The sequence below is a fragment of the Gopherus evgoodei genome, chromosome 16, assembly GCF_007399415.2.
Source record: "Gopherus evgoodei ecotype Sinaloan lineage chromosome 16, rGopEvg1_v1.p, whole genome shotgun sequence".
Lineage (NCBI taxonomy): Eukaryota > Metazoa > Chordata > Testudines > Testudinidae > Gopherus > Gopherus evgoodei.
Genome location: NC_044337.1, coordinates 14,843,149 through 14,963,777, shown reverse-complemented (window position 1 = coordinate 14,963,777; position 120,629 = coordinate 14,843,149). Strand labels below are relative to the sequence as shown.

Genomic DNA, 120,629 nt, shown 5'->3' with positions numbered 1-120,629 from the left:
CTGGGTCAGGTCTGAAAACAATGCCACCCTCTGGGGTCAGGTTCAGGTTATTGGCGCTCAGGTCACATTCTAAAACCAGGCCTGGCCTGAGCAGACTGAGCACCAGCTAGGTCAACGCAAAGCACCAGGCACAAAGCAGGTAAAGGGTCTGTGCGTTTGCAGGAGAGCTCTGCACAGTAACATCTGGAGCAGAGACATTGGTCTCTCCCTGCAGCACCTTCACCCCAGGACTTGGCCCAGCTATCGTCCTGTGTGCAATTTCCAGGCTAGCCTTTAAGCATCCTGAGCCGATACTGCCTCAGCCAACGGGCCTCTTTCCATTGACTCAAATGAGTGAGGATCAGTCCCACAAGGGCACTCTCTGGGTGGGCATGAGATGTCCAAACACCTTCTCCTCTCCCTCATTCAGATGGTCCCAGCTTGACCCCTGGAAGATCCTAAGAGGTCTCCAGAGCAGGAGCTCCTTCTGCTGAACTGGTTGGGGGTGGTGGTGGTGGCAGATGAGACATACCTGATATTGCTAAGGTAACAAACAAGACATGGGGAGGATACTCTTTCCACCTCCCTGCTCCATCACACAAACCCATTATTTCAAAATACCGTTGCAGGTCACCGCTACACAGGACCCAGCACCCCCTAGCTGGAGCACACAGCTACTGCACCCTGCCACCAGCACTGTGAGCAGGCAGTGCCCTCTGCCCTGACAAGGGGGCCCTCCCCAGAAACAGAGAGAAAGATCACTGAATGGAGAGAGGATCTTTGTATCTCCAGAGCCCATCTGTTCCTGCAGCTTTTTCCTGCCCCCAGCTCGAGGTCATAACTGCACCCAGGGCCTGATCCGTCATCTACCATGGTCACAGATACAGCTCTCATTGGTTTCAATAGTACAGGATCCAGCTGTGAGGAACGTGATGACTGGTGCCCTGTCACTGACACAGGTGAATAACTTTGGGCAAGTCACCAGGGCTTAATGTGTGCCATGGCTGAGCCCTGGCACCTCTGGGCCGGGCAGTTCCTAGCCCTGGCGCCTCTGGGCCTGGCGGTTCCTAGCCCCGGCGCCTCTGGACTTGCTGTATCAGTTATAAATGTAAAAAAAAAAATGCTTGAGCCCCGGCACCTCTTTCATTACAAATTAAGCCCTGCAAGTCACTCACCTCCCTGCGCCTCAGTTTCCCCATCTATAAACTGGAGACAGGTGACATTGGCCTCCATTGTAAAGCGCTTTGAGATCTACAGATGAAGAGCACTGTAGAGGAACTAGGTGGTGTCTAATCTCCAAAGCCAATGGGGACACATGGAATGGAGGATACGAATGAGACAATGGATCAGATCCTGCCCCAGTGAGTTCAGCAGCAGCACGCTACTGGGACTGAGAGCAGAATCAGGCCCCAAGCTCCAGTCCGAAATCCGCAGAGCCGTCATGCAGTGCAGAAGGATGATGCTCTCAAACAACATGATTGTTTTACTCACAAAATCATCTTTATTTGGTACAAAACCAGAAATAAATAAGTGTGCTGCGAAACCAGTTTGATTATAACAAAGACTGAACACGAGGGAACTAACCTTTTAATACGTGGTTACCAACAAACCTTTCAGCCCTGGAACTCCCTTCCCAGCCCTGCCACATCAGCTCGGTGGCTTCTTAAACATCTGCCTCACCTAGCACTGTGCAGTGTGTGCTTGGCCTCGAGATGGCTCCGGGACTGTGCAACTCTAGCAAACCTCTGCCCTACTGGCAAGGCTGAAATGTGCATCTCAGCTTTCTGGGGAGTACGCACCTGAGCACTCAATGCTCGACAGGGCACTGGATGGGGGACTCAGGAGATCTGGGTTTCTGTTCTTGATTATGGGCACTGACCTGCTGGTGACCTCTCCGGGTCTCCATTTCCTCTCCCACCCTTGAGCAAGGGGTCTGTGATCTCAGATGGGGTCTCTAGGTGCTACCCCGATACAAATGGAAAAGAACAGTAATGGCCTGGTGTCTCCAGTGTCTATCTCAAGCGAGTCACAGGCTTTGTGATGCCACCCGAGAGCCAAAAGCCAAGGAGACTAACGGTCGCTTGGCGTTTTCCCCTCCCAGGTTCTCAGTATCTTAGCTCTGATTGACCTCAAGACCAAGCAGGCAGCTCTGTTTGCTTAAAAGGCGCATGTGATAGCAGGCCCAAGGCCAGCCCCATGTTGCAAGAGACTAGTGCCAATAGCACCTGATGTTTACACCCCTCACCCCTCCACCACAGCAGAGCACTGCAGGACACTGGATCTGCTGAGCTAGTAGGAGAAGTGATGAGTGCAAAGTCCAGACAATGAGAGGTCAGCATTTACGGGCCTCCAAACTGCCTTGGCACCATTCCACGGGGTCAAGGCAATTTAGCTCACAAAGGGATTGAGCCATAGGGGCTGGGAGTAGGGTTGCCAGTTTTGGTTGGACGTATTGCTGGAGGCTTCATCACATGACACAATCTTCAAATTAAAGATTAATCTTGAATTCCTGGAGACTCCGGGACAATCCAAGAGGGTTGGCAACCCTAGCTAGGAGCCAAGGGAGGGGAGTTTTACAGGATCATGGGGAACCTCTTGCAGGGCACTGAGCTGACGGCAGGCAACCGGGCTTAGGGATCCCAGGGAGACACACAGGGGACAAAGGGAGAAGCTCATCTCAGACTGAGCTGATGCCCCCTACGGGAGATGGAATCAGGAACAGACGTGAAGGAGACAATGTCTGGTGGGGCTTCGAGCATGGGATCAGCACTTTCCCCCTTCCTCTGCCCATTCCCAGTGCCCCCTGGCTGCCATTAGTAGGGGTAGGGTGAGACAGAAATGAGGATGAGGAAGACACTCCATGCCCGCTGCTTCCCATGGGCCAGGGCCTGCACCTTCAGCCGATAGATGCCGGCAGCGTGGAGTGGGCGCAGCGTGGAGAGAAAGCCCTGGCCTCTCTCATCCCGGAGGGCGAAGGGGCTGCCCGGGTCCTGTTCCAGCAGAGTGAAGACGGTGCGGTTCTGCAGGAGGCTCCCCTGGGAAGAGGCGGTGAGCTGGACAACGTCGTGGCCGGCCGGGATGCCAACGGGCAGCGTGAGAAGCTCGTACTGCAGGGTGAAGGGGCCTCCTGAGCTGCGGCGGAAGCACACTCTGCACGAGAACGGGCAGAGAATGTGGGTGAGATCACAGCTCCGCAGAGGAGAGGCCCCATGGTCTGAGCCTAGGGCTGGCAGCCAGGACTCCTGGGTTCTAAGCCTGGCTCACTGGACAGCCTTGGACAAGTCACTGAGCCAGTCTGTGCCTCAGTTCCCCCACCAGGAAAAGTGTGTGGGGGGGGTCAGGCTTGGCAAGTCTCAGCACTTTACCTCTTCAAAGTGCTAAGAAATCATTAATGCATCAAAATGGGCATGTGCCAGTCTGTGCCCAGGAGCTGCCCACCCCCACAACCTGGCAGCAGAGCAGAGAAGAGCATTGGTGGATTGCTCATGCCAGGAGAAGAGGAACAGCTGCCCTGCTTGGGTACGCCTCCCGTCCCCAAAAGAACTTCTATCCCCCCCACACCTTACCCTGGGCTGGAGCCTCTCCTGTAGCCAGCGGGGCAGGGCGTGTCCAGGCACTGGGAGCCTCCCCGTGTGTTAAAGCACAGCTGGTTCGAGCTGCACTGAATCCTCCCCTCCGCACATTCATCTATGTCTGCAGAGGAGAAAGGAGTGGGGGAGTGAGGAGAGACAGTGGGGCCGGGCTCTGCTGCTGGGACACTCTACTCACTGTATCGCACCCCTCCGTGCCTTCAGCTGAGCAGCTGCGCCTGGGAGAGCGAAGGGCTTTCTCCATGAGCCCGTTGCATTGAAGTGCCTCCATTTTACCTGCCGGATGAGCTGCTTAGTCTGCTGACAGCAGGCACCCGCCCAGTGCCTAACATGCCCCCAAAGCAGCCCGTGCATGACCAGACTGCACTCGGGTCCAGGAAGCAACATAGCTGCATTCCTAAGCAATGGCTTGGCAGAGGGGGCAGGAGGACTATGGCCCTGTGGGCTAGTGGCCTGAGGCCAAGCATAGGAACCACGAAGTCCTAAGCCTGGCTCTGCCACTGCCATGCACTGTGTCCCTTGGGTAAGTCACCTCACCTCTGTTGCCTGCTCCATGAGTTGGTGTCAGCAATACTAAGCTGAGGGCGCCATTGTGAGGCACAGGAATGTAATGGGCCGGATCCAGCCCTGGCATAGCTCCACTGACTTCCCTACAATTATGCCCCTTTGCTTGGGAGATGAAAAGTGCAGCCCCAATGCAGGCACTACGGGGAGCCTGGCAATTGGGTGGGGATTTTGCTGGAGCAGCAAGAGATGGGTGTGAAATCCAGGCTTTAGAAAGGGAGGAGATTGGGGTTTACAGTATGGAAGTGGCAGGGATGGACAGACACACACACGCTTCGTAACAGACTCCCGAACAGTGACACACGCACACACTGACCCCGGCAGGTTTTCCCATTGGGCAGCAGCCGGTAGCCGGCCGGGCACAAGCACTGGTAGCTGCCCTCGGTGTTCCGGCACTCGTGCTGGCACAGGTTCCACACCTGACATTCGTCAAGGTCTGGGTAAAGACGGGGGAGAGAGAGGAGAGATTCCAAGTCTGGCACACTTCAGTGCACTGCTGTGCACCCCCTCCCCCACCCGAGGGGCAACCCCCAACCCCACGTGCAGCATGACACTGCCCTCGAGCCTTCAGTGCACAGCCACCATGGTGCACCGTGCCACTGAATCAACCCCGCAAAGGCGTAAGGCCCTGGCAAACGCTCTCCTTCACCCACCCTCCTGGGGGGATCTGGCCCAGGGAAGCCCCACTCCAGCCCCACAGGGAACCAAAGGCCTCGGCCCCGGAGAGACCAATTCCATGGGGGAGCAGGTAGAGTAACAGAACAGCTGGCACGCCGGGAAGGAGGAGCGTGGAGAGTGGGTTATAAGACAGGCTGTTCTCTTTAGGGCCTGACGGGCACCCAGAGCCTGCATGACCCTTCTGTCAGCCCCTGGCCTCTCTGCTGACGCCGGCGCACAAGCGCCTGCTCGCACCAGTGACTTTTGCAACAGGGACACAACTGACGGCACCAACCCCTGCCCCCCCAGGCAGCCAGCAGGTGCCACAAACTGTCAGTTGCCCCCCAGCCGGGCTGGAGTTGGGCCTGTTCCGGTTGCATCGCTCCAAGGCTCCCCCTCTCTGGAGCATCAAGGGCCAGCAGCACGTGGCCTTACCAGTGCAAAGTCCATTGCGCCTGGTGAATCCCGACGGGCACTGAGGCTGGCTGCTGGGGCTCAGGGCGTTACCAGACTGGCCGAAGGAGAACCAGGTGTAATAGCCTCCCCCGGGCGATCGGCCACTTGGTCTGAGCCACTGCAGACGGGTCCCTCTGTTGCTGACACGCATCACGTTCCCTCCTGCCTTCTCCGGCCCAGTGCAAGACTTGCCATCCCCAAGTAAGGTCTCCCCAGGCGGGCACAGGCATTTGTAACTGCCCTGGAGATTGCGGCACTGGAAAGCACACGGCGGAGGTACCCGCTGGCATTCATTTATGTCTGATAAAGAGAGAGAAAAGCCAGAGTGAGTCCGAGAGCCCAGCAGAAGCAGCGCTGGCTAGTGGCTAGAGCAGGAAATAGGAACCCGGGATTCCTGGGCTCTGTTCCCCGGCTCTGGGAAGCAGTGCTGTCTCCTGGTTAGAGGGGGGGGCTGGGAGTCAGGATGCCTGGGTTTCTATGCCTGCTCTGCCACTAACGTGTGCATGACCCTGAATAAGCCTACAGCTTAGTATCCCCACCTACAAAGTGAAGAGAACACTTCTTGATTCCCAGCACCACAGAGGGCTTGTAAGGGTTAATGAACGGTCCTCTGGTGAAGGGCAGGGGACGAGGCACAGCGCAAAGCATTCACACCCACCACCCAAATACCCGCCTCCCTAGCGACTCTCCTTCCCCTTGGCTCTCACCAGGGGGCACTCTCACTGGACAGGGGGAGAGAGCAGGGGGCTCCCGCTACAGGTGCTGGAGTGCAAAGGAGAACTAGCTGCATTACTCCAGCAGCAACCTGGGGGGTCGAGACCCGTCTCCGGACTTGCCCAGCGTCACAGAGCGAGTCAGTATCAGAGTCAGGAATTGAACCCAGGCGTCCTGAGCCCCCCAACCCCCCGCATTCTCCTGCTTGAATCATCAGAAATGCTGCCCTTCTTGCTTTTCTCATTGCATGTCAAAGGCCGGCAGGTCTGTGTTACCCAAGCAGGGGCGGCCGGTGCCCTGGGTCCTGTAACCACGGGGACACGTGCAACGGTGCCCGCCGACCGTGTTCTCACAGATCTGGTTGTAGCGACAGGTGTGGGATCCCTCCGCGCACTCGTCCAGATCTATGGAGAGAACGAGAGGACAGGTCTCCCGGCAGGCAAGTCCCCACGCAGCAGCTAAAGCCATGGCCCCTCCAAGCACATCATGGGCTGAGACGCCAGATCACTGACCCCTTGTCACTGCCTGGGACCTGTCTTGTGTCCAGCCTCCTGCTCCACTTTGCCCTGTACTGAGCATGAGGCCGATCGAGGGCTCCCTGAGACTTACTCCCCTCTCCACTAAGGGGGCCCCCAAGGAGCTGGCCCTGCTGCTGCCCCTGTCCCACAAGGCGGAGGACTCATCCCTGGGCCATCCATCAGGCCCCTGGCACAGGCTGGAATGCCCCACTGGAGAGTCTTAGGAAGGAGCACGTGTGGAGTCCGCCGAGGAACCTCCCTCCCCATGGGCAGGGCAGGAGAGTCCAGGGGCTGTTACCTTCACACCCCACTATGTCCAGAGCCGGACGGAAGCCAGCCCCGCAGCGCGTCAGACACCGATAGGCCCCCGCCAGATTCGCACACTGCTGCTCCGGGTGGCAGGCATGGGTGCCCTGCACACACTCATCCACATCTGCGGAGAGAGCCTAGCACCAGTGCAGCTGCCTCACTCCCTCGCCCATGAAGCCTGGCAGCACAGGGGCTGCCGGGGCCAGGCCACCTCCAAGAGAAACCCTCCGCCCTCCTCTCTGCAGGGAGACCTCCTGCCAGTCGCCTTCCCATTGGGCAGCATCACTGAAAAGGCCCATGGCTGCTAAACAGCATTGCCTGATCCCCAGCCACCGCACCCTTCAACCTCTGGCCCAGCAGGGTGCACAGCCACTCCCACAGGGGGCTAAACATGCTGGGAGAGGGGGCTCTTGCCCCCCGAGACATCCAGAGAAGAAGGATTGAGTGGTCTATGGAGCAGCCCTCTGCTATGTTCCCCAAGGGAGCTCCCAGGGCCAGACTTGCATGTGCTCCTGTCCCCAGCCTCCTGATGTTCCCAGGGGCACCCACCACCCCTAGGGGAAGGGGCCTTCCTTGCTCTGGGGAGATGGCCGAGGGGGCATCCCCCCCCCCTCACTTAAGGGCTTCTGGAGGCTCCGGAGATCCTTCTGGCTGGGATCGCTTGCTCCCATGCAGTGAGGGCACAGGGCGAATTGCTTGTGCTCACACCCAGAGGCTGTCCTGTCCTGGGCCTGCAGCTTCCCTGGGAGGTCAGGCCAATGTGGGGGGAGGGAAGCTGGAGAGTAGCCCCTTCCTTACCTCTGCATTCCCTGCCATCCGGTGCCAAGGCGTATCCAGCGGGACAGGTGCAGGAGAAGCTGCCCACGGAGTTGTGGCAGGCATGGGAACAAGGGCTCTTCGCAGCTGCACACTCGTTCTGATCTGGGAGGCAGGGAAAAGGTGTCACCGTTCCTTCCCAGCAAGAGCCTGGGGTAGCACGTGCCGTGCCACGTACACCTCAGCTGCCCCCACCCTCAGCACCGAGCCAGGCAAAGCCAAGACAGCCGGGGAGGAGGCACCTCAACAGAGGTTACTGACCTGGAGGTCATCTCAGAGCAGCAGGGAAGCAGAAGCCATGTCCTGGGTAACTGCCTCTGGACAGCTGCAGCATGCGCTCCAACCTGACCTCTTGCCCCTGTGCAGCACCTCTCCTCACCCTGGCTGGGGCAGTTCCCAGGGAGCATGCCTAGTAACTGCCTCTGCCGGCCACGGGGGGCCAGAGCCTGGAACCAGCCCACCTCCCCCAGTGCCTTCGGCAGCCGGGGGAGGGGATGGCTGCCCTGGAGCTGGAGGTGCAACGGCAGGAGGTGCTGGGTAGACATACATGCGCCAGCTAGTGTGCTAAAAATAGCAGCCCGGGCACAGGCAATGGGACGGGCTAGCCCTCCCCAAGTACAGCCCTTGGGCGCCGGGCACGATTGAACTGGAGTGGCCAGGCACGCTAGTTCAGTGAAAGGCAGCATGCAGACATCTAGCCGCACTGGGGATTACAGAGCCGTGGCGCCGCCGGGGTCACCAGGCACTGAAAATGCCCTGGCATTCAGCGGGGATGGAGAACGGGCCCCGGCCATCGGGGAGCACATGGCCGACCCCTCAGGAATGGTGCTTACCTATGCAGTACAGCTGCTGTGGGCCCAGTGCAAACCCCTGCGGGCACTGCTCTCCATTCGCCTCTGCGGCAAAGACAAGAAGGCAAGAGAGCCCTGTCAGCACCTCAGTGAGACAGGGCTCGTGGGGAGCACAGGGGACAGGAGCCCTCAGCACAGCGTCACCCAGCTTCTAGGCATGCCAATGGGAAACGGCCTCCCTCTCTCGGCCTGGGGAGCAGGGCAGCCTGGGAGAAGCTTGTCCTGCTGCCGTCCGGCCCATGGACTCTGACTCCAGGGCTCTCAGTGGGCAATGCTCACCCTGAGAAGATGGACTGCTGGCTGCTTCCCGGTTACCTGCGTGGAGGGAGGAGCTGAGCTGGAAGAGGAGCTCCTCCGAGGCCGGGTTGAAAGAGGATTTGACGGCCCTCGCCTGGAGGTGCTGCACCAGGGAGGGCTGCCGGCCCACAGCAGAGTCGTACTCTATGCTGTGGTTGCTGCGGATTTGAACTGGGAGCCCGTCCTGCAAGTAGCTCTGCACAGACTCCACATGCAGCTGCCCGGCCCCTGTCTGCACGTAGCGCTCGCTGAAATCCTGGGAGGGAAAGAGGGAGATGGGACAGTCAGGGACCGGGGCCCACCAGACTCCCCTGGACGAGGGACCTGCTGTTGCGCCATCGGCTGTCATTGCGAACAGGAGCAGGCAGGTGCTGGCTGGGGCTGCTGGGCAGAGAAGCAGGGGGCGAGGGCGGTGTCCCGGAGCTCCCTACTGACCTGGAAAAGCACAGCAGCCTCAGTGATGCTGTCCGGCATAAACCCGTTGATCACGACGTCAAAGAGAAGCACCCCACCTGCATCCAGGCCTCGGGCGACGTGCGTGATGCGGAGGAGCTCCCCTGCAGCGACAAGCAGGGGTCAGCGAGTCCGCACCAGTTAACGATCCAGCCCACGATGATTTCAGACAGACCTGGGGCAGAGCCAGGCTGCAAAGAGCCCAGAGCTGGGCTGTGGATGGGCTCAGTAGCAAATTTCAAGATCTTGAGGCCAACTTTTAAACCTGGGAGTATTTGCATCCATAGTAACAGCTCAGGCTTGTCTCTGACCCCAACAACTTGCTGTGCAGACACAAGGCTCCCTGCAGAGCACCACAGGCCACCCCAGCAATACACCACATCACAGCACTGGCTCTTCGGAAGGCTCGGTAGGCCTGACACTGAAATGAGCTGCCCTGCCTGGCTGGGAGCCCTGAAAACAGCTCTTCATTCCATTCCCTTCAGATCCCTGGCTCCCGAATGCCCCGTTTCCCTCGGAGTTTCAGGCTCTACGTGGAACTCAGGCCAACAGGTCAGTTTTCACTAGTGTGGGGTTGAAGCCATAAATTTCAGCCCAAGTCAGTCCCCAAAAGCAGAGGTGGGTCACTCAGAGATGGCTAGGACATAGCCCTGAGCCAAAGGCTCCTGAGCCGCCCCAGACTCCTCAGACACCATGGTGGAGACGACTAGCACAGAACAAAACCAGAAATCGGGCGGCACTCCTTGGGCTCTTGGATTTTGCTGTGGACAGCTAACAGCCTCAGCATGCAGTGGTCACCAAGCTGTCTCCAGGCACTCCCTGCAAAGAAGCCTAGAGGATAGGACTCAGGAGCCCTGGATTCAATGCCATTGGCCTGCCGGGTGACCTTGGCAAGCCACTGCCCCTCTGTGCCTCAGTTTCCCCAGCTGTAAAATGGGGATCATGATACTGCCCTGTGTAAGAGGCAGGTATTGATTATTATTATTATCTGACCCCCTCGGGCAAGAAATGAGCAGTGCAGGGTTTCCTTCCCCAATCTACCTTCCTTATGAGCTACGGGTGATACTTGGCTGACTGAGATATGCCACGGACGTCACCCTGATCATTGTCCCAGGCCGTCTGTCCCCACTGATGCCACGCCCCCACCCAGCCCTAAGGGAACCTCCTTCCAACAATGCTCCCCCACGGACTCCTGCACCATGATCTCTGCTGCCCTCCCTTGGCTCTCAGCAGGACACACATGCCTGCCTCCTCACCTGTGGCAAACTCCACCTGTGACTCCTGCCTGAAGACACCGCTGGTCAGCGAGAAGCCGTTCCTGGCGCTACCACTCTGATGTGCAAAGGACCAGTAGATCGGAGCAATGATGGTGACCAGGACTCTCATCAGCGGCCCTGGGAGGTATGGGGAAGGGCAAGAGGGTCAGTCCCATCTCAGTCAGGGCTCTCGTGAGGAGTAGCTGTGCACTCTGGGGAGAGGCGCCCTGGAATCCCAGCCAGCTCCTCACCCAGTGCATTGGTCACACTGGCCTTAGCAATTAAATGTGGTCAAAGGTTCTTACTGGGGCAGCAGAATCAGAATCAGAATCATGCTCCAGCATGGCATTCCCAGCTCCAAACAGTCTGGTGCCATTCATCCCAGGGAGGTACTAACCCTGTTCTGCTCACACGGGGCACTCCCATCTGTAGCTGGGTGAACACTCGGGAGTTCCTGTCTGCTAGCCCTGTGCTCCAAAGAGGGAGCTCAGAGCTTCTCATTCCAAGGCATGAGGCCTCTCTGTGCTGGGCTAGGCTCCCCCATAAATCAGCCCCTAGATCCCTTCCAGGAACCCTTGTTAGGAACAGCTCCCTCCCCAACAGCACCCGAGGAACCCACCAGGGGAGTTGCAAACTTAGATCCCAAGGCCAGAAGGGACCATTGTGATCATCTAGTCTGACCTAGACCAGCGAATGCCCCCAAATAACTCCTAGAGCAGATCTTTTAGAGAAACATCTTGTCTTGATTTAAAAATGGGCTGTGATGGAGAATCCACCACAAGCCTTGGGAAATTGTTCCAATGATTAATTACTCTCCCTGTTAACAATTTACACCTGATTTCCAGCCTGAATTTGTCTAGCTTCAACTTCTAGCCATTGGCTTGTATGATACTTTCCTCTGCTAGATTGAGAAGCCCACTGTTAAATACTTGTTCCCCATGTAGGCACTTACAGACTGTCATCATAGAATATCAGGATTGGAAGGGACCTCAGAAGGTCATCTAGTCCAACTCCTGCTCAAAGCAGAACCAGTCCTCAGGCAGATTTTTACCCCAGTTCCCTAAATGGCCCCCTCAAGGATTGAACTCACAACCCTAGGTTTAGCAGGCCAAGGCTCAAACCACTGAACTATCCCTCCCCCACAAGTCACCCCCCCTCCAGCTCCCAGACTAGACACAGTTTGTGCTACTAGAGGGTCTCCCTAAGACCTGGGGTGGATTACCTAGCCAGGTAACAGACAACTGGCTACATACGTGTCCGAGTGGGAACGGCAGCATTTATCCACTACAGCCCACTAGAGCGGGTAAAAAACTACCGGCTAAATCGCTCCATGCCACGCACGGTACAGGCAAGCGCACTGTGCAGTGGGTATTTCACCCAGATTTACATCCGGCTTCTAGCCATTTACTTGGCCAGGTAGTAGGTGTAACTGACACAAGACGTATCCCCGGGGCATCACGCACCGACAGCTGGTGGGATATTCCCGATGCTGCTCCGTATGGTGGCCGTGCCAGAGCGGGGATCCTCCATCACACTGGCATTCAGAGAAGCAATGCCAAATTCTTGGTCATTAATGATGCCGATCAGACTGCCCCGGACTCGGAGGGGTTCTCCTGAGGGAAGGGGGAAAGGCGGAATGAGGGGGGAGACCCACACTAAATCTCTTTGCACAGCAAGACCCAAGCCGGCGGGCAGAGGCCCACTTGGCCAGCGAGGCATTAATCCTCATCTCCCCTCCTGCACTGTTTCATTTCCGGGGCCCAGCTACCACAGGCAGCCTGAGCCTGGTCTGCAGGAGCCCTCTGCCTCTTGCTGCAATACTCTGCTGCCCCAGCTGCCGGGCACAGATCAGGTCGGCATTCGTTTGTCACTGCTGGAGCAAGGGGAGATGTTTCCTAGGGCAACTGGGGTTCACAGTTCCCTAGGACTAATCTGGATGAGCTGTATACATGCCACACCCTTGCTCCCACACACACATCCCTGCATGCCTGCCCACAGACCAATACACATGCACGGCCACACGCACGGTCGCAGACAGTCCCATTCAGTCTGCTCTCCATGCTGCACATGACCATCTCTGGCCTGGGTTTCTCTCTGCAGTGTGTTTCATTTGCTCTTCTTGTAAAGCGTCTGGGCAGTGCCATGGCACCCCTATTACTGCTAATCAGACGGATGCACCGGGCACGGCAACATACTTCCTCTGCCTAATCGCATGACTGTCTCATCTGGCTCTTCAGTCTGTTCACCAAGAAAAAACAGAAATCACCGGGCCTGGGCATTTAGCAGGTCTCTCGAGACAAAAGAATCAAATCACTCCGGATAGATTCAGTCAAACTCAAATGGGAATGACCAGCCTGCTGTGGGGTAGAGGAGCCGGGGATGCAAGCCGTCATTGCGGCTTCGTGGCACAGGGGCTTAAAAGCAGCTTCAGGATTCCCTCAGCTCCACGCCAGGGCTATTTGCTTGCAAAGGAGAAGAGTACGGGGAGAGGTGGCAGGATATAAACCAAAGAGAGGCACAGAGGTCCGTTGCCCCACCTCTCGGTGCCGTTCCACAGTACAGGACAAGGGGGGAAAAGAACCAATGAAATTAAAAGGCAACATGGTTTAAAACAGATAAATAGGGAAGTACATCGTGACACAGCACATCGTTAACCTGTGCAACTCAGCACTGCAGGATGCTACAGAGGGAGCATATTAGCTATTTCTAGGAATAAGCATAATGCCTGTGTTACACCAGACAGGGTATCCAGGGTAAGGGCTGGTGCAGCCAGGAGCGGCACTAGAATTTCTGGCACCCTAGGCAGAATTCGGGGGGCAGCATTTTGTGCACTCCCCACGGGGCGTGCGGGAGCTTCGGTTCCATTCCCATCGCGCCACCGAAGAAGGACCCTCCGCCAAAATGCCGCAGGCGACAGCGGCAATCATTGAGCTGCTCAATTGCCTGCCGCTGTTTTCCGCGGCACATCGGCAGAAGGTCCTTCTTCGGCGGCACAATGGGAGTGGAACCGGAAGCTCCCGTGGGCCCCGTGGGGAGCGCACAAAATGCCACCCCCGAATCCTGACGCCCTAGGCGACCGCCTAGGGTCGCCTAATGGAAGCACCGGCCCTGGGCGCAGCAGCACCCCTGTAAGTCCTAATGCTTCACCAGTCAGCAGGCAGAACCAGGAACTTCCTCCCCACCCCAGCTGCTTTACTGTGTTTGCAAAGGAGGTGGGTGGAATATTCCTTCCGTCTTATGCCTCGAGGACTGGCCACTGCTGGAAACAAGAGACTCGCCTTGATGGCCCATTGCCCCAGGCTGGGAAATGGTAGACCCACTTGATAGACAAAGGCCCCTGCTATTAGCATCTGTGTTCTCATGGGAGCACTCACTCAGTGGGGTAGGGCCCTCCATATACATTTACAAATGCTACACATACATTACAGCCCCCTGCTGATAAAAATCCTGTGTAAAAATCCTAGACAGGCCAAGAGAAACCAGGTCAGGGAGCTCCCTTCCCACAGGCCAGAGCCTGCCCCCAGCACGCACAGCAGGAGAGGCACCTCAGAGCTGCACTTCGTACCAGGGCACTGATGGGCAAGCATAGCGCCACCGCCACATCCTTCCCCGTGCAGGCCCTGCTGCCTGACTGAGGGGGCGGGTGGACGCAGGAGCAGGGGTGCTGGCCATAGCCCCCTCCCCAAGGCAAAGAGCATCTGGACCAACTGCCCCAGCTTGGCCAGTGCCCGTCCATTAGAGCAGGAGGGGGAGACAGAATCATATTGGCTGTAAATTCTATTTGCTCAACCCTCTCCAGCCATGCAGCCTTCCCAGCGACGAGTCCTGCCCTGCGGTGTGCGGAGAGGGTAGGGTGACCAGATGTCCCGATTTTATACGGACAGTCCCGATTTTTGAGTCTTTTTCTAATATAGGCTCCTATTACCCCCCACCCCCATCCTGATTTTTCACATTTGCTGTCTGGTCACCCTAGGAGAGGGTAGAGGGCCCTAAAAGGCTCCCCCGTTTCATGCAGGATCTCCGGCCCCTGGGGCACGCACCTCGCATCCTCAGGAAGGCCTGGACGACGGAGGAGCCCATCACATTGCGTGCAACACACTCATACAGCCCCGTATCCATCTCCTCCACAGCACTGATGAGCAGCGTGGAGTTGGCTAGGATCTGGACTCGGTGGTTCTCCTGGAGGGGTTTCTCTTCCCGGGTCCACTCCACTGTGGGGGCTGGCTCTCCCGTAGCCTGGCAGTGCAGCACCGCCCTCTCCCCAGCACTCACAGCCATGTCTTGAGGTTTCACGCTAAACGCAGGGGCACCTAGAACACAAGGGGCACCTAGAACACATTTCCCGATGCCCGGCGGAGTCCGTGTGTGCTCAGGGGAGCTGATACAGCATTTCTGACATCCAGCTCTGAATTGCCCCACAGTTCAGAGGGGGTGGGGTAGCTCCACCCGTAATTCTGAGGAGCTTCCGGTCAGTCACTAGTGTCTCTCTGAAATGTAACCCGGACTCTTCCAAGAGAGACGTTCACACACAGTCACATTGGATTTCTGAGGCCCCAGGGGACTTTATGAGGCTGATCCTCGCCCTCAGTGGGGCTGCTAGACAGCTCGGTCATTTTTCCTTCTTGATCTCAGTCCTCTGCCCACATCCTGAGGAGAATTCCTGAATCAGAGAGTCTAAGGCCAGAAGGGACACGTGGTCATCGTGTCTGACCTCCTGTATATCCCCGGCCCCTGCACCACCAAGCACCGGTGCACTTTACCCAACAGCTGGAATTGGACCAAAGTCTGTCAGGCCTCAGCAGACTGTGTCACTGTGTGCCAGAGGCAGAGAACAGGAGGGACCGGGGCAATGGCAGGGAACTGATCAAGCGGGATACACCCAGTTCGGCCATTTCCCCTGCAACCGCCCCCCTCCGCCCCCCACAGGCATGAGGGCGACACCGTCCGTGAGACTAAACTACCGAGGTGGCCAATGCGGACAGACACTCACTTTGCAGGGCGAGGGTGACCACCTTCTCCACCGTGCCCACCTCATTCTCCGCCACGCACTTGTAACGCCCCGCATCGTCGCTCTGGGAGGAGGGAAAGCAGATGCATCACCTACCTTGCTCAAGGCAGGGCTGCACTGATGACTTCCCAGGAGTCCAAAGGGCGCAGCTAATTAGCATAACATCGGGCAGACTGAAGCCCCTTCATCCTTAATACAAACTGGTGGCCAACACGCAATGCCCCATCCGGCCTCTGCAGATGGAGCACAGCAGAGCCGAAGCTAGGGCCTCTCCAGGTTTCCCTTGAGTGACAGATGCCAGATCAACCTGGGCCTTATCTGCCAGCCCCTCCACACAGAGGATGCTTCTGTTCTGAGTCAGGGTAGAGAGTGAAGAATTTCTTTAGCTCCTGTCATGACCCCTAGCGACAAAAGGGGAGGCCGGCCCAGCGAAGAAATCAGTGCACTAGTTCCTCAGAGGGAGACGTTACTTCCCGAGAACACCTCCGCTGGGTGAATGGGTCCAGAGATCCCAGCCCCTGTGGCAGACCCTGCTCGTCCCCAGGCAGCTTCTCCCCTATGCAGAGCATGCCAAGTTTTCGCTAGCCCCTGCTTCAATCCACTCCAGCCATGAGACTCAGAGGAGGGAAGGAAAAATCTGGCAGCACAACCGAAGCGAGAGAAAAAGGAAGACACCCAAGCTCCTCCTCACACACCCTTGCAGTCCGCAGCTCCCTGTCTACAGAAAGCCAGTGCTGGGACCGTGACTCACCACCGTCCCATAGATGGCCAGCGAGCCGTTCTGGAGCTGGCGTAGGTGGGGGCTGCCCAGCACCGGGAGCCCGTTTTTATTCCAGTGGATAACTGGGGCAGGGTCGCTGTGGGCTTCGCAGTTCAGGAGGGCGTTGCCCCCCAGGGGCTCCACCTGGTAGGCACTGACTTCGCCACGAAGGACCGGAGCCTCTGGGGAAGGAGAATGGGCTAGAGATAAAAATTGTGCTCGGCCTGGGCTATGCGATCCCGGAACGGCCAGGGCCTTCAGACACCAGGCCAGGCTCTGGTCTCTGTGGCGCTGGTGTGGATGCAGGGGGGTCTGCTGACCACAGAGGTGCTGTTTCAGGCTGAGACCAGACCCCCTCCTCTCAGTGCTCCATGAGTGAGCTGGCCTCACCTGCCAAGGTACCTTTCACATAGACGAACGCGATGGCCTTGATGCTGCCCACGCTGTTCTCGGCCACGCAGGCGTAGGTGCCAGTGTCCTCCTTGGTGACGGCCTCTCTCTGCAGGGTGCTCTGCCCGCTCTGCTCCCAAATGCCGGCTGCCAAAGGGAAGCCACACAGGAGGGTTTGCCAGGCAGACACTGGAGACAGCTCCCCGGTGCATGGTACCATGGAGCATGCAGGTACCTGCCCACTCAGCCACGCCAAGCCCTTGGGGATCAAGAGGTGAATGGGGAAGGGGCTGGAAGGTCCCCAGCCCACACCCTGGAGTCCAGCTCTCCCTTCTGGTCCTGGGGGAAAGTGAGCGACGCAGACCAGGGCTGATCCCCTCACTTCCCAGCAGGAACGGCAGGACCTGGACAACATGGCCACACTTTCCACTTATTCAGAACCTTCTTCTTAGTGCAGCCTCATCAGGGACGATAAAAATAGCAGCACGTCCCTCTCCACCGCCTCTCGCTGAGCGAGCCCCCACGGCAGTAGGAAGACGCGCTAATTAAGTCTTGCGACTTGCCCCCCCATGAAGTGGGTTTTCTTAGCCCTGTGTTACAGGTGGGGAGAAGTCATGTGACTCAGACAGAGCCAGTGTCAGAACCCGGACTAAAACCCACGAGCCCCGACTCCCTGCTCTAAACACTCGACTGCACTCCCTCCCACACACAGCCCTGCACAATAACCTACAGCTAGGTCTGCACCCTGCTACCAGGATCTCTGAGGCCTTTTCTAAGAGACCCCAGTGCAGGCCCCCGGTCACGCTCCTTTAGTTCACCGGCTCTTACCCCTCCCACCACATGGGGTCTCGCGCCTTCTTTCTCTGCCTCACCCCAACCGCCGTACCTCCACGCCAGCCCCCACTGCTCCTGTGGCAGAGTTGGCCCAGCTCACCTCTGACTGGTTTGTTGTTGAGTGTCCAGGTGATGCGGGGCATTGGGTTCCCCTTTGCCACGCAGCCAAATATCAGCCTCTCACCCCTGTTCAGCGTCCGGTCCCTTGGCTGCTCTGTGAAGATGGGAGGGACGTGGACGGCGAGCTGGAGCTGCAGCGTGGCTTTCCCAGCAGAGTTTTCTGCAGTGCAGGTGTACGTCCCGGCATCCCCACCCTGCAAGGGGGGAAGGTTCGAGCAAGTGAGTGGGACACCCCTGGGGAGAGGCACTGCACCCCACAAATGAACCGAGCCCAAAGGATTCTGAGCGCTTTTTCATTCCAGCCAATGGGCTGATCCTCCACTCTGAGCTGGGTCCTTTGCACTCCTCAGGATCCCGAGAGTACTCAGCCAGCTGAGATTTCCCTGGGGTACGTGGGCATGTCAGGGGTCCGGCCAGTTCCCGCTCTCCCTGCCTCAGTGTGGGGACCATGCCAGGGACAGGGAGCAGGGCAGAGCTCTGCTAGGCTCATCCTTGAGTGGTGTTTGTGCACAGATTGATTCAGTGCTTGGTTTTCAAAATTAATTTTTCTCTTGGCAGGACCTGTGTGATCAACATCCCCCCAAACACACACACAGCCCCAGACAGATCCACCTGGTGCCAAAGGCAACTGGGCAGAAAGCTCAGAGGCCATTGACTGCAGGTCCTGAAATCAGCCAGTGGGAGTCAATGTGACGAACTGGGAATGTTCTTAAGGTTTGCTCTGAACACTGTGTTGGTGCCTCAGTGTCCCCTATGCAGTTCTTAAGTATCTAGGTGGTGGAATAAGGGTGTGTGATTGCTGCAGAGGAAGGGGCCAATGCACCTAAATGCCTGGCACTCTGTCTCTTAGCAACAGATGGCCTGGGCCCCTCCTCTGCAAAGGTGCCAGCTGAAGGTGTTGGAGACAAAGAGGTCAGGTGACCTCCTGGCCCGGGAAAGGGGCTGAGCAGAAAAGAGGGGCTGGAAGGGGTGGTTAGTCTGGAGTTGACTGGGGACGAGGAGTGAAGTGCAGACGTGGGGTCTGACTCACTGCCCCCCAGAATGGACCCGGCCAAGGGGTCCGGTTTGCTGTATCTACAAGCTCTGTTTTAGACCCTGTTCCTGTCATCGAATAAGCCTCTGTTTTACTGGCTGGCTGAGAGTCAAGTCTGACTGCAAAGTGAGGGTGCAGGACCCTGTGGCTTCCCCAGGACCCTGCTGGGGCGGGCTCGCTGTGGGAAGCGCACGGAGGGGCAGAGGATGCTGAATGCTCCAAGGAGAGACCCAGGAGGTGAAGACCTGTGAGCTCCTTGCCCTGAACAAGTCTGCTCCAAGGGAGAGGAGACTCCCCAGAGTCCTGACTGGCTTGGTGGGGAGCAGTTCCAGAGCATCACCCGGTGACCCCGTGACAGTCACTATTAAGTGGGACCAGGCTTCCCCTTCCCTGTCCTGCAGCCCTCCCAGCCCGAGAGTACAAGAGCCACTGGGTGTGCTGTCTGTCAGCCCAGGGTGACTCTGAGAGGCCACTTCTTCCCAAGATCCCTTCTCCAGATGCTCCCTTTATTATCACAGCCTGCAGCTAGTCCAGACCCAGAGAAGTAAATGGGACGTGCACCAGATAAACCAGAAAACACACTGCCCCCTTGGGTTGCTTACCTGGGCGTCCTTCACCATCAGCTCTCCAGACGGCAGCAAGGTGAATTTTCCCTCCCTTTCTGGCACCGGGACCCCATCTTTGGACCAGGTGAGTCTGGGCTCAGGGATTCCCCGAGCTGCGCAGGGCAGGAGAACTTGTGAGCCCTCCAGGATGGACAGCTGTGGCTGGCTGGCCTCAATGACTGGGGGCACTGGGAAAAAACAGAGAATGGGAGGCAAAGGATCCCTCATCTGATTTCTGCAGACAGGGTTCTCCTCCCACAGCTACTTCCCAGTGAATGCCAGGCGTGATCCAGCTTTGACTGAACAACTGCGTTTGCAGAAGTCCCCTGCAGTGAGATGCTAGCCAGCCCCTGGTGAATGAAGATGCTGGAACATCACCCCACCCCAGCCTAGCCGCTGTGCATGGTGCTTCTGTTACCCTCTGCCCGTGTGCTGCCAAACCCCTCCTGCCTCCCCCTGCTCTCCCTCACAGTGCACAGAGATGAAGGCAGCACAAGAGTGGATGGGGCGCAAGCCAGAACGTCAGATCCAAACACAATCTGGCTTTGCACCCAGATCCAGGCTCTACATTTCCGACAGCCCCTGTGCTACCTCAGACCCAGCCCTGAACACCCTGGGTGCTTGGGGGAAATCTGGATCCAGCTCCCAAATGCTGTGGCTCAGCCCATCTCTAGTAACAGTGAGTTGTGACACTCGGCTCCCAGGCGCTGGTTTGGAGACAGCACAATCCAGCCACGCGGCCCTCTTCTCCAAGCACGGTAAAGCTGGAGAGTGTTCCTTGTCCAACACCGGTAGGGGACCAGAATGGTGACCAAGCTCTGCTGCCCACCCCCGCATCCCACATCAAGCTGGGAAACACACTGGGTCCTGGGCCCCCTATGGAGGTTTTAGTAACAGATACTCGGACAGGTCAGGCAGGACATTCCAATTCCAGCCAGGCCCAGGGGAACAGGAGAGCACATTCTGTGGGATAACACACAGCCCCCTGGGTTTCACATGCGGCTCTGGGTTTGCTCCGAGGTTTGGGTCCCCATTCCTGCTCCTACCTTGCACGATCACTCTGGTTTTCCCCAGCGCTGTGCCTGAGGGGTTCTGAGCCACACACAGGTAAACCCCAGCATCCTCCACAGAGGCCTGGGACAGATGTAGATGCCCATTGGGGAGCACCTTGAAACCGGCTCCTGCCACCAGGAAACAAAGATCAGAGAGAAAAGGGATGTTGCAGAAATGAAGAGCAATAGCAGGAAGGCCGGCCACTGGCCAGACCACCCCGGCCAAGCGTATTAGTGACTGACTGACAGACTATACACAGGGACTGCTTCCTCCACACATCACATACAGCCTCCTCCAAGGTAGCACACAACAGCTTAGCTCAGGAAGTGAAGAACCCACTGGAGCCTCCGAAATGGCAGGTGGAGGTAGAATGGAATGACTCTAGGTGGCGTTTAGCAAGGACACCTGGGTGAATGTCTCCTTATACGTGCCAAGGGGTATTTCAGGATCACCAGCTGTCCTGATTTCCCGCTGAACTGACTGATGGTGACCCCTGGTGCCCTTTGACACCGTGCTGGGGTACACAGGGCTACCAAGCTTTGTGCCTCCCGGCGCTGCAGCCAAGAGATGGTCCGTGAGAACTGAGGATCTAGGGCAGGAGGGGATGGGGGATTTGGAAGTTCCTCAGATAGTTTTTTGCCCAAGCCACTGCCACCTCCAGTAGTGCTTGGAGTGCCAAGTTCCAGTAGCATCACCAGCCCCTCCCAGGGGCTTTGCTGTGGTGGACCAGCTGCTGCAATGACGGGCTCGGCTGGTTTAGCTGCTCACCTGCTGGGATACTCATCCCTTCCTTCTGCCATGTGACTACCGGGCGGGGGATCCCAGACGCCTCGCAGGGCAAGATCACACCAGCATTGACCCGCACCTGCACCATGCTGGGCAGGGGTTTCACCACGGGGGCCTCTGCAACCAAGAGGGGGAACAGTGCCTGAGCCGGCTTCTTCACAGAGTACAACCTGGCTGCTTTCCCAGCCTATAGGGCTCTATGGTCAGCACCCAGCCTCCCAGAACCTGGAGAGATCCAGGAAGCCAGGCTACTCCTGAATGCCTCTTCATGGTCCCAACAGATGGAGTGCTCTCTCACAAGCCTCTCCCCCTCCCACTCTCTCTCTCTGGGGATGGTGCTCGCCTCCTTCCCTCAGCCTGAAGTGGTCTTGGCAGCTCCGGGTACCTTCCACTGTCAGGAGGAGATGCTTGTGTGCCACGCCAGCGGCATTCCTTGCCGTGCAGGTGTAGCGCCCGGCATGAATCGGCAGAGCACGGCTGATCTCCAAAGCACCTGGGAACACAGGAGCGGTAAGTAATGGAGGGGGGAGGTGAATAGTGCCCCCTCTTGGGTGGTGAGCGTGCTGTCCTCCCCCAGCTGACACATCCATGTACGGGATGGTGCTGCTGATACCTGTCAGCGAGACGCGATAGCCACTGCCTCGGTTTCCCAGCTGGGCTCCATCTTTGCTCCAGGATACAGCTGGTGCTGGCACCCCAGAGGCATAGCAGGTCAGAACTGCTGGGGACATCCTGGTGGCTGTGAAGTCAGTGTGGTCATCGGCAATTGTGGGAGGGACTGCAAACGGCGAGAGTCAAGGTGAGCAGGGCTGTGCAGCGAAGCACAGGAGCGAGACTCTCCTCTCTGGGCATGGAGTCGAGGCTCCGGGAAGCATGTATGACAGCCGCCATCTTGGCCGACACACCAGGGGCTGAACCAGGGACCTCCAGAGCTAAAAGCACGAACTGCCATCTGCTGCAGGTTGAGCTACAGAACTAAGGTGCATGCATGCACCCCCCACGCCAGTGGATTCCGCAGGCTCACCCAGGCTGCTCGCCCAGAGAACACGGCTCAGTGTTTGCTGTAACCGGGGCTCCAGCCAGGACGTCAGTGCAGGAAAAGCACTGGCTGGAGCTCAGTCAGCTATTTGTGCTTTGGGAAATGGAAAGAGCTCAGAAAGCCGGTTCCAAGGTGCAGGGCCGGCTTTAGGACGATTCACCCGATTCCCTGGAATCAGACCCCATGCCTTAGGCGCCTTTTTAATTTTTTTTTACTCACCATGGCGGCAGTCTGCTCCACCGGGGTCTTCCCGCTCCCCTGGCCAGAGCGCCGTCCGGAGCGCAACAAGCCCCTCGACTCCCCTCCCCCGGCCAGCAATCAGAAGTGCTCCTGAAGACTGGGACCGCCGCGCAGTGAGTACAAGCCCTGCCCCCAGGAATCGGGCCCCGCACTTGCTAAAGCTGGCCCTGCCACGGTGAGACCACTGCATGTCCCAAGGGCCACTCACCATGCACAGCGACTGCAATGAGCCTGCGAGCCTCTCCTGCGGGGTTTGTTACGATGCACTCAAACTGCGCCGTGTCTTGGAGGCTGGGGCTGGCAATCAGCAAGGAGCCAGAGGAGAGTAACCTGGGACACAGAGTGCATGGGTGAGGGGGGGGGTCACAAACATAAGACCAGACTCTGCCCCACTAAGCTCAGCAATGGCCCCCAGCACCTGATCGCAGCGGCCCTCAGGACAGAGAGGGTCGGGGTCAGCTGTGTGCAGTGCGGAGCTAGGGTACAAGGGCAGAAGCAGCATAGCAAGTGAACCAAATGGCAGCAGAACCAGCCACTGGACCTGACTCGCTCTACAAAAGGCAGCTGCACACTTCCCCGAGCATCCCACCCCGCCTGCGGCATGCATGGCAAGGACAGCGCCGGTACCTGTAGGGGCTCCGCGGAAGGTCCACATTCAGGAGGTGCCCGTTTTTCTTCCAGGTCACGTGGGGTTTGGGGAGGCCAGTAGCTTCGCAAGCGAGTGAGGCCGGGCTGTGGGCCGTCAGGGTGAGGTTGGAGGGCCCCGGAGCAATGGCAGGAAGGACTGCGAGGAGCAGAGACAGATGCGATCGGTTCAGGAGCGGATTCCAACCAACTAGAGGCATTGCTGGAGGGAGGTGGCATTAACGAGAGGGGAGCGCATAGGCTTGGGCCAGTCCAGCAGGAGGCAGAGGGACCCCTTGGAACAAAGGAGAGGGGGCGCCGGCACGAATTGGAAAAAGGAGATGGTGATATCCAGAGCAGAGGCTGTCTGAGATCCACGCAGCATGGCTGGATGCGAACCCTGCACGCCGGGCTCCTAGGGGCCTGTTTCATTCCCAGGTTAGTCCTTTCCCTCCTCACCCTCCCCTTACCTAAGACTTGGAGGTCCAGGCCTCGTCGGTCAGACCCAGCAGGGCTAGATGCCACACAGAGGTAATGTCCCGTGTCCTGGACCTGAACTGGGTTTATTTTCAGGGAGCCGTCTGACAGGAGCTCCAACCTGAGGGGAGGGAAGGTGAGTCCATCAGGCCAACGGCCGGTTTGGTTAATGCCTCGTTGACAGAAAGCAGCAGACAAATAGGGAAACAGGCACTGAGGAGAGGAGAACACTTGCCAGCAGACCAGAGCCATCATAAGGCAGGCCCAGAGGTGGCCACTGGCACAGAGGAGTGGTCCATGCATAGGGTGTCAGGGCGCCCGGGCTCTGTTCACAGCTTGGCCATTGACCTGCCATGAGACCTTGGGCAAGTCGCCTCATCTCCCCTTGCTGCGGCTCGTCCAGCTGTACAGTGGGGGTAATAAATGCCCCTGCCTCACGTGGGTGCCTGCAAGACTCCGTTCCTCAGTTTGCAAGGGGCCTGACCCGCGTAGCAGCCCGGTTACAAACCTGAGCTCACTGGGCTGTGCTGAGGCTCTAGGGACAAAACAGATGGGAAGCAGCTGCTTTCCCACAGCCAGTTTCAAACAGCTGGGCGAGCATGGCTGCGGAACAGCCCTGGGCTTACGTACCTGGGGTTCCCAGCAGGCAGCAGGAGCAGGCCATCCTTCCTCCACGTGCGCTGGGGTGTGGGCCGCCCCTCCGACTCGCAGGGCAGCAGAGCTGACTCGTTCACAGTGGCGCTCACGGCCAAGGGGCCCGGCTTTATCACAGGGGTAGCTGCAACCAAACATCACTGGAGGTGGGATACGGGCATTGGAAAATAACAGTAAGAGAAATTGGGACCAGTGAGCAGAGAAACGGACTCTCTGAGCTGGCCAAGGTCCGGGGCGGGAACATCCAGGGAACCATTGAGAAGAACAAGATAACAACAATGGACAAGGTAAGCCGAGAATGGAAAGCTGAGGTAATGAGCAGGTCGAAAGCGGACAGCGCATGGACAGAACATGCTGCACGGGGATTGGTTCCTACCAATTAACCAAGCCAATGCAATGAGATGTGTAAACAGAGGGACTCCCAAGAGCCCGCCCACCCCTCTGCTTATGGAGTGACGGCGCATTGATAAACAGGATCCCATCACACAGCGTATCCCACCAACCCAACTCCGGGAAGGGAAGCGAGGGTCAGAGTGTCTGAGTCAGCCCAGCTCTGCTGAACGCAAGGGAGCCCCAGCAACTGAGTGTGCCGGAGGATCTGAGCAGGGGACTCACACCTCCCCAGCAGCCCCTGAGCTCTGCTCACTCTGGATCTCCACGTGGAAGTTCAGGCTGGTTCTCCCCAGCGCACTGCTCGCCGTGCAGCTGTATTCTCCGCCGTCAGGCACTCCCACGGCCTGGATCTGAAGGAAACGCCCCTGGGCCAGAAACCGCACGCGGGCATCCTCCTGCCAGCACCCAGAGACAAATATCTCATCAGCAGTGCCGCCAGACCTCGATTCACATCCGACCGCAGGCTTCACACGTAATGAGCCCGGTGGCCTTGCTTCAATATCCCAGAGGCAGCATCCACAGTGCCAAGCGGCCAGAGCTGAGCTGAGCTGTGCCAGGGGCAGCTGATCAAAGAGACCCACGAACCGGGGAGGGATCCCCAGGGTAGGAGCTCCAGTCCCCTGCCATGCAGTGACAGGAAGCCACCTGGTGCATTGGCTAAGCCACAGAGAGTGGGAGGGGCTCTCTCGGGCCCTGACGTGGTCTGGGGAGTCAGCGCCACCTCGCTGAGATGCCAGCCCCTCCCTCTAACCCTCTTGCCATGCAAGTCCAGACTGTTCAACAGTGGTGGACATCCCAGCTACACACCTGCAGCAGGGATCCCCCTCGGCGCCACTCGATGCGGGGCGGTGGGTCAGTGTCTGCAGGGCACTCCAGGGAGAGCTGCCCGCCGGCCAGCGTGGTGACGGAGCGCGTCTCACTGGAGTCCCGAACGTTTGCAAGTGCTGCAGGGATGCAAGCCAAATGGGTCAGGCATGTGCTGAAGGGGAATCATGCCAGGAGCAGTTGGGAGCACCAGAGAGAGTGCTGTCCCCAAACGGTAACTCCCACTGACCAGCCAACGCCCGAGAAATGCCCCGACCCTCACTGCTCTGCTTTGCACTAACCCTGCTTGCTCTGTCACCCAGCCCCAGGCTCACAGGGAAAGCACTTACATCCCCCTTCTCCCTTCCACCTCACTGTTCCAGAAGGGTGGGCACACGAGAGGGCCAGGACTTGTGGGCCCAGCTACCATCCTGAAAGGCTCCCAGCAGAGGAGAATGCAGGACATCCCCCAGCACCCCAGTTACAGGAGACGTCTAGGCCCGTGGTCCTGCCTGCACACAGCTGCTTTCCAGTGGTGCTATACCAGTACCCACCAAGGTTGCTGCATGGTGGAGATTGATATCAACCCTGCATTTCATGCCATTCACCCCAACCCCTTCCCTGTGGCCCATTCCCTCCGGGGGCACCATCCGTTCCCTTCCCTGGGCAAAGGGAAGCCAGCAGGGTGAGCTCAGCCACCCACCACTGCTAGAGGCTGATGTGGCCAGCTCTGCCCTACACCCACCCCCCACTCTCCCAGGGGGCAGGAGTCGCTTCTGATGGCAGCGCAGAGGTGAGGCTGGTTACTGCCGCTGTGTGACTGGCCTGCATTCTAGCCGCAGGCGCCCCGCTGTGCAACGGTACCTTGTGTCCTGACCCAGAAGCTCTTGCCATCCTCCCCAGCAGGGTTGGCAGCCAGGCACGTGTACAAGCCGGCATCGTCCGCCTGAGAAAGGCCAGAAGGGAGGGGAAGCTCAGGTGAAAACTCAGGGTGTGAGGGGGGAAGGGAAGGGGGGAGGGAGGGGGAGAAGTCCCCACCTGCACGCTCTCTATCCGCAGGGAGCTCCTGTTGCTGGCCACGATCCCGGGCCTGGCTAGCAGCCGGCCATCCTTCTCCCAGGTGACGCTGGGGGCAGGGACTCCAGCTGCGGTGCACAGCAATTCTAAGGGAGCCCCAATGGCGGCGGCCACCTCTGTGGGCTGGGCCAAATCCTCAATGTGTGGGGGCTCTGCAAGACACGGCAGGGCTGATTTCACTGCCCCTCCTCCGGACAAGGGCCTGGGAGGGCAGGTGGGCTGAGGGGGAAGGTCCACCTTGGGGCAGAGCGTGGAGATTCGCTAGTGCAAAGGGATGCCCCTGGCCCTTAGCGGCCAGAAATATAGAGAGCTGAATCGGGCATCAGGCTTCCAAGAGAACAGGTAGGGCACTGCCCATCCCCCTCCCCATGCCCCCCAGCTCAGCCCTATCCGCCCAGCCTGCTTGCCCCTCTCCCATCCCTCCTGCTGCCCCCTGCCCTCACCCCCTTCCAGCCTCCCTGCCAACAGACTGCGGAGAGGCCGCCCAGGCACGTACCCACGACGGAGAGGTGGAAATGTTTGCTCACTTCCCCGGCCTCGTTCTCAGCCACACAGGAGTAAATGCCCGAATCGGTCGGCTGCACCGACTCCAGGTACAGCCTTGTGCCTGGGCCATTGGGCACTAGGTTGTTTTGCAGAATCAGGGGCTTGCCATCCTTCAGCCAGGTCAGAGTGGGCAGTGGCGACCCGCTGGCTGCACAGGTGAAGGTCACGGCAGAGTTGGTCACTGCGGTCACGGCCTCGCTGCTCTCTGAGGGCTCTAGGGCTGGAGGCACTGGGGGAAGGCAGAAGCAGCAGACATCTGTTACTGGGGCCAGAGGAGGCCTTGCCTGTCATTTTCAGATCGCACCTTTGTCCCCCTCACTCCACGCTGCACCTTCTGTCTCCTAAGAGGCGCGGCTCAGGAGGCAACCCCAGGATGTGGACGCCCGGGTCAGAGGCCTACAGTGGACAGAAGATGACTGCAAAGCACCATTCACAGTTAGTGGAGACACCCTCACACAGCCTGTCACACACTGGCCACTGGTGGCCTAGCTTGGGTCTGCTCCTGCTGTCCATCCTGCCACTCCTCCATCCTCTGGACAGTAACAGACGGGGCCCCTCGTCTCCAGCCAGCTCTCCAGCCATCACTCCGTCAATCTCTCCCTCCATGATCAGTGTCACGGTGATTCCCCATCACACCCTGCATTGCCCCTGGCTCATTTCTTCACCAGCGATCCCCTCCAGCCAACTAGCCAGTGACCCCATCCCCCAAATCTCCGTTTAGCCAGTTTCTCTTCCCCCCACTTCCCAGCCCCTTTCTCCCATACACTCCTTTCCCGCCCCCATTTCCCCAACCCCTCTCTCTCCATGCTTTTTTCTTGTCTCAGCCCCAGTCGCCCCTTTCCCCCCACACTCCAGGCTCTGCCCTCCGCAGCGGACCCCTCAGTCACACAGGTGACATTCCCCTCCTACCCTGGATCTGCAGGATGAAGCTTCGCTCTGCTACTCCCGCCCGGCTGGACGCAACACAGGTGTAGATTCCAGTATCCGAGTCCTGCACCGGAGAGATCCTAATTCCCAGGGGTGAGGAGTGGGGTAAGATGATGATGAATCAATTCAGAGCACATGAAGGCCAGCTTGTGGCTTCTGCTCCCCACTCCCTGCGGTGCCACCGTCAGGGGACAGCTGAGTGCACACCACATGGCGTACGGCTGCCCTCCCAAAGTACCGAGCTGGAGAGGCAGTGGGCTGAACTTGCAGCTCCTGCTGTATCTCCAGTGGGACCGGTGGGTGCTCAGCAGCTCTGAAAATTAGGCCCCTGGACATTCAACACTCCCCTGAAATGCAGCCACCTCTGGAGTGGGCAGTGGCAGCCAACAGGTGCCAGGCACAACAGTGCAGGAGTACAGGGGGAGGATTTTGGAAAGCACCCGGAAATCTCCTCTCTTACCTGAGGGTGCGTCCTGCGGAAAGCAGCCTCACCCGATGGGAGAGAGGGAGGGGCAGTCCGTCCCTCAGCCAGCTGATCTGTAAGGGAGGGGAGCCCCGTGCTTGGCACTCCATGGTAACCAACCCCAAGGGGGTGCTGCTGATGACCTCAGAGTCATTGGCCCCTTGCTCGATAGTAGGGGGAACTGAGGGGGAGGAGAAAGGGTTGCCATTGAGGGGGTTAATCTTTGCCCCCGCCCAGCAGCTAACCCCACCTGTGCCCAGTGCACCCGGCATGCTTCACTTACCCAGGACGTTCAGCATGTGGAGCTTGGTGTCCTCTCCGGCCCTGTTCTGAGCCAGGCAGGTGTATGCCCCTGAGTCAGACTCCTGCAGCCCCTTGAGGAGCAAGGAGCTGCCATCAGGAGATAACCTGCACACACAGGGAGAGGAGTCTCCGTAAAGCAGCAGGACCCACTAGGGCCACAAACAGACATACACCATGGCCTTGCCTGGGTATCAAACCTGTGACCTTCTGTGCTGAAAACACAAGCCCCTCTCGCTAGAGCTAAAAGATTAATTCCCTCAGCCTTAAGTATCAGGTGTTATCGTTGCGGGAGCCAGCCACTCGAGCTATGCGCACAAGCCAACCATTACACTCAACGCAAAGCATCCCTGCCCACCCTGGCTCATAGCCATTGATGGAGCTATCCTCCATGATCTTAGCTAGTTCTCCTTTTAACCCTGTTATAGTCTTGGCCTTCACAAAATCCCCTGCCAGGAGTTCCACAGGTTGATGGTGTCTTGTGTGAAGAAATACATCCTACTGTTTGTTTTAAATCTGCTGCCTATTAATTTCATATGGTGACCCCTAGTTCTTGCATTATGAGGAGTAAATAACACTCCCTTATTTACTTTCTCCACACCAGTCATGATTTTATAGACTTCTATCATATCCCCCCTTAGTCGTCTCTTTTCCAAGCTGAAAAGTCCCAGTCTTATTACTCTCTCCTCATATGGAAGCCGTTCCAGACCCCAATCATTTTTGTTGCCCTTTTCTGAACCTTTTCAAATTCCAATGTATCTTTTTTGAGCTGGGGCAACCAGATCTGCATGCAATATTCAAGGAGTGGGCGAACCATGGGTTTACACAGAGGCAATATAAGATTTCCTGTCACATTCTCTCTCCCTTTCCTAATGATTCCCAAGATTCTGTTTGCTTTTTTGACCCTCGCTGAACATAGAGCCACGCCGCCCCCTCTGCAGCACCAGAGCCCTAGCAAGAGGCATACCGGAGGCGAGGGGCAGCATCCAGTTCCAGCGGGCTCCCATCCTTCAGCCACGTGACTTCTGGAGCTGGCTGTCCTTCCACTTCACACTCCAGCTTCACCCCGGTGCCCTCCAGAACACTGTGCTCACTGGGGATGCCTGCGGTCAGGATCCGGGGCACCACTGAGCGGAGAGCGGAGACAGTAATTGGAGAGCGGATGAACTACCTGACCCCTTTATAGCCCAAACTACATCCTCAAGAGGCCTGAACGCTCCCACGACAATCCGTCTCCATCCCATTCGGAGGCAGCCTGCTCGCTGCAATGCCAGACAGGGCCTACCTTGCAGTGAGACGATGAAGTCTTTGCGTGCCTCTGCTTCAAGGCTTTGTGCCAGGCAGGTGTACCGGCCCACATGGAAAGGCTGCAAGCGGCTGATCTGCAGTTGCCCGCCTCGGAACACCACTCCCTGCTCCACGCTGCTCTCTGCAGGGGAAAGAGAGCGCATCATTTCAAAACAAGTCCAGAGAACTCAGCTTCTCCGCTGTGGAGGTTCCCTCGGGCTTGCTCGTCCTCAACCCACCTCTGGAAAGGAGGCTTCCCACATTTCCCACTGGAATTCCCCCCCGCAGGACGTTGGGACCCCATTCTCCTCTCGCTCATCCTGGGGTGACTCAGCAGCACTGCCCCATGCAGCGCTGGGAACTTTCTGCTTACGGGCATGAAACGCTGGGTCACGACAACTTCACCGCACAAAATCAGGATCAGACTCCAGTTCAAGTCGAACACAGTAGGATTGGGGTAAACCCAAATAAAGCCAGATAGCCTGGTACTTGCATTTATATTATCTGGAGACTTTAATTCTGCAGGGATCTAAACAACATGTCGGTCGGCGATTTCCACTATCCCAGAACTGAAACACCACAAAGGAACCAGAGTTCACATGATTTTGGCTCCATAAATAGGCCCCCAAGGCTTTACAAGATCCATGAAAAGCACACAAGACCATGAACACGCCCGAAGATTGCCCCGCATACCCCCTGGTGTTTATTTCACAAATTATAAGATGCACTTCTGTCACTGTCTTAGATCTCAAATCACTTCACAGACGAATGAGCCACGTCTCATCCCCACACCCGGTGAGTGGGGAATCCCCACTCTAGAGGATGGTAAACTGAGGCACAGAGCGGTTCAGCTCACAAAGCACGTTGGCATCAAAACTGGGAACAGGACCCAGATATCTGCATCCGCAGTCCTGTACTCTAAACCCAGAAACCACCCTGTCCTGCTAGAAGCGCTAGCTGTGCACACTACGGCCAGCTAATACCCAGCCCTGCTATCCCAGCAGCCCGTCAAGCCAGCTGGTATGGTGATGTGGCCTCCTTACCAAGCAGGGCCCCATCTTTAAGCCAGGTGATGGCAGGAGGGGGAACACCGACCGCCTCGCAGGTCAGCATGAGGAGACTCCCCATGGCTCCGTAGACCGTCTCCTGGTGTGGGTTCTCGATGGTCGGGGGGGCTTTGGGAGAGAAGCAGAATGCACAGGGAGGCTCAGTCACTGCCACTGGGGTTGAGGGACACCAGGACCCCTCTGCATTTGCTGAGATTACATTCATAAGGCACAGCCATGGAGGAGCCCTCCCCCCAGCTCAGACAAACAGTAAACACCACTCAGCACTTTCACCCGGAGTTCCCAAAGCTAGGGGGAGTGCCATTGTCCCCATTGCACAGGTGAGGAAACTGAGGCACACCGTCAGGCAGCAGCCTGCTCAAGGCAGCAGAGCTAGGAACAGAACCCGGGTCCCCTATGTGCTGCCCCGTGCTGCTTCCCTACTCAGCACTCCTCTTGCAGGGACTGTACGTGCAGGCACAGCACAAAATGCTAAAATAAAAAGTGACTCCCATCTTCAGTGGCTGTCAGTGACAAAGGAGTGTCTGGAGCTGCACACTGGCCCCAAGTCCCCACTGGGCTCTGCGAGGGGCTGTTACCCTGGAGACTGTGCTCACACTCAACCCTGACCTGCATTTCCCAGCTGCCCGGCCTCTGAAGATAAAACCCCAGAGCTGAGAGCCCTCAAGTTTTAGAAGTGTAATTTAAAATCGAGATCTGGATTGCAGAGCCCAGGGGCCCATCTACCCCTGCAAGTCCTCTCCCCAGCACTAACCACATCCATAGTCACAGTCCTGCAGCACTGACCTAGCATCGAACTAGAACAAAAATGGGTATTCCTCCTCTGGAAAAAACTTTGCATTTCAGAGAACAATCAAAATCAGAACTGGATGGCCACCGCGCTGCCTCCTGCTTCCCGTCTGCCACGTAAGCCAGGTTCTCTGGTTGCATTACGTCCCCTGTGGTCTCCACTCTTGGTGAATGGAGGTGGTGCATCATGGGAGATGAAGGCTATGTCCACAATGCACCACAGTGTGGACTACAGGGGTGTGAAGTGCAGAGTGCACCAAAACGTTACGTTCCAACTGTCCTGTGTGGACGCCGCTGAGCAAATGGAAAGGTACCTAGTTCGCATTAGCATAGTCCCGTTTCAGAGAGGACTGCGTTAATGCAAACAAGGTACCTTTTCCTTTGTGTCAGTGGAATCCACACAGGGCAGCTGGAATGAAAGATTGTGGCGCACTCTGGCATTCATACCCCGACCGTCCGCACTGCGGTGCAGCATAGAGAAGCCCAAAGTCTAGCTGGGGAGCCCACACCACAGAGAAGAGAAGCATGAGGCACCAGAACTACAACTCCCTCGAGGCACTGCAGCAGCATTTCAGAATGCAAATAGTTTTGGGGCATTCTGGTTTTTGACCCATATATATGTATAAATTCTCCACAGACACTTTTCACACAAATGTTCACTGAGTCAAAGGTCCAATTTTCCATCCAGAGCAGTTTAAACAGGCAACGGCCAGCCTTACTTCTGACCTTTCCTCTATTGAAAAGCTTGATGCAGATTAACTTCCCCTATTCAGGGCCGCAGAGACAGGGATGGTGTAGACAGATGCTGTTACTGGTCTCACTTCCAGATCTGCCAAGTAACCTCAGCCCTGACCTGCACCCTCTCACGACCCCAGTCCCAGGTCTCCTGAGACAGACTGAATCTGGAGAGAACGGATGGAGGCACACAGTTTAAACCCTCTTCTCTTACCTTGGACGGTGAGCATGAAGGTTTGTTCTGCCTCTCCTGCCACATTGGTGACTTTGCAGCTGTAGAACCCTTTATCCGACACCTGCGAAAAGGAGGGAATCGTCGGAGTCTCGCATGCAGGGCACGGACAGATGAACAGGTGGAACGGTTTCCCTAGGTACAACCTAACCTTACCTGGGCATTGTCAATCTCCAGCCTCTGCCCTCTCAGCAGGGTCCGAGCACCATTCCCTAGTGCCAGCTGGTGCCCGTTCTTATACCAGGTGACCACAGGCTCCGGCAGAGCATCAGCCTCACATTGCAAAACAGCAGTCTCTCCGGCACGCACCATCACGACCTCCAGCTGGCCTCCAGGGGGCTGCGTGATGGTGGGGGGAACTTTACCAGAGAAAGAGAGGGAGACAAGAGGCTCTAGTATTGCTGGATGATGGGGCAGTATATTTCCTACAGAGGGAACAGTCTGCCCACAGAGAAATTCAAAGATCTCTAGGGAACTAGCCTCCCCACGCAGGCGTATTTAGGACACACACTTCCATGTGTGCATGTCCCCCCATACCACACAGAGGCTATTCATGAACCACATGGACAGGGACAACTTTCCAAAGGAGATCAGAGGCAGGCTGCAGCTGCACAAATGCATGCAAGTGCAAATCGTGCACTTAACCCCTTGCAGGCCGTTGCATGCACAAATATTGCCAGGGGCAACTAAGCTAGCCCTGTGAAAATCTGGCCCAAAGGGATACAGCCTCCTTTCAAGCATAGGTATAACTTCCAAAGCCCACTTGCTTTTAGAGATCCTGGCCTTGGGGGCAGCTGCCAAGGCACCAAGTTGCCAAACTAGTTACTAGCTGTAGCTGTGTGCAATCACAGTAGTTTGTGAATGCCTGGCCAGGCTGGCCCCTGGCACAATAGTTACTATTTTACCCGGTGTTGGATAGGGAAGGTGCTGTTCAGTAGCTGCACCAGAACAGAGGCTACTGCTAGAACAGAGCTGGCCTGCGTCAAGCACAGACAGATGGGTCCCCACAGGAGCCAGAGGGGAGCTGAAGGCTCATGTGTGGCATCGCGTGCTCTGCTGCTAAATTGCAGCTTCAGTCCTGTTGATCTGATGGAACCAGAAAGGCTGAGGGGGAAGATGTTGGCCCACAGTGCACAAGGCAGACCAGTCTCAAAGGCCTTTGCTCACCATAAACCCGGAGAAGAAAGAGCTTCTCATCTCTGCCGGCTGCATTCAGCGCCACACACGTGTACTTCCCCCCAGTGGAAATCCGCACTCGAGGGATCTGTAGGATCTGAGAACCTGGAACAAGGAAAGGCCAAGCAGGCTGGGGCTCATTGCCCGGCTCCGTCCACATGGCTCCAAGTTAGCACCTGGCCACACCCACCCACCAGCCTGCTCCCCATGCTGCATCTGGATAGTCATACAAATCTCTCTCATGGCCGCCTCGAGCAGAATTGCTACTGAGCTCAGTGGGGGACCCAGGCACAGAGAGGTCGCAGGATACAGCCTCCAGTCCATCATAACAGCAGGGCAGCTGCCAGGTCAGGGTTACTTTTCCATGTTGATTACAGGAAGTGATGAGAGAACTTTTCCAGCCTCATCCATCGGAGAGTGTCACAGAGGGGATCATCCACTCTGGCAACTCCAAGCTGGGATTCTCAAAACAACCTATGGGATTGGTGCCTAAGCCCCTTAGATTCCTTTGAAAATTCCAACCTTACACTCTCTGTATTCGGGATCCGTTTATTAAGTGTGTTACTGGCCCTATAAGAAATGTAACCTCCCATCAGGAAGCAGCCAGCTAGCTCTGACAGGAGAGTCACTGGCTTATTAACCAGTCTGGGTTTTCACCTGCACAGCCATACGTACCTGGGATGAGGACAACCTCCTCGCTGAGCGGCAGGGTTTGGCCATCCTTGTACCATGTGATCTCGGCAGCGGGATGTGATTGGACATGGCATGTCAGGGAGAGGCTGCTATCGACGACAGCAGTGATGCTTTCGGGGTTTGCTCCCGCTATCCTGGGTGGAACTGCTCCTCCCAAAATCAAAATGTGTTGATTAGAAATCTCCCCCCATTTATCCAGGTGCTGTCCATGCCGAGTGCTAACCAGCACCGCAGATACAGCAACAGGGAGCAAAAAGAGCTAGAGAGGAGAAAGGATTGGAGCTTGGACATATTAAACAGCAGCCTGGAGGTAGCAGACTGTGGAAGGCCAGAGAGACAGGAGCCCTGTCTGGACACTACACTCAGTGTAAAGAGCAGGCTATCGGGTCACAAACGTAAGAATAAAAAGCTGCCCAAGGAGGAGGGAGCCAGTGTGAAATACAAACGCTACGTGCTGACTTTATCCTCAGTCTCAGACCTGGGTTACCAGAACTGCTTGGACAGTGGCACAACTTGGAAGATGCAGGGCCCGGGGAGAAAAGCGAGCACAGAACTGCATTCTGAATGGAGGGAAGCCATTGTTATTACCCTAGCGCCTAGAGGTTCCACCCAGGTCAGGCTCAGCGTGTTAGGGGCTGCGCACACGCAGTCTAAGGGTAGGGCTACACTGCAATCACGGAGGGTGTGTGTATGTTGCAGCTTGCGTAGATACACCTGAGCTAGCTTTAGCACTGGGGCTGCAGCCGTGTTCGCTTCAGCACCTGTTGTACAAACGCACTTGAACCCCTAGGTAATGACTTGCAGGCTAGTCTGTGCCGAAGAACGAGCTGCTGCAGCTTCACTGCTCTGGTACCTGAGCTAGCTAGATCAAAGGCAACTCATGTGCGTCTACACAAGCCGCACTCGTGCCCCATGTAGACAGACCTTATGAAAAGGAACAACCCCTGGCCCCCAAGGCTCATAGAAAACTATACGGAACAAGAGTTCAAAAAGCAGAAGGGTCCAAGCCTGCCTGCAAAAATCACACCAGCAAAACACGCGGTTGCAGCACCACATGTTCAGCGGGTTCCCTGGGGGCCTGTCCAGACATTTGCACATGCATTTTCCTGATTTGTGCGTGCAATTGTAAGTGGGCAATATGGCACCCACATGTTTTGCAAACAGACTTTGAGCCTCCGTTTGTGAAAACGTGCTGCAATGTACCTCGATAAATATATCTACTGGTTATAGCTACAGCTGTCCTCCTAGCTCAGATTTTCATAGGCTGTAGCATCTAGGCTCAGTCTTTTCAAAACCCATAATACTGCTTGTGCCTGACACGTGGCATCCTCCAGGATCCTTAAGTCTGCCTCCCTGTGTGGTGCTTTAAGCACCTGCTAAGGAGATAAGGGAGAAAAATAGGATGGATGGAGAAAGAGAAGGTTCAGGATAAACTCCTCAAGAGAGCGATGAGCTACTGCGTGTCTGGGTAGATAAATTATTGGAGGACTCAAGGGGCTGACCAAGAAGGAATCGGATAATGGACCAATCTGGAGAAGGGTCCACTTGAATTACTCACCCAGAACTGTGAGAGCGAAGCGCTTCTCTGTAGAGCCCTCCCGATTCTCTGCCACACACACATAGCTGCCAGTGTCTGCCACCTGTACTGAAGCCACCTGCAAAGGGAAAGCAAGATCCCTGCTGAGACAGCTAGGAGTCGTCACAGGCACTCACCAGCGGATTCAGAGCAACAGCCAAAGAAGCTGCACTACCACCTCCAACACTGGGTGTTTTCTGCCACTTTTCACCCACTGCAGAGCCTGCTGGACACAACACCCACCCGCAGGAGCCTGCCGTCCTCCAGGAGCTGGTGCCGGGGGCTGGTGGTGACAGGCAAGTCATTGTGGAGCCAGGTAATTGCAGGCACTGGGTTCCCAGTGACTTCACACTTCATGTGAGCTGTGCTGTTAGCAATCACTGTCACCTCTTCCACCAACTCCTCCGTATTCCCCTGGATAACGGGGGCAGCTGGGGACAGAAGAAAACCGGTCAGTTATGGGCTGCTCATCTCTCAGCCCTCCTAGCTAGGGAGAAGTCTGACCCAGGCCTCCCTCTCGAGCGGAGGGAGCACCAGGGCAGGGTCTTAACAGTCTCCATCCTTCAATGCCCCTTCATTCTCCCACCTCCCACTCACTTCCCACTTCCCATGATCTTATCTCACTTTGCTCCTTGCTGCTATCCTAAGCTTCTGCAGTTCAGTCGCCTGCCCTCTCTGTTGTCAGGGAGAGCGCGGTGCCACCATGAGGTAGCTTCAGAGTTGGGAAATGAACCCAGGAGTCCTGGCTCCCAATACCCTGCTCCAGCAAGGAGGCACCCCTGTCTCGGATATGCAAGTGTGACAAGAGCTCAAGGCTTCTCTCACCCACAGGGAATGACTCGGTTCTAGGTGTGTCCAGCCCCTAGCAATACAAATCATTATTTATTATGTGCTCCCCACCAGCCTCTCCCGCCCTTGGCAGGTGTCCCAGGGAGCGATCTCTGAGCCAGCCCATGGCACTCACATCAGGTCACCTCCCTTCTGCAGACGATGACCGAGACTGATGCTCTTCAGAGAGAACCTGAGTATCAAGAGCTTGGGGACGGGGCCAGATTTTGCCGGCAACACACCAAAGAAATACAACGTTATGGGTGTCACCTGCAAGGGCTTGCCAGCTCCTGAGGGGAGTCACCTCGACTGCTCAGCCCAGCTGCAGGGCCGGGGCGGGCAGAAGACCTAGGGGAGGGAAGCAGCTCCTCAAGATCATTCAAGGTCCTGTGTGGTTCCGGCTTTCTGCCGGGACCCAGAGGTGACGACCTGTCACTTTTACATCCCCTTGGCCTCAGGATGTCTTCCCCTGGATACTCACACAGCACCAGCAGTTTGTAGTGCAGCCAGTCCTCTCCTGCCTCATTGGCTGCCTGGCACGTGTACCTCCCAGCATCCTCGGCTCTGACCGCAGGGAACTGCAGGATACGTCCCCCTGCCAGGCAACAGAGAGTTGGGGGGGGGACAGCAATGGCTCCTAGGAAACCACTGTTCTCCTAGCGAGAGAACTAGAGCTGTGAGCTGCTTTGTGCGCAGGATTGGGTCAGCGAACCTCCATCGATAGACATGTTCTCAATGCTGCCTACGGACTCATTCTGGCAGCAGAATGGGCCATGCCCTCCCGCAACATCCTCTCCGGCAAAGCTAATGGGTCTGGGCCCAAGAGCAGTAGAACCTGCTAGGGGCACACTCGTGTATCCGGCCCCTCTGGAGCACTCAGAAGGATGTCGTAACGAGGGAGGAGGAGGCAGCCACTTTAAAAGGGCAACACAACGAGCTAGGAAGCAGGGCAGGCAGACGGCCAGAGAGATTCCCACTGGGGAGACAGTCACATTTCCAGTGCTTGTCCCTGCACCGTTCCTGTTGCTGCTGTCATACATTTCAGGAACACTAACAGAGCCGTAGGAGGCTTCCTGAACATCTGGCAGCACAGCAGGCGTGCGCCATTTGGCACATCCAGCAGTACAGGAGGGGCATCCCCCCAGTGCACCTAGCACCTCCCATAGTACAGCAGACGTACATCACCTGGGCACGCTGGAAGATCCGGCAACGCAGACATTGGTGTACTTTAGCTGAGCACACCTGAAACATCTGGCAGCCAGGGTGGTGCGCTCCCAAACCTGGAATGTGCGTTAGCACAGCAGATGTGCATCACATGGGCACATCTGACATACTGTAGCTGGCCAGGCCTAGACTGCCCAGGAACCTGACAGGTGCTCTGTATCTGGAATGCCTAGCAGCTGTCGAGTAGCTAAACGAAGCTTTCAGCATTGTCTGACCACACTGAAGTTTGCATCGATAAGCCAAGCTTGTTACCTAGCAATACTAAAACCCCCTCCGCAGTGGAGAGGGGCTCTCCATCCTTATACCAGGTGAGCTTCGGGGGCGGGATGGCATTCGTGTCACAGTACAGGGAAGCCGGGCTGTTGACTGTCACCCCCCGGTGCTCCGTCATCTTTCTGTCCTGGTCTTCCTCCTGGAAGTGGATCTGGAAGGCTGTGCTGGGATTTCCCTGCCTCTGGAACAAGGGGGGCACTGAAAGAGAGCAGGCAGCAGCTATCAATGCACACTGGGAAAAAGACCCAAGAGACACATAGGCAGCCAGCAGGGGCAAGCGGATCCAGGGTGGAGGGATTAGCCAAACAGCTTAGCTGTGGGAAGTATTCTCGCCCAGTCCCCCGAAAAGCACTCTCTGGACATGCGGGTGGCTGCATACTGGGAAGGGGTAGGGGCTGCCTGTTGCTGTTCTAGATCTGCTGGGATTCCCAACCCATTTCTGCTCCCTTTGTGCCTCTCCCAGCTGAGGTCAGAATCTGGCCCCAAACAAAAGCTACTTGGGCCCTTTGGGCTCCACCTGAACATGGGATCTCACTGCATGGTGGGTGAAATAACACCACTTCCACAGTGACTATTCCCTGCCCCCCTCTTTTAGCGCTCCACTTCCTGCCTTCCAGGGGCTCAGCCCCCTTACGCCTTCTGCTCCCAGACTCTCATTTGCAGCTGTGTGACCAGCAGCTCCGGGAGAGAGACTCGCCTTGAATATGCACGTTGAAGTCCTTATCGTCTTCGCCCACCGGGTTGGTGGCGATGCAGGTGTAGCGCCCCGAATCCGAGACACGGGCGGGACTGATCCGAAGAAGCTGCCCCGCGCTGAGAACCTGGAGATGGCTGTCACTCTCCAAGAGCTGTGAGGAGACACCCAGAACAAGGATGTGGGGGAGGAGGAGGAGAAGGCGGAGTTAAACCTTTCTCATGGTGATTAAATGCCAGGATCGAAGCCTGGAAAACAGCCACAGGAAAATACAAAATCCAGACCCCAAGCTTTACAAATGGTGTCTTCCTCTCCCAGCCAGCTGGAAACTGCTCTTCATTCACCAATAGATACCTGGCTATTAATCATCAGAGGGTTTCATTGTCTTAAATAAGCACATTATTTCATGAGAATCAGTGTAGAGATCCTGAATCTGAATGAACACGGAGTAAAGAATTACCCTTCCCTGCCTGCCCTCATGGCAGAAATGGCTGGCGGCAGCCCAGAAGAGAGAGCACACCCTCTCAGGGACCAATAAGGGGGCTGTTTTGGTTGTATTTCTAGGCATCATCAGGCAACTGACTGTGCCCAACTGCTGTGCAGGTCCCTGCTCTAATAGGGGCTGACCAGGTTGTCACGAGTCCACCGTCTCCTTTGGACTCCAGAAACCTGATCAAATGAGAACAGCTGCCCAGAATGAAAACAGTCTGTCATGAAGGGGGAACTCCCCAGCCTTCCCCACTGCAGTCCCATGATCCTGGCCCACTGAAGTCCATTGGTCCCCTCCCCTTGGCTGTGCCTTTGAAGGCTCCAGTCTCTTTAGAAATGGTTATGAGTTTTCACTAGTGACACTGGCAGTTTCCTGCCTTTTCTTTAGCAACCTCACCTGCCCATCCTTGTACCACTGTATGGTTGGCTTGGGCACAGCCCAGGACTCGCACTCCAGCGTCAGGGTGCCATTCACCTTGGTTTTCACCTCCTTCATGGCAAATTCCCCCAAAGCATGATCTTTGGCAATCCAAGGAGGAACTAGGAGCCACGACACATGAATACAATCAGGACAAGAGAACCATCTCCCTCCGCGCCTGCCCTTTGGTCTAGCCACATGGGCACCGTGATGCTGGGACACCAGCTGACCGCTCACACCAAGGCATCACTGAGCACTGACAAAGGCATAGCTGAAAACCAGTCGGCTCATCTGTGTGCTAGTACTGTTCAAACAGATATGAGAGTTATGAGAATGTGTTCAGACTTTATGAAATGCTTGTAGGATGCTGTGTGAATTAATCTGACTTAGAACATCTGTACCCCGTGTTCGAAGGTGATATTTACGTGTTTGCTCTGTGACTATAGAAATGTTTGCTTTAAAACTGTAACCCCCCCAACCAGTCAGGAGAGAAACATTCCCCAGTGTGAAACGCTAGTGACCAGAAGAGCTGTCATCTCCTCTCCAACAAAAGAAGGTCCATAGACACCAGAGAAGATATTGTGAAACAGCAGGGGGTAAAAGACTGTTGAGTGTCCCCCTATACCGATGAAGAGGAGATAAAACACTCATCCCACCAGCTCGAGCTCTGGGGGGAAGGGAATAAAACTCCCTGTCAAGAAGAAATTGTTATCCCTTTGCTGCTTGGACTTCAGGGAGAGGGCAAGATTTCCAAGCATAAGCTAAACAGCCGGGGATCTCTTGCTTGGGTTACCCCTAAAGGACATATAGAATTTGCACATTACAGCAGCTTCCAAGACTAACTCATTTGTGGGTGTATATTTATCTACTTTAACCTTGTAAACAGTTCATGTCTTTTTCCTAGTTAATAAACCTTTAGTTAGTTTATTATAGGATTGACTACAAGCATTGTCTTTGGCGAGAGATCTAGGGTGCACTCCACCTGGGGTAAGCAACGGGCCCTTGGGACTGGGAGTAACCTGAATATTGTGATTTTTACTCTAAGGGATCATCTATCGCAAAGGGAAGCTTGCCTAGGTGACAAGATAGATCAAAGTACCCAAGGGACTGTCTGTGACTCCGTGGTTACACTGTTTTAGTGCCTGAGGAGTTTACATTTGATGCTTGGTTGATGAAATCTAATTATAGAACATACAACCAGTCTGGGCTTTGTGCCCTGGCTTGCAAAAGTCTGCCCTGAGGCTGGGACCCATGTTTGTGAGCTACTCCAGACAGCTTGGCCGGCACATACCTGTGCTGTAGGTGCACAGCAACAGCCAGCCAGCGAGGAGTGCCAAGGAGAACCCTGCCTCAAGGAGCACAAGGCAAAGCAAATACAAGTCAGTGCAAAAGAAACCCACTGCTCCGCTGCCAGGAGGGAGGGCTCTTCGGAAGGGATTGGAAGGCAGAGGTTTAACATAAGCTGAGATAGAGCCTGCTGCAGCACATGGGGTGGGTGATACCCTGAGTGGGAGCAGGAGACAAAGGGAGCAACCGGGAGGGAAGGGTGGGCATTGCTACTGGGCATAAATAGCCCCCTCTCAGTGCACAGGGAATGCTGATCCAGCTCAGGTAGGACATACCCCAAGAGTAGCAGGAGAAGGACACGCAGGGAGCTTTAGCAAAGGGCATCTAGGGCAGGATCCCTTCTTGGGCTAAAATGTTCATATCATAAAAGCTGCGGCTCCATCTGGCACATGGAACACACATGTGACAGAAGGAAAAGAAGCCGCTGTGGGACGGGTCTGAGCAGTAGTCGGCAGTAATAACGGAAACATGAGGCCTTGGCAAAGCTCTTTAGAGAGGGGCTTCATACATACCAAGGACCCTGACTTCATAGCTCTTCACAGCCTCCCCAAGCTCACTGGTGACGATGCAGGTGTACCTGCCAGCATCCTCTTGCTGGGCATTCAGAATCTGAAGCCCCCGGCCACCTGGTCAGGGAAAAGGACTCTCCGTGATGGCGCCTACCGCAGCCCTTAGTCACTCCGTTAAGAAATACGCAGGTGAATCATCCCGACTAGCAATCCCTGGCTAGAACACAATACAGCGTAGGCTATGAAAAGAGCAGCTATTCCCCAGGAATTGCGGCTGCCTGTCCACACACAGCATGAACAGCAGCAAAGCACCTTCCTCAGAGGGCCCCGCTGACATGCCTCGAGTCTGAGCTGCAAAGGTCATGTCTGCAGCACAGCCTCCAGGCCTACAGAATCACTGGTGTTGTGCTGGCCCAGCTCCAGCAGGCACCAGCTGAGATGATGGGTTTGGGAACGTCAGCACCCATTCAGTAAGAACACGGTCCAAGACCTCTTCCCCCACCCAGGCCAGAGAACCCTGGTCACAAGATCGCCCTGGACCGGACATAGATGCGAAAGGCTCCATATCCAGTCCCTAGTCCGTGTGACCAATCGGGAAGCAGTTACATGAAGTCAACAATGATTCTGAGCAATCACATTCGCTGAAACTGATACATTACCAGGGAGCAACCGGGCATTTGTGGAAGCTTGGAAAGGAACCTCGTCCTTCAGCCAGGTGATAGTGGGGGAAGGGTAGGCCAGGGCCACACAGGGCAGGGATACTGGGTTATCGATCACTACGGTAACATCGTCTGTGGCACCCTCGTGGCTCATCCCAGGAAACGTGGGACTAACTATGGGAAAACAGAGATCGTTATTGAATGGAGAGAGAGAGAAAATGTATCCGATTTCCGTCACAGCTGAGGCTTTCCACCACTTCACTCTGCCCATCAGAGTGTGCAGCGCTCAGCTCCTCCGGCTGACAGCTGGCCGAGCGAGGACTAAAACACCCGGAGCAGACAGAACCTCAAGCACTGATGTAAAAAAAAAAACCTCTGGGGCCAGTTCTACTCCGCCCAGCACCAGTGGAAGGGAAATAAGTCCTAGATCACAATGGCCAGGGAAAACGTACCAATGGCCATGGTTAAACACTCATTGCTAACGTCTTCATTGGAAACAGTGATACAACCATTCCTCTGGCTCAACAAATTGCTCAAAGGCCCTGGCCCTGCAGGGTGCTGGGAACTTCTTGCTAAAAGGTAGGTGCTCCGTACTTACCTAGAACACTAAGCAGATAGTGTTTGGTTTTATCAGCCACGGCATTGGAGGCCACGCAGGAGTAGCGGCCAGCGCTGGAAACGGTGGTTTGGTTTATCTGCAAGACAGATCCGTCTGGGGATATGTAATAGGCATCTCTGCTTAGCAAAGGGCTGCCATCTTTTAACCAAGTGATCTCCGGTTTGGGATTGCCTGTATGGTGAAAGGGAAAAGAGATTAAAAAAAAGCATGACTCGGCCTTTGCTGAAGTTTGTCTCATGTACACTCAGCTGTGCTGGAGTGAGCCAGACCAGACCTGGAACCTGGAGCACAGCTCTGAAATGTTTTCCCTCCAGTCACGCTAGGGTTTAAGAAGAGAGCCTCAGCAGCTTGCAGAGTGTGCTGGATAAGCCGCAAGAGCAATGGGGATAAACTGGCCCTGTGTAAATTCAGGCTGGGAGGTTGTCAACCATCGGAGCAGTGAAATTCTGGGACAGCCTCCCAGTAGGAGCAGTGGGGACAAACAACTGAGCTAGTTTTAAGATGGGTCTTGATAAGCATACGAATGGGATTGTATGACGCAAATAGAAGGGATTGGACTGATCCAAGAGGTCTCTTCCAGACCTACATATGGCCAAGAGGTTTCACTATGATGAGGCAGGTGCTCCCATCTCTACCTTTACCCCGGTATCTAAGTTTCATCCTGATAAATGGTACCCAAGTGCCATATTCCATCTCTTGCCCTGGAATAGGGATCAGCTCCCTGAAGCATTAATGAACATGTGTCTTCCCCTGTTTGTTATCAGAAGAAAGAAGAAAAAAGTGTGGCAGCAGGATGGTGGCTCTATCCAGGCATTGCCAATGCAGCCAGCTTTGCAGGACACGGGAGCCCAGGATAAAGGCAAGTTATTTTCCCTAAAGGGAAAAAGGACTCAAATGCACGTGGATGGCTAAGTCGCTTAAAAAGAGCCTACCCCTTGCTTAGATGCTGGGCAGCAAAATGATGATTTATTCCATTTGGGTGTGCCATCACAGGGGTGTCATCACTGCACCTCATCCAGAGAAATAAAAATTGTCCCATGTGGGCACAGAGGGGGGTGGGATAAAGCAGCAATTTATCACCTATCCTCCAGGGAAGAAATCCGAAGGGAAATCTAGTTCCCTGCCCTGCTCTGATGGCTAGCAAAGACAGGTCGTCCTGCAGCATCAGCTAGAACAAGGTCGGCAGCAAATGTTCTCCCCAGGCCCGCAATCCAAATCCTGCTCCAGATCACCAGGAATCCAGGCTAGGGACCAGCAGCTCCTCAGCTGATCTCCGATGTTGCGCCAGCACATACCCGAATCGAAGCCCAAGGGTCCCTCACAGGCAGAGGCACAGAAGAGAGAAATGTGTGGAGGAGGTGGAGGGGTATGAGGAGGCCGTCCTGAAAATGCAGGCAACTCTTATTCCAAGTCTCTTTGGTGACCTCATTTGAAAGCCATGCACTTTTCCGTTAGGAGTAATTAATGTAAATGTGACTGACTCACTTCATGCAGAGGTCAGGTGGTATTTTTTTTAATCATCTGTATTATGGTCGAACCCACAGTCCGCGATTGAGATTGAGGTCTCATTGCGCTAGGTGCTGTGCAAACACATAATAAGAGACAGTCCCCCACCCCGAAAGAGCTTACAGTGTAATCGGACAAAAGGTCACAGGGAGGGGAAGCAACTTGCTCAAGGTCACGCAGCAAGTCAGCGGCAGAGGTAGGAATAGAAGCCAGGTCTCCTGTGTCCCAGTCCTATCCACTAGACCACATATCTCGTCTTTACATCTCGATTACCCACCCAAAGCACTACAGTTAAAACCACCTCTTGCTTTTCCCAGCCAGGACCTGCGACACTCACCTGCCGCTATGCAGGACCAGCTGACTGACCGACCCTCAGGCACTTGAACTCTGTCTTCCTCGCCCGCGTTCTCGATGCTGGGAGGAACTAGAAAGCCAAAGAGAGAGAGGGGAAGACAGGATGATTCTCTCACCAGGAGTCCGACCGCACCAAGAGAGACAAGAAACCACTTTCTAGCCACCTAGAGCAAAGGATTTGGGGATTGTCATAGGTGAAGGGCCATATTCCAAGGGCCTGTGTGACTGTAGCACTTAGCTTCTCCTCTATGTCAGAGAATCTCCATTAGAAACCTTGTAGCAGGCAGAGCATTAAAAACCAAGGGGACAGAGGAAATCGTGACAGGTCCCAGAGCAATAACTCAGGTATCTACAGTGTTTCTGACCCAGTGCTTCGTCCTTACCTAGGACCTCCACACTGAAATCCTTCCTAGCTTCCCCAGCCGCATTGTTAGCTACGCAGGAATAGAGGCCTCCGTCTTGGGCTCGCATGTGTGTCAGCCTCAGAATCCATCCACCTGGAAACAAAAGGGAAAAGCCACAGTGGCAAAGAACAGAGAAACGGCATTACCAGTGACGACACCCTGTCCTAGCAAGTCTCCGACATCACCTGAGCTGGCCTGTCCCAGCTCTCTCCTTCACTCATCAGGGCATGTTCCTGGTCTACAAGGCCACGTGAGGGGTCTATATAGAGCTCTCTCCACCAGAGTACAGCCAACTAGGAGTGTCTACTAACCCCAGCAGGGACTCCCTCCAAACATGGCATCCTCTCGTGTGCTCTTTCCTCACAAAAGCAATGAAGAGTCCTATGGCACGTTATAGACTAACAGACATATTGGAGCATAAGGTATCCACCCACGAAAGCTCATGCTCCAATACGTCTGTTAGCCCATAAGGTGCCACAGGACTCTTTTTCGCTTTTTACAGATCCAGACTAACACGGCTGCCCCTCTGATCCTTTCCTCACAAGTAGCAACTCAGACCACATAGAGGGCGGGTCTATCCTACAAATACAACCAAGGGTCTTTCTCCGTATAGCTTCAGTCTCCATAACAACTAGGTACTGAATACTGGGTTGGGATGGCAGGGCAGGCCAGTGACGGCCAGTGACAGATTACAACCCTCTGGGAGCAAGGAGGGAGTAGGGAAGAGACCATCTCTCTCCAAGTCTCAATTCCCTCCTTAAGTTGCTCCCAGGGCAGCGCGCCGACACGCTGCTCCTTAAGGTTTGTCTTCACTAGGGAACAGGCAGCGTTTACAATGAGAGAGCGACCCCAGCAGGAAGCCCTAGCGGAGACAAGGCAGGAGTTAGTGGAGCTGGTTGAGATAACCCGGAGTGTGTGAGGGAGGGGGCTAGGGGTTATTCCAACTGGCCACACTGAGCCAAAGATAGCACTTGCCAGGTCTCCACTAGGATAGCTTTCTTCTCAGAAAGAACACACCCTACGCTCCTCGTGGGGATGTAGCCATCATGAGGACAACTTGTCACTGGAAAAGTCAGACAATCTCGCTCCCAGGGGTGAAATTAGCAGAAAATTCTGTCACTGCTGAATGAGTCAGGCAGCTAAAACCCTGTGCACCAGATTGAACGCTGAGTGGTGATTAGACCTCCCTCCCTCCCCACCCTCTCCTCCATCCTGGTATCTCTGGTGCTTTCCAGGGAAAAGCTGCTAACTCTCTGGCAGAGATGTCAGAGGATGCTTGGAAGCATTAAGAGCATCTACACTCCCTGTCACTTCCACTCACAAACCACATATCTGCTTTTATTTCTTAGAGACATTTTCAGTGGGATCCTGCCCAACCCCAAGTGACTCCCAGAGACACTGGCTGAGTGAGCCAAGAAACTCCAGCCTGGCAGTGACTTACAGGCTCCTAACTGTGGAGTGTGGTTGTCTAAGGGCTTGTCTGTAGGGAAATTGACCAAACTCGCTATGGTGGAATACGCTATTTGCCAATACCTATTCCGGGGTAGCTTCCTATGCTATTCCATGAGCTATCCCAGAGCAGCCATTGCACCATAGCTCTTCTGGTCAATTTCCCCTGAGGTCCAAGGTTGCCAGCCAGTCAGAATAAACCTCCCGCAATGATCACTCATTAATGCCTCACCTGACAACAGGCGTGTGCGCTCGTCAGGGACGATGGGTGAGTTCTCCCAGGACCATCTGACTGTTGGGGGCGGGGTGCCCGAGGCCTCGCAGATGAGAGTTAGGGTGCCATGCAAAGAGACAGTGACATTGGTCACTGACCCTGGTCCCCTAATGAGCTCAGGGGGAACTAGAGAGACAAAGGGATGATCTTTCATTTACAAAGCAGTCTCCACAGAAGCAGGAAAATAAGCAAATGGCGGCCCTAGGAAATCCAGCTTATCCCTGCCTTCAAACTATGTACCCATGTTCAAAACAGGGGCACAAGGAGGTAGCCCAGAAAATATGCCTGTCTCTATGGTGCCTTCAGGACTTAGATCTGTGCTACAGAGCAGCTCACTGTAAATGTACCTGCCAATCTATCTGCACATCCAAATGTGAGTTTACAAGGGTGACAAGTGCACACGCAGCCAGGCAGGTGACCCAACTCACCGGAGGAACTCGACTGGTTGAAAGCTCGGTCCACACAGTCCAGGGAAAGCAGATAACTTTGGTTCCTTGTCACTCACCCCACCATTTAACCCCCCTGCCATTAGCTGCTGGGGTGGCCATTGCAGTAACAATGCCTAGAGCTTACACAGAACTTTTCACCCTGGCTAATATTATCTCATCCTCACACCTAATGTCCTATGACATGCATGGTGGAACTTCCCAGTGCATCTCCTTTCTCCTGACCCCGCTCTCAGACACCTCACTCCCAAAGTCCCAGAAACAACAGCAGAGCTGCTGCCCACATCCTTACCATGCACAGCAAGATCAAATGTCCTCTCCACCTGTCCAACTGCATTCGCTGCTAGGCAGGTGTAGCGGCCCGCATGGGTCACCTGCGCCCTCTGAATATGGAGCTTCCTCCCCTGCTCCTGAAGAAGAAATGCTTCCCCATTCACCACAGGCTGCCCATCTTTCATCCATGTGACTGTTGGCTGCGGTGATCCCCCGGCTTCACATTCTAGCGTTATCTCACCAGCCTTGGCCACGGAAATCTTCTTTGGGGCTTCGCCGCTGCCGTTGATCACTGGCAGAACTGCAGGGGAGAAGAGCACAGGGCAGAGATACTGCATCGACCTGCTGGGATTCAACTCCTTCTGGGTCTTCTGCAAGAGGACAGTAACTGCAGCAAGCGATTGGTCTGGACCAGCGAAGGAGTGTTATAAGCCATGCCATGTACTAAGGCAATCCAGACTCTGGGGTAGGGTTCACTGACCACCAGCTGTCTTTAAATACTCAGAACAACAGAGTTACTTTGGACCAGCGGCTCCCAAAGATTGCCCAGCTGAGCCCATGCTGGCTGCTTGCCAGGAACCCAAGGGCAGCACCTAGCTTTGCAGATCATAGCTGCCCTCCTCAGCAGGGAGCTGTTGATTGCAGTGACCATAGGTCCAGCATTCCAAGTCTGACCTGGCCACTTGGATGAAGATGGAGCACGGCATGCTGGGACATGGAGTCTCCAAGGGCCACATGTCGAGAAGCTCTATGATCCATTCAGCCACTCGCGCTCCCCAAAACCACTAACGATGACTGACTTACACAGGAGATCTTACTGTTATTCTCCACCCAGAGATTCAACTCCCTGTAGTATAAAACCTCCCTCCTCCCGCAGCGCCTGTCCGACTCACCATCCACCTCCAGCCAATGCTCCCTTCTGCTGCTGCCCGCCACGTTGCTGCACTCACAGGTGTAAGATCCCTCATCTGCCGTCTGCACCTTCCCAATGTACAGCAGACTCCCCCCTGCGGAGATACGTTTGGGGCGCCCGAGCTCCAAGGCAAGGGGCATACCTGGATGATGGAGTGGGGGAAGAAAACACATCTCCCCTGAGACTCCTGGCAGCACTAGCTCCCAGGCACACTGTCCTACAGAGGGTCGGATGGTGGTTACACTGAAGTGCCTGCTTCTTCCCATGGAGACAAACCCATGATTGCTTCTGAGCCAGGTGCAGCCTTTCCAAAAGGGGCAGCATCTCCTCCTAGCCACAAAGGTGCCGCAGGAGCGAGCCAACACAAGTCTAAGTAGGTTTAAATCAATGTGTATATTTGGCTTTGAAATCCAGCCTGGGACCTTCTAGCCCACTGGCTCAGAACCATGCTGTCTAGCTGGCTGGACTACCACTGCAGATCTGGTAGCCCTCCTAGGTGACATCCACTCGGGGAGGAGCCAAGATATTAACACAATCCTACCGTCTTTCTCCCAGGTGAGGGTGGGGAAGGGGATCCCGCTGCACTCGCAGGACAGGCTGACGGACTGTCCCTCCATCACAGACAGAGCAGCAGGCTCTTCGGAGGAGAATGAGGGGGGAACTGCACAAGACCAAAGAAGGGTATAACTGAGTGCAAGGGACATCAGACATGCGACAGAAGCAGTGGTATGTGATGCTAGCTAGCGTCCCAGAGGACTTAGCTCTGTTTGCTACTTCTCTGGCTTACAGGAAGTGGGTTTGGCCAAAGGAGAACAACAAGAAACACGCGACCCCTGCCTATTGCCCCGAAGGGGAACCAACCTGCCCAGCATCACAAACGTTTAATCGCAAGTGCCACTGTCAGTCACACAGACTTGCAATTTTGATCCACGTGGAAAGAATGATTTCAACTTTCCAGCTATTAAAAACCAGCAGTATTCTCAATCATACAACTCTCCTACAGCATGACGGTATAGAGAGCGTACTGTGTGAGCCATGGGGTTAAAGAACATTCAGACTGGCCAGCCACACTCTTATAGACAGGGCAGGCAGCATTGCAGAGCACTAAGGTAGCCTGACACTTCCCATTATAAGACTCTGTTTTCAGTTGCTTAAAACTTTGCCAAAATTCAACCATTTGGGCTGAAATTTTCCATGACAGGTGTTTGCCCCCAGCTGATTATTATTAATTATTATTACTGGTAATTTTAGCCAAAATGGCTTTGCTGTCCACAAAGCTATGGAAAAATGTTTCACAGCCAGCCTTAATTCTGGCATTTCCTAACTTTTGAGTGCTTGACTTTGTAATTTTAATAAGATTCTTTCAGTGTTATTTGGTGCATGTGAAACATCTATTTTAGGTAGTAATAATGGATCACATACGTCTAAAACAATAAAATAAAGCAACTAAACCACGTCTCAGTGAGATAATCCAGCTTCAGAAAGCTTAGCATAAGGTTATGCATGCAAATGTGTTTGAGGAACTGCACATGAGGACTGTGGAGGGCTGCATTTTGGGAGAGGATGTGCCCGTGTGTAAGATAAGGATTTTATCATTGCCAGGGCAGATCCCAAAGGGATGCAGCCTCCTTGCAGAATGAGGGCATCCAGACTGACACTGTAATGGTTTTACACAAGGTTTCACCGGCCATTAGGTGGAAAATAGAGATCATTCCCCACCTTTGGGAACAGGGTGTGTGTGTTACGGACTGAACTGCCTTCATGGGATGGACATGATCTAATAAAGTGGATCCATGATGCATACACTCCCCCTCACTAACAGCATCCAGACTGGGACAGCTGGAGTGGGGAGGGACAAAGGTACTTCTCCTTCTCAGCAAGTTCTGAGAGACAAATTTACAGGCGTGGGGCCTGAATTTCAGGCGAGTTGAGCACCACGGCTCCTACTTATGATTAACAAGAGCTGCCTGCAGGCTCTAAAAAACCAACCAAGTTGCCACTATTTTCCTGGCCCCTGTAAGAGGTGGCTGTATTATGCCATGTGGTTAAGATGGAGGAACTCTCACAGAAAGTGATATTGGGACATGGGGCCAGAGAATATTCACACCCCTCTAGGGGATCTTTGTCCCCCTCCCATGTTTGGCCAACACTTGGCTTACCCCAGACATTGAGGTTGTAGTGCGTCTCCGCCCGGCCCAAGCGGCTCGACACCTCACACGTGTATCTCCCTGCATCTCGCGCCTGAGCGTGCTCAATCTGTCAAAGCAAGCAGAGCCGAGGTGGGATCGAGAGAAGGGCCTGCAGAGTGCCACTCGCCCAGTGGCAGCACCAGAAACGCACGCCCAGCCAGGCAGCAGAGCCAAAGTCCACTCGCAGCCCAGGTCCATTGTCCAGGTTGCTCCTGGCAACAAGTCCCTCCGTTCTGGTGCAGTCCTGCAGGCATTCAGCTGGGCCCAGCAGAATCAAGGGACAAGGGAAGTGCTGAGTCAGCAGAAAGACTCTCCTGCCCGAGGAACACAGCCTGGGCGAGACAAGGATAGGCCCATTACTCCATGACTCCGAGCCACACATCTCACGGGAAGGGAGATTCCCTGCCTGGCCCTGGGGTGTCGAGAGCCAATGAGCCATCACCAGGTGTACAGGAGACAGACACATTTACTGTAGAGCCAAGAGTCTGCATTCCCTCCTGACTCAGCATCAGCCAGAATAATCACCTGGAGAATGGCCCTGTCCGCAGAGAATCGGGCTCTGGGGTCCGGCGGAAGAGGGTGCCCGTCCTTCAGCCAGCGCAGTATGGGAGAGGGGGCTGCATCGTGCTGGCATTCCAGGGTCACAGACTGATTGAATATGACTGAGATATTTAGCTCCTCACCAAGGACATTTGGAGGCACTGAAAGGAAACAAGCCTGGGGTAAGATCAACGGGGAAATAGCTCCAGAGGCACTGGGGTTCTGAACTGCCCAGCCCAGAGGCACCGGGGCTAGAAACCGCCGGGCCAAGAGGTGCCAGGGCTAGGAACCACCCGGCCCAGAGGCGCCGGGGTTCTGAACTGCCCAGCCCAGAGGCACCGGGGCTAGAAACCGCCGGGCCAAGAGGTGCCAGGGCTAGGAACCACCCGGCCCAGAGGCGCCGGGGTTCTGAACTGCCCAGCCCACAGGCGCCAGGGCTAGAAACTGCCAAGTCCAGAGGCGCCGGGGCTAGGAACCGCCCAGCCCAGAGGCGCCGGGGCTAGGAACCGCCCAGCCCAGAGGCGCCGGGGCTAGGAACCGCCCAGCCCAGAGGCGCCGGGGCTAGGAACTGCCAGCCCAGAAGCGCCGGGGCTAGGAACTGCCAGCCCAGAGGCGCCGGGGCTAGGAACTGCCGGGCCCAGAGGCGCCAGTGCTCAGCCCTGGTACAGATTAAGCCCTGGGAAAAGCGCCTGTGCAGGGCTGAGGATCAGCCTGTGACAGCCCCTGAGAGGCAGGTGGCCCTGCAGTCATCAGACATGGGGTTTGACAATAACTAATATTTACAGAGCTTTAGCAAACAGCCAGATTGGCTCCCCTAATCCGTATAAGCTGCAGAGCAGCAACTGCTCTAGCAAACACGGGAGTCACTAGGAGGTGAGGTGTGGGGAGGGGGGAATTGGGTTCTGAGGCAGATTCCTCGGCCTCGGGGGGATCAGAGAGGCCTGTACTTACCTTGCACCCGCAGCACAGCATCCCACCTATCCTCTCCCACGGCACTGATGGCCACACAGGAGTACGTCCCTGCATCCAAGAGGTGCGCCCTGGCCAGGGAGAGGACGCGTCCCCCAGACAGGATCTGCACCATCCCCAGAAACAAACCAAAAAGGGATCAGTGACCAGAGGGGTGTTTCCAGCCTCAGGGCCGGCTTTAGGAAGTGCGGGGCCCAATTCAAACATTTTCGGCGGGGCCCTGGCAGGGATGACTTTAAAAAAAAAGTGGAAAAAAAAGCCTCTCATTTCTTTCATGTATTATTTACTTTCCACAACTATATGAATAATAAAATTATATATTATATACATTGCATCATATATGCTGTTGATTGGCTATAAATGACCGCCATTTGACATGTGTGGGTCCCCACCACTCCCTGGGGGGCGTGCACATGTGTTGGTCCCAGCTGCTCCCTGCCCCCCTCATTGAAGCAGGTGTGCAGGGTTACTGCCCTGAAAACTGCAGAGCAGCAGTGGACATGGGGCTGACTGGAGGTAGGGTCTGGCTGCAGGCAGGGCAAGGGGTGTGGGGCTGGTTGGAGACAGGGGGTGTTGGGCGGGCTGGCTTCAGGCAGGGCCGCAGGGGGGTGCAGCAGGGGTTTGCAGGTCTGGAGACAGCGCAGTGTGGAACTGGCTGGCTTCAGGCAGTGAGGTGCAGCAGGGGTTGATTGGAGATAGGGCAGAGGGTGCAGGCTGGGCAGGGTGTGCAGGGCTGGTGCAGGCAGCAGTGTGTGTGGGGCTGGTTGGCTTTGGGCAGGGCTGCAGGGGTGTGTGGCAGTGGTTGGCGGGAGACAGGACAGGGGTTTTGGCAGGGTCTGGCTGTGGGTACGGGGTGCAGAGCTGGCTGCAGGCAGGGGGGGCGGGACTGGTGTGGGCAGGTCAGGGGGTGCAGCAGAGGCAGCTGGAACCCCAGCCCTTTAAGTAGCCCCCAAACCCCCTTCTACCCAGCCCCGGACCTTTTAAATAGCCGCAGGAGCGCTGGGGAATGCATGGGGGAGGCGGGGCTCCGGCGGCTATTTAAAGGACTGGGGTGACAAAGGCAGCTGGAGCCCCGGGCCCTTTAAATAGCCCCCGGAGCCCCTCACTGCCCCAAGGCTCTGGGGGCTATTTAAAGGGCCAGGGGCTCCAGCTGGGGTCGTGGGGCTTGCCACGCTCTGACCGGAGCTCCAGCCGGGGTAGCGGGGCTTGCCGCGCTCCAGCCGGAGCCACCAGGATTGCCGCACTCCAGCTGGAGCGTGGCAAGCCCCGCCACCCTGCTCTCCCGGCTGGGCCCCGGCCGGAGCGCGGCAAGCCCCGCCGCCCCGCTCTCCCGGCTGGAGCCCCGCCTGGAGCGCGGCAAGCCCCGCCACCCCGCTCTCCCGGCTGGAGCCCCGGCGGAGCGCGGCAAATCCCGCCGCCCCGGCTGGAGCTTTAGCTGGGAGAGCGGGGCCGCGCCGCGCTCCCGCCGGCGCTTCGCTCAAAGGAGCGGGACCATGGAAGACCCCGGAGCAGTCCGCAGCCGGGGACCAAGGTAAGTTAAAAAAAAAATTTAAAAAGGTGCCTAAGGCGCGGGGCCGGAATCGGTCGAATCGGCCTGAAGCTGGCCCTGTCCAGCCTGCTGCTCAGCACCCTGCCTCCCCACATATCGGGATGGGAAACGGCAGAGCTGCGCAAGCTGGGAGCTTGCACTAGGCCTGAACTCACCAGCTGGCACCCAGGCCCTGGCGAGAGAACTCCACTTCGCCCACCATCAGCTCCCCAGTTTCAGCACCGGGGAGGGATGAGAGCAGCAGGGGAGGCAGCCCCGAGGCTCTTTGCCCAGCCCTGCTAGAGCAGGAAATTCCAAAAGACTGATGTGCTGGGTGGCAGAGGCCTGTGAGCACAGCCCTGGTGCCAGGATGGACCCAGACAGTCCCTTCTGCTGGTTCACACTGCCGTCCACACTGACCTGTGGCCCTTTGGCCATTGTGCTGGAAACAGGATTGCCGTCTTTCAGCCACACCAGCGTGGGGGCAGGGATCCCTGCTGCCTCGCACGTCAGCTCCACCCGCTCGCTCAGCAAAGCAGTGACAAGGCTGGGGCCAGAGGTTATTTGGGGAGGCACTGGGGAGGCCAAAGGCACAGAAACACCAAGGCATGAGCAAGGGCAAAGGCAAGGTGGGGTGTGCAGAACAACCCAGAACAATGTGGTATGTTGGTATGACCCTTTCCAACGGGTTGTCCCAGTGGGGGGAACAAAATCCCATGTCTGGTACTGGGCTGGGGGAGACAACACTGCAGGAGGGGGAGATGGGGAGGCTCCTTCCCTGAAGCAGGAGGTGTTCAGCATCTGGGCTGGAGCAAGGGCAAGTCAGGAGATGCTGGATTGCGCTTCCTCCACAGTCAAAGCCTCTAGTGGAGTGAGAGAAGGATCCCAGGCCAAAATCTCCATCAGGAGCTCAAAGGCTTTGCATGAGCTGTGGGTTCTGCGGGACCCAGCGAGGTGACAGGAGCTGCTCTGAGGTCATGTGGCAAGACTGCCGTGCCTTAGGTTAGTATACGTTAGATGATACTGGAGTGTTACGTGAAGTCACTGGGTGGTGCAAGGCATTCTGGGACATCACACGGTCACTGCTGGGGGGTTAATCACATGGCCTAGAACTGCCGAGCTCTGAATTGCCCTGCACTCTAGACAAACCGTCCTGCGTCTGCTCTGACCCCAGTTCTGCTCACTGAGATTTTGCTACATGGGTAAAAGAACATGCCACTGAGTGCCAGAGAGGGACGGCAGGCATGGACCAGGGAGTCTGTAGACTGGAACATTAACCTTAGCTCCAATTGCCTTACCCATAGGAATCCTAACCCTAGAGCGGGAAGCCCTACCCATAGGAACCCTAACCCTAGATCCAAGTGCCCTACCCATAGGAACCATAACCCTAGATTAAAGTGTCCTACCCATAGGAACCATAACCCGAGGGTGGGGTGCCCTACCCATAGGAAACCTAACCCTAGATCCAAGGATCCGACCCTTAGGTACCCTAACCTTAGGGCAGGAAGTCATACCCATAGGAACCCTAACCCTAGTTCCAAGTGCCCTACCCTTAGGAACCCTAACACTAGGGTGGGAAGCCCTACCCATAGGAACCCAATCCCTAGCTCCACGGGCCCTAACCATAGGAATCTTAACTCTAGGGCAGCGTGCCCTACCCATAGGAACCCTAACTCTAGCTCCAAGTGCCCTACCCTTAGGAACCCTAACTCTAGCTCCAAGTGCCCTACCCTTAGGAACCCTAACTCTAGCTCCAAGTGCCCTACCCTTAGGAACCCTAACTCTAGCTCCAAGTGCCCTACACATAGGAACCCTAACCCTAGCTCCAAGTGCCCTACCCTTAGGAACCCTAACCCTAGCTCCAAGTGCCCTACCCTTAGGAACCCTAACCCTAGCTCCAAGTGCCCTACCCATAGGAACCCTAACCCTAGCTCCAAGTTCTCTACCCTTAGAAACCCTAACCCTAGCTCCAAGTGCCCTACCCTTAGGAACTCTAACCCTAGCTCCAAGTGCCCTACACATAGGAACCCTAACCCTAGCTCCAAGTGCCCTACCCTTAGGAACCCTAACCCTAGCTCCAAGTCCGCTACACATAGGAACCCTAACCCTAGCTCAAAGTGCCCTACCCATAGGAACGCTAACCCTAGCTCAAAGTGACTTACCCATAGGAACCCTAACCCTAGCTCCAAGTTCTCTACCCTTAGAAACCCTAACCCTAGCTCCAAGTGCCCTACCTATAGGAACCCTAACCCTAGCTTCAAATGCCCTACCCATAGGAACCCTAACCCTAGCTCCAAGTGCCCTACCCATAGAAACCCTAACCCTAGCTTCAAATGCCCTACCCATAGGAAACCTAACCCTAGCTCCAAGTGCCCTACCCTTAGGAACCCTAACTCTAGTTCCAAGGACCATACTCATAGGAACCCTAACCCTAGAGTGGGAAGCCCTACCCATAGGAACCCTAACCCTAGCTCCAAGTGCCCTACCCATAGGAAACCTAACCCTAGCTTCAATGACCTACCCATAGGAAACCTAACACTACGGTGGGAAGTTCTACCCAAAGGAAGCCTAACCCTAGCTCCAAGTGTCCAACTCATAGGAACCCTAACCCTAGGGCGGGAAGCCCTACCCATAGGAACCCTAACCCTAGCTCCAAGTGCCCTACTCATAGGAACTCTAACCCTAGCTCCAAGTGCCCTACTCTTATGACCCCTAACCCTAGCTCCAAGTGCCCTACCCATAGGAACCCTAACCCTAGCTCCAATGCCCTACCCATAGGAACCCTAACCCTAGGACAGGAAGCCCTACCCATAGGAACCCTAACCCTAGCTTGAAGTGCCCTACCCATGGGAACACTAACTTTAGCTCCAAGTGCCCTACCCATAGGATCCCTAAACCTAGGGCGAGAAGCCCTACCCATAGGAACCCTAATCCTAGCTGCAAGTGCCGTACCCATAGGAACCCTAACCCTAGCTCCAAGTGCCCTACTCATGGGAACTCTAACCGTAGCTTCAAGTTCCATACCCATAGAAACCCTAACCCTAGCTTCAAGTGCCCTACCCTTAGCAACTCTAACCCTAAGGTGGGAATCCCTATCCATAGGAACCCTAACCCTAGCTCCATGTGCCGTACCCATAGGAACCATAACCCTAGGATGGGGTCTCCTACTCATAAGAACCCTAACTCTAGCTTCAAGTACCCAACCCTTAGGTATTTTAACCATAGGGCGGGGTGCCCTACCCATAGGAACCCTAACCCTAGCTCCATGTGCGCTACCCATAGGAACCCTAATCCTATGGCAGTCTGCCATACCCATAGGAACCCTAACCCAAGATCCAAGTGCCCTACCCATAGGAACCCTAACCCTAGCTCCAAGTGCCCTACCCTTAGGAACCCTAACCCTATATCCAAGTGCCCTACCCTTAGGAATCCTAACTCTTGGACAGGAAGCCCTATGCATAGGAACCCTAACCCTAGCTCCATGTGCCCTACCCATAGGAACCCTAATGCTCGGGCAGGGTGCCCTACCCATAGGATCTCTAACCCTAGCTACAAGTGCCCTATCCACAGGAAACCTAACCGTAGTTCTAAATGTCCTACCCTTAGCAACCCTAATGCTAGCTCCAAGAGCTCTACCCTTATGAACCCTAACGCTAGGGTGGGAAGCCCTACCCATAGGAACCCTAACCCTAGCTCCAAGAGCCCTACTCTTATGAACTCTAACCCTAGGGTTGGAAGCCCTTCCCATAGGAACCCTAACCCTAGGGCAGGGCGCCCTACCAATAGGAACCTTAACTCTTGCTCCAAGTGCTCTACCCTTAGACCCCAAGACCAGAGACACACAGGACGCTGGTGCCTTTGCTGCCCACTGGCTCACTCACCAGTCACCTGCAGGCTGTAATGGAGTTCGCTGCTGCCTGCCACACTGGATGCCACACACCGATAGCTCCCCGCGTCCGAGATCTGAGCCCGCTCAATCTGCAAGCGCCTCCCATCGCCCGACAGGACAAGGCCTGGACTGGCCGAGAGAAGCCGGGGCCCCTTGTACCAGGACACGTCTGAAAAGGGAAGGAGGACGTGGCTGAGTTAGTGGACCTGCCACCTTCACCCCCCATGGACCTGCCTTTTCTGGGGTATAAACCCTTTGTAACCTCCGTTCTATTGGCTTTATATGCCCCACTATATTCTTTGTATTTATTTTACTAATACAACAGCAGCAAAAAGTTGTACATGGACATGTGACGGAAGAGATGCTGCCTCTCTAGTAGGAAGGCGTCTGCGATAACCAGAGGCTGTGCAAGCTTGGGCTGCTCCTCTGCAGGATTCTCTGACTCCTGATCTTTTCTCAGATCTGTCTAAAGAGAGGGGTTTGCATTTGATTCTGGGGGGCCTGGCAGTCCAGCTGCAGTACCACCAGTCTTGAGGTAGGCAACCCCCAAAGGGAGGATGGTCATGTGGGTCAGCCAGTGCGCTGGGATGTGGCAGTCCCCAGCTCTGGCGTAGACCATTCTGTGTGAGCTTTGGGGAAATCACCTAGGCTGTAAAAGCAGCAAAGAGTCCTGTGGCACCTTATAGACTAACAGACGTTCTGGAGCATGAGCTTTCGTGGGTGAATACCCACTTCGTAGGCTGTGATAGTCAAAGGCGCACCCTAGGGAGCAAAACACTCAAATCCACTGTAATTCACTGTAACTCCTTTTGGCTCCTTTGAAAATCCAGCCCTGGTCTCTCTGTGCCTCAGTTCCCCACAACAATCCTTTGTCTGTCTTACCCATTTTCACTGTAGGCTCTTTGGGACAGGGAGAGTCTGACTGCACATTTGTATAACAGGGACCCCAGGTGCGCTGAGGTGTGGGCAGTACCCTACCACAAACAAGAAAATGGAGTCCCTTTAGTGGGTAGTGACTGCGGAGGGCTCTGAAATAGAACCACAACAGGGAGGAGGAGTCCCATGCGATCGGCCTAGATCCGAGCAGAGGGCTGAGATGGGGTGGGAAAGCAGGCCAGGCAAATGGACGAACGCTGGAAAGAAGACGAGCCAGAAAGAGCGGAGTTGCCTTACTCGGAGTGGGCATTCCAGATGCCAGGCACTCAAAGGATGCTGGGAAGGTCTCAGGGACGGTCTGGTTCACCTCTCCGGGTTCAATGTTCGGTGGCACTGCAAAGAAACACCACGTCAGGACGGCGGCTCTGCACAGCCCCAGGTGGGCGTCGCCAGACACAGCACAGGGAGGTAGGAGGTGGGGAGGGTGAGATTTTATGCACATCGCTGTGCCTGGACAGAGCAAGGGGCTGGGAGTCAGGCCTCTGGGGTTCCATAACCAGCTCTAGGAGGGAATGCCACCTGGTGGTTAGAGGCAGGGATTGGTAGTTCCAGGACTCCTGGGTTCTACACCCAGCTCTGCCACTGATTGGACAGATCACTGTGGCTCTTGCGAAATGGAGGGTAACACGATCCCCCTTGCCAGGGCCCTAGCAGGGTTAATGATTATTGGGAACACACAGAGGTTGCAGGATGGAAGGTGCTATATAAACAGCAAACGTTGCAAAAATTGAGTCAATTTCATTTAAGAGAGAGAGAGGATGGGGGAGGGGAAGAGACTGATCCGGTTTGGTTTGTCCTCAGGCCTGGGGTGGCTCTTTAGGTAGCTGTAGCTCAGTGGGCCAACTGCCAGGATGGAGCCGGTGGCTGGAACGCTGGGCACAGCCCGTCCCATCTTTGGCTCCTCACCCAGCACTTTCAGCCTCACATCTCGCCTCCCTTCCCCAGCAGGGTTCGTGGCCACACACGAGTAAACGCCTTCGTCCACCACGTCCACCTTCTCGATCTACGGGGAGGACAGGAGGGATTGCACGGTTAGATTCATGCCACACACAAACTCACTGTCCGCAAGCACGGTCACACCCTGCAAACAGAACAGCTCAGGACAGCAATTCCTCCCCCCCAGCCCTGCCAGCATGGCCAGGGCACCTCCAGTCAAACCCACAGCTCCCTGCTGTGCCAGCCTGAGCTGCCCCACAGCTCTGCTATTGCACCTCCGGCCTGATTTCACCCCCCTGCTAGTACAGCTCTCAGAGACAGACCTGGCATTTGCCCAACACACACTAGGCTGTCCTAAGCCCCGTTTGGTGCCAGATCCCCAGTGGTGACAGAACACTACAGAGCATGCAAAGGCATTGGTACAGCCCCCACCAGACACAGCTCCCGGCTGCGCTCTGATCGTTTAACCGAGGAAATACCCTCAGGGCTTGTTAAAACCTCGCACTCATGTAATGAGCACACCCACACCCCAACAGGAGTGCACAGCAGCGCATCAGCTTCTCCCAGCACACCATCACAGCAGCAGCCCTTCCGCTCACACGCCCATCACAACATGCCTGTTTTGTACTCTCGCTCACATCCGCCCCTCCCCGCCCCCCGGCCTGGGCTGCAGCTGCACCCACCCTACCTGCAGAAGGCTGCCTGTTCCCTGCAGAGCAATTCCATCCTTCCACCAGCTGAGGCTGGGCACGGGGATGCCGGTGGCCAGGCATTGAACAGCCACCGAGTGACGAAAGGCAACGCTGAGCTCCTCTCCGCCCACAACACGGACCGACGGGCGCTCTGGCAAGAGAAGGGAGAGAGGGGGACGTGGCGCTGCGTGGGCACATACCAATCACACCCAGGGGAAGGTGTGTGTGCAGAGATGTGGTGTTCGTGCAAGGGTGGGCCACATCTTGGCATGGAAATTGTATGGAGGGCCAGCTGGGTCAGGGGATTGGGCTGCACGGGGGGGATGAGGGCTCCGGCTGGGGGTGCAGACTCTGGGGTGGGGCTGGGGAGGAGGGGTTTGGGGTGCAGGCGGGTGCTCTGGGCTGGGATCAAAGAGTTTGGAGGGCAATCAGGGCTGAGGGTTGGGGCACAGGGGGACTCAGGGATGCAGGATCCAGCAGCGCTTACCTGAAGCGGCTCCTGAAAACAATGGCGGGGCCACACTGCTCTGCGCGCTGCCCCGTCCACAGGCACCACCCCCACAGCTCCCATTGGCTGCTATTTCTGGCCAATGGGAGCTGCAGAGCCGGTGTTTGGGGCGGAGGCAGCGTGTGGAGCCCCCGGCTGCTCCTGCTTCCATGATCCGTGTGGAACTGCTACACACGTGAAGCAGAGTAAGACAAGCCCGCGACCCCACTCCCCAACTGGAGCACCAGAGCGGGGAAAGCTCCTTGGTGGGAGCTTGAGGGCCAGATTAAAAGGTCCAACGAGCCGGATGCAGCCCATGGGCTGTAGTTTGCCCACTCCTGTGTTAGTGGGTCTGTCATATCACTCCTTCAGCCATTTGAACCTTTGCCTGCAGACTCCTTCATATGTGAGGACGGACCTGATGGGACCCACCAGCTCCCTCTGTCTTTACCCTGTTGATTGTTCCTGCCACCCTCCACCTCCAGGGGGGGTGACTGAAGCAGTGCTGATTCGTGGCCTTCTGGGGGGCAGGTGATAACGTCACCCCAGTCCTCCAGCAGGAGATGTTGGTGCACTCAGTGACCTGCCCATAGGCACGATTTGTCTAGAAGGGACCAGTGCCACATCCTTCAGGAGCTGGGGCAGGAGCCAAGGTCATTGCTGAACCGGTGACCCTGGAGATGCAGCACTCCAAGGAGGCCAGCTGAGATCTTTGCTTCCCAGCAAGGTGCTCCCAGCTCTTTCCCAGCATCAAGCCTGGAACATGCTTCTCCAACAGGCGGGTCGGGAGAGTCGCTATTAAAGACCGTCCTGCTCACCTTGCACTGACACCCGCACCTCTGCTCTGGCTCCGCCTGCCTCGCTGCCAGCTTCGCAGGCATAGAGCCCTCCGTCGTGGGGCCTCACATGGGGAACCCAAAGCATCCTTCCGTCCTCCAGCATCACCACTCCGTCCAGCTCTCCAATTGGCTGGCCGTTCTTCAGCCACCTGGGACAGAAGGAATGACAGGTGAGTTCTCACCAGGTGAAGAACAGTAGCTCCCCCACCTGCCACCCAGAAGGAGGCCTGTCGCCCACCAGGCAAGGCAATCAACAGAGAAACAGGGAGCTGAAGTGGCATCAGGGGGTGCGATCACGGAGCAGCCGGCGGAATTTGCTACAGGTGAAGCAGCCTCACATCCCCTTGGATATTTCGGCATAGAGCCTTGCATGGCAAAATGCTGGCTCCTGTGCCGCGGAAAGACGGAACTACGGGGGGAGAGGAGGGTGAATCAGCACAACATCCCTCATTATTCAGCTTCCCCAGCTGGCAGATGACAGGTGTATTCGGCACAATTCCTGCCACCCGGGTGGATGGTGCTTCGGTAGAACTGCCATGGGGTCGTGGTGCGAGCAGGGGCAAGTTTATACCCCAAACTAGAGAGGAGTGGGGCAGTGGATGGGGAGGGGAGCCACTGAAGAGAAGGAAAATTCCAGGGGTAACGGAGCTTTTGCTCCTCCCTCCCCCATGGGGCAGTCCCACCAGCTCCCCAGTGCTATTAACCACAAAGGGACACTCCCAAATATGGCAAGCGGATGCCGCGCAGCCTGCATTCCTTTGAGAGCCCTGGGGCCACTCAGCCTGCTCTACAGCCCAGCGCTCAAAGAGTGAAGAGGCCCAGAAAGAAGCCGCAGGAAGACTCGGGCCAAGCCCCAGGAAGCGGTTTCCTTGCACCCTCCATCTCTGTACTCACTGGACCCTGGGGGCAGGGAAGCCTCTGGCATGACAGGGAATCCTCAGGGAGTCATTCACCATTGCTATCACATGACCTTCCCCCTCGCCAATCACCAGCTGAGGAGGAGCTGATTGGAATAAGAAAGCACAAAAGAAAAGTCAGCAGAGAGTAACAAGAGTCCTGCTCACCCTCAGCCCAGACTGGGACCCTGACGTAGTGGAACATGTATCCCTGGGGATCCGGGAGCAGCTGGGGGGCCTGGAGGGCACAGTCAGCATCTCTGGGGATCCAGGAGCAGCTGGGGGGGGGGGCATAGTCAGCATCCCCTGGGATCTGGGACCAGTCAGGGGGCCGCAGTGAAACACATGACAAAATTCAAACTCAAAATGGCAAACCCATTAAAAGCTCTTCTGTGCAGCCCTTCCCCCTGCCCTGCCCAAGGTGGCTACTGGGCAGCACCTGTTGCCCCTGGCCTTGGCCCTATCACGGTATAGCAGGTCACCGTCCCTAAGAACGCTGTGCAGCTCCCCCAGCCCTGTAGCCAATGCAGCATCACTGACATCCCTCCCAGTCGCCCCGCAGCTTACCCTGAACGACCACCAAATACTGGATTGCTGTCTCCCCTGCCGGGCTGCTGGCTAAGCAGGTGTAGATCCCTCCTGAGCCTTCCAAGACACTCTCGATCCTCAGCCCCGCGCCGCCTCCTAGGATCTGGGTCCCATTGCTTTCGGCCAGTGGCAGGCCATCTTTGAGCCAGGAGAGGGCAGGCGGGGGCTGACCGCTGACTGAGCACTCCAAGGCCAACAGCTGGCCCACCACTGCTTCCACTGTGTGGCTTTCTTGGCTGTCGCCTTCAATATCAGGTGGCACTGCAGGGGCAGGGAAGACAAAGCAGGTATTAGCACCGGGTCCATGGAATAGAGACATGCTGGTAATGTCTGGGCCAGGGGGATGATCCAGGAAGGGTGGGACTCTGCGCTGGTGAAGCAGAGGCACCAGATGGGCCTGAGACCACGCACCGTACAGCTCAGCCCAAGCCCTGCCCGAGGTGGTCCGAGAGATCGATGAGGGGAGAGGCCCAGGAAGACAGCAGCACATGTGTCACTGCAGGACTCAGGGTGAGCATGATGGGAGAGGCACCCGCCCTGGCCCCTCCAGCCAGTGCTGCCTAGCGGCCAGCCGGGAGCGATGGCTGTAAAGCCCACGCTGCTGGGGAGAACGAGTGTCATGTCCCCCTCCCCCTCACTCCTCTCTGAGCACATCAGGCCAGTGGCCGCGCCACTCGGAAGCCTTACCATACACCTCCAGCCTCACAGCCTTCTCTGCCACCCCGGCAACGTTGCTGGCCCGGCAGGTGTAGAGCCCTGCGTCGGACAGCTGGGCCCGGCTCAGCTGGAGTCTCCTCCCCCCCTCGGCGTAGGTTGCCCGGGCGCTGGAGACGATGGGCTGCTTGTCTTTGAACCAGGTGATGCTGGGAGCCGGCGAGCCCCGAGCCTCGCACTGCAGCCCCACGGGGCGGTTGAACAGGCCCACAACGTGCAGCCTTTCGCTGGACCCCAGGATAGTGGGTGGAGCTGAAAATGCAAATGAATGTGGAGAGTGAAACATGGGGGGGCGGAATTAACACCCCATGAAGCGGCTGCACTGGAGGGGCTGGGCAGAGGAGGTCCTGCAGCTCCTGGGGCAGAGCGGTCCACGAGGGAGGGGAAGGTGCTGTCACACGGAAGCCGTGGCATGTTCACACCTGGTCCTTTCAGGGTAGCCTATGAAAGAAGGACTCTTACCAGCTGGAAGGGGGCCGGGCAGCGTGGCAAGGAAGCTCACACACCACTCAGCTGGACAGGGGGCCACTGCATTCTGCCTCCAGCAGTGGCCTGGGTACCCAAATCCCTAAGTACTCCATGGTCGTGCCTGTTGCTAGAGCAGGTGACCACCGTAACACACATGGCAGGAGAGGGCTCCTTTCTGACCCCGGAAGCCGTTAGGGAAGGATGGAGGCTCAGAGTTTGAGGGTTGGTGGTGAGGAAACAGGGGAGTAAAGGAGAATTACATTAAGGACAGGGCATTGGCATGGCGCAACTATCACCCACCGACTAACACCACAGAGGCTTCTCGCACACCTCGAATGTACAGCTCAGCACACAGATGGAGAGCAATGAGCATCTGCAGACAACAGGCGCATGGCCCACTGCCACCACCGTTAGACAGCCCGAAGGGGCAACGCATAACTGGATCATCAATTACTTCAACGAGACTCGGCCTCAAGGCCATGGAGAAAGAGACTTGGGGAGATAATCTCTCCTGGAGCCAGCTTCCCAGCCAGGGGAGACAGACTCAGCTAGTGGGGCTTGAGCGAGCGCAGGGGTGGGTAAACTATGGCCTGCTGGCTGCTTCCGACCCATCAGACACTTTTGTCTGGCCCTTGAGCTCTCGCCAAGGAGTGGGGTCGGGGGCTTGCCCTGCTCTGCCTGCCTGGTGCTTCCCAGCCCCCAACTCACAATTCCCTTGATGGGCACCATCTTCTGGCACGCAGAGCCACACCACGCTGTTTCCGGGATCAGACCCCCCACACACACACAGCAGCCCCCACTATGCAGCAGCGCACCCAATCCCTTCCCAGTCTCCTACGGCCCCACCCTCGAGAACCTCGAAACCACCCAGGGGCTGCACCCAGCCCAGCTACGGTGCCTCCGCTCGTAGCAGTGCCTGGTACGGCCATCTTGGGCCCCTAGGAGACCCCAGTACCACCCCTGTAGAGCACCCCCTCCCCCTGCACCACATCCCATAAGTCCTTGGTAACATCCCTTATAGAGCCCCCCCATGCTACACCCCACAGAGTCCCACTACGCCCCCAGGCATTCATGGCCTGCCATACAATCTCCAGACCCAGATGTGACCCTCAGGCCAAAAAGTTTGCCCACCCCTGAGCTAGCGCACCTGAGCTCAGACTCTGGGGGTTGGGAGGGCGTGAGACCCCCAGCTGCCACCTGAGCTGCCATGTCCACACTGCTACTTTTAGCGCACTGGCTCGAGCCCATCTATCCGGTCTGGGAGGTTCACTCCAAGCTGCAGTGTAGACATACCTACTGTCACACTCCCGCTACTTCTATTTGCAGTTCTAAGAGCAGGTCACAGAGGAAATTCCACTTGGGGAACTTACTGTAAACAAGCAGCTGGAAAGTCTTGGCTTGCTGGCCAGCCTGGTTGAAGGCCAGGCACTGGTACTTTCCCTGGTCCCTCAGCTGGCTGGCCTGGATCCTCAACACCTGCTGCCGTGCCAAGAGCTGGATCCGGGAGTCCATTGGGGCAAGAGGCCTGAGGATACAGAAGACTCAGAACAAGGCATAAGACCACAGCCGGAGGGCAGAGCCTGCTGCATTTAGGGCAACGGTGCTAGTGCATCCTGGGAGGTTTTATCCTTGTTTAGTAAATGCAGAGCCAGTGAAAGGCGCTGGATAGACCGACTGGAGACCGAGACCCTCTGTTTGCAAAACTCCCTCACATCCGTCTCCACCCTGACGTGCCCCTCGCAAGTTCGGAGGGGGTGTCTGATCACAAGGCTCTGTGGATGAGATCAACTCCAGAGCATGGCAGCTCCCAGGGCAGAGCCCTCGCACCTTGAAGCTGCACCATCACTGTATGCTGCAGTGTCCCGTGGCGATGCCACAGCAGAGCTATTCCCTGGCGAGAGAGCCAGCCTGGCCTGCAGGATGGCATACAGCTTGCACAGATCCCAGCGTGTGTGCTCTGATGGGCCTGTGAGCTGGAGGAACCCTCCCCGGGGAGGAGAGGCGAGAGCCCTGTCCTTGGCCTCCGTGCTGAGACTGCCAAGGAGGGCCTCAGCGATAGACTTTTTAAGGAAGTGGCAATAGAAGTGGATGGAGAGGGCACCGGGTTTCTAAAAGCACTTTCTCTGCTCCTGGAGCCCATTCCCTACCTGCATGTAGTGTGGGGTCCCTAGCGCCTGCCCCGGCTTACTCCCGACCCAGTGCCTCACTCCCGCCTCGCAACTCCTGTTAAACCCAAGCTTTCTGCAGCCTCCAGCCGTGAGCTGGCCGCATTCCCGGGCACCAGGGAACCCCGGCTGCTGACTTGCAAACAGCCGCTGCACACTTACTGTCCATCCTTCATCCACTCCACCTGGGGAGGCGGCACGCCCGTGGTCCGACACGGTAGCTCCACCTCAGAGCCCGCCAGCACCGACACCTCGTGGGGCGACCCCAAGCCATACACCACAGGTGAGACTAGGGGAGGAAAGGAAGAAGGAGATCCTGGGAGAGCCATAGTGACCATGGCCAAGGATACGGGCGGTGAGGGGAAGACCGGGGGGCAGAGAGGGGTTGTTTGATTGTTGCTCTGTAAGGGGATTAACAGTTTTATTACTGTTTATAAGGTGCATTCAAGATGCATGTCAGTTTCACCGTCCTCTTCTCATTTGCCTTCCACATGCAGTCCAGAGGGAGGAAGGAGAACAACCACGCCCTGATGTCCTGCGGAGGCGGGGGCGGGGTTAGCAAAATAAAAGCAGGTGACAGTGGAAAACTGCTGCACTTCCTTACTGCAGTGCAGCCACTCCCAGGCTTCTCAGGAGGCGGAGGCTCAGCAGAGATTCTCCCCTTAAACTTCTTATTCATTCAACACCCTCTCTCACTGAGAAAGTCAATCAGGAAGTATCATTTAATCCTTCTAATAACCCAAGAACTAGGGGCCACTGTATGAAATCAATAGGCAGCAGGTTTAAAACAAACAAAAGGAAGTATTTCTTCACACAATGCAGTCAACCTGTGGAACTCCTTGCCAGAGGATGTTGTGAAGGCCAAGACTATAACAGGGTTCAAAAAAGAACTAGATAAATTCATGGAGGATCGGTCCATCAATGGCTATTAGCCAGGATGGGCAGGGATGGTGTCCCTAGCCTCTGTTTGCCAGAAGCTGGGAATGAGCGACAGGGGATGGATCACTTGATGACTACCTATTCTGTTCATTCCCCCTGGGGTACCTGGCACTGGCCACTGTTGGAAGACAGGACACTGGGCTAGATGGACCTTTGGTCTGATCCAGTCTGGCTGTTCTTATGTTCTTATGAACACTACGCACCTTGCCAAACTCAGACCTGGTGTAAGAAGGTGCAACTCTCAGGAAGTCAATGGAGTTGCACTTGCTTATTCCAAGCTCTGAATTTGGCCCCATGGATTCAACCCGTGGCCTGCACCCCTGTTGGCTTTGGGGAGGTGGAGGATTAGCAGCTGCTAAGGAAGTTAAGCCCTTCCCCAGAAGGACTGCCAGCAGATTGGCTGGTTAGCACTGGTGGGAGGGCTGGGACACTGCGATTAGTGGCTCTACCATTAGTCCCTAAGTAGATTTTGCTGGCATGACCAGGAATACTTTTGCCTTAGACAGAAGGAGGCTAAGACCTGTGACTCACCTAGAACAAGGACATGGAAGTGTCTTTGCACCTCACCAACCCTGTTCACAGCTTTGCAGGTGTAGGACCCCGCGTCCTCCTTCCGCACCTTGTGGACCCTGATGGACTGGGCTCCACTGAGGAAACGGAGGCTGCCACTCTCCAGGAGCTGTGGGGAAACAGCTAGAATTAGGACAAGGTGGGAAGCACCTTACCCACTGCCACCCAGGTCCAGATCAGAGCCCCTGACTTCTGCTGCCATTCTCCAATCAAGGGCTGGGACAGCAGCATCCTCTGATGCCAAAGGTGTCCACTAGCTCTCTTCTGCTGCAACTTACCAACTGCCCATCCTTGTACCAGGTAACTGTAGGGGCTGGGATGCCAGAAACATCACAATCCAGAGTCAGGGGCTGGCCGGCGAGGATGGAGACATTCCTCCTGGGGCCGTCACCTCTCAGCTCAGGAGGTGCTGTGAAAGGAGAGGAACAGCCACGTTGGGAGAGGAATGCAGAGCTGACTCACCAGCTTACTGCACGCCTTTCAGATGAACACATACCAAGCAAACCTGGACATATCTGGCCATTCAGCGGCTGTATGGGCAGAAACCAGGCATGCACAGCCCAACCTGTCCATCAGCCCCGGGGCACACCTGCCCCTCCAGCACCGTGGGAGAGGGCTGCCCACACATTCCTTGTATGTCCGGGAATGGACTCTCCAGGTGGCGAATGACAGATCTGTGCCCATGAGAAAGCTGCCTGCAGCCAGCTAGCAAAGAGGGCGGAGTGACCTTGGCTGGAACACGAGGGCATCCAAAGAGCCTGGGGAGCTGGCTAAAAGTTCCTTGCCACATTTTGGCAACTGGACAGGACAGATTGATGGAACTGGGGGTGGGGAGAGACTCTTTACTGACCCACATCCCATCCCGCTGAACTGAGCATGCCCAGAAAGCAGGTCGTGGGGGAGCTCAGTGGCTGACCAGCCTCCAGAGTCCAATGTGGTGAGAACCTGTAGGAGTCAGTGAGACATTCCCAGTTAGGAGACTGGTTTGTTTCTGTATCTCCCGGCTCTGGAGCCTGGCCCGCGTCCTCCCTTCTCACCCGTAGGAGCAGGAGAAGCTCTCCACAAGCCCCTTTTAGCCCCAGCACTGTAGGCTCACAGCTGAGGCTTTAAAGTGAACCCAAAGCTTCCCAATTCATTTGTCCTTGACACCCCTTTGCCTCTCCTCCCATCACCACACATGGCATGGGGTGGGAGGCAAGAGGCCTTCTCTAGGGAATTGACCTCAATGTTCCCCAGGATGCCAAGAGATCAGAAAAATCAGGACTTTCCCCCAGAATCCCTCCCCACATACAGCTCCACCAGCTCAGCTCCAGACAGCCGACCAGAGTCCAGGCTCTGCTCCCAGGTTCAGTCACAGCTCCCACAGGGGAGATTGCCCTTGCTGGCAACAGACAGCGCAGGCCAGGACTGGGTATGGAGCCCAATCTGCTGCACCCGAGTACCAGACAACCCCCCTTCCCAACCTCCCAGCACTGGGATCTGCTCCATCCAAGCAACCCCCTCTTACCGTAAACCACAAGCTTGGTTCTCTTCTGCACAGAGCCCGCCTCGTTGGTCGCCAGGCACGTGTACTCTCCGCTGTCGCTGGGCAGCACAGAGCCAATTACCAGAGAACCCTCATCCAGCACCGAGGAGCCCGATAAGCTGCCCAGGAGCTTGGCAGAGTTCTTTAGCCAGAGGACGGCCGGCTTCGGCATGCCTGCGGATCAGCCAGACAGCTGCAGCTCTCTCTAGGCAAGAGCATCTCGCGCAGACGCCCCGTTTCATCCCCACGCCTTGATGCCCCCATCACAACCCCACACCCCAATATTCAGGGAAGTAGAAGCTGCAGGGTGGGTACCACCTGTTAGAGGAATAGGTGCTGCCTGCAAAATCTAGATTTCAACGCACACCACTAAAACATAGGGCGATGCTCAGATCAAGGGGTCTGGTCAGAGTCCTATCTCGGGCGGCAGCTAGCTCCTGGATGGGGCTACCCTGCTCAAGGCCAGTTCCTGAGTGCCTGTATAGTGGCCCCTTTCAGCGCTGCCTTTGGTGGCCGGCCCACCCCACACGTTAAATGCGTTGCACACTGCGAAGTTGCTCCCAGAGCCCTGTCGGAAGGGTGGTCTCAAATCAGTGTCGGTGTGCAGCATGCTGATAGCCACACGGAGGCACTCCAGGTACAGCTTTACTTCCCGGCTCCATCCCCCCCTGCAGTGCCAGGCTCAGCTAAGAGGAAATTAACAGCACCAAGCTCCCCTGGGAAAAGTCAGCCAGGGGCTACATCCCCTCACGCCCACCCCACCCAGAGTGCATGGACTGACATGCCGCCCCCAGGGCGGTCCCTGGCCATGCAGTGATGACTGTACTGGTCTGATTGAGGCCGGAGGCACCGTTATCACCCAGTTACCAGGGACACCCGCCCAGGGCCGTCCGTAGGATTTATGGGGCCCTAGGCAGTATTATTAAACTGGTGCCCTATGCCGGATGGCAGCCCAAGCTCACAGCCTGGTGGGGGAGGGGGAGGAGGGACTTGACAGCAAAGGATAATGAGATGCCCAGCCTGCCTCATGGTGGCGGAGAGTCACAGTTCCCCGCAGAGACTTCCATGCCCTCTCCCTCATGCAGAATGGACATGAAGAAAGTACCTAATTGAAAGCACTAAAATTTGGGAATAAAAAATGTCAGTCACAGGTTTTTTGATATACCCTGAAGTTTGTCAGAGATTTATTTGCAAAATCTTCATAGTAAGGGTGAGTCAGCTGTCCTGCTGAATACAACATTACATATAATGGAATACATGATGCAGCTCTTCTCTGTTTTACATTTTCTTCATCAGTATTTCTAAATTGAATTTATATTTTAAATGTACTCAAATCTTAAGCCAGCATTCTAGATTATTACATATTTAACTCACTGAAACAAAAACATTCTTTTAAATTAATCAGAGAGATTTAGTGTGTTCATAACAATGTTCATTGCTTTTAGAAAAACGGAACAGTAATTTACTTTGTGTGATCTCCATAACAAGAGACATGGTTATGAAATTTCACCAACTTTAAAAAAATATGTTTCCAAAGATTTTAGGTATAACAAGGATTTTGTCTTACTAAGGTACTGATTTTGCTGGAGGGTTCTTTTAAAACTAGTTTGTCGGATAGTCAGAAGTAAAGAAAGGGAACTCTTTGTCCAGCTATCTGGAAGGGAAGGACTGTTGTCCCTTTAAGAGCTCTCTTCAGTGGGGAGTGGGGGGAGAGGTGGTGAAGGGATGGACAGAAAGGACAGGAAGACTTGGAAGCACTTTTTTTTTTAACTATAGTAATTAAAATGTGTATTTTAGATTAGGGATGTCTTTTGAAGGATTTATTTAAAAAAACTGTGTGTGAAGATCCACACATTTAAGGCTAAAGATGATTGTGCATCTAAAACTCTATGCAAGCATTTTTTAGAAATGTGATTTTATAATCTTCACCAGCTCACTAATGAAATATTTTTAAAGCAAATTTTAAACTAAGGTCCTGTAGACTGACATGTTCTATGTAAATATTACATTAATGCACAACTGTTTTTGTCAGTAAAGTCAGAAACTGACAGTATAAAAATTTATTTGGGCATAAGCTTTCGTGGACATCTGATGAAATGGGTTCTAGTCCACAAAAGCTTATGCCCAAATAATTTGTTAGTCTTTGAAGTGACACAAGGACTTGTTCTTGTTTTTGCTGATACAGTCTAACAGGACTACCACTCTGAAACCTGTCAGTATATACCTTGGGGTTGGCAAATGCCTGTTAAATGGCTTTATTACCCCTTGAATGTCTCTTTAACAGTTTCAATGTTGTGCTAATAGGTCTGGCAGGCTGGAGGTTTTTTCACTTTTAACTACTAGATTTCCTCCCAAGGAAGACTCACCAGGCTAGAGCAGCCATCTGTGGGAGCCTGCAGGAAGGGTCAAAACAGGGATAGGAAAACAAGAGGGTGGACACTAAGACCCAGTGGTGCCCCAAATTTTCAGGTGCCCTACGCAGCTGCCTATGTTGCCTATGCCTAAGGACGGCCCTGCACCCGCCCCTCGACTTACAAGGGACGTTGCACAATCTTACTGCATGGACCACATCTTCCTGGCAAGAGTGATTCGTGGCACCTCCCCTCCCATGCAGCACGGTACCGTCCCCACCAATGCAGAGCTACCCAACAAGCACCGAGCTGACTCCTTTCCAGCTGCTCCTACAGGATGTTCTGGGCAAGGAAGAGCCCAGACTCCTACAGAAGCCACCGGAGATGAGCGAAAGGAGCCGGTACCGTGTGACCTGCCAGCACTCCACCAACCACCATCACATGTGCCACGGACACCAGGCAGGGCGCGGCTGTTGTATCGCAATGTCTGCTCCTTCCTGCTCTCTGATTGGCTACTATAAATCCTGTCCGCGCTGACTGGCGACTTCTCAGCCATCTCCAGCTAAGGCTGCCCGGTGGTGAGTTAGGGGCAGCGCCAGGCCTGGTGTGAAAGTCTGGATTCCCAGCTCACTCCTGAGCCAGCAAAAGGAGAGATGGAAGACAAGGAGCAAGGATGGAAGGAGTAAGAGAAAGAAAAGCCAAGGCAATTTCTGCCCATCTTTCTATCTGGGACAAACACCCACTGGTCTGCATCCAAGACACTGCGCATCCCGGAAGACCAGGGCACTGCCCCCTCCGCTCCCACTCCAGACGTCAGGAAGCTGGAGCTATTGCAGGAGTTCTCATCTGAGATCTCAGGCCCAACGAGACCCCGAATGGCTGCAGGTTATTCCTGCTTTCCAGGGAGCGGGTGGAGAAAACCGGGTCAGGGCAGATCTGGAAGGAGGTAGCTGGGGAGAAGGCAGGGTGGGACGGGGGTTCAGTGAGAATAAACCTGCTCCTTGCGTTTCTCTGAGTACTCCCGGCTGTGGAACTGACTCAGCTCTATTGACCTGCGGCGGCTCCAGCTTTGAGCTCAGGGAATAGAGTTGAGGACCAGGCCGGCTGTGCCACGAAGAACCCACATGAACTTCAGCGCAAGCCATTCTGGAACCTTGCCATCCCCTGGCACGTTCTCATACTGAGTCAGGCCCCACCTCTCTAAGCGTGGGGAGGGGCATTTTCCACGGACAGCCAGCACCAGGGAGGGCCCTGAGCAACCAGGAGCTGATTCACTGACTAAGGGAGTTAGACTCCTTGGAACATCTGAGGTCAGAGGCTGCGTAGGCTGGCGGGTAGAGGGCACAGGAGTGGCACTCCGGAGACATGGGCTCTATTCCCAGCTCTGCCACGGACCTGCTGGGTGAACATGAGAAACTCGCTTCCGTCTGTAAATGGGGATCACGATACCTCCCCTTCTTTGAGCTCAGAAGAGCCACCTGACCATCTGCAGTGCCCAGAAAGCAGGCCCTGGGCCTGTGGCCCTGGTAGGGCTGGGTTTCCAGGAGGGTGGGGATTGCTGCGAATGACTAAGGGGCTGCATCTTGGAGAACATGGCTGCACCCCAAATATGGACCTGGTGACCCTCAGTTCAGAATGGAAGTCCCTCCTGGCCCCCATTAACATCACACACACCGGGCAGGGAACTGAAACACAGGAAAAGGGCTGTGGGTAGAGAATTGCACTGTGGGTAAATATTACATTTTTCACGTAAGGAAACTGAGGCACCGTGAGAGGAGGTGATTTGCCCAAAGCTTCCCAGGAACTCAATAGCAGAGTCAGGAATTAGAACCCAAGTCTCTTGACTCCCAGGCCAGTGCTCTAACCACTAGTCCATGATGCCTTGCTGATGCTAGAACCCACCCCTAGCTCAAGGAGTTGGTCTCTTACCTTTGGCGGGGCAGGGCAGGGTGACGTTCTCATGGAGCACTCGTTCTAGCAGGACATCTGCACTGTCATCCAGGTAGGGCGGCTCTGCGGGGGACAGAAGTTGCACCAATGGTTTATTTGGTCCCGTTTGTGACTCTCTGGCCTAACTCCCTAGGGGAGAGTTTGGCCCCTGATGTCTTGCCCCCTCTGGAGACTTGTCTCAGGGGAAGAGGAGCAGAGGTATGAACTAATGGATGTTAGTCACGCTGGAATGTGCTAGAGCGGGAACCAGGATCAAGGCAGGATCCTTGGGGCACCAGGTTCTGGAGGGTCTCCAAGGACACCTCCCACCCTCCTGAGCTGAGACAGGCGCTCTGCTCACTCTGTCACAGAAGAGGGTACAGCACAAAGACCTGCTGGCGGCATGTGGCAGTATCGGACCTTCCACCCACGTGGCAAGGGAGAGGAAGGGAACCTTGCAATTTGGAAGGACCCAGGCCTCATTTAACCTTAATCTCACTTAACTCTCCTCCCTGGCCAGGCCCTGCACCTTTAACCCCAAGCTGTAGCTTGCTCCTGAGTAACTTCCTGGCCAGTGCGTGCTGTCAGTCCTGCTCTGTGCCCGATCCAGAGAACACGAGTCTGTTCCTGTTACAGCCCCAGCTACAGAGCCTGACTCCACAGCTCAAGCCATAGCAACTCCTTCCCTTAACTGTGGAGGTCCCCCGTTCATGGCACCTATCACCTAGCAGCACGTTACCTCAGGGAGCCCCGTGAAAGAGAAAGAGCCTAGGATTCAGCACTCACCCAGCACCTCCACCACAAACTCAATGGTGTCTTCTCCAGCGCTGCTGGCTGCAGTGCACCGGTACCGCCCCGAATCGGAGACCCGCACGTCCAGGATGTTGATCGTCCCATTGGGCCCCTCCAGGAAATCCTGGTCGCCCACCCTCAGCGGGCTGCTGTCCTTGGACCATCTGAGCTTGGGGACTGGATCGCCATGAGCCACGCATGGCAGGTCCAGCGTGTGACCCACTAGCACCTTCAGAACCTTGGGGCCCGGCTGAACTCGAGGAGGCACTGAAATAAAGAGGGCATAAAGAAAGGACAGCGCCAAGCTGAGAGGTGGCGTAAATGGCTCTTGGAATCTCCTCTGAGCCAAAGATCTCAGACTCAGGGGGGCGTTAGTGTCACGAGCCCCATTGTACAGAGGGTGAAACTGAGGCAGGGAGAGGTAAAGTGATATGCCCAAGGTCTCTTGGGGATTCAGTGGCAAAGCCAGGGATAGAACCCAGGAGTCCTGAGCCCTTGTTCTCTGCTCTGACCATCACTACACTGTTCTGTCACGAGAGGAGTCGTCACAGCCCAGTGTCCGCTTCGTGGCAGCCCTAGCTATGTATTTTTTTGCCCCATACAGGTTCAGAGTTGACATTCTGGGCAAAACTAGCTCCCCTTTGAGCAAAGTTTTTGCCATGAAGACAGAGCGTCATTCCAGACTGGGGACATGTACTGGAGGGGGGAGAGAGAATGTGGATTTGCTCTCACACACTGACAAAGGCATCTACTGTGCTGAAACAGAAAGGGCAGGGCTTCCCTGCCTAAATCGTTGGGTCTAATGGCCCCCAAAGACGTTACTCTATGAAAAGTGGGGCCCTGGCCAGGTGAGCCATTATGGCTGGCTTTACAGGCAACGGACGAGATCAGCACATAGGCATGGACGTGGACTCAACTGGCCTCACCACTTTGTGAGAGACACCAGCCAACAAAACAGTTATTCCAGGGGTAAAGTAGGTTTACTAGTGAGAAGGAGAACCAGCCGACCAGGGCTCTAGCCTCGCTGTGGGACTTTGGGCAAGAGCTGTTAACTGTTGCATGCCTCAGTTTCCCCCTTTGTAAAATGAGGGATTTCCAGGGACCCACTTCACAATGGGATTGCAGGGCTCCATCTGTCCATGTTCACAAAGCTCTTGGAGATGGTGGGAAATTATTCCTAGAACCCGCTCAGAGCAGTGCAGCCTCCTGCACTAGATCCCTGGAGCCCAACAGCCACAGACCATGTCTATCATTGTATTTGCCCATCGGAACCACCCCTCCTTTACAAACACAGCCACGCCATCGTCTCGGCCCAGTCCATGCCGCTGCAGCAGTGTGGATCACATGTCCCTAGTCGAGACGTGCTGCTGCTTGGCTGAACATGCAGAGTGTTTATGCACATTCATAAACCATTCAGCCTCAAGCTATTTTTAAAGCAGAGACAGTAACACAGGGCACCTCGCCTGCATTAAACCCGGCTCTAACCAGCCCCTCACTGTAACGGATGAACAGTTCATAGAAACCCATCTCAGAGCTCCGCCTCCTCGGCATGAAGCACCTTGGGCTGTTCTCCCAGAGCAAGCGGGCAAGGGGACCCTCCATCCAACTATGGGAGGGCTTCACACCTTCACAGGCCACATGGTGTCTGGCAGAGCAGGAGAGCTATCCATTCAGCCCCATGTAGGTGAGGTAGATTCAAGCCCTGGGCACCATTTGGGGGAGCCCAGTTTATGGACTCTGATTGGGCCAAAGGAAGAGGAAGAGATCTGATGACCACGGTGAAATGAACATGTACATCCAGCCAGGACAGTGTTGGAACAGCAGATGTCGGCTCCTTAATGACTTTAGCGGCTCCTGCATTTCTAACTCAGTAACACAGCCATCCCTTTAGGTTAAATGCCTGCAGGGCTTCTGGGCCAGCAGCAGGATATGTGTCTTAGCAGCTGTCTGCATACAGGGTCCCGTCCGAGCCTCATGTAGCCGCGCTGAGTATAAAGTTCAATACCAGGCCGGTCTGGTAGGAAGTCTACATCCCGTCTGCTGGCTCGAGGCTGTCCTGACACACAGTAGTGATCTGGGCAGTGCTAAGCACAACATAAGGAAAGGCTGCTGCTGGTCTCAATGGGTGTTGGCTCTGGCCCCGAGTGGGTTGCCCTCTTAGGATACTAGGGTCCGTTTACACTGGGAAATTAGTTGGCCACGTCCTGGAACCTCTCTGAACACGTGACCTTATGATCAATTTCAAGTGCCCAAGCTCGGGCAGGCAGTGTGGCTGGGACATGCCCCGTGCTGCTGCCAGTGGACCTCACATCCGGACACAGGCTTTCAGCAAGCCACGCCCGGCCCACTCTCGCGGGCCCTGAAGCGTTGCCAACCAAACCTTCCCAGGAACCCAGCCATTTCCCAGCTCAGCCTTTTCCACTCCTTGTTCCAACCAAGAGTCCCAGAGACCAGGGATGCTATTCTTTGAGCAGAGGGGACCTGGATACAGGCCCCTGTGTTCAGTGTGAGCAGTCACAAAATACCCAGATGGGAAAGACCCAACAGCAAACACACCAAGACTAATGCAGAGGATCCAGCCTGGGCATAACAGTGACACTTCCTGGGATGTGAACCAGATAGCAAGAGTAGCCGCCCTAGGAGGCTCCCCCAGACCCCAAATCACTGGCCCAGCATAAATCGAGTCCCCTCCTTTCACCCCAGAACATTGCTGCCTGTTCCCCTTAATGCCCAAATGCTACGGTGAGGGGCACCACACCAACTCCCTTGTAAGCTGGGAGATGAAATGGACAGATCCAAGTGCTGCCTGTAGTGGAACACCATCATCCTGCAAAGGGCTCCTGCTCCTTGCTGGGCATTTTGAGTCCCTAGAGCACAGCAGGACGTGACCCTGCTGTTCCAATGCAACCCCCCTACACCCACACACACCCTCACATACACACTTAATGACCTCAGCGCTCCACCAGCAGCTTATCCGCCCCAGGGACATGCAGACAGAGCTCTGCAGGAACAGGTACCTTGGACTTCCAGGCGGTAGCTCAGTGAGGAGTTCCCGGCTGGGTTCACTGCCGTGCAGGTATAAAGGCCGTTGTCAGTCACCCTGGGCTCAGCCAATCGGAGGGAGCCTGAAGGGAGGATGCTGTACCTAGAACAGAAGAGAACAGACCAACCAGGGTGATACCCTAAAGGAAAACCCTCGAGAGCTGAGAGAACAGCACACGGCTCCTTCTCTGCCTGGGTCTCCTTACAGCTCGCTTAGCAGTCAGATGTTGTGCCTCAAAGGGAGATGCCCGTAAAATGACAGGGAATAGCGTGCATGCGTCAGTTGTCCGGGAGAAGCAGAGGAGCCCTTCCCACGCTGAAGACAGCCAACCTCCAGAGGCCATATATACCCCCCGGCCTGGAGCCAACCCCAAATCACCACCCTCAGCCTAACCTTGCCCTCCAAACGTGGCTCTTCCTACGGCATCCCTGCAGGATCCTCCTTTGCTGCACCCCTCGCTCCTTCTGCCCCAGAGTCACATTCTACCCCAGTGATATCCGGATCAGAGCCTGCCGCCATCACTCCACTGCAGTTACCCTGAATCCTTATGCAGGGGACACAAGAGAGGAGCATAGGCCAAGTCCTTGAACCTGCCACAGCCAGACAGACACCACAGTCCAGATACACAATGCACCAAATGACCAAAGACTGGGGAACATTCTCCGGGGATGAGATGCTTCCATGCATGGCTCAACATATGGAAGGCCCTCTGCTGAGCTCCTCCAGATGAAGGAGGAGAGCTCAAGCTGAGGTAGAAGAAGGAGACAGTGTCAGAAAGAGCTGCCGGTGGCCAGGAGGTCATTCCTGAGCGTGGCTGAGCTGCCCCCAGAGATCGGCTACTGCAGCTGGAGCTGACCACAGCCTCCCCTCCAGCTGCGACCCTGCCTTTGTCGGGGATCCTGCAGATGTGACATCACCACAGCCCATGTCCACAGACTCCCTGCTGTGTGCTCCCATCCATCAAACCAGCGAGCGATGAGAGGCGCCTGTCCCCAGGCAGCAAGCAGAGCCAAGGGGAAAGGGTCACAGGGGTGCGGGTGGGGGACTGGAAGCAGTCAAAGGAACTTAGACAAGAATGAAGAGGGGAAAAGCTCCACTGGGAGATGTTAAATCAAGGTTCCTTCCGCGCAGCAATGGTAGCTATTTAGGTGGGGGATAAAGATCAATGTAACAAACGATAAGGCAGGGCGTCACGTTCCCTGTTATTAACCCCAGGACCACGGACCAACGACTCAGCATTTAAGGAGCCCTCAGCCAGTCAGGATGCAAAGACAGTTTTAACAGAGATTCCTACTTCTGAGGGTTAAATGTGATAGGAAAGTGACTCACGCTGGACAGCAAGTTCCAATTTCTCTCTAGACAGGCTCTTCCTCACACTGGTGGTAAAAAATCTTGGCTCCTGGTGTGACCCGAGTCAGCTCCATTGACTTCACTGAAGGATGAATTTGGCCCTCCGACGTTAACCCGCGTTAACAGAAATTGCCTTTAAACCCACATCCTGCCACAGATAAAAGTTATTACTGGGCCCCAAACGGCTGCTCTCCCTACACATCTGCTGCACTTAATTCCAGGTTTTGCAAAGCACTCTGCATATGAGAAAAATGATGCAAAGCCCAGTTGCTGCATGGCGTTGTTGTGTGCTGTTAAACAGATGCCACTTTCCACCCCAGAGGCAGCTGCATTTCAATGTCAGCTGACACAGCGTGTAAGCTCTTGCACCAAATTCATCCCAGACATTGCTCCATTGAAGTAAATGGAAATACAGTAGGGATGAATTTAGTACATTAATATTAACTTAATGGAAGGTGAAAAACAATAAACTATTAGTGTTTGCTATGGAGCAGTGAAAAGAAAAGCAATTTACCTCCTACTTCCAGTATGTTACCACGGTCAGGCCAAAGTGCTGTAAGTCATCACCAATATAACTCCAAGGAATTATTTCCTGGGAAGATCACTTCCCAAGAATCAAGATATTACCCAGTGTTTTGAGCTGGGGAGAGGTGGAAGAGAGAGATGGGAGGTCCGCCCACCCCCTCATGCAGGACTCAGCAGGAAATGTGTGTGGTGGTGGCAGTCCTCCAGATACCTGACCACCAGGGAAACATTTCAGTGTGAGTGGTACGTGACTATTCCAGCCCCAGAATAACCAGTCAAGCTGGCAGCTCCCAAGACCACAGGCTGGCGAGAGGAGAGACTTTGGCAGGAAGTTTCCTCACTGAAGTCCCCATCACTGGATTTTTTTCTCATATGCAGATTCTCTTGCTCTGACACTAACCCACACTTCAGCATCCCCTCCCACACACACAGACATTGCTCCTACCCCTGGAGAAAGGCACCGGCCTACGCAAAGATTCCCCAACACAAATGCAATGATAAATGTCCGCTGATAAAAGGAATCAGCTGCATGTCTGTAGCAATGGGCCCAAGTTATGATGTTCGGAGTCAGGACTTTGGTTTGGCCCACGAAAATGGGATCGTGATCCAGGTCAGACGCTGGAGAAGTTGGAGGGTGCAGGGGAGGGTTTAGAATGCAAGGGTTTGGTCCAGGACCAACTGCCAGTTTACCATAGGGGACTGAACAGCTATACCACTCATCAGAGACAGCCACTGGACGGAGTCAGGAGAAGAATGATGGTCCAGTGGTTACGGCACTAGGGTTCAAATCCCTGTTCTGCTAGATTCCCTGGGTGACCTCAGGCAAGGCACTTCTCCTCTCTGGGCCGCGGTTTCCCATCTACCCAATGGGGACAGCATAGGAGTGCCGAGAGGATAAATACACTGAAGATCACGAGAGGTTCAGGGGGGTTTCTACAAGCACCTCCAATAAACCGAGGAGACTGCGGGTGGCCAGATACTCTGAAGCCTTCTCTCCTCTGCACATCACTCTGTGACTTCTCCTTTGATCGCCAGGCTGATGCTGGGGCCCCCCGATCTCCCAGGATTCTCTGCAGCTTGCCAGCCTCAATCAGATTTATTTCCTTTAAATGAAAGGCCCTACTCCATGCTGGAGCCAGGATTATACTCCGCTGATTTCAATGGAGCTGACCCCACTTAGATCAGCCCTGAATTGGGCCCCAAGCTGTTGCTGGGAGGAAAACAAAAGTTGTCTATTTTTCACTTTAAGGCCCAGATAGTTCTATCCTGTCATTTTAGTGCCTCAGCTCACCTGGTACTCGCAGAAACAGACCCCAGGCAATCTCCAGCGCAGCAGACACACAGGGATCATGGATGGCACAAGAGCATCAGTTATTCAAGGTTTAAAGCAAGGACCATGCCCAGGTCAGGACTCTCTTGTATGTTCCATGCAAGATCCTGGTACCAGGACAGCACAACCCTTGTACTTTTGCTAGCATGGGGAGCCCCCTCCTCTGAAGCATTCACTGGGTTTGCTTTCAGAGGCTCACAAGGCTTAGGGCCAGATCCATGCACAAGCAACGGCTCGTCTCGTGAGCAGGGGATGCATTAGCTTGGACAACAAAAATCCTGTCGTGTGCTGAGCACCCTCAACCTCTCATGGGAGTCAGTGGGAGCTCCGATTTGATGCTCAGCTCCCCCGATTGGGCCCTAAGATTGAAATACTTTGCAGGTAAGCCAGTGCCTTTGGTGTCAGTGTCTTTTGTCTTCAGAGAACGCCTCCTCCTCTGCATTTTGTACAGAGCCAACCACTGAAAGAGCAGCGCTACAGCACCGAGCAGCTGGAGTGACACACGGTGTGTGTGAAGGAGGCTTTTCACTGCCGTTTGGCCAGAGGATGATTGTGTATCAATTAAACCCCTGCTAAGAGCCATAAAACACATTTAGCAGGGATTAGCTGTGCAGTAGATCTGTCTCAAGTACACCAGTGACCCTCAATAAAATACATTTCAACAGGCACTTGGCACCGATCCCCTCTTTAGCCGAGGTGGAGTTAAGCACATTCAGATCACATCACTCAATCTTTCCGGGTCTTGCCTTATTCCAAAAACATGCTTGCCTTTTTTTTTTTTAGCTTTGCTAACATCACTCCCTTGCTGCGCTACCTTAAGAAGTAACCATGACCACACCAGCCAAGAATGCACAAAAAGCCAGATGTGCTGAAGGACCGGACGGGAGAGCAGGACATGAAAAGCAGCCCTCTCCCCCACCACAAGCCAATGTGCAACTTAAGTCCCATATATTTCCAGGGGTGTGTGCACTTCAGCTTAACATGGGTTGAAAGCAGATGTTCCATCCAGACAGATGTTCAGATAAAGGGCTGCTAGGGATGAATCCAAGAACTTGCTCTGGTTCCTCTCAAGGGCTGTGCCAACTGCTGATTTCATCCTGAGGCGTCTGAGTCTGCGGGGTCACAGATTTCTCCAGCCAGGCACAGTCTAATCGCTGCTCCCAGCAACCCGCAAGGAAAGCATTCCTGCTACAACAACACTGAGCTGGTGAGACACGCCAGCTCTGGGGCCCTGCTCCATTGGCTGGGACCAGCCACTGTATCCAGTCCCTGAGCACTACCATGAATGTTAACAGGGCTCATGGCTTTAGTGCTTTCACCATCTCCCACGGATGTCAAAAGCTCCATTACTATGAATCAAACAATGCCAACTGCACATCTTTATGCACAAGGGGACCCCTGCCCCTCTGTGCCAGGCAGGGAAACTGAGGCAATGTGCCAAGGCCGCAGGCTGAGCCAACAGTAAAAGCAAGGAATGGAACCTGGATCTCCTGCCTTCCACTTCCCCAGCTCTAACCACTAGACAACGTTCCCTTCCCATGAAAAACGTCAGACCGCTCGGCCACATCAGATTGCTTCTGGGGCCGAGCGGGCGTCACATGCATTCCACAGACTTGCAGAAAGGGCCATTCTACTTCAGCCTCCCACCATAACTCCGCTGAAGCTGGTGGAATGACAGCAGGGGTTAGTTTGGCCCGTAGCTGCAAATCTATTCTGTGTACGAAGAGTCCCAAGAGCTTAAGAAGGAAATAAATAAAGCTCAGGGACCTCCGAACAATGAGCCCATTGGGCTCCCCCAGCTTTACGCTTTCTAGCCAGTTCCTTACCTTGCTGTGGTGAGAGGCAGTGGCCGGGTTTCCTGAGTCCATATGACCAGTGGGGATGGTGATCCCTGAACTTCACAGGGCAGTGTCGTTTCCTGCCCAACCACGGCGAAGATTCTTATTGGCCCCGTTGATTCACGTGAGCTGTTCCTGCTAATCTGAGGCTTAGCTGGGTTGGTGGGACAAAGAGAGGAAAGTGAGGCTGGCGTCCGGGCTGATGAACTCTCGGGTTTTAAAGGCCTTTCCCGACCCAGTGAATTTAGCACCCGGGAAAGGTGCAGGGAGATGGGCTTCCATGGGGCTACTTCACTGCAGTCCTGCACTATGCACATGCAGAGCCGCTCAGGACAAATGCCAGCTGTATTACTGCCCAACCCAAGACCAGTGCCCCAGGGTACTAGCCCCTGCCCCAAACAGCTGACACTCGCAGACAAAGGGCGGAGTGGGGAGAAGGAGGCACAGAGAAGTGAAGCGACTTGCCCAGGGCCACACAGACAAGTCAGTTGCAGAGCTGGGAATACAATCCAGATCTTCTGATTCCTAGAGCAGTGCCCTAGCCACTGCACCACACTGCCCCTGCACGTTCTCTGGAAGCCACCTGCACGGGGCAGTACGAGCTCCAGGAACAGTGATGCTCCCATGGGCTAGGCAGGACTTATTGATGACTCCTAGAAAGAACTGGAGGCTCAGTCGCAAACAGGGAAGGGAAGGAAATGTTCACTGCAAAAGGAGAGTGTCTGTCTTTCTATCGGGGCTGAGAGGGCTTGGGAAGGGGGAGAGAGCTGGGAACAGGCTCAGTGAGTCCCAAGGCCCCTCTGCTGTCAGCCCAAGGCTCGCTGGTAGAGGGGGGCATTTTAACAGGCTGCGTCCTTGGCTGGGTCTTCCCCAAGCAAGCAGAGAAGTGGACTCACTGTTGACAGAGAGATGGATTTCCCGGCTGGTGGAGCCCCCCAGGTTGGTGGCCGTGCAGATGTAGACCCCCGAATCTCCAGCAGAGGGCAGGGGGATCAGGAGGCTCCCGTCGCTGGGGATGAGGTAGTGGGGGCCCCGGGAGGAAAGGAGCTCCAGTTCCTTTAAAGGAAAAGAACAAACAGCAGGGGCTTCAGAATTAACTGAGTCACCAGCCAGGGGTGGGGGGCAGGGGGAGGTAAACATGGGCAAGAGGAGCTAGATTGGTACTTTTAACCCTTCTCCCGCTGGATTCCCTTGGGAGCATCCATCTCCACAACTCCTGGATGCTCTGGGATCTCAGCACTCTCCCCATTCCGGATACACGGGGCAGCCTTAAGACCAATCTCTCTGGCCCTGTCTGCACTGGGAAACGGCACTGTGTTAGCCACAACTCAGCACTCAGTGGGGACCTCAGGGTTCACCACAATCTGACACGGGTCAGTCCCGGTCTGCACCGGGCAGTGAGCCGGGTGACGTGTTCTAACACACCCCTGCAGCAGCCAGCGGGCCGGGATTCCTTTGCCAATATACTGCCAAGAAAGAATCATCCATCTGCCCCCTCCCGGCCTCCACACACACACACCTTGACCAAGCATTAGAGCCTCCACCCTACCTTTGTCCAGGTAACAGTGGGGAAGGGAACTCCGCTGGCATTGCACGGCAGGGTGACCGCCACTCCCTCATTGGTGCTATAGAGGGCAGGTCCAGGCTGAATCCTGGGCAGAACTGTAAGCAAGAGAAGCATCCTCCTTACTGCTTACCACTGACTGAGAACAGCGAGGCAGGGCCAGTGCTCAGGGCTTGATTTCCAAGTGCTCAGCACCCACAGCTGCAAGAGATCTCAGCTCCCACTCAGCCATCTAATTAAGGGCCAGATCTGCAAGCGCGCTCAGCAACCTGCAGCGACCCCAATGGCCTGGTTTTCAAGGGAGCCCAGGTCCTTTTGAAAAGCCTGTGCCAAGCCCTTCAGAAAAGCTGGCGACTTAGCTGAGAGCCAGCTTTTGAAAACAGCTCAGCTCTTCTGACCAACATGACCAAATGGGAGATGAGTGTTTTTGAAAATATCTAGCTGGGCCCTTCTGAGAATACCAGCCTTAAAGTCACTGCCTGCTAGGCAGCTCCACCCATCTCAGAAACCCCCGCTTACATGTCCCCCCATGTCTGTGCCTTTCAGTCAGCACACCCAGGAGTTTTAGTATGCAGCTGAAGTATACTTGCCCAGAATCCAATTGCACTTGTGCAGGCCAGACAGATGTCCCAGAGCTGCCAGATAATAGGAATTTTCCTAAATTACTTTGTCAACAACGTGCTGCCCTGGGGACTGATGCTTGCTAAGGAAACTGGCTCCAACAGCACACGTTTTTCTCGCCTGGAGAAAGCATCGTTGCTGCTTTCGCTCCGTGGCAAGAGCCATGTCTCTTCCAAAAGGCACAGTGGCTTTGTAGGCGCTCTGCAGGAAGCTGGCAGAGGAGGTGTGCACTCAACATCCGCTGCGGCAGCTGCCTCAACACGACACGACAGTGTGCAAAGCGAGCAAACAGATGGGCAACGTGCGAAGCCCGGATCTAAACCGCTCACCATGGATGGCAAGAGTCACATTTTGCCTGTGAGAGCCAATGGCGTTAGTGACCACGCAGGTGTATTTCCCAGCATCCTCCTGGAAGGCCTGGTCTATATGGAAACTTCCATCTGTGCGTATGGAATGGCGGCTGCCCAGCATGACCTGGGAACGGAGAGACACCATGAGTCAGGATTGATGGTCAATTCAATGAGCGTCACATGCTTGTCCCTCTGCCTTTAAAAAATGTTTAAGGTCAGATCCCCAGCTAGTAAAAACTGGCATCACTCCGTTGACTTCAACAGAGCTATGGCAGTTTGCACTAGCCAAGGATCTGGCCCCTCATGACAAACTGGAGGGAGCTCAGAGAAGAGAGACAATCACCGGGGGGAGATGAAAGGACTCAGCAGGGGGAGACTGGCTCCGTGATGACATAGGGGAGATATTACAACAGCTCCCCAGTCTCTGAAGAGGTAACTGTGGAGGAAGAGGAGTTATTTAGTGCAACCTGGAGGGATATAACTCATAGTAAAGGGGGAAATTAAGAAAGAGAAAAATTTAGGCTGAACACTAGGGCAAAGCTTCCTGACAGCGAGATCCACATGACAGTCTCCCAAGGGAAGGGGTCCGAGTGGTGACATCTGGGGGCTGGCCAGGCTATTCTCCCAAATCTTTTCTATCTCTGACTTTGATTGTACCGTCATCCCGCTGAATAACATGATCACAGTGACATGACGCAGCACAACAAACGCTGTGCTGCTGTCAATAACAATCAGATTTATCTACCAGCCTCCAGCAGCACAAGGACTTTGCTGACCTGTGCATGACTCACCACACTCCGCCCCACTTCCCCCCAGGCCAGCAAATCAAACAGACAGAGGACCAAGACCTCACCGGCTGCCCATCCTTTAGCCATCGTCGGTCTGGAAGAGGTTTCCCAGCCAGGATTATGCATGGCAATGAGACAGGCTGACCCTCATGGGCACGGATCACAGGGGACCCTACAGCGATCTCTGGGGCAACTGGAGAAGGAAAAGGCTACATTAAGTGGAGACAAACTGGCTTTAAGAAGCCAGGACAACAGTTCTGCTTCTTGATATGTTTTATAAATTAGCCTCCAGGATGAAAAGTCATTAATATGAGCCTTGTCCAGCCCCTGAAAGCAAAACAGTTCTTGGTCACACCACTGCACGAGGTTCACCATGCTGGCTGGATCGACGTGCCAGAACAGCTGCAGGGGCCAAGACTCAGACCCAGGGTTTGGCCAGAGGTTAGTGCAGCTATTCTGTCCTCATGCAGGTTCCTCACTGCCCTCTGCTGGGGGGAACTTTGGATCTGCATGTGTATAAACCCGTTGGGTCATCCCCTAAGCTATTCTACGGACATCTCAATTGTGAATGGTTGCACCCACTAATGGCTGCATCCTACAGCCTATCAGATCTATTATTATTATGCGTGTACAAATACACTGGCTTCACGTGTGATCACGTCCCCGTCTAATGGCTGGCCCGAGTGACTAACAGCCCAGTTATTCACAGCAGAAGGAGTTACTCTTTTAACTCAAGTGGCACAGCCCTGTATTTGTGGTGCTGTGAATGTCCAGTTCAATCCCTGCTGATGACATCCATGTATGCAGATGGGGGCTCATGGCAACACATTACCACTAGAAACGGACCAGAGCCGCAACGTTTCTATCTGGATCTCATTTCCCCTCAAAGATCAGATCTGGGAATTTGGTTCAGCCTAAATCTATCCACCTTGCCCAAGAGTGCGGGGGGCTGGCCGCATGATTTGGGGAAAGGTTCATCTCTAGATACAGTATCATGAACCTAAACATCAAAGGGCCATTCCCTTTAGTCCCAGCCAGTGGGCACTGGAATTCTCAAGCTGCATTTTCCAAAGGAGCGACCGGTGGGGAACAAGAGTCATCCCCATCATTACAGACACAGACACAGGGACAGTCAGCGTCTGTGCCCTGGACTTTAATTTGCTTTAGCAATGGCACGAGGCTAATAATAACAAATATGTCAAAAAGAAAGACTGTAAACCATGTCCGGTGACCGTGAGCTTGGCCTCAGCCTGGATCTTCCCAAATACATTCTGTGCTTCGCAGACATAGACAGCTTGGTCATCCAGTGACACACCTGGGCAGAGGGAGAGGAAAGGTCTGAGCAGACAATAGAGGGGCTCTGCCAGGTCTCTGAGCCCTGGTAGGGGGAAGAGCCCACACCAGCAAACTGTGGGGCCGCCTCAAAAACAATCCCACACCTCCTAGCACTGTCATGTACACCTGTCCAAGGTGAGTGGGACGTGGGCATGTGACAGCATGCTGGGGGTCTGACCCAGCACTCTAGTCACTAAGGTATTAGCTAGTCCTCCCCTGAAGAGTGGACTTCATTGGGAGATCAGTGCCCAATGGCTTAATTAGGCAGGAGGCTGATGAGCAAATGAGAACAATCAAGTTTATGTCCACCCGTATGTCGCCGCACGAGGCTGTACTGATGAATTGGTGGAGGGAACCTAGTAAATAACGCACGGATGCTTATAAGCCTGGAAAGCATCCAGCCTGCTTGTGGTGGGCCAGAGGGTGGAGACGTTAGCCCTGGTACAGGGTGTACCATGCTACCACGCCAGAACAGTGGCGCCTCACACTCCCTTTGCAAACGATGTGCAAGGCAATGGAGAAGCAGGGCCACTGGTTAAACAGGCTCGTGCAAAGCTAGTTGTGAAAGCATACACACCGGCGCACAGCAGAGTGCAATTACCAAAGGATGCAAACACAAAGAACATGCCAAACCCATCAACTTCTTCATACAACAAAGCAACGGCACAAGATCTAGTTCAATTCCCCCCCAAAATGCTTATGTGTATACACAAGGTGACAACACACATGCAACACTGCACAAGAGAAGAGTATACACATCTTTTGGCAGATAATGCACAGAAATACTCCGCACACCCAGACGTGTGCAGTGTGTACACACATCCAGATTTGCATGCAACACCTGTGCACACACCCAGATGTGCATTAAGGGCTCGTGCCTACGCATACACCTGTACACGCGTGCACAAATGGCCCCGGTTCTCTTACTTTCCATAAAGAGTTCACCAGACTCAACAAGGCTGGAATTGCTGAGCAGACCAGGCTGGGCAGTGACAGCTTTGCCGTCCTGTCTGGACCATGAAATCAGTGGAGGGGGTTGTCCCTCAACGTGACAGGCCAGACTGATGCTCTTCCCCATCTCCACAGACACGTCCTGCGGGTGTTCTGCAAACCGAGGGGCAGCTGAAAGAGAAAGCAGAGAAGAGTCTCAGGTCCAGTCCTGACACGAATTTAACACCATCTCTAAATGGGTCAATCAGTTTCATTCTAAAGGGCACATAGATAGGTCTTCTCTGTGCTGAAAGTTTCCCTTTCGGATCATATCCATTCCACACCCCAGCCCCGGAAGATGAGCTCTACCCCATTCCATTTTAGATAAGTTACTGACATTAAAAGAAGTTTCCAACAGGCGTAGACATTTAGATACAGGTTTAGCTATAATGTATTTCACATGAGCGTACAACATCCAGCAGGACTCAACACCAAGATGCACAAGGGTGTGTGACAGACTCAAGTCAAAGGGTAGAAGGCCCAGTGCTTAGCATATGGACAGGATGACCTAATAAGTCCTGTTGTCTCTAACATCTGATCTTACTGATTAACACAATAAAACGAACGGGTCCAACTCAGTCATGGTGGACAGGAGAGAAAGTATCTGGAACTTGGGTATTTCACCCAGTCTTTTAGTTCTAGGTCAACATGTCCCTCTCTGCTGTTTTACATGCTGAGGATCTCTATTGAGATGGAGATATCTATAGACATGAACAGTCCTATCTTCTCCATCTCCACTGACAGTGGTTGGCAGTACTAAACTCCTGGTCACCCTGGGACCTACCTGCCAAGATCTGAAAGCCAGTGATTTAACCGGTGCCACCCCCTTCAAACCTATTAGTTGCCAGATGCAGGTTATGTTTTAACTTGTAAGATGGTTTTGCATTCATGGTGGACATGAAAAGAGGCAGGAACTTTGCTAGGGACACTCTGGCAAATGTGATCTTCCCTCTCCGGGGCTTCATTTTTCTTATAAAATAAATCAAGAATTGAAATCCCCAAGGAGCATGATGCAATTCCACGTGGCTCTTAACAGCTGCCATTTTAAAAAACAATGAAGAGCCCCGGACCCATAGGCTGTTTTCAGCATGTCCATTTCCATTAACGTGGAGGGAGGCATCTAGCTGCAGCGGTGTCAGAAAGGCACCGGGGAAGATTTACACCCCGGTGCCCACTCATGATGGGAGTTAGTAAATCTAGCTCAGAGCTCAGCTAAGAATATCTAAACAGCTTGAGACAAATGGAGGGGGGACAAATCACAGGAGCCAGAGGGGAAAAGACCCGGTTGGTCACTGAATCCACCCCGCAAGGCCCCACGGGGGTATTTATCACAGGTTTGCACAGATGGCCCAAGTGACAGGCTCCCAACACCTGCACGCAGGGCCGGCTTTAAGCCAGTTCCCCCGATTCCCCAGAATCGGGCCCCATATCTGTGCCTAAGAGGGCCCTGCGCCTCAGGCCCCTTTTTAATATTTTTTTAAACTCATTTGGTGGCGGGGGCAGTCTGCTCCGGGTCTTCGGTGGCATTTTGGCAGCAGGGGGTCCTTCAGTGCCGCGGAAGACCCGGAGCAGACCCCCAGCTGCTGAAGTGCCGCCAAAGCTCCAGCTCACCGCCAGGTATTCAAATCGGGCCCCGCTGTTCATAAAGCCGGCCATGCCCTCACGGGGAGATCCTCTCATATCGGCACCACTCTCTCCATTTCTCAGTCCTTCGCTCATCACTTTACTGGGACAGGATTGTGGGGGGGGGTGAGGGATAGTTTGAGGGAAAGGAACCCTTCATTTCCCCAAAAGTTCACCTCCCAACTTGGCAGATACCGAGCTAGATACAGCAAGTCACAGGGTAACTAAGACAGCACGAGAACCAAGCAGCTTGCACCAGTCAGCCTGAGAGAGAGAAAAAAAGGGCTGCACCAAAGTTCATCTGGGGCATCAGAGGCCTGATCCAAAGTCCTTTGGAGTCATTGGGGTCTCCTCCAGTAGACACAGGCCTAGGTTCTATGAGGACACAGATGTTCTTCAAAGGCCACCCAGAGACACACTGCTCACTGTTCACCTCCGTCTCTCCCTGCGGGCCTGGTTTCCAGGCTGGTAGCCTGAGATAGTCACTCAGACGGGCACCTGAGCCGGCTGGTGTTAGGGTTCTACACACCGGTCTGAGCGTCCCTAGATGGAGCTTGTTCATCCTGTCACAGGTGCCCATGTCTGAGAACAGCAAACCCTTCCCCTGTACCTCCACTTCTGCCCAGCGCGAAGGCGGAGTCCTACGCTGCAACGCGCTCAGGTCTTGATGCTGGGAAAGCGATGTCCTCTTGTTCCCCTGGGCCTCTCCACCAGCACAGAACAGCCTCAACATCTGGTCTGGGCAATTCCCACGCTGGGTCAACAGCTAACGTTACAGAATTCACTCCATTGCCTCCCTTTATAAGGAGTCTAGCAGCTGCCTTGCTAGCACCATGCAGGATGGAGCCAGATACAGGAACCGGGCACTGAGTGGGGGAGCCTGGTCAGGACAGCGTACACAACACTCACACAGAGGAACTGGCTGCCTTTCTGACACCAGGGCAGGCTCCCCAGCTTCCTCCCAGCACCAGAAGCCAGACAGACGGCTCCTGTCCCTTCCCCTTCCTTCTTCCGGCCTGGGGAAACCTGGGCTCCCTCCATGGCCCTGCCAGGAGCTTTGCTCTTGATTATATTAGCATGTGGGAAGCAGTAGCTGGGTCAGGAGAGTGTCTGAGGGAGGCCCACATCCCACCATACCCTTGGCTTTGAGCCCCTGCCATGTCGGCAAACATAGCATGGGCCAGCCTGTTCAGAAGAGGAGGTTGATTCCTTGTCTTGTGTATCCTTTTGGCGGCTGCTCCTCACTAAGCTGCATCACGTCTTTGTTCTGTTCTTGTGTGTCCGTGCAAATACACAAAGATTTCTGAAAATCCCCAAACACACCCTGTCTTCTCCAAACCACAACAGCAGCTGCTGGGCTACTCACATCCTCAATTCTTAGTGTGCTCCAAAGAGTGGGAGGCGGCTTTTTTCACCATCAACATGTGGGGAGTCTCACTGGCAAATTCTTCCCTCCCAAGTCCCCCTCTTTCCCTCCCCAGGCTGGCAGGGGCCAGGCAGGCAGGCTGCAGAGACAGAGCTCACCTGCACTAGACCTAGACTAGAGCCAAGACTGGACCCAGTCAGGTCCCATTCTCACTACACACTTCACCCGTGCTGTAATGAGCTCAGGGGACAACCATGTCGTAACCAGGCCTGACTGGGCTATAGTCCTAGCAAAGACATGGCTTCAGTCTCTGGGGTTAGGGAGTAGCTGGCTGATCTAAGAGCATTAATAACAGGATGCAGAGTGGCCCCCATCCAGGCCTCAGCTGTGATGGACGGAGGGAGCAGTCCAAAACCTCATGGCCGAAGAGCGTTCAAGGAAGAACAAAGAATGGGTGGCGAGTGGGAAGAGACTCCTCCGAGATTCCTCAGAGTTCCCACCCTACAGAAGCGGGGACAGAATTGGGAAATTCCTCCTGAAAGTATCACAACAACAGGAGTGAGAGTCACCTTCCCAGCAAAGCAGCGGGTCCAAGAACACAGAGGCTGGGGGCTTTCTAACCCTCTCCCTCCCTACACATTCCCCGGAGAGCACCTGCCCACCACTAGGAAGCACAAACTGCTCCGTGCCCCATTGTGTGGTGACACGACTCTGCTCAGACCCAAGAGGCGTGGGACTGAGCCGGGTCACACTGATGCAGGGGAGGAGAGGCTTCCCGACCAGTAAACAGAAGCGCCATACCTGCCTGGCTAGGCATTGAGCCTCCTCTCCCATGGAGGTGGCAACATGTCCTCTCGTAAGAGCCAGGAGCTGGCATTCCCCACTGCTGCCCAGACAGTGACACAGCCACCAGGCTGGGGAAGCTGCTTTCATGCCTAAGCACTCATATCTGCTTTTGCTGGCTTCGACTACGCCTCTTGGTGCTTTTCCCCGTTCACTAGCTCCTCCTGGACCCGCACTGCACTGGAGAACGGTAGAGAGCCAGCTGCGTTTCAGCGGCGGGCCAGCGTGCCGACAGCAGAGCAATTGGACCCCAGGGCCGGGTGCATGGGGGGTGTTGGCTGGGACCCACTGCCTGAGGAAATCCCGCTCCGCTGCTGGCAACTGCTCTGCAGTCTGTACCAACGGGAACTGCAGCTGCTCTGCACTTGACCTAGGGGAACGGGCTGTGCAGAGGGTCATCTTGTTTCAAAACAGCTCAGCCTCTGCATCCCACCGGGAAAAGCCATGGGGCCTGGAGCCAGCTCAGCCCACACCACTGTATGTGCAGGGAGGAGTTCCCCTCAGTCAGTCACCCCATTCATGCTAGTTGGGCCCCATCTGCTCTGTCCAGCACGCTGGGGGCGGAAAGGACGAGCACGGATTTTGCAGCTGAGAAGTCCCAAGGTTTCATCTTGGCTTGGCCCCTAAACGAGAGTCTCTGAGCCTGAGCGGGTCTGCGTGACCCGGAGCAGGTCACTCGCCTAATGATGTGAACCCACCACCAAGGACTGCCACAAGGCTAGCGCTGCTCTCACTCCCAGAGCTAGTAACCAGCCTGTCTCCTCTGCTCCACCCGGCAGGGCGTCTCCTCTGCCTCCCCTCCCCACGCTGAACCGAGGGCAGATGCTCCAGTCCAATTCTGCTCACCATGGTGCAGGGCTCAGTCCCATAAACCCCACGCAGACATTGGCCTCAGTGGCACTGCTGGCATGAGGGGCAGTCTGCAGGTGTGGACACACAAAACCACTTGGCTGCAGAGTGTTGTATAGGACGGCTGGAGCCAGCCCAGGAGAATACGGTGTACGTGGCATGGTGTTGTAGGGAAGGGAAGGTCCTAGACCTCCACAGAAAGACACAAAACTCCTATCTCCAGGCAGGGTGATGGCTGAGACCTCCCTGTTCTGTGAGAGCAATGCACAATGGCACTGCAGCAGAAGTCAAGAAAACCAGTGCCGGATACAGCTAAATGGGGGAGAGAGATTTACCTGCATCCATTGCAAGGGTTGGAGATAACTGGGAGTGAATTCCAGTGGCGGCTTATTTGTGTCGACAGGATCTCTCGCCCCCCTGGAGGCAGACCCAGCTACACTTCAGAATCAGGCCCTTCCCTTCTGGATTAACCACTTTCCCATTCCAGGTCAGAGCTAATCAGTATGCTGTCCTCAGGCTAGCTCTCACCAGGCTGTCTTGCCCCTTTCTGGAGCCATGGCATCGCCTGGGAATCTGCCCCTTTCCCACTTTTGCGCTACACATTTTTGACCATGAAACATTTTCAATTTCACCTACTCTGACCACAGCCAGAGACACATGCCTTCCTTTCTGTTTAACCACAGCACCTTCATACCATGTTCTTCCAAGCCTCCAGCCCTCCTGCATTCCAAGTGAAGAGAATGACAGAACCATTGGCAGTAATGCGTCTCCTATAGAAGTATGACACTCTGTACCTCAAAGTAGCACCCTGGAACCCCCACTTTCACCACTGTCATATGATCGTGACAGATTACGTTTTTGGATGATACCAAACTGGGAAGAGTTGCAAGCGCTTTAGAGGACAGGATTAAAATTCAAAATGATCTGGACAAACTGGAGAAATGGTCTGAAGTAAATAGGATGAAATTCAATAAGAACAAATGCAAAGTACTCCACTTAGGAAGGAACCATCAGTTGCACACATACAAAATGGGAAATGACTGCCTGGGAAGGAGTACTGCGGAAAGGGATCTGGGGGTCATAGTGGACCATAAGCTAAATATGAGCCAACGGTGTAACACTGTTGCAAAAAAAAGCAAACATCATTCTGGGCTGTATTAGCAGGAGTGTTGTAAGCAGGACACGAGAAGTAATTCTTCCGCTCTACTCCGCACTGATTAGGCCTCAACTGGAGTATTGTGTCCAGTTCTGGGTGCCACATTTCAGGAAAGATGTGGACAAACTGGAGACAGTCCAGAGAAGAGCAACAAAAATGATTAAAGTTCTAGAAAACATGAGCTATGAGGGAAGATTGAAAAAAATGGGTGTTTAGTCTGGAGAAGAGAAGACTGAGAGGGGACAGGATAACAGTTTTCAAGTATGTAAAAGGTTGTTACAAGGAGGGGGAAGAAAAAAATGTTTTTCTTAACCTCTGAGGATAGGACAAGAAGCAGTGGGCTTAAATTGCAGCAAGGGTGGTTTAGGTTGGACATTAGAGAAAACTTCCTAACTGTCAGGGTGGTTAAGCACTGGAATAAATTGCCTAGGGAGGTTGTGGGACCTCCATCATTGGAGATTTTTAAGAGCAGGTTAGACAATCACCTTTCAGGAATGGACTAGATAATTAGTCCTGCCATGAGTGCCAGAGACTGGACTAGATAACCTCTCCAGTTCTATGATTATGATACGTTTTGTACAACGCATTCCCTGTGAGGTATTTTAAAAGCTTTGATCTGTTGAACCTCATTCTCCTGTTGAATTGTATGTACTATCATTGCATGCATGGGCGCCAACTCCGTGGGTGCGTGGGGGCTGGAGCACCCACGGGAAAAAATTAGTGGGTGCTCTGCACTCACTGGCAGTCAAGCTCCCCTCACCCCCACCCCACCTCCTCCTCCTCCCCTGAGTGCGCCATGTCGCTGCTCCTCTGCCTACCTCCCAGCACTTCCTGCCCAGTCACCACCAAACAGCTGTTTGGCAGCATGAGCATGCTCGGGAGGGAGGGGGAAGGAGCGGGAACGTGGTGCACTCAGGGGAGGAGGCAGGGAAGAGGCAGGGCCGGGGCGAGAATTCGGGGAAGGAGTTGGAATAGGGGCAGGGAGAGGATGGAGTTGAGGTAGGGACTTTGGGGAAGCGGTTAGAATGGGGGCAGGGCAGGGCAGGGCCTCATGGAAGGCATGGAGTGGGGGCGGCGCCAGGGGCAGAGTGGGGGTCAAGCACCCCCGAGAAAGATGGGAAGTCAGCGCCTACGACTGCATGTGAAGTTGTGAAGTGTTGCTATGTGTTACTGAAATTCCGTGGGAGGCTGGGAGAAGCACACAGCTTGCCTTTCAGTAGGGACCGAGGAGAAACGATCACCGGCCAGATAGGCGTCGGTGGCCCATCAAGAAGAATCCACTATCCCAGAGACTCCACAGAGAAAGCACCTACCCAATGAGGGCAGCCTAACCTCCGCAGCAAGGATCCTTCTAGCAGCTACAAGAAAGGATAAAAGAGGAACAGTGACATCATCGCTTGGCCTCTCTCCTCCCCCATCTCAGCACCTGGAAGATCATCTGGAAGACAAAGACTTTGAACTGGGGAGATTAGTCCCAGGCTGACAGGCAGTTCAGTCTGTGTATTGAGAACTGTGAGCTGCCTGTAACATCTATTAGGGTGAAAGATGGCTTCAGATCCTGTTTAGTTTGTTAGAGCTTAGACGGCGTTTCTATTTTTATTTCTTAGGCAACCAACTTTGATGTTGATGCCTGCTACTTATAATCGGCAGTCTGGGTCTTCGGCGGTATTTCAGCGGCGGGGGGCCCTTCAGTGCTGCCGGACCGCCGTCATGTGAGTACAAGCGCCGCAGCTCCCCCGCTTTGTCCCAGGCCCCCTGAATCCTCTGGGCAGCCCTGGCTCTCCAGGGCAGGGAGTTCCTCTCCCTGGGAGTCTGTACAGGGCCTGGCACAACAGGGCCTCCCGCTACTGCAGTAAAACAACTGTTTGGAAGAGATGTGAAGTGCAGTCCCTGAGCAGACGAGGACGTGATCCCTTTACACTCTGCGTGACGCTAGAGGTGTCCCACATCCTGGCCCTCTCTCACCTTGAGCATTTACTTTACCTGCCCAAATCCACCCTGCAACTTCAAATGGACGCAGCCTTCTTCTTCAATTCCTGCCCCGAGGTGTCATGCATCACTAGAAAGCCCCCTACAGTTTCATGGTTAGACTCTTCGCCCCCTGTAGCTAGAACTCCTGCCAGATAGCACAGTGCTGGTTGCCGCGTTTCCACCCTAGAAAAGGCTGCATTCCAGTGGTGAGTGAAGGGATCTTGGTTGTGTTGAACATCCAGAACTAAATCCTGTCCTCACTTAGGCCCTGGAAAGCCCCACAGACTTCACTGTGGGTGCAGAGCTCAAGGGCAGGATGAAATCCAGAGTCTGGAAAGAACTAGGCTGGCTGCTATAAACCTCAGTTGTTACTGACGGGAGCAGAGAGAGTAACAGGGCAGAGAGTGGAGGTATCAGTGAACAGCTCAGAGTGCAGAACTGGGCCATTCCAGTCTAAACTCTTGTGAATTCTCTCATCGAGAGACAAGGTGGGTGAGGTAATATCTATCTTTTATTACACCAACTTCGATTGGGCCAATAAAAGATACTACCTCACCCACCTGGTCTCTCTAATATCCTGCGACCGACATGGCTACAACAACACTGCATACACCCCAGCAGAGTGGGTCATTTGCCACAGTTAGCTGCTTTTTTTTGAATAATCTGAAAGAGCCCAAAGCTTCATAAGTCAAGACTTACAGCCAACTTGCAGCAGGATGCCATCAAAGGAGACCCCCACCTCACTGACGGCCTCGCAGATGTACTCTCCTGAATCCTCCTCCTGCACTGCCTGGAGCTGCAGGACCGCCCGATGGGCACCTGGCGGAGAAGATGCCACTTCCTGTTCCCCTGGCCAAGGAAAGATACTGAACGTCAAACCTTTATTCCTCACTGCCTTAGCACCTCAGAGCCCCTTCCTGCCTTCTCTTGCCATCAATGGGCAAATCTTCAAAGGGATGGAGAGTTAGTTTGTTTGGATACAGAACCTGAGCCTGCAAAATTGAGCTGGAAATATCGCAGGAAGGTTCTTTCTCCTGCCAAGGGGATTTTCTGTATTCATTGCCAGGGCAGGCTAAGATGGGGCATCCCAAACACAGAATGGTCCAAGCAGCAGGTGCAATGCAGTGCAGAATGGACTGCTGCTGGCTGGCAGGGTAGAGAGAGGTTCGAGGTCTCAGGAGCGAGAAGACGGCTAGCCAGGTGAGGCTGTGAAGTGGAGTCCATCGGCAGGAAAGGGATAATGGACTGGGAGATGCAATCTGTCTGTGTTAAGCGTAGGGGGGTAGTTAATATGCCCCTACCCCCCCAAAACTGTTGCACTGCTCCCTTCAGTTAATTCCAGTCCTACCTTTGTACCATATGATCTGGGGAGGTGGTACCCCGGAAATGTGGCACTCCAGCATCGCATCTTCTCCCAGCAGGGCCTGCACAACAGGACTCACCGCAGCGACATGGGGAGATTCTGTATCCAAGACACACACAAAAAGGCTCCAAATTTATTCCACGCTGGAAAGCACTTCACGAGCATGCACAAGATACCCCAGAAACACCATGGCCCCGGGAGAGAGACATCTATGGGGATGAAGCATCGGCTTGGGAGCCCCCACACCCACCCAGCACTCCAAGGGCAAATGCCTATGGCAAACTGTTCTGCAGAGATGCAATGCAGTGCTTGGCAACAGACTGCAGCTCCCACAGTCTCACATAACCAGAGGATACCACGCACCAATAGGCTTGCTGAGGGTCCTCACCTAACGATGAGAACTCATTCTTGATGCTACAACGAATCTTTCTTTTCCCTTGCCCGTCTGTTTAACATATGATTCCCCCAAGCTGCCCCAGCTCTGGTTTATGCCACTGATTCATTTTGCCAGACACTATTTACAGGGTGCACATTTCATGCTAGCCACTTTACAGGTGGGTTTGAAGGCAAGATCTTGAAGGTCACACAAACATGCATTATTAATGTTACAGCAGTGCCCGGGGCCCAATAAGGCCCCATTGTGCCAGGCGCTGTACAGCACATGGTGAGAGACAACCCCTTTCCCAGAAAGCCTATAGTCTAAATAGGCAAGAAAAAGGATGGGAGAAAGGAAGGATTATTATTAGGGTGGTTGATTAATTGCAGTTAACGCACAAAAAAATTATCATGACTAACCGCACTGTTAAACAATAGGCTACCAATCGAAATTTATTAAATATTTTGGATGTTTTCTATATTTTCAAATATTGATTTCTATTACAACACAGAATACAAAGTGTACAGTGCTCACTTTATATTATTATTTTTATTACAAATATTTGTACTGTAAAAATGATAAACAAAAGAAACAGTACTTTTCAATTCACCTCATACAAGTACCGTCAGGGCCGGCTTTAGGCCGATTTGCCAATTCCCCGGAATCAGGCCCTATGCCTAAGAGGGTCCTGTGCCCGCACCTTTTTAATTTTTACTCACCTGGTAGCGCTCCAGATCATCGGTGGCATTTCGGTGGCGGGTCCTTGAGCCGCTGAAGACCCGGAGCAAGGAAAGGACCCGCCGCCGAAGTGCCACGCAAGACCCGGAGCGAGTGAAGGACCCGCCGCCGAAGTGCCGTGGAAGATCCGGAGCGAGTGAAGTAGATTTTTTTGCTATATAACTGCACTCAAAAACAAAACAACGTAAAACTTTAGAGCCTAAAAGTCCACGCAGTCCTACTTCTTGTTCAGCCAATCGCTCTGACAAACAAGTTTGGTTACAATTTGCAGGAGATAATGCTGCCCTCTTCTTGTTTACAGGGTCACCTGAAAGTGAGAACAGGCATTCGCATGGCACTGTTGTAGCTGGTGTTGCAAGATATTTACATGCCAGATGAGCTAAAGATTCATATGTCCCTTCATGCTTCAATCCCCATTCCAGGGGATGTGAGTCCATGCTGATGACGGGTTCTCCTTGATAACGATCCAAAGCAGTGCAGACTGACGCATGTTCATTTTCATCGTCTGAGTCAGATGCCATCAGCAGAAGATTCATTTTCTATTTTGGTGGTTTGGGTTCTTTAGTTTCCACATCGTAGTGTTGCACTTTTAAGACTTCTGAAAGCATGCTCCACACCTTGTCCCTCTCAGATTTTGAACAGCACTTCAGATTCTTAAACCTGGGGTCAAGTGCTGTAGCTATTTTTAGAAATCTCATGTTGGTACCTTCTTTACATTTTGTCAAATCTGCTGCGAGAGTGTTTTAAATCGAACATGTGCTGGGCAGTCATCCAAGACTGTTATAATTTGAAATATATGGCAGAATGCAGGTAAAACAGAACAGGAGACATACAATTCTCCCCCAAGGAGTTCAGTCACAAATTTAATTAATGCATTATTTTTTTAATGAGCATCATCAGCATGGAAACATGTCCTCTGGAATGGTGACCAGAGCATGAAGGCACATATGAATGTTTAGCATATCTGGCATGTAAAATACCTTGCAACACCATCTACAAAAGTGCCGTGCAAATGCCTGTTCTCACTTTCAGGTGACATTGTATTTCAGCAGTATCTCCCGTAAATGTAAACAGAAGTGTTTGTCTTATCAATTGGCTGAACAAGAAGTAGGACTGAGTGGACTTGTAGGCTCTAAAGTTTTACATTGTTTTATTTTTGAGTGCAGTTATTTTTTGTACATAATTCTACATTTGTAAGTTCAACTTTCATGACAAAGAGACTGCACTACAGTACTTGTATTAGGTGAAGTGAAAAATACTATTTCTTTTGTTTTTTTGCAGTGTTACATCCTGATGTTGTAATCTGTTTCTTGGTCGGTATTTCCTAGCTAGTGAGACTCTGGGCCAGCCGGAATGGTGCTTCAGGATTGTTATTAGGGAGGTGTTCTGGAAACTTGCATTTCTGATCTTATCGTTCTGTAATCGATAAAAATGTGTGCTGAAATTTTCTTGGGAAAATCACTTGCTTAGAAATATCCCAGGAAAAAGCGGGGTGCTTGAGAAATGCTGCGGAGGGAGCAGTAGTGTTGAGTTATTATTGTAACACATTGTTATTGATCATCCTCAGGGCCCCAGTTTCTTGATCCAACACAGGCGCTGAAGTGAGAATGAAGGTAACATGGAAGGTAACAAGGTGCGTTATAAATCAGAGGGAGGTTCCGAATAGAGAGCCTGATGATGAGGGTGGAGTGTAACCTCTTTAACAAGGCACTTGACACAAAGTTCAAGAGTCTGATCATGCATCCACCTAAGGAAAACACCAAGCATTCAAACCAGCTGTGTCCCGTCTACAGCACAGAGGAGGGGAGAGGACAGGGACGAGGGAACCATAAGACACAACAGAAAGGTTAATCTTAACTAGACCGTGAAACCAGAAAATATCATCAGTGTTTTGCTGGGCAGCTCTCTGCTCACACCGCTTTGTTCCTGAAGGCGATGCCTTTAATGCTCAGTAAGACCCTCCAGATCTTCCAACAAGCCCCTGGGAGAGTAAGTAACCCCAGGTAAGGGAATCCACCATTGCAGGCCTCCCTAGGACTTTGTTAACGATGGCCACGATCCAAAGCCCATTGGCTTCAATGGATCAGGCCCCAGAGGAGTATTGCAAGCATCTGCCTGTAGCAAAGTGATCCCAAGGCCAGTGGTCTTACCACAGTCCTCTGCAGAGGCCCTGTTCTCTAGTGCCTTCTCCAATGCGCTTGTACAGCCCCTGGCACAGTAGGGTCCTGTCCACGAATGGACCTCCTGCGCACCACCACAATACAAACAATATTAATAACGCCCCTCCAAAGTCAATGGAGTCTTCCCAATGGAGATTCTGCATTAGGGCAAGCTACAGGAGCTGGTACCTGTGTACTGTAGGATTACTGTCTGCTCATCCCATCCAATCCGACTGGCAGCAAAGCAGCTATAATTCCCAGCATCCTCAGGGACAGCCTCCTTGATTATCAGGGTGCCCTGAGCATCTATGAAAAACCTGGATCAAGAAAGAAAAGAGCACGGGTGGGGGGAAGGTCACCGTGAAAACAAAGCTTAGAAAAAGAAGAAAATAGAGCATGACTTGCCCTAAAAAATCTCTGAGCGCTCTTCCCAAATAAAAAGTTAAAAGGGGAATTCACAGCTCAAGTTTGGCCCTTATGGAAAACAGGAACAGATGGATCAGCTACAGAAGAAACGAGGCCTAACAACTAAAGTGAATGTTTCCATTAATAAGAAAAAAAAATCAGAAAGTTTTATTTACTTTTTTTGGTTTTCTGCAATTAAAGAAAAAAAAACACACCAAAAAAAATGTCCAGTACAGTGTTTGTAGCCTAAATATTTGCAACATGGCACTAGTGGGGTGAGCCAGAAAGTGAAATTTATCAGAAACTGACAATAAACCAAGGTCACAAGTAAGTTTATTTCCATTGTTCCTCTCCCCCTGCTGCAAAAAAGTGCTACAAAGCGTGAAAGTCAGTTTGATTTTAACACGCTTTCACAGCCTCCGCAACGTCAAGTGTTATTAGCAGCAGAGATAAGGAAGCATGTTTTTTTTAAATATATTAATTTTAACTAGACAGAGTCCTTCTAATCTCTAATGTGCGGTTCATATCATTTCTTGCAGGTTCCCCCTTTTTCCCTTTATCAGCCCTCTCCAGGCACATGAACCACCAGAAATCCTTCTCTGCTTTCCTGGGGGGACTCATTTAATATCCACCCCGAAAAGAAGCAGCACGGCACAGCAAGCAGAATGAAGAGAACAAACATGACTCAGCAAACTCCTCCAAGAGTGGAGATCCCTCTTTAGCCCAGGCACAGACACTCGGGGGGTGCAGCCCGGCCCCTCCAGCATTGCAACAGTCACCGGGAGACAAACTCCTCCATTTCATGATGGCAAGGCCTGGCCTAGACTAAACAGTACAGCATCAAACCCCTATCATGGAAGCTGGCCACACCACTGCTGCCCCCAGCCCCTTACACGCAGGAGGCTGATGTGTAGCGTAGCCTGGGCTGCAGCCACTTTTTGTAACCTGGCTAGAAGCTTTGGTCTGACCGAGCCGGCTGCCACCAGCAGGAGGACTGGAAACAGCAAGAAAAGCCTTGTACCCAATACATTTTGGTTCGCACGGGGTGGAAAAGGTGCCCTCTTTCCCTCCCCCAACCCCAGCATCATGAGTCTCAGGCTGCTCTGCATCAAAGCCCAGGAGTAAAGCGGCCGAGGCTCTGATCTGGTAACATTACCTGCCGTCCTTTTCCAGGGCACGGTCCCATCGTTTCCAGGAGATTCGGGGTGCAGGGTGGCCCAGCGTCGTGCAGTTGAGCCTCACCTCCCCACCCCTGGTGAACGACTGCAAGCTTGTGGCAACCCTTCCTCGAGGCGCCTCTACACACAGAGAAACACAACATGTCAGACACCAGTCACCTGCTCCCAACTCCAGAGGCCCAGTTCCCAGCTCTCCCCATCCTGCCGCAGAAGGGGAGCACAGTGCTAGCGGAAGGCAGCAACGGAACAGCAGCTGAGAGCAGTGAAACTGGGCTTCTGGAACGGCGATGTTCCTCAGATCCAGCCTTGCCATTGGTGGGGCTACGGGCCATATATAGCTGCTCCCTCCAGCCCCACAACTGAATGGGGGGAGCAGTGTAGTGAAGCGGTCATTCTAGGGTTAACTGGGTTACTCAGTGCAGTAGGGGGTGCAGCCATGCTCCACCCCTCCCTTATGTCCTGTTTAGTCAGTGGGAATATTCCCCCCATCTCTCTTGGCATGCAGTTAAATAAAGCAGCAAGTTCCCAGCCTGCAGTCCTGCCAGTAGGCCGATCTATGGCTTGGGGAGCTTGCAGAGGAAGCAGGGGTCCCAGAAGAGCAGAGACTCAAAGAGATGCTTGCTTTGCTGAGCTATCAAGCCAGCTCTGATATCCGTGACAAGTGACTTTCACAAAGTACTGGGGATGCTGCCTCCTGCACTGCTTCTGCTCATATAAACCCCTACAGGATGACACAGACCTTTTAAAACAGGCCCTGTAAGACTCCTGGATCTGACTGCATTTCCTGCTCTTCTGTCATATGCCCTGGAGAAGCAACAGGTACATTCCCGCCCTCCAGCTCAGACTCTAAGGGATTTCAGTCCCAGCCAAGGGCAGGTAATCGTCTCGAGATAAGGCTCAGATACTGCATGGAGACAGGACAGCTTACCCTGAACAAAGAGCCAGATGGAAGCAGTAGCCGTCCCATGGCCGTTGCTTGCAGTGCATTCGTACCGGCCACCATCATCCAACTGAACGCTGACAATCTCCAGCGAGAGGTTCCGCAGGACTCTCACCCATCCCTCGTCTGGCTGCAGCACCTTCCCATCCCGGCTCCAGGTCAGATTATAAGCAACGTCTCCTGACACTGGGCAAGACATGATCACTCCTTCTCCCGGCAATGCAGTGATGTTCCCGGGGGACACCAGGTATGGAGGCGGCTCTGCATGGAGGGAAGCAAACAGTGGGGTCCAATTATCCAGGCTCCTGAGCCCCCATGTACCCCACTGGAGTCAATCCCAAACTCTATCATGCAGAGGCCTCTAACACTGAAGTGCTGTGCTGAGCTTGACTATTAAATATTGGAAGCAAAGCCCAGGGGCGGAGTCCTCATTGCAGCATGCTCTGTGGGTGGCTGGGCGAGGCTGTCACCTGCCCGAGAGCCCATCGCACTTCCCCAGACTGACCTGTGACAGAGAGGTAGCTGCGAGCTCGCGCTGCCCCAACTTTGCTAACTGCTGTGCACTCATAAAAACCTTCATCGCTTCCGGAAACCACGGGGATCTCCCAGCTGCTGGTCCCAGAATCCCTGGGGAAACAAACCAAAGAACCCCCATGAGACTGGAGAGGAAGACACCCAGAGCTCCTCTTTCGGCACTGGCTGAGATTTTCACAAGAAATTCACCATTTATGGCACCTTAATTCTGGAGAGCCTCACTGGAGGCACCTTGAAGGAGGCAGACTGGCTAAAATCAGATCCTCAGCCGTTTTTGACAACTGGGCCAACACTGGGATTTTTCCTAAAATCTCTCCCCCTGTGCAGCGGTGACAGAAGCACTTGCATAGACAGAGTGCTCAGGGGTTTATTTTGCATAGACAGAGTGCAATATTATGCCATGGAGCAAATACCTTCCTGTCCCCCAAGCTGGACATCATTTTGTGCCCTGGAGCATGAGGATTGCTAGCCCTTGTAATTAATATCCTGGCCATAGCTACCTATATGACTAATGTAGGCTTAGGGAAATTTACCAAGTAACTGACTTACTGCAGTAGAGCCTGAGACTTACGTGAAAAGTTGATCCTTTCCAAGCATCTTCCCACCACGGCTGAGCTTCAGTCGGAAAGGGATCTCGCTCTGGGCAGAGCAGCTGATCAGCAGTGACTGATTGTGATAAGCCTGGATTTTACTGGGCATGCTGACTTTGGGTAGACCTGGGCAGTGGGGGGCATGGGGTAAAAAGAGAGAGAGAGAGACTGAGATTCCATAATTCTCAGAAACAGAACATTGAAAATTTGATTGGGGGGAGGAAAAAAAATAACCATGAAAAAAACCCAAACGGGACCCCTGTGCTGAAATAGAACGGTCTTTCCTTTAAAGAATGAGCAGCCCCTGAATGGCTTTGTCCTAATAACTCACTATAACAGCTAAAGCGAGGGCCCCATTCGGTAAGGTACAGGTCCTGCTGTAATGGTATGTTTACTTGCAGTATATTCTGCAGACACTAGAACTCTGTGTGCTCTATAGAGTACTAGCGAGGGTGTGGTTCTGGTAAACAATGGAGACTAAGCTGGATCTCAAAGCTGTGGAGAAACCTGTTTGTTCATTGTTCTAATTGCAGCTGTTTGGGTTTAATAAATATCTCCTGTCTGTGAAAGGCTGCGATTCCACAGTCTATTATGACACTGGCTACGCCTCCCTCTCTGGGCATTTATATCACACGTATCACTGCAACATCTGCTTCACCCATGCTTTGAAATAGCATCTTCATTCCTTGAGCCAAATAGGACAAGCTTCCCCCAACCTTGCCTGTACATTTAAATAAACGTGTCACTGGCTATGCAGGCAGCTACAAACCCTACTCCCAGAAGAGGGCTAGGTTTTGTGCTCATGGAAGGAAGTTGGACAGATGAACCCGCTCAAGACAGGTGGGGTTCCACCAGGGAGGGAGTATTAGAGAAATGGCCCTGCCCGTGTCCATTCAGACATGACACCTACCCCCAGCCCTTTCCTGGGTGATTTCAGGTATCTGCTTGTGAGATGAATAAAAGCTGGTTGGCCTATTCCCAGTGTTACTCTCAGAGCTACAAAAAGGCATCAAGCCACCAGCTCCAAACCCCTTCCAGCTGAACAAGACAGAGTCGCTCACCTGGGACCACACTGGTGTAGGCGATTCCCGACACACGCTGCAGTGGGTGCCCATCTGGGTCCTCCCCCGTCACTTTCAGCAAGAAACTTTCCCTGGGTGCCTGGAATTGGGATCCCACCCAGAGCTGGCTGGAGGAGCCATTGGACAAAGGCCGTGTCGGCAGGGAGACAAGGGGCTGGCCAGAGCTGTTGTACAGCTCCACGCCCTTCAGGTGCCCCGGAGGCTCCAAGCCAGTGCAGTTAATCAGCACAGAGATAGGAAGCCCTGCAGAGACAGGGGAAAGCAGCAGAGGAAGGCAAGGAATGGGAATGCATCCAGGTCAGGCATTGTGAAGCACCGTGACCATTCCTCTCTGATGCAGACATCACCCCTATTATTCATGGCACTCAGCTACTCAGCCGCTGGGATCACGGCTCTCCATGCTCATCTCATTGTTACCTTGGGCTCCCCTGCTTGCCCACAGCCTCCTGCTGTCTTATCTTGTGCTCCTGGGGGCAGGGACTGCATTTGTTCTATGTCTGTGCAGCACCCAGCACAATGAGACCCTGCTCTAGTTTGGGACCCCTAGGCACCGCCGCCATATAAACAATAATGCCTGTCAGCTCCAGGCTGGATTGCTGCAAGAAGCTCCACTCAGAGCTGCTCTGAAGGCCACTGGAAGCTTCAGCAAACGTGGAACATAGCAGCTTGCTCCCTGAGCCCAGCAGAGCAGCGGGAGCCCACTTATCTGGTGCTCCATTAGCTCTACCACTCCGTGTCTTACACATAACACTGCCCCCGCCACACACACGCACGCGCGCCCTGGGAAGAGCAGGAGGTACCATGCACAGGCCGCTCTCTGGGGTGGTTTAAGTCAAACGTAGGTTGGGGGGAAAAGCTGGCTCGGAAATCGATGGCGCTGACGCCCGTGATTCTCACAGAGTGGCGGCCGCTGCTCTGGATCTGAAAGCCAGACACACAGCAAGCAGAGACATCACATCAGCACGTGTAGAAAGGGCATAGCTCTGACTCCTGAAGCCGCCCAGCACGCAGGATCCGGGCATAGGGGAGAAGGGAGAGGCAGCAGTAAGCTGCAGACAGACCTTTTTAACAGCCTGCATTCTGGGCAGGCACACACTTCCTTCTGCAGCCCTGGAGAACCACAACAGGACTGGAGTGACAGAACAAGTGGAATTGTGGGAGGAATCTTTATGCTCAGCGAGGCCAAATTCTCCGTTGCCAATGGGAGCATTTCCATTACTTCGATGGAGGTTCACCCGACCCCAGTAGAGAAGCTGGCCCCGGGACTTTTAGAGTTGATTTCAAAGTGCCCTTAACCAATAGACTCCTTCTTGAGAAGTCCCATGTCCCTATTTAGTCAGGGCACTTGGCTTTCCTTAGAATCCCACCAAGTATTCCCGGTGGCCAGTCCATTGCCTTCCAGAATGGAGCTGGTGGAGGAAGGGGAAAACCCAGCCCCTGGGTCAGCCTCCCTTCCTGAATCAGGGCCGAAGCTATCACAAGGGACCCAGCTCCCAGAGGGGGCAGGGGACTAGGGAGGCAACACTCGAGTGTTACAGGGAAGGATGCACAGGCTGGAACCAGTTAATGAGGCAGCTGCAGCGTCTCCACTCCAAAGAGGGGATAGACCGCGGGGAGCAAGCTGGGGACGAGAGAAATACTGAAGTCACAATCTATACATTTCTCCACATCTCTTGGCACGGCATGGCGTATGCAGGATGTGCACGTGGAAGAACCCCTCAGGCAAAGGGGTAGATAGGCCCCTGGCCCAGCAATTCCTTTCGCTTCCATCCTACCTTGACTGACCACATGCCTGGCCGGTGAGGCTTGACGGTCAGCACCTTGGCGGAATTCGGGATGTTGAGGTGTTCCTCCAGGCCCCGGTCTTTCTGAAGGATCTTCCCTGCACCGGCAAGCAGAATCCTTGGGTTAGTGCCTCCTGCTTCCTGCTCCCCTGTCCCCAGGAGGGACAGCCCATCCCCGCTACATCCAGTAGTTGGTGGCTTTCCAACAAGCCAGGCCCAACGGATCTGCCCATTGCGGCCTGCCCAGGACAGAGGAAGGCGGAAGCCCAGTGTCTGAGCTGCCCACATTTCCCTCTGCTCATTCTAAACCCTCAGTATTCACAGCGTCTCAATCCCTTCCATGAGACCCAGAGTTGGGAGGGTCACTCGTTCACCCATGCTGCCTATCTGCACTGCTCCCTTCCCAGCTCCGAGCCCCCATAGCATTCCTCTTAGTCTCCCTCGTGTCCTCAGCACTCTCTGCAGGTCAATTGCTTACACCGTGCATTGACAAAGCTCGGGGAAAGCCAGCCACGTGGGGTAACTGCAGTGGCTGAGGAGCAGTTCCTGTCAATCAGCCATTGTCAACTGATAGCGGGGAAAAAAAGCCCGGAAGGGATGGGGAAAAGCACCTCTTATAAAATTAAAGTATGAATTTAACATGGCAGAGGGGAAGAGAGACACTTGAGTGCTTAATAAGGTCTTTGCAACTCATTACTTTTTGCCAAACAGATTTTTGTCTTGTGGCTCATCTCCCTGAGCACAGTTCAGCTTGGTTATTCCCTGGTCTCAGTCTCCCATTTACTCATCAAATGAGCCCCTGGTCGGGTCCCCAAAGGGAACTGAACTCAGGACCGTTTTAGCTCTAACCCCCTAGCTCTCTGCTGCTTGCGCCAGTGGACCCGCAGCCAGTGTAGGCTGCTCATTGGGCGCTTCCCATAGCCGGAACCATCCTCCTCCTGCCCGAGATTGGGACCTGCTTGCTGACACTGCCCTTGTACATACCTGCCGGATCCCTGACTTCGATCTCTGGAGCGGGGCCGCTCACGGAGATGGTGACTTCCTTCAGGCTGGGGTCAAAGGGAACCAGCCAGGTGTGCTCTCCCCCCTGCTCGTGGTCTGTGGACAGCAGGTGGACTTTGGAGGCCTGGATAGCCTCTTCCACCCATTTCAGCACCTACAGGGCAGAGAGGATGATGTGGCGCAAGAACATAGGAATGGAAGGCGTCTCAAAGGTGAAATGCGATCCCCTCCTATGACAGACCTCCCCGCCATAAACCCAGGATGCTCCCCGGTGTGCTGAGATGCAGAGACATTGAGATATTGGGAGGGGGGTCTGCTGTCAGGGCTGTTGCCACTGGTTACCTCTGCCCCGAAGGTGCGGGAGAGGTAAGAGTCCAGGCACAAACTAGGCAGGGGAAACACACACTGTATGCATACAGAGATTAGGTCAGCTACACGAGCAGGAGGGACCGAGCCTTCTCAAGATTCGCCATCGAGATCTTGAGCAACAACTCAACTGGAGGGCGAGGCCTGGCTCCTCTAGCCCCATGGGAAAGCCGGCAGATCCTTTAATGGGCACCGCACAAACCCCAGCCATCACGGTGCCATGAGGTGCACATCGCGAGCTCTCCACGGGGAGGAAAGCAGGCTAGGGAGGGCACAGATCTGTACCAGAACCTCCACCATGCGTAGGTCTGAGACAAACACATTTGGACAGAGCCCAGTATATGCGACGTGGGGAGCTCCTGGGACACCGCAGGGTTGGGCTGAGCAGGGGGGTGGCGTGCAGGGGAGATGGGGCAGCCAGAACAGGCAGCACAGGACACAGCCAGGCTCCCTAGCACGTTCTTTGCTCCTTCCAGCCTTGCTCACACCTGCCCCTCTGCCCCTTGCTCACACCTGCCCCTCTGCCCCTTGCTCACACCTGCCCCTCCCTTTGCCCTTCGGTTTCACTCCTTGCACTGTTTGCTTTGTTCCCGTAAAACAGAAAAACAACCTGCTTGTGGAAGTCCTGCAGGGGATCGAGTGCCGGAGCCCAGCCCCTGCTCCCTGTGGGCCCTGCACACAGAGACGTGACAGGACACCGGGGAGGTTAGATATGGACACAGAAATCCAGCTCCGGTTCCTCCCTTCGCCCAAGGGAAGAAGCAGGCTGAGGGAGCCCCTTCAACTCCAGAGCAGAGTTCAGCTGGCAACAGGAAACCCCTGACTGCCCCTAGCCAGAAGAATGGTGCAGGACTTTGAGTGATTGAAGTCCCAGCTCCTGGCACTCAGGAGACCTGGATTCAACTCCACGCTCTGTCACAGGCTTTTGTGTAACCTTGGGCAAGCAACTAGTCTCTGTGCTGAGGTTTGCCACCTGTACAATGGGCCAATAGTCCTGCCCTGCCTCACAGGGGATGGTGACGATAAATACACTACAGGCTGCAGGATGCTCAGGTACTGGGGTACCATTACTTTGGTAACAGGGACCCACCTGAGTACCAAAGAGCATGTTACACCTCATACATGAATGCCAGATTACAACGGCATTTACTAGTCCCATCGGTCCCTGCAGCTGGCTCCAGATAACGGGAACAAGGAAAACAGTCTGAGGCTCCAGCCTTAATGGGTTATCCCGAACACACTGTTTTGCAGGTGCTGGAGCAGGGAGGGAGGCAGGGTGCAGGGAAAAGGAGACCACAGCGAGGGCTGATCCTTTCCAGTTACAAAGCAAACACACCCACTTGCTGATGTTGGAGGAATTAAAGAATCTGGCGTAATTATTATTGCCAGATGGCTCCCACTCAGCCTCTCGGAGCAGACAAGTGATTAACCTGCCCCTTGCCCATGGGAATACTTGTCAGTAGACTGTGCAGCAGCCAGCAGCCGGGGAGGGACGGGGAAGGGAGGCAGAAGGAGAGCTCACCACTCCCAAACTGTTGTTAATAGTTAGACAAACGCTCGGCTCCTGCTCTCCGAGCACTTCACAGACATGCGGGGTCAAGACCATCAAAGGCAGAGTCTAAAGGCAGGTTCCTGGGTCCATACTTAGGGACTTGCCTGATTTTCAAAGGTGTGGAGACCCAACAGCTTGTTGTAATGAGCCATAAGTGACGTGTCTGTGCTCAGTCCATGATTTTTAGTTTCTAGCGAAGTGATGAATTTAAGCTCTCAGGCTTATCTTTTGAAGGCATTGGGCAGGTTTCCTTTGCGGATGAGGACTGAGAGGTCAGATAGGGAGTGATCGCTCTGTGAAAAGTGTTCACCTACCGGTGACAAGGTGTTTTTGTCTTTTATCATTTTTCTGCATGAGTTCATTCGAGATGCTCACAAGTAACAAAATTCAGGTCTTTTCCACTCACCTCCTTCACCTGTTGTTTATCCAGATGGAATATCTGTCCAGAGCTGGTAGCAGCAATTTCTTCGTACACTCGATACCCAGGATGGCTTCTGTCCCCGCAATCCCCCGTTAGCACAAACACAACCTGCCACAGAGAAATGCATGACAGCAAACCAAGTCAGAAGAGACTGTCCAACCTGGGGAGATGCAAACCATCCTCCTCCCTCCCCAGCTGGCAGCAGGTTGGCATGTGCCAACTACAATGTGAACAACTTTTACGAGAGGGCTCCATGTCTCTATATATGTCAAGAGTTAGCCAACAGAAAATGTACCAGCAGACGGAGGTAAAGACATGGCACTGTTTATAGGTTTTGTAGGACCAGTACAGCTGAGTACTGTTGTGCTTTGCAAAAGGTTTCCTTTGCGCAGCTCTTCATCATCTTGTGGGCTCAGGGAGTGTACGTTCAGTGGCTCCTGGGCCACAGAGAAGGGACATCTCCTGGAAACGCAGCTGCAAGCCAGTAGCTGGACTCTCACCTGGGACTGTTTGTGCTGCAGGAGCTGCAGCAACTCCTGCTTGCGCTTGTAGTCTTTGGCCCGGGCATCCGAGAACACATAGATGAATGATTCTGGGTGCGAGACCTCCACAGCCAGCTGGATGGCTCCGACGCTCATCTCTGGGCAATCCCCTCCGCCCTGCAGCCAAAGAGCCCATTAGGAAACCTGAGTAATCCTAACGGAGCCCAAAATGAGGGCTGCAGTAATCAACCTGGGGTGGGATGCCAGTTTCATTAGGGAGGGGAAAACTTGCTGAGACCAAGTGCCCCATCATGATCACTGCCTCATCTTCCAAGAGTTCAGTGAGCAAAGCCTGCTCTGCCCTGGGCATATATCCTGAGCCAGGGCAACCCCTAGTGTGGACAGGCACAGTGCCATTTGCATGGGCGGTGCTTGAGCACGGGTATGCATCCCAGGTGCAAACAGCAGCTCCACCTGGCTACACAGGTGCCCCGTCACAAGCTGCTGGAATGAAGCTAAAGGCAGGAGCCCCACTCAGTGTCCCACCCCGCACTTCAGAAACGCTAGGATTCGTACCTTTTTCAGATGCCAAAATGCCACTTGTGAGTAGTTTATAAAGGGTTAATAAACGATGAATAGATATTGTCATCACAGTTAATTATAGACCGTCACAGAGACCAACAGGTTGCTTGTAACCATCTTTAACATCTTTGACTACTGAGCTGGTGACCTCGGATAACACACACTACTCCTGCCCATAACCTGCTCGCAACCCCTATGACCCATTCACAAATGGACCCTTCATGCAAAGCATGTGCAGTGCAAACACATGGTGACTAGAGATGCCAGCTCCCGGTGGCCCCCAAGGCAGCTCAGCAACAGAGTCATCCAATCTCCCGTTGTCCCAGGGCTTCCCAGCCTTCCCTCTGGTGCAACAGTTTCATCTCACACATAGAGGAAAACAGAATCTAAGCGCCAGCTTTCCTGTGGGACTGGGAAGAGATGCTCATTTAGGGGCCTAGAGAGGGGAGTTCAATAGACCACTCAGCTCTAACCAAGCCATGCCAGGCAGCTGGTCATTACTTACCCAATAATAATGCAGAATACCTTACATTTACCTAGCACTCTGCTGCTTGAAGGACCCTAAAGCTCTTTGCAGCAATACACGTACCCGTCCTGCTCTCAGAGCACAGAGATCAATGCATCACTCAAGGTTATGAATATCTACACGAGTCACTGCCTCTGTTGCCAAAATGCAGCCATCTCTGCAGTGGAACGCAGTGGGTGTATAACTTTCACCTCAAATGTTCAGTTTATTGCATCTGAAGAAGTGGTTTTTTACTCACAAAAGCTTATGCCCAAATAAATGTGTTCATCTTTAAGGTGCCACCAGATGCTTCATCGCTTTTGTGGACACAGACTGACACGGCTACCCCCCTGATATTTATTGGTTTCGGTTTTTCAATCCAAACCTGAATGTTTTTAGTTTGGGGGGTTGCAATGAAAACCTGAACATTTCTGGGGACAAAATTCAATGAAAAACAAATAAACAAAAACTGTTTTCAGCTCAACTTTATGTGGGAGGGAGAAAACTCATGTCGGGAACAACTCCAGTAGCTCCACAAGTCGGACCCTAGGCAGGACCCCTGCTCCTGCAAAGAGCTCCCAAGGATCTAGAATAGGCAGGGGCGGACAAGGCCCCAGGTCTAAGTCCCATCCAAAGATGGCACCTGCAGCAGAAGAGCACCCCCGGCATCTTGCTGGGGCACTGAGCACACCAGCCCGCCCCCGCACCTCTTCCCAAGGGTCTCTCCCGACCAGCGCAGAGCTGCTCTGTGCTCTTACCCACCCCTCAGAAGCCTCAGGCACAGCATGCGTGTTGGGAGCACGCCAGGGGGCACCACCAGGACATTCCCACACCTCAGCTATTCTCCAGTAAGGGGCAGCTGGGCACACCCTGAGGCTGCTCTACGTCTGTGTTAGGAGTTGAACTTGTCCCCAGCAGCACCAGCATTAGCCCTTCTCTTTCCCTGCCCCGGGTGTAGAAATGTATCTCCCTTAAGAGTGACAAGTGCCACCAGAATTCCTCGCTGCACTCAGTCCGCACGTGGCAGAGAGGATCGTGCTGCTGGAGGATGCTCCTAGTTATTTTTAAATGTAATGACAAAGCCAAATTCTTTCCTCTGGCCCGGATTTCATGTCAGCTCAGCTTAGGAGTTAAGCCCCTTGGCATCTGGAGCTTCTTTGCCAACCACTAAGGGTTACATTCCAACCAAACAAGCTGGGTTTCTAAACTGGCCACACTCAGATTTCAGATACCAGTTACCACAGGCCACTAGCTGACACTACAGATTTTAAGATGAGGTGGACAACTGTACCTGAACGTAGAGACCTCTGAGCTCTCGCTGGAACTCCTCAGGATCTTCTGTGAGGGTCGCTGGTCCAACCTCTGCCAAAGATATCGAGACAGCAGATATCAGCACTTTCTCCTCTCTGGGCACAAGTCTGTAACCTTCCTTCTCTCTCTCATATTAAGTTTCTCTATATCAGCCCCTCTAGGCCTATGAGAGAGACAAGGTGGGTGAGGTAATATCTTTTACTGAACCAACCTCTGTTGGTGAAAGAGACAATCTTCCAAGCTACACAGAGCTCTTCTTCACCCACCTTGTCTCTCTAGTATCCTGGGCCCAGCACAGCTACAACAACACCACAAACACCAAAAGGCCTATGTTAGTTCCTGCCTGTCCCCAGAAACCTGAATCAACTATAGCTTCCTTTCAAAGAACACTCCCTTGCCACTGGAAGAACGCTGGGTCTCCTTTACTGGGCTGGTGGATGATGGCTTGGCTAGTCGGTGGTTTTCCATGGTGGCTGCCATCCCGTGTGGCATTGAGAGGTAATCTCCCCTCCAGCATCCCAAAAGAGCAGCCCTGTAATGGGACACTTTCTAGATTACAGGCTATTTTGGTCTCATCCACATTGTAACAGGACTTGTTACACCCCCATATGGCTTGGTCTTGCAAACGGGACCGAGCCAGGCACTCAGGCACCAAGTCAGCGCTGCTCTGGTACCAGCACTAACTAAGTAAAGCTGGCTCAGGTGCATCATACCCCACGACGGGAGTGCAGACATACCCTTTGTTGACAGAGGGTTGGAATTCAGGAGTTGCTGGCTCAGTCCTGTGCTCAGGCCACAAGAGCAGATTCCATCACACTCAGGGTATGTCCACACTGCAAGGAGACATGGCAGCTGGCCCATGCAGCTCTGGTGGAGCTCTGGGACTCTCCCACTTCACAGGGTCCTATAGCCCAGGCGCCAGCCCGAGCCCAGATGTCTTCATTGCAATTAGACAACCTCGCAGCCCGAGCCCAAGACAGCTGGCACAGGCCAGCCGTGGGTTTTTAACTGCAGTGTAGACATACCCTCATTGGTGCAGCAGGCATCTCCCCATGTGTGCGATGCCTTTACACGGTTAACACTCCTCCCCTCTGGGCCTTGCAGATTTGGGTGAGATGGGGGGGTACCTTCAAAGCCTACTATTCTGCTAGTGGCTAGAGCAGGGCAGGTGGATGCCCAAGCTCCCGGGTTCTACTTCCTGGCTGTGAGCCGGGGCATGTCACTGCAGCCTTGTCTACAATGAGAAAATGCATCACGCTGACACGTTTTAACTAATGCAACACTAAACTCGACTCCGTCCTAGAGTTAACCACGACCAGCTCCTAACACGTTATTAAAACATGACTGCCCTTGTCCTCCCTAAAGGCAAAAATCACATTTTGCATCAAGTTAGCTAAGAGTAGTTAACACAATGCACTTCCACAGGTCTATTGCGCCTCAGTTTCCCCACCGCTCTCTGGGGGTTAAGAGCACCGACCGGCCTCAGAGGAGGGCTGGGAGTTTTAATGGAAGAGACCTTCAGATGAATGATGCCACATTTCAGTGCAAAGAGCCATCAACACACCGAACTCTGGCTCAGCACCAGTGAACTGATGAATCACACCCCTTCCCTAGACTGCTTCTCTCTGGACATGAGACAGGCTCGGAGGCCTCTGAAATAATGTCAGCACTGTGACCAACTCCCACAGAGACTGAAAGGCTTTTCCTTTAGCTTAACAGGAGCGATGGCCAATTTACCAAGCCAAGGTGCTCCAGTTACAGCAAACCAGACGCCTGGCCTGACAAGGGACTTTGCAGCCAGACAAGTCCTTGGCAAGAGGGAACCCCATCTGTTTCCATGCAAACTTAAACAGCTACAGCGGGATAGAGGTACCACAGGACCTGAGGACTTCCCCCAGCCCTGCCCACCATGCGCCATCCTCCCGCACCTCCCAAGCTATTTCAGGTCTTTCCTGGGTTGATAGAGACCCTCTGCTTTCCAGGTGCCCTTTGTGAGGGCAGTGAGAGGTGATCACCCTTACAAAGCCCAAGGAGGGCTGTAACCGCTACCATACCAGAGGACATGGGTGCAGCCCCAGAATCCCTCCAGGCTTTTAAAAAATGGTTGGCCTTGCAGCATGGACAAGGCCGATCAGCACAGTAACTAGGTTACCAGACTGGGCTACGGCCTTGGACTGCAGCCTGGCCTTGGTCCGGCCTAGACTACAAGACCGAGCCCTGCTGGGTAGTTATTCCTGTGAGGGCAGGACCTTGGCTGAGGTGTGATGGCAACAATGCACAGCACATGCAGAGCAGATGTTGTGGGTATGAAACTTCCTGGTGTGTAGCAGCGTGGGACAGAGAATGGAGGAACGAGAACTTGCCAAGTCCTTAAGTATCTCCATTTAGGTGAGCCACAGAGTCAATTGACTTATCTGGGTCCATCCCCAAGGCAGAGTCACGTCCAGTACCTTGAAACATTCCATACACAGGACCATATTAAATGGAGTCCACTCAAATCACCTGGTCTAGTGTTCCTCGGGGGGCCATCTCCAACGGTAACCAGTACAGAAACACGAGCTGCCTGGGTTTAATGGACAAGCCAGCTGTTCTCTCTGTTACAAAAGACAGATACATCCCCATCGACCAAAGGATGCAAGGCTGTAAAGAGAGGCCCTGTTTCTATTTTAAGGAGTGTACACAACAGACAGATGCCGGTTCATTCTAAAAGTGCCCGACAGCTTCTCCTGCTGTCTTCAGTATTCTTAATTCAAATGTTCCTTTCTTCATAATTGCTATTTTCTGTCTGAATTTTTGGCAGAGAGCTTGTCCGTATTTGGTATGAATGATTAGCACCTCATGGATGTGTATATAAGCAAGGACCAGTAAGAGGAGCAACTTTCATCTTTATTTAACTTAGAGCATTGTTTCCTTGTTTATTATCACCGTTCAAATAAACAATTACGACTTCTAGCCCAGTTGTGTTCTTCAGATAGAAAGACCTCAAACTCCTCTGCGGCATCTCTTCAACCATCCACTAAAATTCAGCCAACTCTGGGGTGGATCACAGTAACTGTAACAGCATACAGCAACAGTAGTTTGGGACATGATGTGACGTGTATCAGCCAGCAGAAAAAGCAAAAGAGGATTTTTAGGAAAGCAGGATGTAATTAACCAAATTAGAATGTGGCCAGGGTCCTCAGAATTAACACCATAATTAATCCTTGTGATAAGTGACCTGCCCTCATTAATGCTCACAAGGATCAGCCAATGTACAGCACTTGCAGTACTATAGGGCCCCTATCATATCGCTGGTTCTGTGCTGGCTGGAGAAGCTAGAGTTCAAGCCTACAAGGTATCCTGGGGTCGAATTCAAGCCGCTAGCCAGGGGTGAAAGTAACTTAAAGGATTTACCTGTATGCCGAGTCCTGCGCAGGGGGCGTGGCCTCAATGGGAAGAGGCAGGGCCTTTAAATACCCAGGCCCTTTAAATCAAGATTTAAAGGCCCCGGGACTCCGGCTGCAGTGGCTGGGAGCCCCAGGCCCTTTAAATCACCCCCAGAGCTCCCAGCTGCAGAGACAGCTGGGAGCCCAGGGACAATTTAAAGGGCCTGGGGCTCTGGCCACTGCTACCACAGTGGAGCTCCTGGCCCTTTAAATCGCTGACAGAGTCCCAGGGGCTCCTGGCTGCTGCTGCTACCCTGGGGCTCCGGCAAACAGGCTCAGGCGACGATTTAAAGGGCCCGGGGCTCCGGCCGCTGCAGGGAGCCCCGGGTCCTTTAAATCGCCAGCCTGGGGAAGCCGGTCCACCGTCCGGCACAGCGTACTGGCTTACTTTCACCTCTGCTGCTAGTCCAAGATAAAAGCCAAGTAGCCTTGTCTTCACTGTTATTTTAACTTGTGTTAGCTGACCTGAGTTAAGGACACACTTTTGGCAGTACAGACACATCCTCAGAGAGCCACCTACTGCGTCAGCAATACCCCCGTCCCTGTCCTGCAGCACCCAGCCTCTAGGAGGTCTTCCATCCAAGTACAGAGCTGGCCCAACCCTGCTCCAGTTCCGGGACTGGAGGAAATTGCAATCCAAGCTGCATGGCCATGAATTAAGCAAGGACCTGAGGCTAAAGCAATCGAAATGGGATGGTAATGTGAGGAGAATCAGCTGCAGCAGGAACCCCCCAGGATTTGGGAAGGCTTGTTAGAATTACTTCAGGAAATTGGCAGCTTCCATCTCAGGCCCTGGCTGTCTGGGTCAGACTGATGCTTTTCCAAGTTTAACCGATACTTTCTAAGCAGTGAGTCAGGTGCCAATGCTTCTAGCCATATTAGCATAACCCTGCTCGGGCTGTGTTTGGAGCGTTTATCTCCCAGCTTGCCCTGTGCCTAACAAGGCTGAAAAGCTGAGGATCAGAAGGGAGCAGAACCTAGTCCCCAGAGTGAAATGGGCTCAGTCTGACTGGAACCAATGGCCCTAAATTAGTGCAATGCAATGTCTTGCGCAAATGGGGCCCGTATTTCATAGCATTTTTCATATTGGACCAGAACAATTGATTCTGGCTTAATGCAACGCAGCACTTTGTCTGGACCAGAACCATGGATCCTGGTTTCTTGCACTGCATTGCCCTGGACCAGAACCAGGGGTCTTGGGTCAGCACAATGCGTTGTTCTCAACAGGATTAGCGCGAACCGGAACCTCCTTACCTGGGTCGTGAAAGGGGATCAGCGCATAGTTGCTAATGGCTTTTGTGCTCCTGCTGAGTGTCCGCGCCAAGATCCGGGATGCTCCATCCATCACCTGCACCAGGTCGTCATACATGGAGCCAGTGACATCAAAGACAAAGGCCAAGGTGACCCCTCCAGAATCAGGGATGGGCTCTCCAAAGCCTGAGGCCAGTAGCAACCAAAGCCCCAGGAGGAGCCCTGTTCTGTGATACATGGCTTGGGAGTCCTCCAATGCACAGAGACAGGCAACCCCTCTGCTCCTGCTACTGCCTGGAGACATGGCCCCCCCAAACCTTTGCGAGATTCCTTCCTCGGCTTCCTTCGTGCAAAATGTTCCTTCTCCAGTTCGTCCGTCCTGCACTCCCCAAAAAGAGCTGAGAATCTCCCCCAGGGCCAGAACGATCCCACACAGAGAAATCAGGCTGCCTTTTCCTTAGCTACTTCTAGAGGGGCAGAGAAGAGCCCTCAGCTGCAGACCCAGCTCCCCACCAGCTTTTCCATTCATTCCTGGCTGCTCCTAGACAAGCACTGAAACAAATCAGCTGCCAGCGCTTCTGGGCTAATGTCCCTTTGCTAGAAGGTGCCCTCCTTGGGGAGGCGTGAGCCGAGACCAGCTCTTGGAAGAAGTGCAGCCACCAACAGCTGCATGAAGGAAAATCCTCCAAAGTTCAGCTTCTGCAAGGGAGAAGAAAAGCACTTTCTGAGCAACTCCCCTGGTGAGGTGGTGGGTGGGAGCTGGAGGAAGGGGCGATTGGAAGCCGGTCCTAAAGCCCACATTATTCACTGAAATACTAGCCTGTTCGGCTCCCCCACCACTCAAACACTCCCCAGTTCAAGCCAGCAGACGCAGGCTGAATGCTACAGGGGGTCAGAGGAGGACACAGGGCAAGCAGCTGAATGGATGTGGGGAAACCAGGCCAAGAAGGAAAGATGTACAGGAGGAGAGAACAGCTGGATGTTCGCTGAGATGCAAAGGGAGCGGCGGATGAGGCAGCTCCAAGCACACCAGGTGCTTCCCCTGAAAACACAAAGCAGGGCAGATCTCTGGTGCGGCTTGAGGAGGCCGGCTGGATTCTCAGCACAAATGGCAGACACAGCCTCCCAGCTAGAAAGGCCTGTAGGGTGATACAGACGTGCCTGGCCTGGGAAGGGGGGTGCAGGCGAAAGCCACCCCACCAGCCTCCAAGCTGCAGCCCACAGTGGATAGCTTGCAAATGGTAATGCAAACACAGAGAAACTAGAGCAAGGGGTGGGGTGGGAAATGCATTCCTTGTCTGTGAAGTTATGGATTATTTCAAGCCAGGGAACAAATAATCCGGGGGGTGGGGGGTGGGGGTGGAAGGTGAAGGACCCCATGGGCAAGATTTTTGGCTCCCCTTAAAGATAAGCCACTGAGCTCTTCCAGATCTTATCTGGGCCATCTGAATAAGGGTATGGCTACACTTGAAATTTCAAAGCACTGCCGCTTGAAGTGTGAGTGTAGTCGGAGCGCCAGTGCTGGGAGAGAGCTCTCCCAGCGCTGCATGTAAACCACATCCCTTACGGGTGTAGCTTGCAGCACTGGGAGCCGCGCTCCCAACGCTGCTGCCCTGATTACACTGACGCTTTACAGCGCTGTATCTTGCAGCGCTCAGGGGGGTGTTTTTTCACCCCCCTGAGCACGAAAGTTGCAGCGCTGTAAAGTGCCAGTGTAGCCATGGCCTAAGACACTCAGCTGTTGCTCAGGTTTCAGAGTGGTGGCCCTTAGTCTGTAACAGCAAAAACAAGGAGTCGTCCGATATGTTAGTCTCTAAGGTGCCACAAGGACTCCTAGGTGTTGCTCAGTCAGTTCCTTAAGAAAGGGGATTCAGGGATCACTCATTTGCTAAGGCCAGTAGGTGAAAAGGCAAGGCAGAGAGGAAAGAGCCCCCAAGCAGTGCATTCAGTGCCTCTCTCTGTGCTGTGCAGCCAGGCTCATGGAAGCCTCTCTCCATCTTCTCATTCTCTGGGTCAAATTCTGATCCAAGTTCTATCAGTGCAACCCAACAGGCTCACACGGAGTGGCATACAAGTCACAGAGCAATGTCAGATCAGAATCGTAGGCCTTGTCTACACACCAACCTGCAGCCACTTAATGCAATTGATTCAAACCCCTCAGTGCACACTCATTTTGGTTTAAAAGTAGCGGGTTTCATCTTTAGCTTAATCCTGTCCCTGATCAATTTAAGCTAAACCCCCTAAATTACCTTATCTATTGCTACTGAGCAAC

The 120,629-nt window shown here is 54.3% G+C and overlaps 1 protein-coding gene across 5 annotated transcripts; it reads right to left on the bottom strand.

The window, feature by feature from the left end:
- Window positions 1-1,457: 1,457 nt before the first annotated feature.
- HMCN2 (hemicentin 2) lies at window positions 1,458-118,986 on the bottom strand. Of its 5 annotated transcripts, none has more exons than XM_030535297.1 (98): window positions 118,361-118,986; window positions 113,662-113,732; window positions 111,302-111,460; window positions 110,787-110,909; window positions 108,445-108,616; window positions 107,452-107,558; window positions 106,477-106,597; window positions 105,656-105,919; window positions 104,576-104,720; window positions 103,976-104,097; window positions 103,459-103,731; window positions 102,509-102,650; window positions 101,137-101,264; window positions 97,660-97,773; window positions 97,011-97,160; window positions 88,441-88,635; window positions 87,398-87,493; window positions 86,244-86,371; window positions 85,370-85,514; window positions 84,405-84,517; window positions 83,752-83,911; window positions 82,844-83,009; window positions 77,787-77,914; window positions 74,764-75,036; window positions 73,978-74,061; window positions 69,680-69,871; window positions 68,451-68,581; window positions 68,134-68,281; window positions 66,826-66,952; window positions 65,869-66,023; window positions 64,004-64,282; window positions 63,296-63,577; window positions 62,727-62,835; window positions 61,812-61,981; window positions 60,503-60,657; window positions 59,785-59,881; window positions 59,116-59,211; window positions 57,935-58,111; window positions 54,474-54,628; window positions 52,508-52,631; window positions 51,542-51,717; window positions 50,987-51,083; window positions 49,369-49,488; window positions 48,808-48,969; window positions 47,934-48,215; window positions 47,154-47,321; window positions 45,452-45,565; window positions 45,052-45,138; window positions 43,188-43,379; window positions 42,590-42,763; window positions 41,934-42,047; window positions 40,054-40,196; window positions 39,171-39,321; window positions 38,453-38,671; window positions 37,458-37,571; window positions 36,392-36,579; window positions 36,131-36,227; window positions 34,555-34,716; window positions 33,871-33,984; window positions 32,860-33,062; window positions 32,686-32,767; window positions 30,924-31,055; window positions 29,879-30,022; window positions 29,561-29,720; window positions 28,577-28,701; window positions 28,291-28,474; window positions 27,813-27,910; window positions 26,854-27,132; window positions 26,319-26,509; window positions 26,145-26,226; window positions 25,284-25,420; window positions 24,730-24,871; window positions 24,060-24,207; window positions 23,423-23,550; window positions 22,956-23,112; window positions 22,537-22,658; window positions 21,663-21,827; window positions 21,435-21,542; window positions 21,032-21,166; window positions 20,257-20,391; window positions 19,208-19,398; window positions 17,553-17,766; window positions 16,619-16,765; window positions 16,220-16,410; window positions 15,451-15,532; window positions 14,501-14,770; window positions 11,924-12,073; window positions 10,461-10,598; window positions 9,187-9,308; window positions 8,770-9,007; window positions 8,437-8,499; window positions 7,586-7,708; window positions 6,777-6,911; window positions 6,236-6,364; window positions 5,226-5,546; window positions 4,450-4,569; window positions 3,546-3,672; window positions 1,458-3,129 (listed from the first exon to the last, which is right to left on the bottom strand). In XM_030535297.1, exons 1-98 carry the CDS (start codon window positions 118,659-118,661, stop codon window positions 2,793-2,795), a joined length of 15,306 nt encoding a protein of 5,101 aa, XP_030391157.1. In that variant the 5' UTR covers window positions 118,662-118,986; the 3' UTR covers window positions 1,458-2,792. The 5 variants fall into 5 exon arrangements, with proteins under 5 accessions (XP_030391157.1, XP_030391158.1, XP_030391160.1 ...); XM_030535298.1 differs by having other exon boundaries at window positions 16,631-16,765; XM_030535300.1 differs by lacking the exon at window positions 105,656-105,919.
- Window positions 118,987-120,629: the final 1,643 nt, after the last annotated feature.

Bases quoted from the DNA above. Each gene is read 5' to 3' on its own strand.
- HMCN2 (XM_030535297.1), bottom strand. From the start codon at position 118,661: ATGTCTCCAGGCAGTAGCAGGAGCAGAGGGGTTGCCTGTCTCTGTGCA. The intron at 69,872-73,977 runs GTAAGAGACCAA...GCTGATCCGCAG, and splicing joins CCTGCCCTGCCCCGCCAAAG to GCATGCCGAAGCCGGCCGTC. The intron at 15,533-16,219 runs GTGAGTCACGGT...CCCTCCTCCCAG, and splicing joins TGGCCATCTATGGGACGGTG to AGCGACGATGCGGGGCGTTA.